Consider the following 127,530-nt stretch of genomic DNA (forward strand, 5'->3'; position numbering starts at 1 on the left):
TTCAGCAGTAATACATCGCTTAATAGCTAAACACATTTCTTTAACCAATCGAATTCTTTGTCCCCCCCCCCTCGCTCGTTTTCATTTCGAACCTGTTTCAAGCGGGTTTGTTTTCCGTTCTGTGTAAAAGTTCCATAGCTGAAGGATTACATGCATATGACATTTTCCACCACTGATCGATCATAATGCACATTATCGATAACAGTACTGTAAAAACAGTTCAAATAAATACCAACATATGAATGAAGTCATTATCATTTTTTTTTTTTTTTATATAAAGTTATCAAACTCTCCTCGCGGATCAATACTGAACACAATGTGAATGTATAAAGTTATCAGCTAGCTGAATAACACAACACTATCGCTTCCAGCAAACAGAAAAGCTCATTTGCTTTCGAAAATCAGCAGTGTGAATTGCACTTAATTGACCTTTGTTTTCAGTTTTGCTCACTTCCCAAACATATTAATTGGGTTTATTTTCAATGCCTCAACAAACCAATTGTGACTTTCATGGCACTATTCAAGCTTGTTGATGCAAAATGTTTTCTGTTTCCTGAAATCACAATGCTTAAAGGATATGTTAAAACAACGGAAAAAAAAAAGGATAAACAAAAACAAAAACAAACGTAAATTAGACAAAAAGAGGACACGAGTTCGCTCATTTGTCAACAATACTATCAATACCACGTTACCTTCACCAAACAAAGCTATAGATACACCAGTCTCCACCTGCAAACACCACACTAACGTGCAGCGTCTGTCAATTCTTTTGTTCATTACGAGGCAAATAGGACTAATTCTGATTCCCATCACTTGAATTTTTTTTTATTTTATTTAAAAAAAGACCTTTTGCTAAAACCCCTGAATTTGCTAAAGGGCTCGCTGATCTCAAGAATTCCCTGCAATTTCATTGAACCTAATGTCTAACAAAACACACGCTCGCAAAACTGATTGTGTGTCTTTTGCACTTATTGCTGCTTCTAAGCATCCTCTGAAGGAAGAAATTCTGGTCAATCCTCTTGCCTTCAGGAGAGGGAAACAACTACAAAGAACTAAAAACCCTAGGCTAGAATTCTCTCTTGAAACAATGAAAGGCACTACTGGTCAGAACGAAGAGCAAAACAAACTGAGAAAAAAAAAGAAAGAAAAAAAAACGAACGTAAATACTCAAAGGGTGGGCAAAGGGAGCGATTAAAAAAATAAAATAAAAAATAAAAATAAAAATCACACCCACCCGAGCAATTCTCTTCTTTCTGATCCGTTTTTATTTTTTTCCTCCTCGTATCACATAAAACAGTGTACCGAGACTTGGCACGATAAATAAAGAGAGAATGAGACCATTCCAATTTGGAATTAATTTTTCCGCTTTGCAGAGAATTCGTGAAATCAGCGATCCGTAAGAAAAGCTTGAGTAAAGCGCCGCTGCAGGACCAAAAAAAAAACCCCAACCGCTGTAGATTTTGTTCTTGCTTGAAGCGCGCTTTACTGTGTTAAGCCAAAAAAATATCATCAAGTTTCTCCATGTTCACTTTGAACTATTCCTAAGAATAATAAATAGACAAAAAAGCCCAGCATCTGACCACCCGGGATTTTGTTTTAGAATATGGCAGTAGAATAAACAATGAAAGAAAACGAAAAAAAAAAAAAAAAAACCACACAAACAAAATGATCAAGTGAATATATAAAAAAAAAATATATATAAAATGCTAAAAATGCTCATGGATTCATTTCACAGAATACAATAGGACTGGTTTGCAGTGTGAGTAGTTTTGGATATGTGAGTGGATCTCTGTCCTTTGCATACAGAGTGCATATATGGAGAAGAAAATACTATTACTATTGATATATATATATGTAAATATATATATGTGGAGTATATAGTATATTTGAACTGACTCACAAACCAAAGCACTACAAACCTAACCCTAGATTAATAAAGAAAGCGATATACCTATATTAAAAGTGCACAGTTTACCAAACAAAACGACTAAAACGACTCGTTTCCGGTTTTTTCCGATCGGACTCTAAACTCTTGTGGGCGGAGTTTAATTATTTGTGAGCGCAGGCTTCCTACTGAACTAAAAAATTGAAATAAAATACATAATTAAATGGTAATGATGCCTTTTAGTGTTTATAGCTCGTACTCATTCGTCAAAATATTTCCTGTGAGAATTAATAGATTGTAGAAAAAAATAAAATAAAATCAGATATTTTTGTCTTCCAGTGGATTTCCTTTGGGCTAAAAGCAGAGTGAATTTATCAGCATGATGGAATGGCGACTTCCCCGCTCAACTAGGGGCTGAAATTTACTGCAAAATGAAAAAGAAAGAAAAGAATCGATATTAGAATGTTGAATTTTAAAAAGGAGTTGAAATGAATAAATTCGGTGGCATGCTGCCAGTGATGTGTGAAGAAATGGCTGCAAGCAGTGCAGAGAGCCAATGGAAAAGTCTGATTGGTCGGCTGAAATGAAGTAGAAGCGAGAGTATTAGCAGGTTAGTCACCAGAAAACCAACATGGCTGGTGTTTGAATTAGAATTTAAAGGATTTTTTAAAAAGTTTCAGGGGGAAAAAAACCAAAAAAAAAACCCCAGCAAGCACAGGAAAGCCACTGGCTCACAAATATTAAAACCCCGCCCATCTCCTGGTAAGACTCCACCCACATGTTGCATTGCGTGAGGTGGGTCATGCGTGTTAGTAAAAAGCCAGGTTGAATGCTGTGTGTGAGTCCGAGACATAAGGAAGAAGTTCCTCAGACTCGTATCACTAATCACGCGCCATTAATAATCAGAACGCTACGAGTCAAGCGTGACGTAATTAATGAATCGAAACGTAATTCGAATAAAATGATCTCCGAGTACATAACAAAAAGAACATTTTTTAGTATAAAATTCACCATTTTTGCCCTTTGATTTGAACAACTTGATCTCTGCACGTATCATAAAAAGTCTAACACTCCGTCTTAAGCTTTCGCTCGTCGCTTACGGGATGCATGGAGGAACAGAAAAGAGTGGTCAGATCCAAGCTGTGTGTTCACGTGAGTGTGAGAGAAGGATGAGAGCGATAGCTTTGTGTCTCTTTAATACAGTACGTTATCTAAAGGCCTAACGAGGGCTTTAAATGCAGCACAGGCAGAAGCAGAGTTGAGGACTGAGGTCTTTACATCTTCCACAGATTCTCACACACACACACACACACACAATGTACTTCCTCTGGTTAGGAGGAAGCTAGCATGGGAAGGTTTTTTTTTTTTTACCTGAATAGTATTTCTTTACGAATATACAATACCTAATAATTTTGACTTTTCCTCGTCCGTCCTCAACCCTGCTTTTTAGGCTAATAAAGCTAAAAAAACGTTTTCATCGCCAGCATAAGTGTAAAATAACTACAAGCCCCACACGGTTTTTTTTTTTTGTTCATTTCCCTAGCATCAGCTTGCTATTTTAAAGCTTTATTTAGTTTATGAATCTACTCGTAGTGACGTGGTGCCGTGGAAATATCCAGCTTGTGAGTCACAAACTAGAATTGTAAACACGGCTGGCTTCCTTCACGCGCTGCTTCGGGACGTTACCGAAGCTCGTGTGAGAGGAGCGTGCATCATGATGGGACAATGTTATGGGAAGTGTACCTGGCGGTGTTTAAAGGGAAAGTGGTGAGGCAGACAGAGCAAGCTGCTGACAATCTGCAAGGAGAGCGGTGATAGAAGCCAGGGAAAGGGTTTTCTTTTTTTGTTACGAGAGGATTCACTCGTGCGCACATGCAAGTATGCATTCACACACAAGCGCTGGGGGGGTGAGACAGAATGATGATGCAGATTAGCATTAGCTTTCAGACACAAAGGACAGGGCTTTACACTGAGAAATGGACAGTTGCCAATAGAAAGCAAAAGACAGGCACTTTTCCAAGGTGATGCTTTTTTGTTTGTTGTCACTCTTCGTTAATCGTTCGGCATCGTAACGAGTGTGCCTTGTGTGTTGTGCTCTTTTTTTTTTGTTGAATCATCACCAATCGAAGGTGTGTTTTGTTTTGTGTGTTTGTGTTTTTTTTTTTAAAGATCAGATCTGCCTTTTTTGTGTGGCGAAATGTGGAACCTGAGTCCCCTAGCAGAAGTGCACTTGAATTTGAGGGAGTGAGCTGATTTTCCCCTCCTCCTTTATGCTCCAGTGTTATTTATGGCTATGAAGGACTCTCTCCATGTTTGGGGGATGGATCTATGGAGAGAGAGGAAACGCTCCTCTGTGATAATCATCCCCTCATGTAGAGCCCTGTTTATAAGTGTGCTCGAGGTGGAGACAGAACCTAGGACACTATGTTATATATGTATATATATTGTATATTTTTTGCAGCCAAGAATCTAGCAAATTGCATGCAAACAATTAGCTATATACGTCTTGGCCATAAGCTTGCCATTTTGAAAATAATAAAAACTCTTGCCCCCACTCCTGCCTACCTCTAATTGATCAAGACAGAGCAGAAAAACGCTCCCAAATTTTCAGTACCCGTTGTTTTGCTTTCAGTTTTTTTTTTCCCCACTTCAACGCCAGTGGTCCTCCCCTATTGTTTTGAAGTAGGGGATTTGCATATAAAATTGTTTATATGTGTATACAATGTAAACATTAGTTACCTGATTAGACAACGGGCTGCCGGGTATAAAGAATGCTTTTCTGAGGCAGGAGAGAGAGAGGGGGGGGGGAGAAGGACAGGAAGAAGGAAGGAGGATGTGTTAGAGAAAGGGAAAAGGGGAAGGAAATCTACCAAGGTGCGGATGGCAGCTAGGTATACATCACGACCACAACACGACGCCATTGCAGTACTAGTGGTCAGGAGAACCATGTGCGCGCTAACATACACTCAGATATGGAGCTGCCACTTAATATACAGCACCGTGAATACAGAAGGAAGCAAACTGCCCTCTGCAAAACACATGAATGGCAGCTATCATATTAGCCATCTTTTTTCACCTAGCTACTATCACACCGGTAGGCATAACATAAGGCATAGAGATACACACCGTACAGCAAATAGCGAGCGAGAGAGAGAGCACATGTGAGTGGGGCTTTGTACACCGAGAAGCACTGTTTGAAACATGCCACGCGACGCTTTTATTCGCAGTAGATCTTGTACTTTTCGCTGCAGAACACAGCTGGTGTTCCCAGGAGGCCGTTGGGCTCGCCTCGACCCCCGCAGTTGGCAGTGAGGGGTGGACTTACATGTGACTGCGCAGGGCTATGAGCGGCCTTGGCCCGGGAGGACGAGGACTTGGCCCTGCCGCTGCCTCCACTCCGGCGCGTCTGCTCGTGGTCGAACTCCAAGTCTTCAAGACGCTGCGTGAGGGCCAGCTTCTGCTGGATGGCCATGCGAAGGAGCGAGTTCAGGGTCTTCTTCTCGTCCTCGGCTGCTGCCAGCTGCCTCTGCATCTCGTCCAGCTGAGTGACGTATTCGTCGCAGCTAGCAAAAGTCAGGGAGGGAAGGCGGAATAAGTGAGTACATTTTATTTATAGCGCACATCTAAAACAACATCTGTTGACCAAAGTGCTACATATTAAAAGTATTATCCACCAGTTACGCAAAAATTGCACACATACGAAATTATTTCAACTTTTCTCAAAAGCTATGAAAGAAATCTACGCTTTAAGCTAAGATTTAAAAGTGGCTACAAAAGAAGCATGTCTGATGTCTACCGGTGGACTGTTCCAGAGCCTCGGTGCAGAGACAGCAACTGCATGATCACCTTTCTGTTTCAGCTGAGATTGAGGAACAGTCAGCAGTAGCCGTGTGGTGGACCTTAAAGGTCTAGAAAGCAGTATGTATACAAAGCTTGTGCAATGTAAGAGGAGGCTAGTCTATTTCAATACAAACAATAAAACCTTCCTAAATCCTAAATTTAACTGGAAGCAATGAAGGGCAGTAAAAACTGAAGGGGAATAACAACTAAAGTGGAGTAAAAACTGGGGTAATATGACCTGACTTCTCAAAGTAAAGGAAAAAAAAAAAAAAACTGGAGCATGAAACAGTGCATCTATATGCAGATGACATTTTTCATGCGTGTGACTGGATATCATCTAGCAAAGGGCTTGGAATGGATCAGTCTCTCTACCTACAAAGGGGTCACAGTCTTCAAACAGCTAATCTTACAAGCCACACCAGCTACTGCTCAAAAAGAGTCTCTCTTTAGTCACTCTGGGGGAAAACATGTGATAAGTCTATATGACAGACAGTAAAGAATTATGAACTATATGGTAAAAGTACACAGCGAAATATTGTGTCAGCGTTCAGCTCTTTGTTTCTACATTGGACTAAAAAACAGTACACTGCACTGTGCACATCTGGAGATGGGACAATTCAATGAGATTCAGGATTTTGTCAGATGGTGAATGATCAGAGTGTCTAGCTTGCAAGAATAATTATTTGAAGGCTGAAACCAAGTGATTAAACAAATCCAATCAGGTATGGCTCCTACAGATATCGTATAAAACACCTTAATTTAGTAAACAGCTTCAAAATGTATATGAATGATAGTACAGTAATGTTCTTCAGTTAAATGTTACTACATCTATCTATCTATCTATCTATCTATCTATCTATCTATCTATCTATCTATCTATCTATCTATCTATCTATCTATCTATCTATCTATCTATCCACACAGTGGGGTCCTAAAACAAAATAAAAATACCTAATGTTTATCTGCTATTGAAATGTAACCAGATTTGTGGTATATGTTAAATTGTTTTTGTACAAAAGGTCAGATTTTCCTTCAGTATTGAGAAACAAAATCAGACAACACTCTGGTGGATTTGATACAACACGGATCATCAGGTTTTACACAGACATGTGGTGTCTGGGTCAGCTTGAGTAGACACCGTCAGTGGGGACCTACCAAGAACTAAAAATTCGGGAAAACGTGCTAAATTGAAAAAGAAGCTTGTCCACTAATGCTTTCAGACTTTCGGACCCCACTGTGTATATGTGTGTGTATATATATATATATATATATATATATATATATATATATATATATATATGTGTGTATATATATATATATATATATATATATATATATATATATATATATATATATATATATATGCACACACACGTTTCACCACTTATCTTTGCTGGACTTTTCATTCTGTTCATTCTGACACCATTAGACTCTCACACCACTAGATGGCGCTCATGAAGTGCCTCTTATTGTTCAGATGCTCAAAAAACGTCAAAACGCCCACAATTCATTTCTGCTGCTGGTTCTGTGAACAGTGCCTTTAGCATGTAACATCTCTTCAGTCAACATACGAACACAAAGAAACACAAACCGACATAAAAGACACATGCAAACCCACTGCACAATATGGACGGGCTACTGAGATGCACATTCATGATAGTACCAAACCGTGCTATGGTAATATATGCAGTGGCTAGGTTTACTGGAGAATCTAAAAGGTCAAGGATGTATAAAGAGAAACACTGCTGGGTGAAACACTCTCCATTCAAACAAACAGAGAGAGAAAGACAAAGAGAAGCAAAGATGGAGTGGAGGCGGTGACAGTGATGGTGAAAATGAACAAAGTAGCTCTTGAGTGAATACAAATTCAGTTTTTGTATTCCTGTATTTCCACCAGCCTGCGCTCTCTCTCGCTCTATCTTCCCCCTCACATACACACACACACACACACACACACACACACACACACACACACACACACACACACACACACACACACACACAGACACCTCCTTGCAGCCTATATCTGTTTTTCAGACATCACCCTGCAGCTGGCTCTTTCTTTAAAATGCTCTGAATTTCTTTAAAATTCTTGAAAAACTCTTTCCTCTGCATTCAAAAATACTAATATTAAGTACTAAATACGAAATACTCGGCTAGCCCCGAAACATTTTTTAATTTTTTAATCCTCATGCTTTTTTCCTTTTCCCAATCTCTGGCTTCAGGTAACATGATGTGTCCCAATTTCCACATGATATACCACACCTTAATAAGCAGCTACTCCCTCACTTTGAGCTGTGCATGAACAAACATGTACTTATGTATTTTACCATGGTCAAGGTCAGCTTCTTCACGTAGAATTGTACACCTTATTATTATCAAATTCACCTCGAACAGTTCTACACTAAACACGCTATATAAAGACCTACTGCAGTTAACATGTACCTAACAACAGACACGAATGAAAGCCACAATAAATGTGGGTGTTTTTATGCATATGAGGCTCTGTTATTGTCTTATTAATGCCTGAAATGTACTTCTAACTTGTGGACTTAAAACCATTATGTCTATGCGTTTGATTTTTCTTTTAATTTTAATATATATATATATATATATGAATTCTCCAATATAAACAATATAGATCTGTAGATCTGTATATATTCAGATTCAAGACCTGCGGCTTGAAAGAGAAAAATAACAATGAATATTTTAGCTCTAAGCCTGCCCATTGGCCGTTTTTGTCGAAGATGATGTGCTATTGGCCGCCTGGGTCTTTATTGACTGCATCATTTCCCACGGGAATGAACTTTGATCCCTGCAGTGCAGCTTCATTGTAGACGACGCAAACGCACGGCCTCTTGTTTGTGTGAAAACAGGGTCCGCATGTGTGTATGTGTGAGGGTGTGTGTGCTCTCAGTCTGACCCAGACGTACATGCGGACTGACAATGGAGATCAGTGAGGCTCCATTAGCCAAAGTCTTCCCTTGGGAATGTTCTCAAAAGAAAGATTGGGGTGGGCAGACTTTTTTTCCCGGGAAAAGGGGGTTGGGGGCACAAAAACAACCTTGTGTGGGAGAAGACGATAAAGTGGAGCTCTGGAGGACCAAGGGAGTGGGTGGTGTCCTATTGTGAGGCCATGGTCACTGCATACAAGCCAGCCAGAAAGAAGTTGCATGTTTAGAGGAGATTTAAATGCACACAGCCCCTAGCTGTTCGGGCAACATGGGAAATGGCATGCTTCGGGGGTAAATTAACGGCGACATGGAACGAGGAATAAAAAAAGACAGGAAAGTCAGAAGAAAAAAAAAGAATTATGACAAGCATACACTAATTTGCTTTACTGGCAAAATGCACATTACACTATGGGTTTGTTTCTCTTGTGAAAGTTGTTTCATTAACGAGAGCTATGCAAAGCTCACACACACACACACACACACACATATACACACACTCTTTCTCCATCTCTCCCTTTGTTCTCCTCCCTATCCCAGAATATAGACATTCTTTAATACTAGACCTTAAATATCTTCATTGTCTATTTATTTCATCATCTCTGAATGAAGCCTCACTAAACTGAAACACAGGCATAATGGGAAATCTAAAACAAACCATCTTGCTCTTTGGCCCAAATATTAAATGCACAAAAAGCAGCCAATCAGAGGCCTTACTGCTCAGCGCTCTAACATAAAGCCTAGACAGGGCTGTGGGAAACCCATTGTGTAAATATTATGTATGTGATAGGATATGAGACAAGGTCCTGATATAGCAAGCATGTTCTAAAGTGTGTATGTGTTACATACATTAATTTTGAGATTCTCTCTAAAATCCTGCTTTGACAATATATATATATATATATATATATATGCTCTAAACATACTATAATTAGGGTCTAAAGCTAGTTCTAACTACAAAATGGACACCTTTCTAATGTAAAGCATAGCAATTTTGTCTCAAAATAGCTTTCTCTTTTCATTCTCTCTCTCTCTCTCTCTGTCGCTCTCTCACACACATGCTTTACTTATCAAGATGAAAATGCTTAGCCATTGCAGCTATGCTGGTGCTGCAGTACAAAGCGATATAAGATTCTGCAGACCATCTTTGTATGATGGTTGGCATAACAACAGTGCTCAAAATAGATGACTGTGTCTAAAGAGAAAACATTTTTCTCATTTTTCTTAGAAATCATATTTATTACCATAATTATTAAAAAACTGTCACCCTGAACAATATCCAAGCCAATATTTTTCATTACTGAATTACAACTTAAACGTAATCTTCCTCCTGTCAGGATTTTTCATGAATAACATCATTTGGTAGGAGAAAGGTTGATATTAACCACAAATATATTAATTAATAAAAAAAAAAAAATTATTAAAAAAAAAAAAATTAGTGGTTAGCACTGTTGCCTCACAGCAAGAAGGTCCTGGGTTCGAATCCTGGGTTCGAACAGGCAGGGACCTTTCTGTGTGGAGTTTGCTTGCCCCGTGCATGCGTGGGTTTACTCCAGGTACTCTGGTTTCCTCCCACAGTCCAAAAAACATGTACATTAGGTTGATTGGTAATTCTAAATTGCCCATAGGAGTGAGTGTGTGTGGTTGTCTGTCTATATGTGTGACCCTGTGATGGACAGGCGACCTGTCCAGGGTGTACCCCTGCCTTTCGCACAATGTGTGCAGGGATAGGCTCCAGCAGATTATATTAATACTTAATTATATTATATTAATACTATTAAACATTCTGTACAAGCACACTGCTCTTTCCATGGAACACCAAGATAATTCCTATTAGATCATCAGAGTTAATGGGCTGCTGCAGGGACATGGATATAAAGTTACAAGGCAGCTGGAAGCAGTGATCAAGTACAGATATAGAATTACTAAAAGAGATGCTCAGGAGAGTTACAAGGAGGCCAGTAAGACCATCTCCAAAGTGGAGGACACAAGATCAACACAGAACACATAGTCCACGGGCTATTTGGAAGGGTGTAGCTAAATCCTATGTTTACACGGTTATGTAAAAACCACAAACACACACACACACACACACAAAACCCTATGCATGTCCCATAAGTGGTCTGTAGAAAAAAGTTATTGGGGCATAATAAATGGCCTAATCAGGGCTCTAATGTTCAATCCACTATCTAATCTTGAGTCTCCAAAAGGCCGGTCCCTCATTTTTACATGTGAACACATTGTATTCTTTTACCCTATGACCTTCTTGCTGATAATCGTGACTGTGGGTTTACACTTGGCCTCTTGAGCCACACCACATTGATCTATTGCAGTTTTTGTCCTGTCTGTCTTGTGCAAAAGAATTTTAGAAGCTGCTAGAATTTCTGGCTTTCAGTAAAATTGTATTTTGTGTTTTGACTGACTACACGCTTCAGATTACTATAAGAAATGATTCTCCTAGAAATGTTGTTCAGTTAGGTGGAAAGGATACAGAATAGTCCATATATCAAATGTGCTAAACTTTGACTAAATGCATTTTAATGGAAAGTTGGTGCTTACCGGGTGGCAAACATGGCTCTAAGGGAGGAGAAGGTGGCGGCATCCTCCTTCAGGGCCTTGAGCTCGTTGCGTAGCTTCATCATTGTCTCAGTCACCATGGCCTTCTCATTCTCGTATTTGCTCTTCAGGTTGGCGAGTGCTACCTCAGCAGTCTGAGAAAAGAGGATGGTGGGAACACGATTAAGGCAAACTATATACGAGGCAATAAATCAGCTAAAGGATGTGTGAGAAGATAGTAAAACATTCATAATATAGCTCCAAAGAAAGCTAACAATTTGATTCAAAATAAGGAAAAGAAAAAGATCCCACCCTCTCTCCTACCAAAAAATATGAAGCTATAATAATATAACACTTTTTTAAAGAGCAAAATTATGGCTTTAATATATTTATAAATGATTACGCTCATAAAAAAGTACAGTAGAGCTTAGCTAGATATTATGACTGAGGTTGTGTGTGGTGGACCACCAGGTCATACAGCAGCTAAAAAGAGTCAGACACATGCGCCACCCTGCCCTGCAGCTTGTGCTCACCCACTAATGCTTTTATCTTTATACAGTACAGAGAACAGAAGGGTCAGCTGTCAGAGGAGACTCTGTGACCCATACGGAGTCCGCTGACCAGACGAACAGGTGTACCTAGTTTTTAGGACACTTTTTAGTACACAAGTGCTTCATCCTAAAATGGCCCATGGTTCTCGGTGTGGGGTCCAAATTACATTTGATTAAAATGTCAACTAACAATGCTAAAAGTCTTTATATTTAGTTCATATGAATAAAACGGTTATATTTAAATATTAGCCTGTTTGATTGTCCACCTATATTGATTGGAAAATTTCCAAACTCTGCTGACAACTTTTAATAAGCTGTGTCTTGTTAAAGTTCAGGACTAACAATCTTGAATGGTTGGATATGGAGGGTCCCCTTAAAAGTATTATTTATAGTCAAAGAGCTTAGAGAGAACTTAGCAAATAAGTAAACATGCAGACTGCCATGTCATTCTAAAAACTAACAAAATGTGGTGGTATTAAATCACTAGACCAAATATTAACCTGCTTGTTGGCTTTGAGGACCGTTCTCAAGGTGGCGATCTGCTCTCTCTTGGTGCTGAGAAGAGACTTGAGCTTAAGAATCTCTTCCACACTGGCCTCGTGGTCGCGATCAGCGGTGGGACCAAGCTCGGCAGAGGCCAGACGCTGACGGGACAGCTCTGTGCTGCGGTCCACGGCCAGCTGCAGGTGTCTGATCTGGTCACGGATGATGGCCACCAAGTTGTAGATGTTCATTGGTTCCTTGCGCGGGTCAGCCACTGGGGAAGAGACAGGGGACGGAGATTCTGCCTCAGGGGTAGGGAAGAGGCCGCGTGTCAGCAGGATGGGTGAGCGACGACCACGGCCTTCAGGGCTGCCCCGATTGTTGCCGTTGGTGCCAGCGTTGGCTTTGCCCTCGCGGTAGAAGTCGAGCATGACACGGCTGGGCGTCTCATTGTTGCACATGCAAACATGGTGGTAAAGGTTGGCGAGCTCCTCGCTGAATGTGGCCAGCTCGTCTTGTGCCACGCTCAGGCTTCCCTGGCTCTCACCGGCTGCCTCACTGGCGCGGCGTAACTCCTTCTCCATCCGTGCCAGTTGCTCACGCTCTGCCCGGCTGCTTAACTCCAGGGTGCTGAGCTCAGAGCGCAGTGACGCCACCTGGCTTTCCAGTCGGCTACGCTCCTCCTCAAACTGTGACCGGCAAGCAGTGTATTCAGACTTCACGGTTTTCAGTTCCTCTTTCAGGTGACCCGCCTCGGAAACAGCAACCTGGGATTTACAGGATTTAATGTTTTATTAAATTCCGTTTGCCACTAATTTTGTCCAGCATCATTTAAGCATACTAATTAGACTCATTACAATAGCATAACCCATTCTTTATCCATAACCATAACATAAAATGTGACAAAAACAAATATCATCCACTGATGCATGAGCTGGACACGTGTAATGATTCTAATCTCACCTTGTACTTGCACTCCAGGATCTCAGGCCCGTTGATGTCCACCTCGTAGTAGTCGCTGTCCTCGTTGCTGTCACGTTCCTTCTCGTTGTCCAGGGCTGACTGGCGCTCCTTGCTGGCCTGAAGCTTACGAATAGCGTTCAGGTTCTCAGTGAGGCGGCTCACCTTCTCGTGCTCCTCCGACAGAGCCCCGTTGGCCTGCTCCAGCTGCTTCTGTGAGTCCTGCAGCGTTGACACCAACGTCACCTTCTCCCGTTCCACCTGAACAATCGAGATAAGATGTGGTCAGTTGGTGACATTTTTTGGTTTCATGGGATAAAAAAAAAAAAAAGAAAAACCAAAATATACAGCAATATTTCTTTGCATTAAACCCTTGAGAAAAAACTAAACTGCATTCAGCGAAAATACAGAGTGACTATGCTGTCATCATGACTTGCATTTACAAAGCCAAAAACAGCTTATGACTCTGTTTAGTGGTTTTCATTTGGAAACAAAATATGAATTATGTCAAGTCAGGAGATCCATCATCGTGTTGAGGCCTAGGTCTGACACAAACATGCTTATACAGGTGCTAAGGTTGCATGTATACTGGATTGCTTTGTCCACCTGATATTCACGTCATTCTAAGACTAGGTTCTGTAACATGTAGAAGGGTTTGGTTTAGTATATTTGTTTTTCATACCAAGAGAGACACTCCTGCACACAATAGAGTGTGGGGGGATTCTTGAGTTACCAAGCAGAACAAAATGCAGCATGAAGCTATTTTAGAAAGGATCATGTTTTCTACTTGAGTGTCAAAATTCTCACTCACTTTCTTAATAATTCAAAGAGGTAATAAGACCCCAACCTGCCCACCCCACCCCACACCTAAGGCCTTAGGTGTCTGAATTAAATTATACTTATAATATATCTATGGATTATTATTATATGAAAGCAATACTGCAAACAAAGCAAACGTCAAACAAATGACGCAGCATTTTTCACTGTTGATGTGATGATGTTCTTCAAGGATATTGAAGTAACTGCTAATTCACTTTGAGTCAATTCAAGATTTCATGACGGATGTAATATGCTTGTCCGTTTCTACACTAACATGTCCTGACGTGACCCAAATACATATCAGGCAAGATGGGCACTCATATCGCTCACTACTCATTGCCTGAGCTATTATACTCTCCCAGGGATGGTCATGTTGGAGCGGCTAGTCTCAAATCTTTGAGATTGATTAGCTGGTGGGCGACTGAGAGCTCTGGGGGAATGGCAGTGAGTGCATATGAAGGACGAGAATCAGATTACTACTGTGCTGATTATTCTTCTGTACCGTCTGGCAGCATTTTAACGTGCTCGAAGAGAGCAAGATGTGTCTTTAAAATGCTTGCAGTGTGTTAGTCTGCTGTCTGACACACACACACACACACACACACACGAAGCGCCTCAGTCACCATGGAGATGGCCCTTCTAGGTCAAAGTTTATAGGTTGACTTCCTGACAGATGGCAGAGCTCACTGTGCCACACAATGGGTGGGGCCAGGGAAGCTGTCAGCCAATCACAACAGAGCATTTATACTCAGGACACATTAATAGGTGCACTAGATTCATTTGGATGAAATACTGATAACTGGTTTTAATTTTATTGATTCTTGATTTAAATTTGCAGTCTTCTAAAACTGTGTGTAAAAATCATGGAACTTGTAGTAAAAGGAAAGATAAGAGGGGGAGAGGCATGCATTACTACATGTAGTGACTGAAGCACCATAAATTTTCAGTGTTTGGTGCACCGTCACACTACACAGGTTAAAATATATAGCATACTGTTTGTCTGATGATATCTGGCCACAGCCTAGTGCTCTGTAATACCTGCAAAAGTTGTTGTTTAAGCTTCTGGATTTCCGAGATGTTGAGTTCGCTCAGCAAGTCGTCCACGAGGCTGGGGGCTGGATGGAACAGCTGGTCCTTTTTGGGCGTGGACATCCGGTTATCTTCGGCATTCGGGATCTTGTCAAAGCCGTTTTCGTAGATGTGTATGGGGTCGTCGTTGTTGGGCTCGATCATCACATCTTCACTGAACTTCAGCCCATCCAGAGAGATGCTCAAGGAATTGTGGTACATGGAGTCCCCGATGTTCATGTATTGGGACAGTTCCTTCCTCAAAGACGCCTGTATCAAGAAATAAGATGCAATGCATGGTAAAAGGCAATTTAGTTAGCAGTACAGCCAAAAGCAATTCACATGAGCATATTTGAAACATTAATGACTGCATCGAAATAGATTAGGAAATCTATAAACTTCATAAATGAACTTTTAACAGTGACGAGTATACTACGCTGATCTGAACCAAATAAACTTTATTAATTCTGAAGGGAGCAACTGGTTGCTGGGTATAAGCTGTGACATTAGTCACATTCACCAATAGCAGCCACTTAATGTACACTGTCACTAAGTGGATAAATGTGAATCCAAGCAGAAACAAAATAGTGACACTCCCAAATTCCAGAGTGACAACTGTAGGGTGCATCGAGCCAAATCTCTGTGACTGGCTTGATCAGAATGAAGCAACACTGAGGCACTTCGAAAAGTGAAAACTTGAAATAGCAGCAAGTGGAATGCCAAACCAGGTCATTAACTTTAACAGCAACCATCTTGAGACTATGTCATGAGAAAGCGTAATCAAGTATGAGTTAAGAAATGACTGCAGCCATGGCATGAGTGTGTTGCAGATGGCAATTTAACTATATAATACTGTATTGCAGCTTTTTGCTTTTTTATTTTTGTTTGTTGCAGTTCTTGCCTTCTGCTCCCTCTCAGTCTTGATGGTTTCCAGGGCTTCTGCTAGCTGTCTCTCGGCTATCTCCTTCAGACGGACGGCATCCTCCAATTGGCTGTTCAGGAACTGCGTGTCCTCCTCCAGGCGGCGATTCTCGTGCTTCAGGCCCTCAAACTCCACCTATGAGAGACATTTTTGATATTCTTTTATTATGACTCATTGTAAATAATGACCAGATGAATCCAGTCACTGATCTACGGTGATGGCCGATTCCATATTTATTAGCAAAAAGTTCACCTGGCTCTGTTTGAGCACAGACACTTGCTTCTGCAGCACAATGTTTTCCTCCTCCAACTCGCTGTTGTCCTGCAGCAGACGAGCCTCGCGGAACTTGTACTCCTTGACGTCGTCACGGAGTCGGGACCTCTGCAGCTCCACCACCTGACCGTTCTGTAGGACAAAAACAAAAGACGGTTTGACTGTTGACGTGTGGCCGAGAGAGAAAGAGGGCGATTTTCAGTTGTCATGGAAACCACACATTTCACGATGGCACTTTGGATGGCCAAGCGGACACAGATGGTCAGTGTGTGAGCAATGTATGTGTGTATGATAGTGGGAAACAGATGGTGATTACTCGAAAATCAGTAAATGCAGATAAAATCAGTCGATCCAGAATGACGGATAACACACAGGTATCAAATGCAGTATAAACATGATAACGTTTAAAAAAAGACAGGTATAAACACACAGGTATCAAATGGATGGAGGTAAAAAGAATAGAAACCTCTGATGAGAGCCCTCTGGACTTGCCTGTGTAGTGCATTATGGAGGTATTGACTGAATGGTGACAATGGTTTCTATTAATGGTTACCATTAATGATTAGTCCATGGCTATAAAAAAAGACTCAACTATTCCAAGTAGCAATGTTCTGTTTTGAACTGGTTCGTCACGCTACCACGTTTAACTAGCATGACAAACACAGATGAAAAACACTGGTCAAGTCGGTGCTTCACTGATCAGACCAGAACAGTTAAATGAAATGAGAACTATATGCAAGTATGTGAAAATTATTCCGTATCTGTGAAAATTACAGCTACGGAAGCTGTTTGGAAAAGTAAAATCCCCCAACTACAAGACTGTTATAGACTGAATGGCTATGCTACAATACATTTTCAGTTTAGCTGAGGATCCCTGTTGTATTACTTTGCGTCACATGCATCCTTTCCACTATGATATAAATTCATATTCCAGACCGCCATTTTGTATGCCTCCAGTGCACCTCCTTCATTCGTAAACCCTCTTAACATTTAAGCCTTCATTTGTCATGTTACCTCTTTTCCCTTATCCCACTCTCCATCTGTCTTTTCTCTACGACCCCTCCTTATCACAGAGGGAATATATCCAAACCCAGAGGAAGCTCAGATAGGAACACTGCTGCATACGTATGCATTAGTGCATGTTTTTGCATCATTCACAGATGACACCAAGGTACACATCAATTCAACTTCTAGGTTGCCCAACCCATTTCTACTCAGCTGGTGTAATCCTGCTAATAAACAGTTGTCATGACATTGTGTAAATGCACCAATAGGAGGCTTCAAGGTTTGACAGGGAGGGAATTAGAGCTGGTGGGATCTGGAGACTGCTGTTCGGTGAGTAGTCACCAAACACATCCTTTCATATTATTATTATGAAGCTTAGAATGCAAAAGTCAGTGCAAAGAATATGCTAATATGCTTAAACTGTCTATTGCAGGTGATTTATCTAAGCATATATACTGGATCATAGAAAACTGGAAACCACAACAGGAAACACCTATGTAAAAGATCTGAGTTTATTTTAGGAAGACAGTTTCAATAGCTTAGCCTCATGAGCACATAATCAATAGCACAGTTACATCAGCATTGTATTTGCCACAATCTCAAATTGTTTGGAGAGTACACAAATTCTTTCCAATGTTGTTGCCTCTGAAAGGGCATAATGGCATAAAATATATCAGTCTCAGGACTGCAAATGAATTAATACCAGACTGCATTGCTAGCTCATTAAACTCGCCGGGGCAAGAAAAAAAAAAGAAATACAGAAATTCACAATAAGTTGAGTGATAGGTGTGTGTGTGTGTGTGTGATTTTGGAGTCTTGTAATTTTCTACAGGTTCACAAGGTCAAGGATTGTGAATTCACAGGCAATGTTCACCTAGATGAAGATGTAGATGTAGTAAGAGGAGAAAATTATGAAATGTTACAGATAAACCATGGAAGTTGGCACCTTTGGGGTTGAAGTAAATTCATTAATAAACGACAGTTATGCAGGAATACACTACATGTCTAAAAAACGGTTTGTGGATACCTGACCATTACACCCAACTGCCACAATGTTGGAAGCACACATTTGTGTAGGATGTATTTATATAAACTGTAGAATAACAATTTCCCTTCACTGGAACCAAACCTGTTCCTCATGACAATGCCCCTAAAGCAAAGATCATGAATACATGATTTGCCAAGGGTAATATGGAAGAGCTGAAGTGGCCTGCACATGGCCCTTTTCTGAAACACCTTTGGGATGGATTAGAACACTGACTGCATCTTCTCGCCTGACGTCACTAATGGACTTGTGGGTAAATGGTCAAATCCCCACAGTCACGATCCTGTGGAAATGTTATGGAAAGCCTTCCCAGAGGACTGGAGGATATTAAGCAGCAAAGCAGGGATTAAATCTGGAATAGGATGCTCAGAAAGCACATATGAGCCTGATAGTTAGGTATCCTCAATCGTTTGGCCGTTTGAACATAAAGGCAGTAATGCTGCACATTATCTTCACATAACACAATGATAACGGACTGCTCTACAGCGCCTTGCTGAGCTCCTTTTGTTCAAGATCAAATAAGGCCCAGCTGTTGGGTTAGCATGGTGTACCTTAATACATATTGAACACCAATTAAAATGAACCCTGACCAGTCAGGATGCAAAGCAGGGCCAGGACCTCACAACCTGGGTCCTATTCAAGAGTAAGGACTCAGAGGAATTGTGGATATGGCTGGCTACATTTGTGCAAAATGGAGGAGAAATTACTTAATAATGACTGAGAGCTGACATTTTCTGGCAAAAAGAGAGGGACATGGCCTTAGTAAGGATGAAATTAGAGTCGAATAGACATGTCAGGAAAAGATGAATGATATTTGCACAGGTTAGTGACTGTGACCTCTCTAGAGACAGGCATATACAGAACTGTGCTGGTTGTAATTTAGACCTCTGCGTCTTGGGGGTTCTGTATTAGCATAACGCATTGGGGGGGGGGGGGGGATCACAAGACCCCTTGCTGGGGCTGTTTTGTTGAATATGTTACCATTTTTAAACATGCAGTGTTGGAGATCTGTGTGTACATTTTTGATAGGCATGATAACTGAGACTGTGGTTTAGAATGGCGTATGCATTTGTACTCACCAGCAGCTGCAGCTCATGTCTATGAATTTTAGTGAGACAGGGGATTAATAATGACATGAAGTTAAATGAAATTAAGTCAAGAGTCTATCACACTTGTCTTATGCTTTAGGGTACTCTCCAGTGAATTTTTTTGAGTAACCCCATAATAAGCAATTGAAATTTCACAACTTGAGAGTCAATCAGAATCCACTCTAGCAGCTTGTTTTTCATTAGTTTCAGACAAACCTATGTTCAAAAGCTGGATGATAAAGCGAGTGTGATTCCTGTCCCCATTAACAAGGCTTTTCAGGTTTCAGCCCAGTCTTCCACTGTCTCAAAAACCACACACACACACACACACACAAAAAGAAATCTGAGTATTGGAAAAGGGAAACACATTTTTCTGGGTCTTTCTGATCCTTGAGAAACATGGTCTCGTGGTGCACATGCATTTCTGATGTACATACATTATCCACTCTATAATCCCCCTTTCCCTTCAGCCAATCTTCGCAATATATTTTCCAACAGAAATGGCTTAATATATCATAGACACACTCTCTGACTTTAATTCCACTTCACTTTACGATGGTGGCCGTGGAACATTTTTAAACTACCCCAATTTGGCAACCCTGTCACTGGGATTCCTCCCCAACACATTTCTATTATTGAGATTGGGGCTGTTCCCATTTTTTGTGTAGTAGGTGCAATAACAGCACCATGGAGCTAAAATGATTGCATGTCTAGAAAAGAGAGTAAATCAGTAGAACAGAAAGATTTTTTGGTCAATTGAAACAGCGAATGTATATTTAAAAGCAAATGGAGATGTGAATGAAGACAGCAATACTTTGGTATTCAGTTTATATGAAAGGACAAATGTTTCCCTGGTATTTTAATTCCCCAAAATGGGACTTTCTGTTAGTACGAGCATCCAGGACAGCTGTGCTCATTTATATCATGACATTCAGGAGGCATGCTGTGAGAGAAAGCATTAGCTTCACACTGGACATTTTGAAAATGCCACCATTTTAATCTGTTTCATAATCACGTTCTATGGCCAAGATTTTAAAGCTTTCCTGTAGCTATAACAATTGTAATATCAGTGTAGTTTCACATAATAGATCATACAAATCGTTCTAATATATTCTGTGCTGCGTTTCCACAGCGGGAAATCACTGGGACTTCCAGGCAGCATGAGACAGAGATTACACATATGACAGAAGAGCCATAAAACCCTTCCCCCATCTCTCCCTAGTGCTTTCTCTTTCTCTCTCTCCTTCTCTCCTTCCCTCTGGCTCTGTGACTCGCACCATCCCCCACCGCTCGCCTCCTGTCCATCCATTTAACACATTTTTCCTTTGACCTGCTTTCTAGCTCTCCTCCCTCTCTGTCTCTTTCTTGCCATCCCTCCATCTCTTCCTCATCTGTGTGTTCCAGCTAGGGGTTGATTTTAAAAAACAACGTTAATAACACTGCCTCGGGGTCACGAATTCTCTCTAGCGGATCCGTGCAATCGGCGGAGAGCGCATGTACACGCATGCAGGCACAGCAGCCTTTTCTGCGGCAGAATAATGACGCACTGAAAAAATATCTATTAGCAGGCCTCTGTTTGTAGTCGGGACGGAATGCTGAACTTGGACAGACTAATTTGGTGCACACTATTTTGTTTCCATATAAACCAGAAATAATAACGAAGGCTGCTGAAAGGCAGAGTGGAAGTAATTTGCTCGGATTGGGGTGTGATGGACGGAGAGATTTGCTGTTATAAACTCCTGATGGCCCATGATGCTGTAATACGATCTGAAGGTCATGACGAGAGCTGCCTCCTGCCCTGCAGCTGAATGAGATTCAGTTAAGACAGCTAAGCTCTGTGTGTGTGTGTGTTTGTGTCTCTATGGTTGGTGTGTACTTAGATGACCCACATGCAAGCTGAGCAGATAAAAAAAAAAATCTCGAGGAATGTACATAATTCTAAAGAAATTATAGCTTTTATCTGTGTGTCTTCCATGTAAATGAAGAAGGACAGGGCTACCAAGCGCTAATGCTGAATGACAAAAAGATGGCCAACGACACTCTGGTGCACAAGTCATCTTACAAATGTCTTTTAAATGAGCTTTCATTGTGCGATTTGCTTTTCAACACTGTATTCTGATAAAGCTAGCAGCGTTGTGCTATGCATTTTATGCGTGACGCCATTTGCTGGAAAACGACTTACCTTCTGGTTATTAAAAACATTAACATTCATTTGAGATGATACTAGCCTTCTAAAATTCAAGCACTAGACAGTAGAGTACATAAGTAAGTCATACGGGATGTGTGTGTGTGTGTGTGTGTATTGTGGGCTGTGTAATGATGGTGTAGTTGACGTCAAACGATTGTTTCAAATGACATCAAGCAAGTACCATAAAAGAGCTCCAAAGTGCATCAGCTGGATGATAATATTCCTCTGGTGTGATGACTGCCCTGTGGTGGAAAACTTACTGACCTAACGTAATATGCTGACACCTGAAGTATTTTCCTGTACATCTTACAAAAAAATTCACCACATATACCATTACACGTTATCTGCTACGTGAATGAGCTGTTACCATAGAAACAATGTATTAGATGGAGAGCATTAATATAAAGCTGGGATTTGCTATGCTGCTATATATATATATCATGCATTGCCTAACAGATTGTTTATGTTAACTGGGAGTGTGAATGTGCTATGCTGCAAACTCCAATAAATATTTGGATGCAAATGCTATTGCGTTTTGTCTAAATCTAGAAGGAACCATTGTACATGTGCACATTAGCAGCTCATTAGGTTCCGAGTTACAGCTGGTGCACTGATTCGGCTCAGAGCGTCACGCTGTCGTTCAGTGCAGCCTTTAATCATTGCCGCAGCGTCAAAGTCTTTGAATCAGGCTAACCGTTGTAAACAAAAGAAAGGTAAATCAGCCCTTAGTGACAGAGCTCGGGTGTATTTATATACATTTAACCAAAGCTTGGCTAGATTCAGTCTTGTGTCTGCATTTAAATGGGCCTGTATTCTATACACATAGGATCTGTAGAAATAACAGTTATTTTAAGGTCTTCGTCCTCCTACACACACACACACACACACACACAGATTCCATTGTATCTTCCTTAATAAAAGTGTATTAATATTATTACTATTAAAAATAACATGATATTAATAGTGATTAGTTCATTAACCATCACTTCTTATAAATCATTTTAGAAATTTGAAGAAACAAAATTCTAAGAAACTAAATAAAAAAATCATCAAGCTTCATCGTTTTTCTTTGTCTGTTTTTTCTTCTCTGTTCTATGGCAGAGAAAGCCCTCACACACACACACACACACACGCACGCACTTACTGTGCTAGGACATGTAGCTGCGATAAACAAACCCAGCAGAAGATCTACACCCGCCCTACAGACACACACCCACTCTACATGCACACACACACACACTCTTTCGCCTCCCATCAGCCAACCAATTAGCCCTCTTTTTTAACGCCGTCCTGGCACCGAGTCAAGCTGTGAGCGTGCGAGCGTTTGGTTGGCAACTCTTAGGTATCGGGTGCGAGACCAAACATAAGAATAATAAAATACCTGATGAACTAAAATCATTAATTCTAATAGTACACTGTCCATTAGCTACAATTCACATGTTTGTCTCTAAGGACTAATTTATGTAGCTAGCTTATGAAATGCTTTTTCTATGATTCAGTGAAAGCTGATTTTCTATGATTTTGAGAGGGAAAGCTACAGCAATGTTAGGTGCTTAAAATCTTATAGGAATATCAGATCTTTATACATGCAGATTTGGTGACTTGTCTTATGTACTTAGTATTTATAGAAGGTATAGTATTTTCCATTATCAGAGCTTTCTAACAGTCACAGCTAATAGGTATGTCAAGTTTTCTGATACAGGAAGGGGTTCAGAGAGAGAGAGAGAGAGAGAGAGAGAGAGAGAGATGAAGGAATGTCTTTATAGCTGCCACAAGATAAGTGAAAACAGGAACTAACTTGCAACATTCAACAACTATGAGTAAAGGTAATAGTATATCATGTGTCATTCTTTAGTAAAAAAAGGACATGTTGCAGAGTTAGTCGGTATAAAATGTGTCAGGATGTGTGCTGTTCTGTCACACGTATCTGACTGGTTCTAATAGGAAACTTTATCCACTCAAAAATAAAAAAAGAAATCCACCGTGCAAATGATCTGCAATCTGCTTTTGAAAATGACTCCATGCTATCTTCTTAAGCATAATGAGATGATAAGAGACGTAAAACAAGACATTACAATGAGTCAGAAAAGCTTAACTATAGTATTACCTACATATCAGTTGATAGTGATGGAAAATGTAAATGGTGTTCAACATTTGATCATAGGAATCCTCAAATGGGTGTCTCACGACCGAAGCATTGATAGCTAACATATCTAACCCTCTAATCACGGAGATCTGTTCTGTATCCAGACTAAACCATATTATTTTCAGTATCTTTTGATCTAGCTCCTTGCCTCGTCCTTCCTGCAAGCCGATCCATGTTAGACTTCAATCGGTCGCGCATGTGGAAACATGAAGAGGAATGTCCGCTCTGCACTACCTCTTCAAACGTTGATGCTTCTAAATTTGACTCAGCGCCTGTAAAGGAGTAAAGCGTCCGTCACAATAAACACTTCCTGCATCTGCAGCAAGACTGAGCTACAAATGTGTTCTGTCACCTGAGATGTTACAGGGAATGTAAAGGGATGAAGGGGATCCCTGTGTGTGTGTGTGTGAGACTGGATCTAGGTGTGTTTAAATGAAACCAAGGTTGACAGAGATGTTGATCAGTTTCATCGCTTCTGCTGGTTAAACCCTTAATGCTGCTGAATCTGAATCGACACAGAGTAAGCAAAACACATACTTCTCCAAAGCCACCGACTCTGAGGAAGGAGAGATCTGGGGCCTTGTATGGGGAAGATTTTTTTAAAATGACGAGATGCAAGAGCCTCAGCTTTAGCAAACAACATGATGCTTGAAATGTGATTTATAGTACTCGGCAAAAAGAAAAAAAAATAGAAAGCCTGGAAAAGGGATTTCCTTTCAAATTTTCACAGAGGATCCTTAATCCGTTAAAGATTTGCAAAAAAACCCAAAGAGGATTGACAATTTAATATCAGGGATGTCGGCGCCAAGTCTCTTTTTATTTTATGTCACAAAATGGATTTGCACAATCCTTTGTACTGTTGTGTCTGAAAGCCCCACACTGTGTTCTAGAGCCACTCAAAGGATAAGCTTTGTCCCTTAAAGACACAAGAACATGTCATGTGATCTATTAGAGCAAGCTGAAGATTTTCAGAGCACTGGGAAGTAATTAGTGAGGTATTAATTTGTGCTTGCATAAGAGTGTATATGGACTGAGGCGTGTAAGTGGATTCCGTTGGTGTCGGGGTCAAGGAGCAAAGGGCGAAGCTGGCATCACGCCTGGCATGAGAGTATGTCACTGGTTGCCAGATCAGATACTGAGAGAGGCCAAGCGGAGGCAGGACAAACCAGTGGGTGCTCGGGATTCCAGAATGACGGCGCTCGAATAACATCCAGTAAATCGATATTCATTGGGAGGTTATGTGGATTACAATCTCTTTCACCATCAACAGCTGGTAATAACACCTGTATAAGTGCACTTAGCTGCTAATTACTGCACGTCTGTTCCAATAGCCCATCACAGTGCAGCAGTTTGAGAAGAATTATGCTGGGGTGAAAAATCAATGCTTTTGACCTGTATCTCCATGATTTTGTGCCTTGTAATGCTGTCACATGATTGGCTGATTAGATAACTGCATGAAGGCGCAGGCGTTCCTTATATAGCGGGCAATGAGTGTATAATTCTAAAAGGAAAAGATACAGCAGAAAGTGAACATTGTAACTGTTGGTGTGATGTGGGAAGAAACCCTGCTATGACTATGGCAAAGTCTATGAATAATATGACTCATCTAAACTCCTACACAAGACAATAAATTATTGAGTCATTTGGAAGAGTCATTTGCACATTGCAGTTTGATCATATTGCAAAGTATAAAACTGTGGCCAACAATACAAATATAAATAAACAGAAATTGGAATATGACGCTCATCATTAAACTATCAATACGCAATTTGTACATTTCTTCCAATTTGCCAGCACTTTTTTTTTTTATATACCCAAAGTAAATAATTGGGGGGAAAAACCTGGACAACATTTGCTCTTTGGCTAGTTTTCTATGTGTGTGAACTTGTGCACAATAGTAAGTCTTACCTCTCTGAGCTCCTGGGTGATGGTGGATAGGCGCTCGTTCTCCGATTGTGCGTTGGTGAGGGCATTGCGAGTCTGCCTGAGCTCGGCCTGGAGCTCCTGTACGCGCTGCTCGTAGTACGCCTCCTTACATGCCGACTCCTGGAGAAGAGATTCCTCCCGACTCTCACCATCAGCTGCCACTTTCCTCTGGTTGGAGTGAGCCTGTCCGAACGCCTGGGGAAAGAAAGTGTGTCTGGTTATGTTCCTGCTTAACACAGAGTCTCTCTAACATTTAGCTGCACTGCTTAGATGAATCCATGTCAGTTACTTCTAGTTCTCATTAATATGACGTTGGACGTCTCATTGAATTTAGGAGCTGACAGGGAATCCCATTTCTGTGAGACTGGAGAATTCCCCTTCTTATGTGTAAATCCTCTACCATTGTCCTCCTCTGATATCAGAATGAATACACAACCACCAACAAAGCACCAAACCACAAATTGGCATTAGAATCACTAAACACATTACAAACATTTCAATACGATCATCCATCCATTTTCTGTACTGCTTATCCTCAACAAGGGTGCATGGAACCTGGAGTCTATCCCTGGGAACTCACGGTCCAAGGCAAAGGACAACCTGGACAGGTCACTAACCCATTGCAGGGTACACTAGCACATGCTTTCACACACTACAGACAATTTAGAGACACCAATCTGCCCACAATGCATGTTTTTGGACTGGGGGACGAAAGATCCTGGACCATCAAGGGCATTAGTAGCTGCAGATAATCTTTCATGATGCTGGCTAATTTCACTTGTTAGTTTAGACAAAGAAAATCAGGTGGTGTTGTGTAAGGTTGAAAGAAAGAAAAAAACAAACAAAAAAAACTCAAGTGCCTCAGCTCTCACACGGCTTAACTAGGCTTACTGAAGTATAAATCAGTTTCTCACAAAACGTCAATCTTGATTAAACCCAGACAAAATCTGACCTGTGGCCTAATCATCAGGCTGTGATCGCAAACTTCCTGTAATCTAATCTCTCAGCCTTGGGCTGTAGCCATGAGATTGACGGTTCAGATGAAACACGTGCACGCTTTGTTCAGGTCTTACGCAAACTTGGACGACTTTGCTGTGCCCTCTTGACAATGGCACACCTTTATTTCAGACCCAGACACGCTGGCAGTTTATCAGCAAGCTTTCACTTTAATGGGCTTCGCAGATGTCTGGCGTGAATTAACGTGAAGTGACAAAAAACCTGACTTCAAGTTGAACAATTCAACTTAAAAATACAATTACACAACCACCCTATTTGGCTGCGTTTACTTTGTGAGACACATCCCTTTCCATTGCAGCAAGAGAACTCATTTGTCAGCATGCAGCCATGAAGTCTCCTGCTATAGCACCTTCTCCTGGGAGAAAATAAAAGATGCTAGTCATATCACAAGCACTGAACTCCACTACTCCTGCCTGAAATGCTAGCCAATGGCTTGCTAACAATTTTGTTGAGATTACAAGCTGTTAGCTGTACTAGATTAGAAACTTACATAATCAGTCATTTACCTTAGTTTGTATTAATACACATGACCAGCAAACTAGTTTGCTTTGCTATTACGCCGAGACTGGACAATACCTCCTGTGAGGGCTTAGCTCATTAACTCCTGACTTATCCACCATTGCCACAGAGAGAGAAGGAGCAGAATGTGAGTCATGGGAAAAAAATGGTGGCTCTGTGGTGAGCTACACAGCTTTGATGTGGGCCTCGTTTGAAGTCGTCGACGTCCACAGCAACAAAACCGACTAAATGACTAACACACACCGGTGAGTTTGGAGACTCAGTGTTTAGCTCTATATTCTCATACACACGGGTATCTCCGATATATAGAAGGTGTGTTTTTTGGAAGAGCCCAGAGCTTGACATTTGATCTAGTTTTGCAATACACAACCAACATTCATGTGGGCTAACTGACCAGCGTTATCTACACGAGTGATTAATATCCTTTATATGTACATTCAAAAGTGAAAGAAATATATTCTTATGGTATGCAAAAGCATGCTTTCCGTGGCAGGTGCAACAAGACAAGGTGGCTCGTAAACTTGATGAATAATTAACTCAGTAATTGAGTATGGAGTAAAATAATTACGATGATCATTTTAGACGTAATTATCCAGGAGTGAGAGTCTTAACCCTCGCCTGTCTGACATCTTAACTGAGGAAGACATCAAGCAAGGAGGGAAGGAAGGAGTTAAACAGCTGAATATTGAGCAGCCTCTGCATTGCAGCTCTGCTATTCTGCAGAAGAGAGTCTCCAATCTCTCTCTCTCTCTCTCTCTCACACACACACACACACTCTATAATGAAACACTGCATGGGCATGTTTAAGTCTGAAGCAGAAGAGCCTTCCTGGAAGTTTATCCACTGCCCTGTTCTGTTCCAGCCTGCTCTGTGCAGAACTCATTCCACAGGACTTTGCTCCAGGACACTGATACACTGCTGTGTGTCAGATGATGCTCAATATTTACCACTGATTTGCAGGAGTTAACACAATTTTAGAAGGCACTTGGAAGTCAGAGACCATGATAACTGCCAGACAGAAAGGCTCATGGAATTGACAGCATGTCTGCACATGCAGAATAAATTAGAGAGAGAGCATATATGTGGTTTTCATCCCTCAATCTTCTGTGCCTCACATGGAACAATGGTCACCAGGATGCAAAAGAAATCATCCGCATTATCTCCTTCGCCCTTCGATGTTCCTGAGGCATCCCTGATGCATTCACTATTCACTTTAATAGGAACACCTGTACATTCATGCAATTATCCAAAATAGCAATGCAGCAATGTAGTGCATAAAAATCACGCACACGCACACACACACACAGGTCAAGAGCTTCAGTTAATATTTACACAAAACACCAAAAACATCAGAGGAAAATCTCTGTGACCCCTGTGACTTGGGCATTGACATGCATGTTGGCTTGAGTATTTCAGGAACTACTGAAATCCTGGGATTGTCACACACACACACACACACACACGCACACACACACAGGTCAAGAGCTTCAGTTAATATTTACACAAAACACCAAAAACATCAGAGGAAAATCTCTGTGACCCCTGTGACTTGGGCATTGACATGTATGTTGGCTTGAGTATTTCAGGAACTACTGAAATCCTGGGATTGTCACACACACACACACACACACACACACGCAACAGTAGCATTTACACAGAAAAGTATTGGAGGAAAAAACATCCGAAACACCTCATTAATGAGAGTGGTCAGAGCTCTCAGAGGTGAAATGGGCAAAATTGTACAATTTTTGTTAAAAAATCATTAGAAATGATTTATGCTACAAGTACAACATAAGAATTTGAATCATTTTTGCCTTGAAACAAATGATAAAAATGTATCATACCATACTATTAATATAGTTTTTGGTCAGCACAAATTTCTGTTTTTTATTTTTTTAAAGAAATCTTTTCACACACACACACACACACACACACTGTCAGAGCGCACATGACTGAGCACTTCCATACAGAGGCCTCCAAAATACTTATTGACCAAAATTGTGTCAATAAGTAACAAGGCACGGATTAACATTTTGAAAAAAGGGTGAGAGAACATACTGTTAGCACAAGGGGAAAAGGGAAAAAGGTCACTGTGTACTAGCCGCTGGGAAAAGAAAAAAAAAAAAAAAATCCTTATCGAATTCTCTGGCTCACTAAAACACACGCCACGGTAAACTGAACATTTAACACAAACCAGTCACACAACAGGGGGCCTGAGGAAGGCTTACATTCTCTCTGTCTGTCACACATTCATTTTCCCTAGACAAAGAGCTGACTAAAGAATGTCATATTCCACATTTCATCCTATTATATACACCATACAGAATCGCTTCAAGCAGACAGAATGCATCAGAGGTAAAATCAGCTTATACATAGCAGACCAAGGACACAAGTGAGTGTGTAAGAAATCACAGAAATGTGTCATTATGACTTCTGTTCCAAAGAGACTGACAGAATAAGGAAACCCATGACACACATCCATTGACTATCTGCAAATCCGCATGGTGTGACACTGCACACTCTCATCTTTTATTTCCTCTTTCATGCTTTTCTCGAGCCTCTTTTGCAGTACGGTATCTTATCTATGACAGAGCCTTGTTTTTCGAGTTTGTAGTCATCTGTATTCATCCGTTCTGCCTTCCTTTAGCGTGACTTTCCCATGACATCAGTCTCAGCCTGCGCAGATGACTTATCCAGCTGACCCACTTCCTGCTTGGGTCCGGAAGCCAGCTGTTTCTTTTCAAAGTTGACCAAAGTGGTGTTGAGAAGGAATTGACCATTTTAGAAACTTTGACAAGATTTAGAATTCTAAGTATACACCGACCAGGCATAACATTATGACCACCTGGGGACCCTATGCAGCCCCAAATGCAACAAACTGTGATGCACTGTGTATTCTGACACCTTTCTATCAGCAATTTGAGCAACATTATCTCGTCTGTTGGATCGGACCACACTGTCCAGCCTTCGCTTCCCACGTGCATCAATAAGCCTTGGCCACCCCTGACCCTGTCGCCGGTTCACCACTGTTCCTTCCTTGGACCACTTTTGATAGATACTGACCACTGCAGACCGGGAACACCCCACAAGAGCTGCAGTTTTGGAGATGCTCTGATCCAGTCGTCTAGCCATCACAATTTGGCCCTTGTCAAACTCGCTCAAATCCTTACACTTGTCCATTTTTCCTGCTTCTAACACATCAACTGTGAGGATAAAATGTTCACTTGCTGCCTAATATATCCCACCCACTAACAGGTGCCATGATGAGGAGATAATCAGTGTTATTCACTTCACCTCTCAGTAGTCATAATGTTATGCCTGATAAGGTGGGCTTGTTCTAAATTTAAATAGAGAACCAAATCAAATGATAAAGAGCTATTTTTATTGTAACCAAGTGAAAATATGAAAAACGAATTGGGGCAGATTCACCAGATGGCCTCTGGTTTTTAAATGGCTTACTCTTTTTAGAACAGCAGCTTGACAGCAGGTCTGGATGCTGGGTTTATATTAATGCACTTGTTTCTAACACATTTTTAGAGAAGCTACTTTACACAGCCACATGTATCACAGGCGTACCACATGCACTGATTAAAAACGTGTGCAATTGATTTTCTCTAAGATTTCTGGAAGGAAGTTTCTCAGTTATGTCAGAAGCTGTAGTTGTTGTCTATCTGGCATTAGGTGAGAGGAAAAAAGAAAGGTTGGTGAAGGAATGACAGTATAACTATTAATGTTACTATTAATATAATATGTAACTATTAATAAAACTGATAAGAGCACATAATTGAATAAATAATACATTGCGCTATTGTGTCATGAATTAAAAATTGTGTTTGCTGACAAAATTGTTACAGGAAGTTTGAGGAAAAGAAGAAACTGCGAAACAGGAGTGTTATGTCAGGTTAAGTGATTATTTTCCTATAACAGCATGAAATACTCCAGAATATTATCCTCAATCTGGTTATAACACGGTTTGAACAACATGCATGAATAAATTTCTTTGGCTTCAGGAAACCACTGGATATTGAATTCCTTTACTCCAGCTGAAAACAGATGTTTCGCTTTTTGTACACTGGACCAAAAGCTTTTACATTTTCTTTCAAACCAGGCAATATCGTGTGTGGATCGAGAAACAGAACATATAAGAATATAAGTATAAGAATATAAGTCAAGGTTGTTTTTACATGTACATGTAAGATCTATGGCTGTTTTCTTCTACAATCAACGTCTCGCTAATCTTACTTCAGACATGCTTAATCAAATCCAAGCCTAGCAATGCACGTCTGATCAATCAGAAACAGCACTTAATCATCAGCACGTGAGATGTGATGGGGAGGAACACCAAATCCCTGCATTTCATACACCGATACCTTAATGTTCACTAAGCTTCTCTGTATCTACATGTACAACACTGCAGCCTTTTATTACGGGAATATTAGTCAGGAGAACGCTGCGGGGAGTTCGGTGGAATGTTCTAGGTGTTTATCTTGGATGTACTAAATATATTTTCAGTTGTTCTGAGGACCACATGAAATGTTTTCCATCTAAAATAAACAGGGACACCCCATAACAAGCAAACACATGAAAACCTTTAATGAGGCTGAACCACCCATTTAAATGATGGTTATATAAGCTGGAGTTGTCACTGTTCTTGTGTTCGTTTGAGTAAACGCCCAAAAGAACCCGAACCCTACTGGTTCCCACAGGAACACTGGCATCCAGCCTTAAACACACACACACACACACACACACATACATATACACATACACACCACATACACCATTTCTCAGATTCTTAAGAAACTGGCAAACATACAGCCCCTCCCCCTAACAGACCAAAATACCACCTACACCCAAGCATGCGCATACACACACACACACACACACACACACACACGCACCCTTTCCTCCAGTTGTTATTGATTCTGTCTTTTCTGCTTTCCTCTCATGTGACTGTGAAAACACAAGTAGGGCACTAAAGAGTATAAAGATAGATAGATAGATAGATAGATAGATAGATAGATAGATAGATAGATAGATAGATAGATAGATAGATAGATAGATAGATAGAGAGAGAGAGAGAGAGAGAGAGAGAGAGAGAGATAGATAGATAGATAGATAGATAGATAGATAGACAGACAGATTTTACAGTCTTTGAATGCATAAGCTTTTAACATGAATTTTGCTCACCATGACAAATGCTGCAAGAAGCAAAAAATTATAATGATAATAATAATAATAATAATAATAATAATAATAACGTTTGCGGTGTAACGCTACATTCACACTAATAAGCAAGGAAACAGATAATCCTTCAGTTATCCTTCTGTATATGTGTGTCAGAAGGAGCTGCGAATTCAAGTGAGATTTTCTCAATTCTACACAGATTAAGGTATGATGTGGTGAAGTGCCAAACTGAGCAATTCTATGACCAAACCTACAGCATTTATGGTCATGCGGTTTCGTCAGTTTCCTCCCTACCTACTGTTTTAAGACACAAATCCATCTTTATTCTGCCAGATAACAACCTCTAAGGAAGGAAGAAGCAGAAGTTGTGGGTGCCTCTGGCCTCAAGTCCTTTCTTTTGAATCAAGAAGCCTGCCGATGATGTAGATATAAATCTAACAGGCTGTAACTAGCACGATGTCTGGCACAATAACAGCACTGGATCATTGCCCTGCTGACTCTGCGTGGTGGTTGTGGGTAGGTCGTCACACCCGCAGGTGTCACCCTGCAATCAGGGCGTGTGCAACCAACAAGAATGGCAACTAACTGTGCGCATTGCCCACGTAAATGGGCAACGTTATCTTGTGCACTCAGAACCAACACCAGGATATAATTAAAGGGTGGATCCTGATGATCCTGACGATTGAGAGGTAATTGTTATTTCTCTTTCTCTCTCTCTTCTCGTGCTGCTCGGAACTAAGAGTGATTAGTGTGGTAAACCAGTAACCATCATCATCTCGTTCATTTACCCACACACACTCTGTACACACGCAAAATTATTCTTCCCCATTCAGTATTTCGTTAACAGGTACCCTCACTCATGTTTTAAGGTCTTCCTGGTCAGTAAACGCTGCACTGTATCTTTTCTTTCAGCACTTTGGTCTCATAATTCATCACTTCAGTATCTTTCCCACATCATTTGCTTCTGTGCCATTTTATGTATTAAATAAAACTGAAGAAATATTCTCAACGGTTACACTAGGGCCAGGATTTCTTACAGTACAACTGTAATGTTTTGTGATGTTGCATGCCAAACACTATCACAGAATGAAATCTATTATCATGTCTTCTCTTCCTGGTCTCACCGCCCTGCAGGACTGCTATTTCACCCTCAATCCGGATGCTACACAGTACTCAGGGCCTCTAACTGAAGTAAACAGGAAGCAGAAATTCAATGGAGGGAAAAAGGGGGCAGAATCCTGAGAGAGATGCTGGACGAGTTCAGGGATAAGAAATGGATGTGTGATGAGACATGTTTATTGTTGCAACTAAAAAGCTTTGTCATTAAGATAAGTAAGTGTGTCTATCTGAGGCTTAACTTAACATCCTTTTGATTTGTCAAACAAGTCTCCGTGATTCGTCACATTATAAACTAAAGAATTATAATGGATTCTATTTTGCTTTGGTTTACTAAGGCACAACACCACTATGTTCCAAGCAAAATTACTAAGCACTTTATTAAGAACATCTATACAATTACTCATTCATGGAGCTATCTAATCATCCAATCATGTGGCACCGGTGCAATGCATAAAATCATGCAAATACAAACTGGCAACTTCAGGTAATGTTCATATCAACCATCAAAATGAGGATGAAATGTTATCTCAGTGGATTTTGACCATGGCACGATTGCTGGTGCCAGGCAGGCTGGTTTGAGTGTTTCAGAAACTGCTGATCTCCTGGGATTTTCACACACAATAGTCCCTAGTGTTTAACACAGAATGGTGCAATAAAAGAAAAACATCCAGTTTGATTGTAGAATTATGGTGAGCAGAAAAGCATATCAGAATGCACAAGTAGGGATAGTAGGGTTAGAATCTGGCATGGACAGCATGAATCCATGGACCCTGCCTGCTTTTTGTGTACAGTCCAGGCTAGTGGAGGTTGTGTAATGGTGTGGGGAATGTTTTCTTGGTACACTTTGGGCCTGTTAATACCAATCAATCATTGCTTGATTGCCACTATTTGAGTATTGTTGCTGATCATGTGCATTCCTTTATGGCCACAATTTACCATCTTCTAATGGCTACATCCAGAGTGATAATGCACCATGTCACAAAGCAAAAGTGAAACTGCTTTCATGAACATGCCAATGAGGTCAGTGTACAGTGGTCTATCTGGTCAATGGATCTGAATCCAGTAGAACACATTTGGAACGTGGTAGGACAGGAAATTTACAACAAGTGTACCTGAAAAATCTACCTGAACGGTGTGATGCAATCATATCAACATCTCAAAGGAATGTTTCCAATATCTTGTGAAAACTATACCATGAAGAATTGAGGCTGTTTTAAAAGGGAGGCTTTACCTAGTATTAGGATAGTGTTCCTAATAAAGTGCTCAGTGAGAGCATTTCAAAAGTATAACCAGAACTAATAATATAGCAAGGAACTCAGGGTGTTTCAACAGGATATTCAGTTCAAGAGTTCTCAAACAGCTATTTGTCTCTAGATTACATAATTATTAGAGGATATTAGAGCAAATAGAGGAAACTTGGAAAAGCTTTTTGAAAATAACACGATTAATACTGGACCCTAGTGCGGCCTCCAATAGTGCTTCACTTGATGTACTTATGTAAAAAAATCTGGAGACCAGCACATGATTGGAGATGTCAATGGTCTCTATTGTCTCACTTCTTCCATTTGGAAGATATCACCAATGCTCGTATTCACTTTACATGAATTTGCATAGAGCTACTGTTTTCCAACAAAATGGCTTGCTGTATCAAACATGGAGCACTAACATAAAGCAAAAGACCAAAAAAACCCACAAAAAGGGATATGTGGCAGTGGGTCTCGGTGTGGTCCGGTCATCTGAACTCTGACTGGTGTCATACAGCTCTTGCTGATAATAATAGATGAGGTCAGCTGCTCCTTTTAGACACACTTCCTCTTTAAGCTAACCAGATTATTTCTTATTCTCTTCCTATCTTACCCTGACAGTTCTGTATACACGGACATTTAGCAGACACACACACACACAGATAGCCAATAGCAAACTCATGTTTGAAGAAATGTATTTATACAGCAGTCAGCTATGACAATGTTTACCATCTGATGTGGCAACATGAGGGAGAAAAATAACCTGGTTGCAATCAGCAGCATCACACACGTTCAGTGTAAGTAAATAAGGTAACGAACTCGTGTGAAAGACGCTCATTTAAGTCGCATTCCCATCAGCCTCAGGCACCCGACTGTGGAAAATCCCTCATGCTGTTCATAGGGAAGTCCCATTTGTTTCACAGAGCAATGAGTCCACTGAGAGACCAGGGTGCACCATTATCCAAAACCTTTTGTTTGATTAAAACATATCAACCTGAAAAAACACAACTCATGCCACCAGAAAGCTTACTAGCTCTTTTACACACAGTTGATATATCCAAGATAAGCTGATAGTCTCTGTAAACCAGCCGATTGAGGCCGTGTGGGCAGCGATTAGCTGCTGCATTCAGACCCATTTATTGCAGATTAGCACTTAATTGCATCCTGTCACTCTCCCTCACTCACACGCATTTGTATTAATTCAGCATGCGTTATGCTTGACTTAACTGTCCATAAATACAGAGAACTTTGCAGTGCACACCTTCGCAGACACAGCCATCTATTCATACTGTTCTACTAATATTTCTAAAGCATGCACACACCCAAAAGCACCGTATATCATCTTTTCATATATATATATATATATATATATATATATATATATATATATATATATATATATATATATATATATATATATATATATATATATATATGTGTGCAGCAGAAATGTAGTTCATTGTTCTAAAACAAAACAAGAAAACCCATTTCAGTCCAAATAAAGAGGATTCAAAATCCTTGGACAATCTCCAACATATATCCTGCTTCATTAGCGCTCACCAGAGTTTCATTTGGACACGTCTTTTCACATGCTAAACATAAGAGGCCGGGTCTAATCTCTTGATTTACACGTTCCAAGAAGCAATCCTTTTGATAAGATGGTGCCCATCTTCTGAGGAGCCGAGGAGAGGCCTATTCAGGTAGAAGAGGCAGCTCTAGGCTTGGCACCTGCTCCAACTTTCCCACGCCAGTGTCCAGGTGCCAGGATTACGCTAAGACCCAAAAACCTTGACCCAAAAAAAGAAATAAGGAGGCTCTTGAGACACTAGTCTGAACCTGTTTACGGGCTCTTAAAGGCATGCCATGACAATCTGTGGGTAAGTGTGTAATTAGCAGGTTTTTTTAAATTTTTTTAATCCTGCCCATGTCATCTCAGCTAATGGACAATCATTAAAATCCACAAGCTGTATTGTCCTTTTAAGATATTTATGGTATTTGTCCATAATGAACAATACAAGCATGCAGCTGCTGCAGTGCTGCAGTATCAGCCGTGGGAGTGTGTGTGTGTGTGTGTGCGCAAATGTGAATGCTTTCACTGTGTTCTTCACACACCCTACATAATGCCACAAGGGTCTTTGTCATGGCAACAGAATGAAGGGTGTTTTTAATGTGTGTGTGTGTGTGTGTGTGTGCGCACACATGTGTGTCTTCATGGCCTCTTGAATTCCCTCATGACATTCCCAGCTAAACCCTGAATGAATCAGGCAACATGGATACAGCATCAGTTCTATTTCCTGCATCATCTCAGCTCAATAGTTGAACATAATGCAAGCAATAATATATATATATATATTGGCATTTTGGCATTTATTTCTCTGCCAGTACAGTAAATTTCCATCAAATACATGATTTTTTAGTGATAAAAATTAATCAAACTTCATCAGCAAAATGTTGTTCTTTTTAATATCACAAATACTTATTATTATTAGAGAGCAGCTGTAAGGTGGTGGACGTGAAGGGGACAGTGCTTTCAGCCCTTTTCCTCATACATGAGCTCACATGTGCTAGCATGTGTTGGCTAAGGTTGAGTATGCCATCCCTCCTACCCAGAGAACATACCCAAGGTGCTCTCTCGGATTCCAGGACATGGATAGGTGTGGTATAATTGGGATTTGAATTCACAATCATCTCTGGACAAAAAAAATCCCCTTTGCCTATACCATGTCTCAAATTAGGATTGGAGATATTTAGCCCACCCAAGAGTGTAAATACACACACAAACACAGAGTGACCAGCTGCTCTGTGTGCCAGTGTCAAGAGTGGAGGACAAAAGTCAAGGAGGATGAAAGGTCATGACCTCTGTGTTTGACATCCTGCAGGGGAATGTGTGGAAAACTGACCAGAGGCAAAACTGCATTGAGCTCAAACAGCAAAAGACAAGATGAATCTGGACTTGACAATAGGTGATAAAATAAAGTCTGCATTTCTGTAAGAGCCCAGACGTGCCATATTGAAACTGTATTCCTATGCTTTTCATCCTTTATCACCAGGAGGAAGAAATCTTTTTTGTGTGTGGGAAATAAGGTCATTCTGATACACAAGCATTTCTGAGGTACACAATTATCCACTCCACAATCCCACATTCCTTCTCCCAATCTTTGCCATATTTCTTGTAATGGAAATGGCTCTACATCATAATCACACTGTCTGCACTTCGTCTGCAGAATCTTTTTTAGATTTCATTCAGAGCAAAAAACCTTAGACCTGTTTAATAACCAATTTTTTAACTAGGTGTAATAAGAACTCAATGGGACAGTGAGCTTGCTTCCCCATGACTGTCCAATAAAAAGGTGACCAAATTAAGGGAACATCATTTCATATATGTCAAATGGCCTTTGACTATTAAATATGGACAAACCATTTATGACATTTGGCAGACACCGTTACCAAGTGTGACTTAAATGTATCACTGCTTGGTGGTCCTGGGATTTGAAACACAACCTTCTGAACATTTTACCCACTGAGCTACCACAGAGAACCCTCTACAGAGAAAAGTCCAGTCCAAAATACCTACTGCAGCCTCCAAACTGGTAACCAGTCCAACTAGAATCTTACAAACAGACTGGATTCTGGTACATATCCTGTTTATTCGTGTTTGTAGGCATATCTGGAAAATGTTGAAATATTTCCTGCAATCATGAAATGGTGTATACTCTACAGCGAATTCTCCAATTTAGCAGAATTTAGTTGGTATGCGTCATTAACATGTTATCTCTGCTCTGTCTTCAGTGGAAACCATTCAAAAGAGCATGATCTAATCTCACAGACTCATTAAATGGGCTGTTATAGACAGCTTTCTTTTCCTTTTTTTTCCATTTTCACTGTATTTAAGCGTTATAACCCAGGCACGTGTGAGGATATACTGAATATCTGCAGGGCTGTGACTCAGGGCTGAGAGCTGTAGGTAATCACAGTCTTTTTAAACACAGTACTGCATTTTGAAAATTAGATGCTGGGATTCATATCATGTGTCAAAGAAATGTTGTTTGTATCACCTGGCCATAATACAGAATCGAATCCCAAGCCTAAAGCCATTTCATGGACACTATAAAGAGAAGAAAAGGGCCAACTGTTGACCATTTCCACTCGGTCAATAATGCAACAGCTGTTCCAGTCTCCAACAATGCCCTTACATAAATCTGTCACACCGTACACACCCAAAACCTTTATCACTGATTTAAAACAACTTTTAAAAACTACCAGAGAGAGAGAGAGAGAGAGAGACAGTTTTGCTGGAGTCATTTCGTTAACATTCCACACTTATGAATTAAATCTCACTGATCCACTGAGAGGAAACGTTAAAAAGGCCTTCCTTCCTCTGAAATTGACCGAGTTGGGAAGAAATTGTGATAAAAACCTGCTGTGAGGTCAGTGGGTTATTGGAAAATATCTGTCGCTGTATCATGTAAGCACTTCATGCTTCATGTCCATTTTCAGAATGACCATAAGGTGAATTTCTTTACACTGCAGGGTTGAACCTTTATCTAGCAGTCTACTGATGTGGACAAAGTCAATTATTCCATACCACAATGTAATGTATTACTATAATAATAGTAAATGGATTACATTCAGCTAAACTTGTGTTCTGACCAGTGACCAATAGCTTTATGTTTTAAAATCAACTATTTTAGACATTAAATTGAATAACAGACAAATAGCAAAGAAATCACTGAGTCCTATTTAAGATCCCTTGTCATGAGCAGGCGATGTTTCTCCTAATAAAAGAAACGGTCTTATGAAATGATTACAAAAGCCACAGCCTGCCTTGTTTATCAGCGTGAAAGATTTACTGTCTTTTTGTTCCGTTTCTATTTTTGAGGGGGGAGGAAGAGCCAGGAGAATGGCCAGGAAATGGTTAGAGCAGAAACCCCAGAGAGAGCAAGAGTGCATTAAGGAGACAGAAATACAAAAAAGCATAACGGAACTAAAGAAAGAGAACAAAAAAAAAAACTGCTTTAACGTATCTATGGCCTCCTCGCTCTCCTTCTTTTTTCGCCCTTGTCTCCTCAATAAGGTCTTTTCAACTGCAAATACTTTCACCCTCACTCCATATTTCAGAAAGACGTGTCAGTAGGTGCCACAGTGCCAAAGCCAAACGGTGGTCAGACAAGATGCAGGCTACCAGGAGACAATAGCAATGAAGTTATTAGAACTTTTCTTGCAAGGATCCATGACGACTAAAAATGAAATTCCATGTAACCTCACTGAGACACTCACTTTAGGTAAAATCAGGCAAATGTTAGGATTTATGGGTAAAACTGAAATGACCAATAGAACAAATCTACGCTTCTCCTCCTCCTCCTCCTCATTATTTTGCAGAAGAATGGCTTACGAAGCAGAGCGAACCACACACTCAGACTTCCTCCCGGTTTACTCAGGCCATCCTGCGGCACTTAATGTTTCAACAACATCTGCGCCAGAGCTCTGTCTTCCTTTTCTCTTTCACCTACTTCTATGATTATATGACTCAACGACACAGAACATCAGCCTATACTTAGTAGATAGCACAGCTCGATGAAAGACTACAGAGCTGTTGTTTATCTTCAGAGCCGATTCTACATTCCCAGCATGCCTGTGTGGGTCGTAACTTGTTTGGCTGGCTAGTCAATCTTTCCAGGCGGGAGAAGGACACTTCCTGCTTAAGAGGAAAGAAAAAAATTCAAACCGAGCCCGCCATTTTTCGAAGCCTGCTATATGAAGTCTCACGATATATAGCCTTATGACCGTTGCTTATTTAATAACCAAGAAGGCACCATTAAAAATGGCAGTACAGACAACCTGAAGAACTTTCTTCAAATCTATTCACCAATGCAAACCATGGGTCTGCTTATTTGTTAGATTTTTATTTGAAGTCTATACTATTTTGGTATGCTCATTTTTTCGGTATTCACATGAACACTAGCTACAGATTTAGAGCAGATCCACTTCTCACATCTGCCATGACATTTTTGCTGGAACTCCCCAAACCTTTGCTCTCAGTTCTTCTTCTTCCCCTCACTTCTTTATACATTTTTCTCTGCATGCAGTCATTTATCTATAACATCTGCTCTTCTTCAAACAGACCCGAGGAGTGTTAACACCAGTGTCATATTATACAGACTACACACCATACTGCTGTTATATTACAGTGAAATATTACTAATAACAATAACGCTAATGGTTTAAAAGTATTACTTCTCTCAATGCGCATGCGCAGTAGTATCGTTAAGCCCGGTACCGCGATAAGGAGTAATAACTGACGCAGACCAGAAGATGCCATTAGGAATGTAATGAATCCTGTCAGGCTTTCTTCGGTTGACCTTGTAGGGCAAAAAGGCAAAAATAACAACATTTCTTAGCAAGACCCCGTCCTAAAAATACAAATAAGGTCACATTTATTTACAGTGAAAGCGTTAAAATTTCTAAAAAAAAATCGTCGAAACCCATACAGCAGTAACGGGTAACGGTTAACGGTTAACCCCCCCCCCCGACGCAGGACGGTTAGAACTGTAACGGTCGACCGGGTTGAAATTTAAATATTTATGTTTGTTTGTTTATGTATTTTAAATGAAAAACAGCTGAGATATGTGTGTAAATGTGTACTGACCTCTCGGAGCTGGTCCAGTTCTTGCCGGACGCTGTCATATTCGCTCTCCAGCTCGTCGTACTGCTGCTTGAGCGCCTGGTTCTCCTCCAGCACCACGAGCCCGTACTCCGCCGCCTGGATCTTCTCGCGCGTGGTCTCGTTCAGCTCGCCGGACAGGCGCGCGATCTCGGCCAGCATCTCCTCCGTGGACATCATGGGACAGGTTGTGAGGAAAATCACCACAGGTTCCACAAAGTCCAACCGTCTAGTGTGTTTCACCGACAAACCCTTTTTTGTGTGTTTGTCGGGGCGAATAATTTAGTTTCTTCTGCGCTTGAACATGTCAGTCGTGTTTTCGGGCAGGAAGCTGTTTTTATTATTATTAATATATTTCTTCTCGTAGCGCTACTCCATGACGACGGAGAGCTCAGCTCCTCTCCGTTCCTTGCCCGTTAATGAGCGCAGTCTCCTCTGAGGAGCCGTCAGCTGCCCACGGCTCCGTCCAGCTGGGAGTTGCGATGCTGAGCAGGATTTGTGGGTAGTGTAGTGTTTTTCCAAGGAAAGCTGAGGCGCTTATGGAGGCGACAAAAACTCACATCCCATGATTCAACACAGTGGGGGTGTGTGCGCGTGGATCCCGGAAGCGCTGCTTTAACCGTGCACCGAGAGTGACGTGGAGATCCCGGTAAAGGTGCGGTGTGAAGAGAGCGCCATCTATCAACAGCACGGTGAAGTACCGAGAGAGATCAGCTGCAGGGTTTTAGAGGATCGAATAAAAACCAGGCTCAGGATACATACAGCTACAACTAGTGAAGTCTTAGAGACATAAAATGACTAATATTTCCGGATAAGCAGTTCATATTAGTTAATATTAAGAATACACATCGATTTAAATATTCTGCATTACCACTCTCACTAGCACTATAGACTCATACAGCATCATGGAGATGAGTTACACTATATTGGCAATAGTGGGGTTGACCGAAAGCTCGGGGGTTCAAGCCCCAGCACTGCCAAGTTGCCACTGTTGGGCCCTTGAGCACAGCCCTTATCTCTCTGCTCCAGGGGTGCTGTATAATGGCTGACTCTGTGCTCTGACCCCAACCTCCAAGGATGGGATATGCGAAGAAAGAATTTCACTCTGCTGTAATGTATATGTGACAAATAAATTACTATTTCTATTTTCAAAAGTTTTGGGACACCCCTCCAAATCATTGAGTTCAGGTGTTGATTTTCAGGGGTTGGGCTCGGCCCCTTAGTTCCAGTGAAAGGAACTCTTAATGCTTCAGCATACCAAGACATTTTGGACAATTTCATGCTCCCAACTTTGTGGGAATAGTTTGGGGATGACCCCTTACTGTTCCAACATGACTGTACACCAGTGCACAAAGCAAGGTCCATAAAGACATGGATGGGCGAGTTTGGTGTGGAGGAACTTCACAGAGTCCTGACCTCAACCTGATAGAACACCTTTGGGATGAATTAATGCAGAGACTGCCTTTACATGCACATGAATGTAATATGGAGTTGGCCTGTCCTTTGCAGATATAACAGATTCAACTCTTCTGGGAAGGCTTTCCATGAGGTTTAGGAATGTGTTTATGGGAATTTTTGACCATTCCTCTAGAAGCGCATTTGTGGGGTCAGGCACTGATGTTGGACGAGAAGGCCTGGCTCGCAGTCTCCGCTCTAATTCATCCCAAAGGTGTTCTATCAAAATCGATATTGTACATAATGTGACATGGAAATGTTCAATTAAAACATAAATAAATAAACAAATATATAAATAAAATACAGTATATATTACAGTCAGTCTTTGCTGATAGTTTTTTTTTATTTATATATGCAAATGAGACTTAATTACAAATATCTAATTCAAATAAACTTAAAAAACCCAAAATCTTATCTTCTAATGTTATCAGAAATACAGTATACGGGTTTTTTTTATTATTATTTCAGAGTAAAGACGCTCTCTAGAGGCAGACATGTTATGGGACAGTTTGTTGGAAAATCATTTCTGATTAAACAGGAAAATATCTGTTTTAATGACCTCAAACTATTGGATGCTATTTCTTCAGTATACAATCTAAAATAAATAATCATAATGTAAACTAAAAATAAATAAATAAAACACGTTTTACAAAAAAATGAGTGCGGACTCCACTCTAGTTAGAAGGGAATAATAAGTTTTCAAGAGGAATTTGATATATATATATATATATATATATATATATATATATATATATGAGCAGCTGCAGCTTCTTCCGAACCGTCTTTGTTATTTCTGTTACTGCAGTTTAGACATAGTTATAGATGCAATTTACAACTGCAAGTTGTTTCTGCAGGCAGCTGCATTATTTTTAGGCCTATTGCTTTGCAGACTGACCACCAGTAGTTAACCAGCAGGAGTCCAGTCCTGTGTGGTCTGATGTGAAGCATTTTCTTTTAACACCTGTGTCCTAACAGCAGTTAAATATAGGCTAGTAGAACAAGAAAACAGACTTCATTTAGCTCAAGTGACTGTGGCCCTAACAGCTATTGAAATAAATTCACAAACACCTGGACAGAGAATAGCGTTACTCTAAAAGCTGCATTCTCAAGTCACTGGACATTTGTACTCTCAGACTTGTTGCAGCCAGGGATACCTTTATTTGTCAATCAATCAATAAATAAATCAATTAATCAATCCACAGGCACCCTCTATCAGATATATCATACTATTCAAATTGTAGGCTGATTATTGAAATGTTTACAAAAATATTTTTATCTATTGATTGGCGCTTTTCATTCTACTATACTGGCTAACTACTTGACTTTACTTCCCGAGCCACAGGTCTATACATCCCGCTTTGTTCACTGCTAGAGCTGCATTTGACCAGAACATGCCCCGAATTAACGTGATGAAGAAGAAGAAACCTTTAATATAGAAACACATACATTACAGCACAGTGGAATTCTTTTCTTCACATATCCCAGCTGAGGAAGTTGGGGTCAGAGCACAGGGGCGGCTATGATGCAGCACCCCTAAAGCAGAGAGGGTTAAGGGCCTTGCTTAACTGCCCAATAGTGGAGCTTGAACCCTGACTTTCCGATCAAAAACCACGAGCTATAACTGCTTGAGCTACTATGAGCGGGTCTAACATATTTCAGCTTCACAGTTTGAAAACACTTGTCTTTTTTTGTAACAATTACTGACTCTCCATGTGTTCTACATTTATCATTAGTTAAAATATTCACTTTTATTTCAGTTACCGCTTTATCTTTATCAGGTTCATTCTGCATCTGGAAGCTTCTTCAATTTATTTCTGGGAGACGCAGGAAGTCCTGAACCTGAGTTCAGGATCAAACCCAGGATGCTGGAGCTGCGAGGCGGTAATGGTACCCACTGCACCCACACATCACACTGGTTATAATCCATTAAATATAAATAGCTTCACTTCTATAAATCCATTCAATCGCATTTAATAGTACTGACTGTTGGTATATGTAACATTATGTGAACATGAACAAACCAACAAATATTTAAAAAGGTTTGAAATGTACTGAGGATGCATGACCTTTTGTAGTAATTCCTTTTCGTAAATGTCACCTTGGTCTGAAGCACACTTTAATAGCACTACATTAAACGATCCAGCGAATAAAACTGTCACCCTTTTATTACTAGTTCATGCAGTTTAAAAAAAATAAATAATAAAATCTCATTCACTCTCATATCTTGATTAAAGATACACTATATATTGGCAAAAGTTTTGGGACACCCCTCCAAATCATTGAATTCAGGTGGGGTTTTTTTTTTTTTTTTTTCAGGGGTTGGGCTCAGCCCCTTAGTTCCAGTGAAAGGAACTCTTAATGCTTCAGCATACCAAGACATTTTGGACAATTTCATGCTCCCAACTTTGTGGGAACAGTTTGGGGACGACCCCTTCCTGTTCCAACATGACTGCACACCAGTGCACAAAGCAAGGTCCATAAAGACATGGATGGGTGAGTTTGGTGTGGAGGAACTTCACAGAGTCCTGACCTCAACCTGATAGAACACCTTTGGGATGAATTAGAGCGGAGACTGCGAGCCAGACCTTCTCCTCCAACATCAGTGCCTGACCTCACAAATGTGCTTCTAGAGCAATGGTCAAAAATTCCCATAAACACACTCCTAATCCTTGTGGACATCCTTCCCAGAAGAGTTGAAGCTGTTATAGCTGTAAAGGGTGGTCTAACTCCATATTATATTCATGTGCATGTAAAGACAGACGTCTCAAAACTTTTGGCAATACAGTGTACTTACCAGATCATTCTAACTACACATTTTGCTGTACAGGAGATATTTTCAAATTAGGATAGAATAAAAGCACAAAGAACAAGTTCATCCTTATAAAACAGTTCCATATTTATTGCAAAATATTTTGTACAGTAAAACTTAAAAAAAAAACAAAAAAAAAAAACCCCAAAACAAAACAAACAAAAAATAAACGGAATGGACAGTAAGGCCAACATCAGAATGTTGCGTGCTGAACTGTACAAACATCAACAGGAACACATTAAATAATCTAACGTCGTCGAAAGCCTTTATTGCCCTCCTACGTCTGCTGCCATCTCACACGGAGTTCACGCCGAACATGCCAGTTTAAACGTACGGGTCGTTTGCTGAAATAAGGATGGAATATTTCCGATGCCATTCTAAGCTGTTGTCCAACCTGATAGGCAAGCTAAAGACCACTTGAACACACACACACACTACTGTATGTACTGCAAATACCATCAAGACAATAAGAGTCTAAAAAAAAGACTATTAACCTCCCCTTTAAAAAAAAAAAAGGGGCCTCTTTTTCTCTCTAAACCAGCGACTTGGTTAAAAACACACTTTACAACACAAAACACAAGGCGTTTACGCACTCCCGCTATTCACTCGCTTCTAAATCAGATCATTTGGTTATATGACACTAAGCTTTGTGTTTAATTATCTCTGCCTTGCTGCTCTTTAAGAACGTCTACAGTTTGTTTCTAGTACCTTGATTCGTATTCCTATTCGAACAAAACAAGAAGGCTTTCTTGGGTCTAATGATTACCAAATTGTATTTTAGAACTGAAAGGGAATAAACTCAAATTCAGTATTTTCGAAAGAAACGTACTGATGTCTCAGAAGTTCACAAAGACTTCATACTCTCATACGAAGAACTAATGTGTGTGAATCTTTTTTTTTTTTTTTTTTTTGAATACATATTAAATTTGGCACTGATATTCATTTTACTTTTTGCTAGCATGCTCAAGCTGTGATGCAGCAGCAGGATCTCATTACTGACATTCCGATAATAAGTACATTGCCCGGATTATGGAATCTACAAAAACTCCCATTTTGTTTGACATGGAATATAATACAAAAATCAAACGAGAACAATTAAAATAGATTTGTTCGATTCATTACAGCGAGCCCTTCTGGAACAAAACATGGAACTGATTCGGATGCTCAGGTTGGGTTTAAGGGAAAATTAAGGTAGGGACCGACAATGGGAAGACACTTATTGACAAATACACACACTTTTTTTTTTGCCATTCTGATGCAATTCACAATTTAACTTTTGAAAAAGAAAGAAAGAAAGAAAGGAAGGAAGGAAAGAACCGTTGGATTCCGACTACTATCCAAGTGCGAAGGCGTAGTATAGTGTTTGTCCTGTTCAGTAAACAGTGAAAGCACAGGACAGTTCTTCATCATAATGCATCAGAAAACTAAGCAGCAGTCTTCAACAGCCAATGTAGAAAATTCAGATCAGGGAAAAACTCCCCCCACTTTGAATGGAGTAATGAAGAAAAAAAAAAAAAATTTGATGAAAAGTCCCAGCTCAGATCTAAGATAAGCTTTATCCCAGATTAACGTGTTAACCGTATTCATCATGAAATACGGCCAGAAATTTACAAGCCAAAAATTGATCAGACCTCAAACCAAACACACGAGCACATAAATTATTACAGGATACATCAACCCAGAGGAGTGACACTTTCAAAATGGCATGAGGTGGCTCGGCCGTCAAACCTCGTCCGGTTTCCTTGTGTAAAGGCTACGAAAGGAACGTGTTTGGATTCACGCTGTATACGTTTTTAATACTCATCAGAATCTTGTGTTATAGTGTCTCACACTCTATTTAAAGAAACTGCCCTTTTTGTAAACGGATCCCTAAGAAAAGTAAATGACCTTTTATTTATTTTTTGCAAGTTTGACCATAAATGCGTAGTAGTGCCTTGAGTTTCCTTGCTCCGCCTCCTTCACTTGACCTCGAGGCTACAGGTTGCCTTCACACATAAATTATAAAACAAACAAACAAACAAACAAACAAACCAAACAAACAAAAAAAAAAACCTGATTGCCTTGGAACACCACAAATGTAATCCATGTCACAATATATCATATAGATAATATGCATATCAGCATGCATTGTATATCCTTCGCTTGTGGAAAGCTTTTCAGGGTCTGCTGGGCGGGGACTGGGAGAGAGACGCTGTATGTTGATGTGGAACTTAAAAGCTGCAGTTTTGTATGACTTACAAAATAGCCCGCCTCCATCCACTTCCAGCTGTGCATCCAGCTGTAATGATTCTACATCCATAGAGAGGTTTGTGTTTGTTTTGTTTTTGTTTTTTTCACAGAGAATCCAACAACAGTCTGTAAACATCTCAGAGCTACAGTGAGTCAGCAAATAATTACCCCCCCCAAAAAAAGAGCTGAAAGCAGATGATGTGTCCCAGTGGAAATGACCGGTGTTTTTTGTGATGACCCAGAGGATTGCGCTTCTGCGTTTTCTTTTTGACGAGCTGAAAAAGAAGGTGCACGAACGTCCCCGTATGCACGATGAATGGTGAAGCCCGCACGAGTGGGCTTGGGTTTCTGCATTTGGACATTGATGATGGAGAATTCAGGCTGATTGATTAAATACAGCACATCCTACATCCCCCCCACCGCCCACATAACCCCAAGCCCCACTTGCCATCATAACAGTAAGCCGTGACACACTCCCGTGTGTGTATATACGTGTGTAGGTGTGAGTGAGCGTGCACACATCAGACATAGAGCTGGATCCTCTCGCGGATGCTCTGGCGGCATATGGGGCAGGTCTTGAGGGCGGAGCTGCACTCCATGCAGGAGGCGTGGCCGCACTGAAACACGAGCTTGATGTGGTTGTCAATGCAGATGGGGCAAGTGATACGCTCCTCCATCTGCCTGTAGCGTGACTGCAGCTGCTCCAGCAGGTGGTGCTGCTCCGAGCTCTCTGAGTTTGGACTGCTGTCTACCTCTGTTTGGTCTGCAAGAGAGATTATGGCATCAGACCTAGACTTAACCTAGATCTAACCCACCACCCTCAATGATATGGAACACGTGAAGGCTGGAAACAGATCTATTTATAGGCTTAATGCGTCTTACCTTGTCGTATTTTCTTGGTGATGGTGACCTGGCATTTGATGCATTTCTTCATTCTGTGAGCGCATTCTAGAAGAAAATAGACCATGTAAATAAGTGCTGTGTCTGCTGTATATACACTATACATACAACCATATTTGCATTAGCTGGGTGTCCAGACAGATTTTATTTGAAGGCATGTTAATGGTGTGTTAAAACATTAGCAGAAGTATTAGATTAGCTATCATCGTCAGATTCCACCTTTAACATTTTATCTTTGTACAAATCCTAATGCAGGTTAGTGGTCTGATTTAAAGAATCTGGTCCATTAGAGTTAGGTAAATTATTGCCAAAATACTATACAGTAATTTCTCATTTTTACTTGCAAGCAACCAATCAGAAGCCTGGGGGACAGAAATACTGTACAGCAGGTGAAACGATAAAAAATAATGATAAGGTGGAGCTTTCTGCAACTTTATGTAAATAATAATATTCTTCTTTAAGCTGCTCCAGTTAGGGCTTACAGTAAAGGTGGCTTGGAGGCACAACAGATAACACTGCCACCTCACAGCTCCAGGGTTCTCTGTACAAACTGGAGCTATTGTCTCTGTGGAGTTTTAGATATCTTCCCTGTGTCTGTGTGGGTTTCCTCAGAGGTTTTTTTTCCTCAGAGAAATTTTTCTTTTTTTTTGGACGATTAACATTATCATTTTTAGGTAAGTTTTTTTCCATGCTTAGTGGATGCGCTGTTAAAAAGTTGCCTTCTAATCTTGTGAATATACGCTGATCAGGCATAACATTATGAGCAGTGCCAGGTGAAGTAAATAACACTGATTATCTCATCAAATAATGGCACCTGTTAGTGGGTGGGATACATGGCCCATGTGATCCGATCCAACAGACGAGCTACTGCTGCTTAGATTGCTAATGCTGGTTCTGATAGAAAGGTGTCAGAATACACAGTGAATAACAAGTCAGGGCTGTTTTGGCAGCAAAGGGGGGGGGGCTGGGGGGGTTTGTCTCTTGCATTTTAAGTAACTGTATTAATACAGTCTGCTGCCATAGACAGGTGAAAGGGAAAAGTGTGACACGTTGGCTGATGGGCCACCTATCCTACATTGTAAGAGAAAAGCCACAGACCAGTTAACATTTCTGTGTAGGCCGTATTTGGCTTTGTGCAGACTCTGCAGACCCTGAATCTAATGGAATGCCTTCAGAGAAGGTTAGATACTTCAACGACACCAATAATGGACCAATACCCTATTAATACTTGATTCTGGAGATAGCATTTTGGACGCACCATGTACACACACATGCCCTCACCCTTACAAGCAACAGTGCAGGTAGAAAAACTTAGATAAGTGTGTCTGTGTGTTAGTATGCGTCTTCACCCTCGCAGGCGACGCTGTGCTGGCATGGGGCGAAAAGCACAAGCAGGGCGAGCTCGGAGCAGATGAGGCACTCGCTGGGGCCTGGTGCGCTGGGCATGACCAGGTTGGTCATGGTGTTGGGTGTGGTGTGAACCCGTCTCAGACTGCTGCTACTGCTCCCGCTGCCACCTGTCCCACATGTACCAGCCTGCAGTCTGACACAAACAATGAACCAAGTTTATTTATATATATATATATATATATATATATATATATATATATATATATATATATATATATATATATATATATAAAAAATTTTTTTTTACATTACTATTTTTGTATTCATAGTTTCTAGTTGCAACCTTTTCTGTTTTACTGATCAGAATTTTGTTTTAATTTTTACAATTTGGCTACTATTAAACTGTTGTGGAATATTTTATGAGTACATGTATGCGTAAACGTTAGCATTTAATTGAAATGACCAAGACCAGTGTATAAACAACATACAAGAAACATCTGTTCATTTAAAATGGACAAAATAACTATGATGCATTATTTCAATTGTAAACAATTACAAACATACCGGTATTTCTCAGAGAAGCTCCTGATCAGCTGCAACACGATGCTGTCCGTCACCAAGTCCAGTGGACTCTTGCCTTTATGGTTGGCATAGTTTATATCTGCACCCTCTTGAGCCAGGAAACAGGCAATAGCAGCCCCGATGTTCAGCTCGGTGTTCCCCAACAGCCCCGAGCCGCTCAGCTTTCACACAAACAGACACACAGACAGAAGTTCAGCCCGAGCTTGGTGTTATAAATTGGTCACCCTGACATTAATAATGTACTGCAATCACTGACGTCTCATGGCTAGTGAGTAAACAAGCAAATTCTGGTAAAAAAGCAGTTTAACAAATTTTGTCCTTATTCTTTTGATAAGAATTTCATATTCTTGGAGACATTGTGATCATATTCACCCCCCTTAGATTACCATCAGAAGCATGGTAGTGGTAGCATCGCACTACCCGAAGGCTTTTCATCAAAACTTGACAGAGTTGAAGGCAAGACAGATTGCACCATGAATTCTGTTCTAGTTTATCTTTAAGACTGGAGCAGAAGTTCACCTTCCAACCTTAAACATAATGCCAAAGCTACACTGCAGTTCAAATCCAAGAGCTTGAATGCGTAAAAAAATTCCCATTCAAAGCCCAGATCTTAATCGGATTGGGAATCAGTGGTCAGGCAACTGATATTCACAAACTGTCTCCATTCAGTCTGACAGAACATGAGCTAATTTTCTATGAAGAATGGGTAAAAATTCAAAAGATCCAAATGTGCAAAGCTGATCCCAGAAGCTGTAAATATAGCCAAAGGTGATTCCATCAAGACCAGACCAAGGACTATGAACACTTATGCAACAAAACAAATGCATCTCGTTATTTATACTTATCCCTTCAGGTTCCTAGGCGAGTGTGTGGCAGTTTTATGTGCGAGTGCTTTTTACAAATTACATTATAGAGGTCGAGTGATATCTTAAGGGTGTATTTAATAGAAGAACGACATTGATAAGTCAGACTTTAATTAAACTCTGAACACGCACACATACACTTTCTGCTGATGCAGGAAAACAACTTCACTGACCACCGTAATGTCCAACTGCATTTCACCACTGGCTCTCACTCAAATTCATCCCACAGCTCTCAGAGGGTTATGCGTGTACGTGCTCGTCTGTGTCCATGCCCTTCAGCTCAGGCTGAAATTGCTCATCCTGCACACTCCAAGATAAAAAAAAATAAAGCCTTCTAAACCACTTTAGTGTCAACTACAATTTACATCACGCTGTCTCCAAAACTACGTTACTAGCGGAAAGGAAGGTGAACTGTTTCAAAGGAATTTCCATAATGATCAGAGAAAAACTTCTTATTAAGAATTCAGACCCTCTGCTGTCACTTTTGGTGCCTTGAGCAAGATCTTTACCCCTCAAATGCTTCAGACACTGTGCTCTGACCTCAGCGTTCTTCAAATGCAAAACACGTTGTTATTGTGCACACATGGCGTCTCTGTCCTGCTCTTACTCGGCTGTAGAGGTTTGAGGCGTCTCTCTCTGCGATGCTCAGCGTGTTCGTGAGCTGTTGGCGGCTGAGGGCCGTGTGCATGGCCGTGTCACCCTCCTCGTCCTCGGCGTTTACGTTGGCTCCCTCCATCACCAGAAGCTCCACCAGTTGCATGTGGCCCTGAGTGACCGCCAGCTGCAGAGGCGTCTGACCGCGGTTATTGCGGATGTTGACATCACAGCGGCCCTGTGAGGCATAAAGCAGAGACCGCACTTATAGCAAAACAAAACTTTTCCCTCCACCCACTATCAATGCCCTGTTTATATTTCTAATAAACTCCACACACAACTTCAATTTAAACATACAGCATGACACATAATAAAAGTGGAGTAGTCCAAATCCCTGCCACCAGAGGGCAGAGCAGCCTTCTGCAAAGTTCACCCCGTGACTGCAGCCAGGACGCGACAAATTTAATGTTTTCCTGCACAGGCAGACCTGCAGGGAACGAGATGGCCACCATTTCACCAGCAAATCACCTCCCATTAATTTTGTCAGTGGCAGAACTGTGTCCCGCACACACACACACTCAGACAGACACAGACACAGACACACACACACACACATTAACAGAGAGCCACAGCAAACTACTCCAGCATAGTGGAGCATAATCCATTATAGGCTTTAAACACGCTGCCTGAAAATACTCCGCTTGCCTTTGTCATATTTGTGAAGATTCCAGTGAGTAGGTGCAGTGTACATTTACCAAATTTAAAATGTAGAGGTGGTAAAGGTTGTGTAGTACACAACATTTGCAGAACAGATATACCATCACGATAAAGTTAAACACATCAGACTTGAAGGCATCTTTATCTGACGCTCATCTCTATGCCACGCCTCTCGTTGAAGATGATTTTCCGCAAAGCTGCTCCGTTCCTGCTAATACGTCTCGAAAGACTGAAATATATATATTTGTGGTCACCTCTTTGATGAGGATCTCGGCCACCTCGTAGTGGTTATTGAGGGCGGCCAAGTGAAGAGCCGAGAAGCCGTCTTCCTTCTTCACGTCGGCCAGCTGACGAGCCCGTGCCAAGATCATCTCCGTTGCACTGAAGAGACAAGCAAATCTTACACACGTTTGTAACGGATACGGCACACGATAATAAATAAATACACAGATGTGTAGAATATATTAACGGCTGTTCTGCTTTTGAGAGCTCAGAACAGTCATTAGGAAATGGTTAGTCAGTGATACGGTTACTTATATGACTGATATAGAATAGAATTCTTATTCACTTCCTTACATCGGCTGAAAATGGTGTAGATGTGTGTGTGTGTGTGGGCACTATTTTTAATCTTAATACCCTGACATTTTCATTTAAAAACTAAAAGAGACTTCCTTTTGTCACTGCGGTGTAAGTTAGGGTTAGATTTAGGCATTAATTAGCTGCATTAATAAATCGTGTACATACTGAGCACTTTATTAGAAACACTGTACTAATACTGCGTCTCCATTTGCTCTCAAAACAACCTCAGTTCCTCATGGTATGGATTCCACAAGATGTTGGAAACATTCCTTTGGGATTCTGGTCCATGTTGACATGATTGCATCCCATAGTTCCTGTAGATTTTGCAATTTCTACTACATCCCTTAGGTAACTGGGTATTGGGATTGTTGCAGTGTGTGCCCAGAAAACATTCCCTGCACCATTACACCTCCTCCACCAGGCTAGACTGTTGATACAATGCAGGTCAGGTCTGTGGATCCATGCTGTCAGTGCCAAATTCTGACCCTACCCTCTGTGTGTCTCAGTGGAAATTGAGATTCTTCTGGCTCAAGGTTAGACGTGTTGTGCATTCTGAGATGCTTTTCTGCTCACCACAATAGTACAGAGTGCTTATCTGAGTTACTGTAGCCTTGAATCAGTCTGGTCATTCTCCTTTAATCGCTCTCATTAAAAAGGCATTTCTGCTTACTGCATGTTTTTTCTTTATTGTACCATTTTGAGTAGATTCTACAGACTGTGTGAAAGTCCCAGATCAGCAGTTATAACAAATAATCAAACCTGCCTATCTGCCACCAACAATCAGGCCAATCATGCCACTGAGGTCACTGATATTTGTTTTTCCTCATTCTGAGGGTTGATGGGAAGAATAGCTGAAACTGCTGGTTTGCATCTGCATGATTTCATGCATTGCACTTTTAATTCCGGTTAATCTTGACGTACAAGTTGCAGGGACTAAACTGAACTAAAACAGCCGATTGATTTCCTTTAGTTTCCTGAGGTTTGTCACTGTGTGAGTGTGTGTGTGTGTTACATGCATTGGCTTGTTCAGAATCTGATTCTGATCAAGCTGATCCAGTGGTACGTGCTATTAATATCCAGGGACTTAACACTAAGCTGTACACACACACCTAAGTAAAAGATAATCTTAACAGACACACAGCACCATCTCAGAGCCTTATTTATCCCTCACCGAGACATTTACCAGAGCTAAACTCCACCTGAACTGAACAAACATGACTGACACCAGGCCTGCCTAATTCTCTTGCTCCTGCTCTGTCATTACCAGTAGGGCAGGTCTCAATCATCTCCCTTGCTCCCTAGGTGGTTAGTCATTATATCATGTACACAAGTTCAAGAACCTTGGTTCACTACACACGGAGACACTGATGACTTAATTCAAGTTAAGTTGACTTTAGTTTGTCACAAACATTATTGCATATGTCCATCCTTGGAGGTTGGGATCAGAGCGCAGGGTCAGCCATGATGCAGTGCCTCTGGAGCAGGGTGGGTTGAGGGCCTTGCTCAGGGGCCCAACAGTGGCAGCTTGGCGGTGCTGGAGTTCGAACCCAGAGCCTTAACCACTTGAGCTACCACCGCCCAGCAATGTTTCCAGCAAGATTCTAATTTTCTTCATCACTGTAAAAACCGAGTCATTCTGACTTCCTGATCAGTGCGCTGACTACTGAACGAGGAAGGAGATTGAAATGCATCCTCAGTTATCCCCATGCTTGGGAAAGGCAGAATAATTTTGTTTCTCATTGTTAGGATACTGATATTACTGATATGTCATTTATTTGGTTTGCTGTTCAGATGATGCTTGGTGGTGTAAAATGACGTGAATGTCATAGATAGCTATTACAGTTGGTCGTTAGTGAATGAGTCAAATCTGTGCTTACTGAATTCAAACAGGTCATGCAATCTGATGATCTGCGAGTTATTTAGGCTAGCGCAAGCTGAGGGACATCTTGTCTTGTGGTAACCAGTTTAACTTAATGACATCAGCCTCGAGTCAATTCGGTAGCTGTTCCTGGACTGCCACCTAATTTATTTTTGAGTCAGACTGGATCAGCACTCACAGCTGGTAAATCATTTCAGATGACTAGCTACAAACATGATGAGTAAAAAGCAGGAGAAATCATTGTCTCTCTCTCTACATGATTTTAAAATCCTGCTGTGGATCTCTGGAGCAAAGATCCAGTAATATCCAAGCTGAAAATCTGATTTGAATCTGTTATCATCCAAAAGGATTTTGACAGTGATGGGGGCGAGTGCTCACACAATCAAAATGCGTTTTTTATTTAATGTTGTAATTCATTTTGCACAATAAAGATTTCCCTCATGTAAAATTTCTAGACTATTTTGTGTAGATGTGTGATAGAGACTCGCTATTTGACAGGGGGGGTGAAATACTTATGCAAACCACTGTGTATATATGCTAAAAAAACATTTTTTCTGCATTGTGTATTGTGCATTCAAAATGTACTTTTCAGATAAATGTTTACATTTCTATATAAATATTTTATTTTTAATTTATTTTTTTTTAATTTGGTATCTGCTCCAGATCTGTTCCATGTGCAATTACAAGCAAGCACTGGCAAGTAAAAAAAAACAAAAAAAAAAAAACAACTTTCTAATGATCAGTGGTATTTTCACTCAGCTTTTGGAGGCTTTAGCATGTCCTGAACCCTGCTGAGGCTAATTTTATTTTTTCGTTCAGGTCACCTCAACAAGGTGGCAGTGCTTCAGTGCTGAAATGTCACAGAGCAGCGTTTACTGGCAGGAGTCTCTAACAACACTGAAGGTCAAATCTAATAAGAAACAGTTCAGGGAACAACACACCACTAAATAAAGATTAATGAGAGCACAGAGACTAATGAAAGCTGAGGGAGAGAGAAAAGGAAAGAGAAAAGAGAATAAAGAAAAAGAAAAAAAAAAAAAGAAACAGACGGGCATGAACTTCATTGTCATGTTTGGAACAAAAGTGTGTAAAAACTGCAGCAAAAAGTAATTAGGATTTGGGGCTGGTGGCCGAGGATTAAAAAAAGAATGAAACAAAAAGAAAGAAGGGGGAAAAAATGACAAAAAAAGAAAGAAGAAGAAATGTTGCCTTAATCGATATATCAAAAACTAATGAAAAACTAAAATAATAAAATCTCACATACATACATATATATATATACACATATACACACACACACACACATTATATATATATATATATGAATGTGAGATTTTTTTATTTTAGTTTTTCATTAGTTTTTGATATATATATCTATATATTATATATTTGATATATATATATCTTTTATAATTGGTCAGGATGAATTAAGAAAGATGGTAAGAAAGCAGGATCATTAATCTTCCTAAAAACAAAAATGAAAAAGAAAGAAAGTGAAAAAGAGAGAAATACAAACAAGGAATAGGAATTGTACCGAACTATAGAACAAATATGTGAAAGATTAAAACAGAAATATTTGTAGGAAAGACAAAGAATGAAAAATAGAAAGAAAGAAAGACAGACAGAAAGACAAAGAAAGACAGACAGACAGAAAGACAAAGAAAGACAGACAGACAGACAGAAAGACAAAGAAAGAAAGACAGAAAGAAGGTATGATGTTTGCATATGTGTGCAGTGTGCTGATGGAGCTCTAGTCCCTCACTGCTAATCTCATCAATCTTCCTCTTCGCTGCTCATCCCTCCCTCCACCAGCACCTCTGACTAGGAAAGGAAGGCCTTGCCTTTGTCCCACACTCCTGCTCTCTTATTCTCCATCCATCTCTCCTTCTCTTTCCAGCAGCAGCAGCACACAGTGCAGCTCCCACACACACACACACACACACACACACACACACACACACACACAGGCTGAAATCTTAATGTAGGTGTGCATGTATATCCCCTAATGAGGAGGACTGCGGATTGGGCGTGAACCAAAACTGAGCCAGCAAAATGAACATGTTCCACTTTTCTCTTATTTTTTTCTCTGTGTGTGAGTGAGGTGTGTGTCTGTGTGTGACTGATTGCATAAATATGTGTGTGTGTGGGGGTGTTACTGAGTGTTTGTGTGTGTTAATGTGTGTTACTGAGTGTTTGTGTGTGTTAGTGTGCGTTAGTGAGCATTAGTGTGCGTTAATGAGTGTTAGTGTGCGTTAGTGAGTGTTTGTGTGCGTTTGTGTGTGTTAATGTGTTTGTGAGTGTTAGTTAGTGTGTGTGTTTGTGTGTGTTTGTGTGTGTTAGTGAGCGTTAGTGAGTGTTTGTGTGTGTTTGTGTGTGTTTGTGAGTGTTAGTGAGTGTTGGTGTGTGTTTAGTGAGTGTTAGTGAGTGTTGGTGTGTGTTTAGTGAGTGTTGGTGTGTGTTTAGTGTGTGTTAGTGAGTGTTGGTGTGTGTTTAGTGAGTGTTAGTGAGTGTTGGTGTGTGTTAGTGAGTGTTGGTGTGTGTTTAGTGAGTGTTGGTGTGTGTTTAGTGAGTGTTAGTGAGTGTTGGTGTGTGTTAGTGAGTGTTGGTGTGTGTTTAGTGAGTGTTAGTGAGTGTTGGTGTGTGTTTAGTGAGTGTTGGTGTGTGTTTAGTGTGTGTTAGTGAGTGTTGGTGTGTGTTTAGTGAGTGTTAGTGAGTGTTGGTGTGTGTTAGTGAGTGTTGGTGTGTGTTTAGTGAGTGTTAGTGAGTGTTGGTGTGTGTTAGTGAGTGTTGGTGTGTGTTAGTGAGTGTTGGTGTGTGTTAGTGAGTGTTGGTGTGTGTTAGTGAGTGTTGGTGTGTGTTAGTGAGTGTTGGTGTGTGTTTAGTGAGTGTTAGTGAGTGTTGGTGTGTGTTAGTGAGTGTTGGTGTGTGTTAGTGAATGTTGGTGTGTGTTAGTGAGTGTTGGTGTGTGTTGGTGTGTGTTAGTGAGTGTTGGTGTGTGTTTAGTGAGTGTTAGTGAGTGTTGGTGTGTGTTAGTGAGTGTTGGTGTGTGTTTAGTGAGTGTTAGTGAGTGTTGGTGTGTGTTAGTGAGTGTTGGTGTGTGTTAGTGAGTGTTGGTGTGTGTTAGTGAGTGTTGGTGTGTGTTAGTGAGTGTTGGTGTGTGTTAGTGAGTGTTGGTGTGTGTTTAGTGAGTGTTAGTGAGTGTTGGTGTGTGTTAGTGAGTGTTGGTGTGTGTTAGTGAGTGTTGGTGTGTGTTTAGTGAGTGTTAGTGAGTGTTGGTGTGTGTTAGTGAGTGTTGGTGTGTGTTAGTGAGTGTTGGTGTGTGTTAGTGAGTGTTGGTGTGTGTTTAGTGAGCGTTGGTGTGTGTTGGTGTGTGTTGGTGAGTGTTGGTGAGTGTTGGTGAGTGTTGGTGAGTGTTGGTGAGTGTTGGTGTGTGTTTAGTGAGTGTTAGTGAGTGTTGGTGTGTGTTAGTGAGTGTTGGTGTGTGTTTAGTGAGTGTTGGTGTGTGTTTAGTGAGTGTTAGTGAGTGTTGGTGTGTGTTAGTGAGTGTTGGTGTGTGTTTAGTGAGTGTTAGTGAGTGTTGGTGTGTGTTTAGTGAGTGTTAGTGTGTGTTTAGTGAGTGTTAGTGAGTGTTGGTGTGTGTTTAGTGAGTGTTTGTGTGTGTTTAGTGAGTGTTAGTGAGTGTTGGTGTGTGTTTAGTGAGTGTTAGTGAGTGTTGGTGTGTGTTTAGTGAGTGTTAGTGTGTGTTTAGTGAGGGTTAGTGAGTGTTGGTGTGTGTTTAGTGAGTGTTTGTGTGTGTTTAGTGAGTGTTAGTGAGTGTTGGTGTGTGTTTAGTGAGTGTTTGTGTGTGTTTAGTGAGTGTTGGTGTACAGTGCTCTAGACAGTCAGTTGTTTTGTCACTGGATGGAAATCCATTTTCTGTTTACTAGTCATATATACGCCACTCTTAATACACCCACTTCATATTCAGCTGCCCTTTGCCCGGACACAGCTCTACGGAGATGAGATTCTCACAGCCCATTTCTCTCTTCCTCTTTTTTCTCCTTTCTCTTTCTCCTTCGTTCCCACATGCCTTGTGAGAAATGCGGGGCTCCTGCTTTTTCCATTTCCTCCCTTAAAACAAACACCTTCCACCAACCAAACGACTCACGTATCCCTGACGTGAAGCCCAAAATTGTAGAATGATGATGCTGATCTGTTTCAGAGCGTGTGTGTGTGTTTTTGTGGGTGTGTGTGTGTGTTTTTGTGGGTATGTGAGCTATATAAACAACACGACAAACACAGCTAAAAATACAAGACAAAGAGACACTAGAATGTTGGGACTAAAGACAAGGATAAATACATGAGCTGAAAGGTAATAACTCTGTATTCGTGGGAAATCACTGTTGTTTTTTTTTGGTAAATAATTCTCTGTCTCTGATGGCTGTAGGGTGAATGACTGCTATGACAGAAATGCAAACCTGCACGTATGACAGTTGCCAGAACAAATCGAACGTTTGTTTTACGATTCCTCTGGCCTGAGAGAGTGTGCGTTTTCTTTCTGCCCCTCCTCCTCTTTCTCAACATCGCTCTCCCCATACAAGGAAAAGGCTGTCACTGTAGGGTGTCCTGAGTACAAGAGCCAGGGACAGGGCCTCTGTTACAGCGTTACAGTGCACGTGAATCGTTTGCATGCCTCCAGGATTTATTTGTATACATCAGTGTATAAAGCATATAAGAAACCTGAGCGATTAAAGGAATACAGCGCTACAGACTGATCAGTACCTCGACAGCAAGGTGGACACTTGTTCCATTATCTAATACGTTACTGTTTCTTTAGTCAACACTGACACAGATGATAAATGAGGGGGAAAAAGGTGTCCTTTTTAATATGGTAAGGTTTTTAGCGTTTGAAGGATGAAGAAGTCTCCAGTTCGAAAGCTTTGTAATAGTTATAAAAGTTATGCTTTACACAACTAGGAAAGTCTTCTGAAAGGAAAGCTTTGTGGTTTTGAGGTCAAATGACGATGCATTTTTTTTGTCTTATCAAGTTAATGAGAGAGAGAGAGAGAGAGAGAGAGAGAGAGAGAGAGAGAGAGAGGAAATGAGGAAATGATTGTTTATAACTGGAAGAAGACCAGGTGATTTTTTTTTCCCGTAATCGTAATCTAAAACTGTCTAGTCCGGGTGAGTCTGTTCTCATGATAAGCTTGGATTCTTGTTCCTGGCTATAAGGAGATGAACCTGATGTGATCATTTGCTCTTGTAGTTCATCCAGGTTTTGATGGTTTAGGCATTTTGTGAGATGTTTTTCTGCTCACCACAGTTGTAACGAGTGCTTATATGAGTTACTGATTGTTTGAGTTACTGATTATATAAGTGCTTATGAGTTACTGCTTATATGAGTTCTTATATACGTGCTTATGAGTTACTGCTTATGAGTTCTTATATACGTGCTTATATGAGCTCTTATATACGTGCTTATATGAGTTACTGCTTATGAGTTCTTATATACGTGCTTATATGAGCTCTCATATATACGTGCTTATATGAGTTACTGCTTATGAGTTACTGCTTATATGAGCTCTTATATACGTGCTTATATGAGTTACTGCTTATGAGTTACTGCTTATATGAGCTCTTATATACGTGCTTATATGAGTTACTGCTTATGAGTTCTTATATACGTGCTTATATGAGCTCTCATATATACGTGCTTATATGAGTTACTGCTTATGAGTTCTTATATACGTGCTTATATGAGTTCTTATATACGTGCTTATATGAGTTACTGCTTATGAGTTCTTATATACGTGCTTATGAGTTACTGCTTATGAGTTCTTATATATGTGCTTATATGAGCTCTTATATACGTGCTTATGTGAGTTACTGCTTATATGAGTTCTTATATACATGCTTATACGAGTTACTGCTTATGAGTTCTTATATATGTGCTTACATGAGTTACAGCTTATATGAGTTACTGCTTATATGAGTTCTTATATACGTGCTTATATGAGTTACTGCTTATATGAGTTACTGCTTATATGAGTTCTTATATACGTGCTTATATGAGTTACTGCTTATATGAGTTACTGCTTATATGAGTTCTTATATACGTGCTTATATGAGTTACTGCTTATATGAGTTACTCCTTATATGAGTTACTGCTTATATGAGTTACTGCTTATATGAGTTCTTATATACGTGCTTATGAGTTACTGCTTATATGAGTTACTGCTTATATGAGTTCTTATATACGTGCTTATATGAGTTACTGCTTATATGAGTTACTGCTTATATGAGTTCTTATATACGTGCTTATATGAGTTACTGCTTATATGAGTTCTTATATACGTGCTTATATGAGTTACTGCTTATATGAGTTACTGCTTATATGAGTTACTGCTTATATGAGTTCTTATATACGTGCTTATATGAGTTACTGCTTATATGAGTTACTGCTTATATGAGTTCTTATATACGTGCTTATATGAGTTACTGCTTATATGTGTTCTTATATACGTGCTTATATGAGTTACTGCTTATATGAGTTCTTATATACGTGCTTATACGAGTTACTGCTTATATGTGTTCTTATATATGTGCTTATATGAGTTACTGCTTATATGAGTTCTTATATACGTGCTTACATGAGTTATTGCTTATATGAGTTACTGCTTATACGAGTTCTTATCTGAGTTACTGCTTATATGAGTTCTAATATGAGTTACTGCTTATATGAGTTCTTATCTGAGTTACTGCTTATATGAGTTCTAATATGAGTTACTGCTTATATGAGTTCTTATATACGTGCTTATACGAGTTACTGCTTATGAGCTCTTATATACGTGCTTATATGAGTTACTGCTTATATGTGTTCTTATATATGTGCTTATATGAGTTACTGCTTATGAGTTCTTATATGTGTGCTTATATGAGTTACTGCTTATGAGTTCTTATATACGTGCTTATATGAGTTACTGCTTATGAGTTCTTATATACGTGCTTATATGAGTTACTGCTTATATGAGTTCTTATATACGTGCTTATATGAGTTACTGCATATGTGTTCTTATATACGTGCTTATACGAGTTACTGCTTATATGTGTTCTTATATACGTGCTTATACGAGTTACTGCTTATATGTGTTCTTATATACGTGCTTATATTAGTTACTGCTTATGTGTTCTTATATACGTGCTTATACGAGTTACTGCTTATATGTGTTCTTATATACGTGCTTATATTAGTTACTGCTTATGTGTTCTTATATACGTGCTTATACGAGTTACTGCTTATATGAGTTCTTATATACGTGCTTATATTAGTTACTGCTTATATGAGTTACTGCTTATGAGTTCTTATATACGTGCTTATATGAGTTACTGCTTATGTGTTCTTATATACGTGCTTATATGAGTTACTGCTTATACGAGTTCTTATCTGAGTTACTGCTTATATGAGTTCTTATGAGTTACTGCTTATGAGTTCTAATATGAGTTACTGCTTATATGAGTTCTAATATGAGTTACTGCTTATATGAGTTCTAATATGAGTTACTGCTTATATGAGTTCTAATATGAGTTACTGCTTATATGAGTTCTAATATGAGTTACTGCTTATATGAGTTCTAATATGAGTTACTGCTTATATGAGTTCTAATATGAGTTACTGCTTATATGAGTTCTAATATGAGTTCTTATACCCTTGCCGGCAGTTCAAACCAATCCTCCTCTGACCTGTCTTCTCAAGAAGGCCTTTCCACCCACAGCTCACTTATTTTATTTATTTCTTTTTTTTTAATGTTCACACCATTCTGTGTAAACTCTAGAGACTGTTATGTGTGAAAATCTCAGGACATCAGCAGTTTCTGCCACAAATCTGGTACCAATAATCATGCTACAATTAATGTCACAGAGATCTCACTTTTTCCACATTCTTTTGTTCGAAGTGAGCCTTAACTGTAGCTCTTGATGCATGTCTGCATGATTTTATCATCGCATAGCTGCCACATGATATGACTGGCTGATCAGATAACTGCATGAATCTGCAAGTGGACCTCAAAGTGGACAGTGAGTGAAAGTGATAGATAAAACAGTTAACACATAGAAATGAAAGTATGGATAAATTAAGCATTGCTTTGGATGTCAAATTGACTGAGTGGTGTAAGAGAAATAAAATCAGAGAGGAGGAGTGATGGGATGCTCATGGAGGAGACCCCGGAAGAGTCAGTAGCGTATATTAGACATGTTTTACGAAGACACGCTTGCTTTTGGTTTGAATGGAATGTAAAAGTCGCACATTTGAAACATTAGACTCTATAACTGCTGTTAGATTTGTATTTCCTTGTGTTAGCTTCTTTTCTGGGAAATCTTGCACATGCACTGTAGATATACAGGTTAAAGATGTTGTGAGTGAGTGAGAGATGTGTGAAGAGGAACAAAAATTTAAAATGACGACAATATTACAGATGTGATAAAATAATCTAGGTCAAATATCTCAAGGTGTGTGTGGGGGGTTAAACAAGAGTACGTGGATGTGTAGAGTGGCAGGACAAGTCCCAAACGACAGCATGCGCTCCACTTAGTGCCCTAGCTCCAACTCCGACTGTGACACACTTGTACAGCTCGACAAAACAAGCAGCTAATTGGGACTTTTTGGAACGAAGGCTAAAATAAGACTAAAAGACAGACATCTCCAGAGGCCTTCATGATATTCACCTCACAGCTCAGGGTTTTTATTACAACTCAACTAGAACATTTTGCCGTCAGGGAGCCCTGGGTAGCGGAGGACAAAAGAGGAATGTTACCTTGAACGTTTTCAGTGTTACTAATGTTACGGTACACAAAAACCGCAACAAAATAAGTAACCTCAGTGACTGACCTCAACGTAACTTGACTTACAAGACAAGTGCTAGAGAAGCTGTCGTTGTGATGTGTGTAGAGGAACATGAGTGTGTATCTGGTACCAAAAAAAAGACCAGTCTATTACTGTATCTCAGTGCAACATGCACAGTAACACATCAGCAAAACTCATAAAATACACTAAAGAAAAACCCACAAAAAACACAACAAAACCAAAAACGACCCAAACACACAGCAGTGAAAACTAATACACAAAACTCAAAAACACAGCAATGAAACCTAAAACAGAATAACAAAAAGCATAAACGCAACAGCAAAAGCAATATCCCAACAAAGCCAGAAAAAAACGCAAAAGCAAAGCAAAACACACAACAGCGACACCAAATACACCAAATATACAAACCCCCCATAAAAACAAACATATTCACAACAGCGAAACTAACACCACAGTGAGTTTTAGTGTTGTGTGTTCTGCACGTATCCACCACTGTAAAGCGTTTCCCGATGCCTTGATAAAAATTAGCACACAGCAGCGTGTACACACAATAGTGGTGGGCGTTGGACAGCAGATAAGATTAGAACTGGCAAGATTGTGATAGCCGTGTACTGTATACAACAGACATTCCGTGGGCAGCGAGTCTGAGGCCGAGACTAAACTACTGCGGAAAAGCCGGGAGGCGTGGAGCAGACCGTACCATTCCCAAAGTACAGGAAGAAGCTCAACACCACTCTTACATAAGAGCATGAGACTATTAGAAAATGACTGTCATTTTATGGAACGGTCTGGAAGCACTGAATTACAGTCTCTCACACACAAACACTCACACATTCATTCATTTATTCATTCACTCACACACTCATTCACTCACACACACTCATTCACTCACACACACACTCATTCACTCATACACACACTCATTCACTCACACACACACTCTCACACATTCATTCATTTATTCATTCACTCACACACTCACACACTCATTCACTCACTCACACACTCATACACACACTCATTCACTCACACACACACACACTCACTCATTCACACACACACACTCATTCACACACACACACTCATTCACTCACACACACACTCATTCACTCACACACACACTCATTCACTCACACACACACACATTCACTCACACACACACACATTCACTCACACACACACTCATTCACTCACACACACACTCATTCACTCACACACACACTCATTCACTCACACACACACTCATTCACTCACTCACACTCATTCACTCACACACACACTCATTCACTCACTCACACACTCATTCATTCATTCACACACTCACAGCCTCATTCATTCACTCACAGACTCATTTACTCATAGACTCATTCATTCACTTACACACTCATTCACTCACTCACACACTCATTCATTCACTCACACACTCATTCATTCACTCACACACTCAGACTCATTCATTCACTCACACACGCACTAAATATTTAGTAAAAAACAAGACGTAGCAGAGAAAACTGAGCTGGTGGAACAGAGTGAACGGAGTAAGTACAGTGGTAGAAACACTAATATGCACTTGCCCTTAGGAATTCTAGCCTTATGAGTTTATGGTCCTAAATATATCCTGCAGTATTAGATCATCTTCATCTTCAGCTGTGTGCAGGCTGTGAAACGGCCTCGCAAGAGGCATTAGGTTCAAAAGTGCCTAACCTTAACACTATTACAACCTTAACACTGTTTTCATACAATGAGCACGAGGCAAAGTGAGTCTGATTTAATTTGTAGCTGACTTTTTTTTTAATCTGTGTTTTACCCGACACGTGCCCTAGCTTTCTTTGGGTTATTTGTTAAGCCAGTACAATGCTAACAGTCTGCCAATCTGTGTTTGTTCACCATGATATGTGTTTGCCAAAAGAAAATTACACAACTTTACATTAACTGTTTACCAGAAGCCAAAACATTTAATCTGCACCTATTTTGTTGTGTCCATGTTCAGCATTGAATTTCTTTGTCATGTGCTGAATGGCTCATATAAAAGTGGACACTCAGGCCTTTAAGTAGTAGTTTTGTTCTTACCTAGCCTACTAGGGGAATATACTGTATATATTAATAGAAAAGTTTCACACACGTGTTGCTATCTTCAAAGTAACTGCTGATATCGAACCCATTCCTGCTCTCTGAGATGCCTGAAGTGCTTGTACTTGAGCATCTAAAATGTAAAGATGTTATCTTCAACCACTAAAAGTCTGTGTAAGGTTATCTGAGGGAAAAACATCTCACACTGAAAGCCAACTGTGTCCTGACTCGCGTTATATCAGACCTACAGCCATAAAATCATTTGTATATACTGATCGAAAATATCAGATTGATTTCCAGTGTGCTTTGTGCTTTCAAGATAATGTGTGATTTTTTTTGTTTTTGTCTTATACAAGAAAGAAAGGCTGCTGAGGGAATGAGCACCTATAGCTGCTGTAACATTTACTATTGGTTCATGAATGTTCCACAACATTTAAAGGTACTACAAATGTAAGAAAATGTGTGGCGAGTTCTTTAATTCATTGAAAAATTGCCAAGATGCACTGGTGTTGATGAATAAAACAACATCAGTGCGAACTCGTTTCATGTTGAACTGCTTTTATCCCTTACAACTTACAGTCTAAATGCTTAAATGCCTGTGATGCTTACAGGCATCACACCAAATCGAAGATGGAGTCTGTGTAGGAATCTGCGTCTTACTGCCTGAAATGTCAGTGGAAAATGAGCTGTAGTTTGAGTGTGACGACTCACAGTTTGTTGCCCTTCAGGGCTGCATGGTGCAGCAGGTTGAAGCCACGGTTGTTCTGCTTTGTAAAGTCAATGTTGCGCACCGCGGTCAGGATCTCGATGATGCTTCTGAAGTCCTTAGCGATGGCATCGTGCAGAGGCGTGTCCCCATAGGAGTCCTGGAATTCAAAAACGGAGAAAGGGCTAAAATTTACTAAATGAATCATGGAAGAGACGGAGTGAAACCAATCAACCGAGAGGAACAACGTCCCACTCCTTGTACAACCTGAATCAGGTATGGAACACTGAAATGTAATGATACACATTATGGCATTAGATTTATGGCATTGTGAGGCAAACTGAAAATTGCAAGAAGACCTAAAGATGAGTCCAGTTTGAGTAGTCTCAGAATCTGAGGCTACTTAGTCTTCTGCAATTGTAGCCCAACCACCTTAAGGTTTGATGTGTTCTGCACTCTGTGATGCTTTTCTCCAAACCACGCCCATAAAGAGTACTTGAGCTAAGTGCTTGAAAATCAGATCAGTCATGTCCTAAATACTCAAACCAACGCGTCTGGCACCAATAACCATGCCACAATCTTGCCAAAGTCACCGGGATCAAATGTTTCACTACATGTTCCTAATAATGGCTAGTCAGTTTATGTCACCTAGATAAAATATTAGATTTAGACATTTAGTCAAAATCAACTCTATTCACATATTCATGAATAGTTTTAACATACGGTTTATCGTTGATGATTAATTTTCCAAAAATTGTTAGCTATACATCGATCAGCCATAACAATAAAACCACCTGCTTAACATTGTGTAGGTCTACCATGACAGCTTTAATCCCTGGCATCGGTTCACCAGCTGTCCTTCCTTTATACCACCACTGCATACTGGGCACACCCCACAAGACCTGCTGATGACCCAGTCCTCTAACCATCACAATTTGTCCTCATCAAACTCACTCAGATCCTGACCCTTGTCCATTTTTCCTGCTTCCAACACATGGACTTTGAGAACTGACTGTTCATTGGCTGCCTAAATACAGGCAATTGACAGGTGACATGGTAACAAGGTATAATGTGATGGCTGATCTGTGTGTGTGCCTTGTAGCTCCAGTGCACATTGTACACACCAAACATTGAGGTTAACTGACTCCATTTGAAAACAACTGGGGGGAAAAATGTGCCATTGCTTTAAAGAGCTCTAGTGTACACTTCTCCCGTGGGATGCTGCCAGAGGACTCCAGTGTTCCTGAGTTTCGGTGGAATCAGCTTTTTTAAAGCTGCTAGCTACTGGAAATTAGATCTATCAGCCTATCAGGCAGTGGATGCTATCTCTCTGCCTCGTCAGAGTGAGCTTATGAATTACATGTGCGTTCACTTTGAAACGAACACGGTTATATTTAACCTCGGTATGCCTGTTGCAGTTTCTGATGTTGTCGTCTGTGTCACTTCCTCCATTTCTCCACTTATTTTCCAAGTCATCTTTTTTTGTTGCCTGTATGTGTCTCCATATGGATATAATTATGCCTGTTTTATCTTGTTCTTGGTGGTCATATTCCAGAGGGCTTTTTATGCTGCTTTTTTTTTGTTTGTTTGTTTCTACTGTTATCTAATGTTCAAATAAACAGCAGAGATTCTACAAAATGTGTGTTGGCTGGAGGCAGTAGAAGTGGTTTTATCAGGAGGCATGCAGCTGCACTGCTTCCCGCAATGCTCACCCTACTGACCGAGTGTTTACACGCTGTTGTTTGTGTGTCAGAAGAGTGGAAGTGATTGGGGAGATCTGAAATTTATATATTAGATAATATGTAAATATATAAATATATTCATATATATTTTTACACTATAATGTTTCTATTTTGTATGTCTCATTTCCTCTCCAGCACCAATAAAGCACTGATTCGGATTTACTTATATAACACTGGATGACAAATCCAAACAACTCAATCTATACTGGCTCAAGTGCCTGAGGTTTCCAAACTCACAGGTCACGTACATGAACTCAGGCACTATGGAAAAGTAACCCCTATTAGAAACAAGCACCTACTTCCTGTGTGATTTGACTTTTTCTGCCATTTGTTAGTTATATTGGATCTGAGCCCTGCTAGCATATTGTCAAAAAATCTTAAGCAACTAAACCATAAACGTTGGCAGCTTTCTGATATTAAGTAGGCCATTGCAAGACATTTTGCAGTAAGCCTTCAAACATTCATACTGTACATGCAACCTGAAACCATTAAGAGTTTTGGTATTAAATACATGATTCACTACCCTTTATGTTTATTGGTCATAAAACTATATTTTCTATCATTTATATACAAAAATATCCACTCCTCGTGTCTGAAAAAAGCTCATAGCTACTGTTGCAATACATGTTGTATATTGCTAAACATCACATTGTGCATTTGATCAAAGCTCCATTAAAAATCCACTTCTGTGGTTCCGAAATATTGCTAGGTATATATATAGTCACATATAATACATAGCTAAGCACCTATAGGTTTAGTGTACCTAGTGCTTGTGTTGAATCTGGGGTCAGTTTGATGCAAGACTTGGGAATAAGGAAAATTATGTAATCCTGTGTGTCAATGTTAAGCTGTTGAAAATGCACTGTCTGTGAACTAACTAGTGAATATAGAAATATAGTGGAAAATGTTCAATAATTAAGTATTTGGACAACGCTACAAACCTTACACATAATATAGTGCACTATGTGGTAAGCAGGGAACAAAATCTGACATGGTTTATGCCTTTGTACAGTGTAAAAAGGGGAAAAAAAAGGACATGGCTGGCGTGTGTGTATGTATTCCAAATCTCCTTCAGGGAGCCTTTCCACTCCAGCTGAGCTCCCACAGTTCAAGTGGAAAATATGGTACGCGAAGGCTCAGAGCGGAGCAGCTCAGCAGTGCGAGTCGAAAATCAGCAGTGTGTCACTGCAAAAACTGAGAACAAATTCAGAGGATGGGCTAATTTGCTAATTGGCCCTAATGATGCGGATAAGTCACAGAAAGCACAGCACGTAAAGCCAGATTTTCCCAGTTGAGTTCATCATTACTCTTTTTCTGTACTTTTACTGGTAAAAAAAAAGAAAAAAAAAGGGTGAGATAGACAGAAATACAGGCAGGCAGACAGATATGTGTAAGAGTGGACAGATTGATGGCCAGATAGCCAGAGAGCCAGTCAGATCGTTACTTTCTAGAGCTCTAAGTTAATTGCCTCCAAACAGTACCGTTTTCTACACTTGCATATCCATTCCAGGAGGGAGAGTGTGTGTGGATCGGTGCATGCGTACCTGCAGGTTGACGTCGGCAGAATGCTCGGTCAGTACCCTCACCACGTCAGTGAAGCCCTTGTTGACAGCGATGTGGAGCGCTGTACACATGGTGTTGTTCAGCAGGTTGACGCTGGCCCCTTTGCTCAGGAGGAGGCGTGCGATTTCAGCTTGGTTCCTGTGCACACACACACACACACAATACAGAGACATTCAGCATTAATGCCAAGATGAGCTAATACACATCTGAACTAGTTTTAGCATAAAAAAATAAAACCAAAATGACTAGGCACAGATAAAGAGCACAGACACACAGCTTTGCCAAACTATGATCAAATCAGTGGAAATGATTGCATATATGGGAAAATAAGAGCCTCCAAATTCTCCCCCTGCAATCAATCAATCTATAATAACTGAACAGAAATGGAAGCATTCAAAGTCTAAAGACCCAAATTCCAGCAGCCAGCACCCTGGGTGCTTGGACCCCTTACAATAACAGTGGCAAAAAGCCTTTCAATAAAACCCAGTTCAAACAGTACAAGTCTTTCACGGATTATTATTCACCCGAATGCCGTGTAGTGCAGAGCTGCATCTCCGTCTTCGTCCTTGGCCTCGATGCTGCTGTTGGCCTGCAGCAGGACCTTCACTACTTCCATATGACCCTGGTGAGCAGCCACCTGCAGGGCCGTCTTCCCCTGGTTCTTTATATCCACCTATAAACAATCAGTCGGTATATAAAGAGCATGAGTATTGTTAACTGAAGGTCAGGAAATGACTAAGATTGATCATCACACCCATATGCAAGCCTTCCCTTAATTACTGTAACAAAGATGGATGCACACAATTATAATTACAGAATGTCTTTGTACACTGTACAATTAATATTTCCCTTCTCACTGGAACCAAGAGGCCTGAACCTGTTCCAGCATGACAACACTCCTGTGCACAGAGCGAGGTTCATGAAGACAATGTTGATGTGGATGATTTTGAGTGTCCTGTACAGAGGTCTGACCTCCAGACCACTGAACACCTTTAGATTGAATTAGAATGCCCATTGCACTCAAACCTCGGCATCTGACATCAGTGCCAGGCTGAATGAGCACGAATCCCTACAGCTACACTCCAAATTCCAGTAGAAAGCCTTCCTAGCAGAGTGGAGGTTATTATAACAGCAAAGAAAGATGTTCACTAAGCACATATGGGTGTGATGGTCATTTAAATCATAATTATAATTCTGTGACCTTTTTGCTTATAGAGCTACATTACACACACCTGACCATCACACTCATGGGCTAATCAAGTTCTTCTACGTCATCACTGGCAAACCCTGAGTTCATGGATTTCAAAGAGGCACTGCCATGCTGGAACAGGTTTGGGCCTTTTAGTTCCAGTGAAAGGAAATCTAAAAGATTTTTTGTGATTGCTGTGACTAAAAATGTTTGATTTTGCAGCAGTTTTATTCTTCCGAATTTCTGATGCAACTTGGAGGTTTTTTTTTGTTCTTCTTTTCCGGAAAACTACTTATATTGGAGAAATTGCGAGCAGAGGATTCTTCTTTTAAACTCCTACCAGTGAAGACACATATGTAATTACTCTCTATGATAGCTGTACTCATGTTTGACAAATGTGAATTGAAGAGGGCTTTGACTGAACAAGTGTTATGATGATGTTACATGACTCGTCTTGGCACAAAACTACGGAAATTACAGATCTAGTTCGATTTTGCAATCATTCATGGAACTGCAAAATTGTGAAATCCTGGAGGTACTGACAAAAGGAGTGGGCTGTTTTAAAAAAAAAAAAAAAATCCTTTAGCAGTGTCATGGAACACAAGACTGTCAAGTGATTTCATATTTATTTGAGCTGATGAATTTCAGGAGACGACAAAAAAAAAACCAAAAATTTTTCTTTCTAAAAAAAGTAGCATTGTTTCAACACCATGACACCCACCTTATCCGGATGTTTCTGCACCAGTTCGCGGACTTTAGCGACGCTGCCATGAGCGGCGTCGATGACCAGGCGCCCGGGGTTATCCTGCTCCGTGGACTGAGACAACAGCTTCTCCAGGACTGAAATAACTGTAGCTGAAACAGAGAGAGAGAGAAAGAAAGACATTTACTCTAAACCCTACCTGTTTTACTCTAAAACCTAGTTTTATTCTTTCAGCCCAAAATCTGAACAGACAGTCAAATGAGTCAAAATGTCACCATGCACTTGTGGCCTGCATTTTGCTCAAAATGTTCTCAGCACCCTGTGAGATGTGGGAGAGAAGAAGTGAGTTTGCTTGACATGAAAAGCACAATGAGGAAAAATTAAGAGTTAGTAAAAACAAATGGAAAATCAATCCATCCATCCATCTCCGGAGGGTGTGAGTGCACATGGAAGACAGAGAGGACACAACCAATGTTTTTTAATCATACAAAAAACAAGAATTAATAAGAAAAATAAACGTTGTCCGGAAAATGTGAGCAAAGTGTAAATGTCAGCTGCACTTTTAGCAAGAGAAGACAAAAAAAAAAAGAAAGAGAGAGACATGAGTCATGATGCATTCAAACAAGCGGCGTGATGGATGGGCATGCGGCTGTTTCCTGCTTACTTCTTGATTCACTTGGATTCTCAGCCGTCATCAGATTTGCGTCCACCTCGCCAGGCTGAGCCGACAGACACGCAGGGTTAAAAGTCCACGTTTGTCCTCCGAATGCCACGCGCAGGTCACCATCCGCATACACTTTCAAAACCTTGCCAACCTGACCCAGGGCCTGACACACACACAGACACACACAGACACACACAGACACACACAGACACACACAGACACACACAGACACACACAGACACACACAGACACAGGGTGAGCTATGAGAGCATTATCTTGATGAATGCAAAATCTGGCTCTATTGTTAATACCGTTTTATCCTGCAATCCTAATATTTGTTGTCTTTCTCAACTGCACTGAATAACTGCTCGGTGAACCAAAAATAAATCACACACTACTAATCTCACTTGTGGGTTCTTAGGTCGGCTAAGGTCAGAGGATTACTGTCCAATTTTATAACTGTCACATGTTTAACATGTCTGTGAATGTAGATACGACTTTGTCATCTTAGGGGGATGGGGGTGGGTGGAGAGAGACAGACAGAGAGTTGGGGGGCAAGGGGAGGGTTCAGAGAAGGGGGGGCACAGAGAGAGTGTGAGTGGGGGGGCAGACACACAGACAGACAGAGACAGGGAGGGAGAGAGAGAAAAAGAGGGGGGGGCAGAGACAGACAGAGAGTTGGGGGACAAGGGGAGGGAGAGAGAGAGAAAGAGGGGTGGGGACAGAGAGAGTGGGGGGGGGGCAGACAGGTGGACAGACAGACAGACAGAGAGAGAGAGAGAGAGAGAGAGAGAGAGAGAGAGAGAGACTGAGAGAGAGAGAGAGAGAGAGAGAGAGAGAGAGACACAGACAGACAGAGAGAGAGACCGAGAGAGAGAGAGAGGCAGACAGACAGACAGACAGTGAATTGGGGGGACAAGGGAATGGAGAGAGAGAGAGAGAGAGAGGCAGACAGACAGACAGGGAGAAAGTTGGGGGGCAAGGGGAGGGAGAGAGAGAGAAAGAGGGGTGGGGACAGAGAGAGTGGGGGAGCAGACAGAAAGAAACAGGGAGAGAAAGAGAGAAAAAAGAGAGAGAGAGGGAAAGACAGAGACAGAGAAAGACAGAGTTGGGGGACAAGGGGAGGGAGAGAGAGAAGGACAGACAGACAGACAGAGACAGACAAAGAGAGAGTTGGGGTGCAAAGGGAGGGAGGGAGAGAGAGAGAGGTTGATAAATTCCCCTGAATCATGCAATCCTGTTCTGGCTAGATCTTCTAGTGAATGAAAGCCATTAACCCCTGACACTTTCTTATGAGTTAAATGACTTATCTAATAAAAGTAAGGTACAGCACCTGTTTACCCCCTGCGTCCTCTAACCTTATAATGAGCAATTAAGTACCTATCATTAGCACAATCATTACAAATAATATACAAAATGACATTTTATATTTAGCATAATAAATGCCATGAGCTCGAAAAACCCTAGTGATATAAATGAAGTGGAAATCATAGCACATGACGTATTGCTTAATAAGTTGCACATTTTGTACTGGACGATCGCTCGGAGTTCGGGGAGGCAGAAGTGAAACAGGACAAATAATTCTCTGTGGTTTTCCACTGTGAACACTACTCACTGTGCTTTAATAGACGATAACAGATGTACAGAACGACGAGGAACGGGTCTTATTTTTTTTTAATTCACCTTGTCTTTATGTATAGAAGAAATAATACTTAATATTTAATAATTACCCTTAGCCATGGGCAAATACAGTGACATTTAATCCTCCTACCTACTTCCCTGTTTTATTGCTGTGACAGCAGTGTGAACATTGACATCAGATTTCTGAAAGTTAAATGTTTTTATGTTCAAAAATGACTTTGAATAAAAAACGACAATATCTTCTTTCTTTTTTTTACCAATCCATGTCAAATTGAAGAAGCTGCTTTGCCAATAAAGCTTTTATCTTTCTCTCTGTATAACACATATCTTATATTTGACTTGTATTTGAATTGACCTTTTTTCCCCCCTGTACTGTCTAAGTTCCTGCTTTGTTTCAACGTAGCGTGTGTTAATGGAGAAATTGGCAAAAGAAATGAAATCTGGACTTGGCCGGTAAATCAGAATCTGATCAGGAGTTTTATAGCTTTGGGTGATATGAACCCATCTGATATTCCCTTTTTGAATGAACATGTTTAGTTAGAGTTACTTTTCTGTGATGGTGTGTATTTCGTGTACATTTTTCATGCCGTGTTTGTTGGAACATACAGATGCCATGCTGTCTGTCCACTCTCCGTGGCCGGATTGTAGCCGCTTCACAGTCTCGATGTCATCCAGTACCCTCACCAACTCACCTACTGCAAACGTATTCACCTAAAATCATTAAGAAAACAGATAGAAAAGATCTCGATCAGACCAGACAGTCTCTTTATTATGGGACAAGCAGCGTCTTTAAACACAGTCTAGGGATTTGGTTAATCACTGATATGCATGGTAGAGCCACGTGCCTGGACGTGCACGCTCTGATTACCAAGGGCTTTACCTTTATTCAGACTTTATGTCAAGAACACGAGCGCTTGGCTTTACTTGGGTAAACAGTATATCACTGTAATCTAAAAACTAGACTGTGAGATTAAAGGTACAGTAACACGAGGAATGCTCAGGGAGCTGCTTGATCCACTACTCATGCGGGATATTATATCGTAAATCAGACTGAAATCAAATGAAGGTGAGAGGTCCAGGATGAAACAGGAGATATATTTAATAGCCTTGCCCAATTGGGAGAAACAGAGCAGCTGTAAAACATATACAGTGTAACTCAACCTCTCCTCTGCACATTCAATCAATGCCTTCTCTTTTTAGGTCGTTCCCAGGCATCCATATGTACAATGCCATGATAAAAAATAAATATATATATATATTTGCAAAATTTTGGTCCATTTAGCTTCCTTAAAACTCCTTTGCTTGGTCCCTCTAAATCTTTTTTTAATTCTACAGCAGTGTGTTTCTTACTCTTTGTATTTTCTGAGTGAATACACACGAAATGTACAAAAGTATATGGACACCACTCCAACAGACTGAGTTCAGGAGTTTTAGCCACACCCACTGATAACGTGCGCAAATATCAAGACCATGCAATCTGCATCGACAAACAGCAGAATGGGTCATAGAGAACATTTCAGTGACTTGGCGTAGTTGTAGGATGTCAGCTTGTGAAATTTCTACGCTGCTTGATCCTCCTCGGTGCTGTTATTGTGAAATGGAAGCATGTAGGAGCAACAACAGCTCAGCCTCCATGTGGTAGACCACACAAACCCATCGAGCGGGGCCACTGAAAATCGCTATGCTGCTGCATCACTTATTGAATGCTTCTAAGCTGCCTCTGGAAACAACATCAGCACAAGAACTGTGTGTCAGGAGCTTCATGAAATGCGTTTCCATGGCTGAGCAGCCTCACACGAGCCTAAGGTTACTATTTGCGATGCCAAGCATCGGCTAATGTGTAAAGCACGGTGCTGCTAAAAACTGGAGCAGTGGAAACTCTAGAGTGATGAATCAAGCTTCACTACCTGGCAGTCTGATGGCTGAATCTGTGTTCGGAGAACACAACCTCCCGGAATGCATAGTGCCAACAGCAGAGTTTGGAGGAGGATGAATAATGGTCTTGGGCTCTTTGTTCCTGTGAAAGTTTATATTAATTCTACAGCATACTAATTCATATAATAAGTGCCCATGGTTTTGGAATGGAAAGTCCAGCAAGCTGATACAGATGTGGGGGTCAGCTGTCCACACAGTCCACACAACTGAAGCTTTATATATACTCTAGATTCGAAACGGCATGGTTTAAATTTACCTAGACATCTAGATCTGTCTGAGATCCTCGACCTCGGTCTGTCGGAGATAAAGAATCGTCCAAACTAAAGCAGACTATCCAAATATCCTCTGATGAACCGTTTGTCCCCCGAGAGTGGAGTATTGTGTAGCATTGTTTTGCTGAATGTAACCGAAGGTAAATATTTAAAAGCCGAACGATCTCGATTTTCCTTGTGGGTTTTATGTACATGCTATGTGGTGAAGCTGTCTCATAAAAGATTCCATCTGGCACCCTGAAGACTTTGGTTGGTCCCAACACTCTTAAAAATAAAAGTTGCCAGGAAGAAGCATCACAGTGATGCCCAAAGAACAACCATTTCAGTAAATACTTTTTAAAAAGAACCCATTTCTTAAAAAAAAAGAAGACATTTTTATAGTCTAAAGAACTTTTCGACTAGAAAGAACATTTTGTGCAATTAAAACATTGCATGGAAGGTTCTTCAACGAACCACACACCATGAGAACCAATTAAGAACCTTTATTTTTTTTAAAAAAAAGGTTTATAAGTTCTACTCTATCGAAAATAATGTTTTTTTTACATGTTCTTTGGATAGTCAGGGGTGTTTGGGGTTCAGAGGGGTTCCTGGATATTCAAGCGTTCCACATAGAACCTGTTGGCAAATAGAAACACGCTTGTCACAGGGTTCTACTTGAAAACTTGAAACAACCTGAAGAGTGAATAAAGCCTTTTTAAACTAATATCTGCTTTTTTCCAAGCGTAGAAATATATATTGTTTTGCTGAAACTGGATGTTAGTTCTATACTCTCTCAGCAAAATGTGTTCTTCAGGTTCTCTGTAGAATTCTACAACAGAGGGGTTTTCAGGTAGAACCCTTGTAGGAACTTGAACTATAATATAAAAGAAGCCTGTGCTTACTTTAGTCAGAGCCCCTGGGTGGAAAGTCCAGCGTATGTTGTTGCTGTACTGAACTCGGACGTCCCCTCGGTCCGTTATCCTGTGCACGGTCCCGATTCTGCAGATGTACTGTTGGGGTGGGGGGCACAAACCCAATTCATTTGCACTTGCTTTGAAGTTCTGTTAGTAATATTAAAAGTTCATACATTCATCTATCTATCTATCTATCTATCTATCTATCTATCTATCTATCTATCTATCTATCTATCTATCTATCTATCTATCTATCTATCTATCTATCTATCTATCTATCTATCTATCTATCTATCTATCTATCTATCTATCTATCTATCTATCAGGTCAAGCTATTACCAAAAATGTAGACACCTCATGTTAAGTTCATTCACCTCTGCCATTTTAGGATTCCAGCCTCCGTGTCCTTCCTGCATTTGCCTGAGGATGTCGACGTCCAGCAGGCATTTTACCTTGTCCCCCTGCTGGAACGTGTGCCCATCAGCGCTCTCCTGCCTCTGCAGCTCTGCATGTTCACCTACAAACACAGGCATGGAGGGAATCTTATACTTCATGCTGGAAGGTCAGTGCCTAAACTCCTGAGACACGCTGCCTTAATTTTATTATTCGGATATCTGTTAAAGAACGGATATTTGGTTAACCGCTAAAAGAGGGGGGGGATTTAATATGGTGTAATCAAGTATCATTTTCCACTGTAATTAAATGTTCCTCCTGTCAGCAGCGGAACATGTGTTCATGTGTTTGACAGAAGGAATGAAAGGGAGAGGGAAAAGCTTTACTGAATGTCAGCTCAATATTTCAGCTGATATTTTGGACAACTTGTACCATATATGATATGTTGGATTTGTTGCTCTAGAGCTACGATTATAATCAGCGACTTAACTCCAGATTTAAAAAATTTAAATTTAACAAGGAAATAATAGACATAATTAGAGACGAGACACCTATTAGACGGTTGTGGAATTTTCTGGGCTTCCTATTTAGCTTATTAACATCACCAGCATGTAGCTCATAATTCAAAAGGCATTTACAATATAAAAAATCCTCTAATGATATATGATGAACTGAATGAAAAGTTGGCGAGCAATGTAATAAACATTGAATAGGAGTCTAGCGTATTTACGTTAAGTTACTGCATGAATAGTCCTTGCTGTAATTATCACATAAATCACTGCAAAGTTTAACAACGTGGTTTCCACCCTCATTATTTAGCAGTTTAAATAACAGCGCTTGATCCAGCACATGCTTTTACTTGGCATTTTACATTTTATATTGTACTCTGCCCGTTTGTGCACACAATTTAATGAGGCCACAAGACGCTAACTCGAGGTCGCGCTTTAAATTGACTGTATAGATAAAATATATATTTTGGCTGATTTGATGTGTCGCTCTGTAAAATAAACATGACCATTGTTTGAAGGATAAGGCTGACCAAGCACTATTCAGCTAGGTTTTTAGCTTGTGTCACCCTAAAGGGGCAAATGAGCCGTGGATCAGCAAGCTAAATCAAATATATACGTATTTTTGAGATCTAGTTATAGATCAACACAGCAGAAGACAAATTCACACCTAATTTTGGTAGGTGCTCCTTGTAGTAGTAGCCTCCTTGGCCGTCTGAGACGTATTTGAGGTCCACCTTGCCCTTGTGACCCATCCTGTAGACGTTGGTGGTGCCGTTGGTCCAGGTGACGCTGGCCACGCTGCGGCCCGACTCCTGGTCCCAACCTCGGATATCGACCACCTTCCCGATCTTCCCCTCTCCTCCTGTTTGAGGAAGCGACAAGACAGAAAGCAGACGCACGAGAGTGCAATGATCTCAACATCATGTGTCGGGGAATCTAATTATGGGTTATCAAAATTTTAGGTTATGCTTAAAAATTCTATTTAAAAATCACTAAATTATACTAGCTACATAGAAATCGTACGCTATCCAAACACTGTTACTACCACAAGTAGCAAGCACAACTATATACAAACACACACGCTGATTGTTTACAGTTTTGGACAATACAAAGAAATATCTACAAAGCCACTACCTGAAAGAGCTTTAGGATAATCAGGTTACAAATGTAGCATCAGAATTTGGAAAGAAACAGTCAAACAGCATAAGGCATAGAAAATAAAAGAGATTGCAGGGGAAAAAATGGCAAGCTGTTTTAGTTTTTTTTTTTTATTCACACCCTGTGGGGTAGAGCAATTATCACCAGCAACCCACAAGAAGATATTTTACAAGCACAGCATGGACATTTTGACTCATTTAGCATCAAAGACATTATGCAGTAAAAGAAAAAAAAAAGGGAGGGGGGAGGGGTTAAGGATCAAATTATTGAGAGTTCCACTTCCATAAGTTGAAAAGTCACATCCCCCAGCGAGGCTTGGCTGTGAAGAGGAGAAATGAAAGTCCTACCATCCAGCAGTTCTACTCTTCACAACTATCAAATAATAAAATTTCTTCGCAGTACATAAACAATAAGCAGGGAGCTGTGTCAGAGCCGTTTCCCATTTAAGACAGTAATGTCAAGTGGCGATAAAACAGCAATTACTCATAACCTGCATTCCAGCGTGGTTTACTGAGGGCTAAATTTAGATGTTTAGCCTTCGCTGTGGCACCGTAAGGCGAACGCTCGTTTGAGGTAAACGGCCAGATATCTACCATTCTGCCTTTTTTTTGGAAGACATCTGTCGAGCATACGCCACCAGGCACTTCAAAGGTTAACTGGGACTCCTGAACCAACCGCAAGGAAACAGGGTTCGAACTTTGAGCATGTTTAGAATTAACTAATGAGGCAGTGCCATGTGCATGCCTTTACTTACCGTCTTGGTTGCCCCAATCCCAGTCGGGTCCACGCACGACTTTTACACCCTGGAAGATTCCTTTAAGGATTATCCGGGATAGGTTTTGCCTCGGTGTCAAGCTCACTCTGGAGTCAGGAAAAGAAAACGAAAAAGGTACACAATTAAGACTGACACTAGCGTCTGTGAGCTAAGGTATGTAGAAGAGGGCAAAAATAGCACTGTCATCTGAGTGTGTTCCACTGCCCTGTGATGCAGCAGCAGCACCAGTTTGAAAACATAAGGTTAGAAGTATAGTGTATACACTGTATATAGTGTCTTGGAGGAAGCCTGTGCCAGCCTTCACCCTTTGTGTATTATTTTCTGATGTATGAAAGGAGAAAACAGAGCGGTGGAGGCAAATGTAGGGGGAAAAAGATTGGTGGATGAGACCATTCCCTGGTCTTTACACTTTTATTGCAGACATGAAAGAAAATCATCAAACACATCATGTTGTCTGGCTAAACAGGAAAACCAACATAAAATTATAAAGCACGTCCTATCCAAGCCGAGCTATAAATGGCCAGTGTATCAACACAGCAATGCACAAATTACATGCACTCCTGTTTTCTTTTAGCCCACAAGACAAGATGCGACAAGATTGCTGACTTGTGCTACCCCACAGCCTCGCTGTTGTAAGCTGGGCATGGTGTCACAACGGAGAACTGATTAGTGAGTATGAACTGGCAAATACTGAAAGTGTGTGTCATTTCCCCTTCAGTGAATTTTACTCATGTTTGGTCTGATGGCTTCGTTTCGAGCATCATTATTAGTTACCGCCCATAATCGCATGATTACGTGGTCAAAAGTTGTTTGTGTTATGACTAATCTAGACATGATGACACTTCTGTTTTTACGGTTTTGCATTAAAATAACACTCAGCATAATGGAACACAACCTTTCAATCATGCAAGCAGTAAGAAATATTCAAATGTGATGTGAAGAACAAACGGTCATAAATATGGGGATAAAGAAATGCATCATAAAACGGTAAATCTGTTTCATTCTATCTAGCGTCGATGTGGCATGGAATATCCTTGCTCTCACATGTGAAGGCATAGTGAGAACCTGACACAGATGGTAGAAATTTATTTCAGTGTATACATCAACATAAGCAAATGTGCTTGAAATTAAACAGATTAAGAAACTAAGCAGCCATGATTAAAGAGAAAAATAAACAGAGAACAATAAAAGAAAGGTGACAGAGGCCTTAAAAAAAAAGAAGAAAAAAAAAAAGATCTTGCCTCAGATCAGCTCACGCCAAACGGATAGAGCCAACATGTGCTTAGCTGTGATCCCGAGTTAAACACAAGCCTTGTGTTTCTCATATGTCTCTCATTCCCTGAGTGTATGTACATTGGACTGATTCGAGTTCTGTTCCAAAATCAGGACGGATTAGACAGATCTTGAACAGCGGACTAGCCTCAATTTAAAACATGTGCAGCAATATACTATACAGAGTGACTGAAAGACTCATGTTATCGACAAATGATGGTAGCTAGCTCGTTGTGAAACCTTTCGAAAACTTTCCCTACGCTGGTTTAGGAAGCCAGCCAAATACATACCTGATTGTAAAGATGTGGTCTGATCTCGGCGCAAAGGAACTGCCTATTCCCATACTCTCATTAATTCCAGTGTGTCTGACATATGAATACTGACATATCCACCGAATGACACAAATTAGCTGTAACGCACCCAGAGTTTACTCCCTTTGGTCCCTGGTTTCAGCCAGTGTCAGGTTCTGATTGTTGGGAATGGTTCTGAATATTCCGCGAGGGAGAGGAAAAGGAGACGGCTTGGCGGTTTAAAACTAAATAACGGCAAATCTCTGGTTTAATTAAGTAAGCTAAGGTAGACGTAAGAAGGCAAGGGGTCAGGTGTAATCTCCCAGATGCTGTGTGTTTGGTGTGTGTGTGTGTGTGTGTGTGTGAGAGCAAGACCAAGAATTGAAACTAATCTCCAGACGCTAGCATAGGAAACAAGAGAGCACAAGGTCTTATTATTAGAGCGAATTTAATGAGCTCTGACAAATCCGCCAAGTATGTTCATTAATATGTCTGTCACAGTACATAAGCTTCTTTGAAAGGTTAATCTTTCTACATTTCTAAAAGGGTTCTACTCGGAAACATTACTGAAGAACTCGGTAGTAGACATGGCGAAGGGTCTATTCGAGTGAGCTGCTGAATTTAAGATCGGTTTTGATCCGAATGCCCTGATTTCCCTGTCACAGACTCATTTCGGGATGACAAAATTAGTTCCTGCCTCGACGGCAGATGCTCCGATATTTTTAAGCATGTTAGATCTTCTTAGAGATTAATCTTGTATTGGGAGCTGCTCTACAACAAGCTCTGAGAATTAGCAAAGAGGAGTCTCAGAGGAAATCAAATTCATCTGCAGTCACGAGCTGAATCCTGTTTATCATCCGTTTATTTGTGTGGGAGGGTGAGGGCAAAATGTAAGCACGATAATCAGGCCTCTTCAGGACTTGATTTTGTGATGACGGATATGAATGCAAAATCAAGCACCATATTTGGACAAGCTTGCAAAGATGTGTCATGTGACGTCATCACAACACACATTCAGCCTCTTCCATTCACAAACATGCTATCATAGAAAAAAGCACAAAAACACTCAGGTTGCTTCGCAATTTCTAAAAAAGATGCAGCAAAATCAAGGGGTTTCGGGCGAAATCAATCACAAAGGATCCTCTGTGAAGTCCTAGAGGGATTGATAATATAGCTTCTGTGTTAATAAACTGTTGTAAGGCAGAGCAGAAAATAGCTACATGGTTTGCACTGTAGCTCCAGGTCTCTTTGCAAAGCAGACAATTCTTACTGCTGGCAACAACCATTACCTCATTCAGATATTTCACTTATTTTCTGTTTTACAAAATAGAGCAGAAACTTACACCACAGCGAGGTGCAAAACAAAATGGATAATAAGCCTGGAACATCCAGGAAGCATTTTATTCCACAGCATTTTGCCAAAGATCTCAATTTTAAAATATATTAATGAACAATATCTCATGCTTTTTATCCGTTTATAGTTATAGGGAACGTCCACGAGACAAGTAGTTCCTTCACCAACCCTTCATTTTTCCCCCTCACTTAATTAAAAATAAATAAATAAATAAAAGAGAAAAAAAAAAGGAAAATCACAGATTGTCATGTTACTAAAGTCCTCTGTCCTGAAGACTCTCATATGGTGGTAAAATTACTAACTCAGTACAAAACAAGTATCAGTAAAAGTGAAATAAACTTTAAATGATCATGTCCATGGGAATGAGGTGTTGCTATAGAAACGGTGGTGGTGGCTCAAGTGGTTAAGGTGCTGGGTCATTGACCGGAAGATCAGGGGTTCAAGCCCCAGCACCACCAAGTTGCCACTGTTGGGCCCTTGAGCTAGGCCCTTAACCCTCTCTGCTCCAGGGGCGCTGTAGCTGACCCTGCGCTCTGACCCCAACCTCCAAAGGATGGGATATGCGAAGAAAAGAGTTTCACTGTGCTGTAATGTATGTGACAAATAAAAAAATTATTATTAAACGATAACGTATTAGAATAAGCATATTGGTATAAATTTGTGCTTTGCCTTGCATGCTTTTAACATGAGATAAACAAAGCCAGGAGGCACAGACTGTACTGGTCATGTGATTAGTCACCTGACTACATCATCATTTACACGTCACTTTCCAGGAGGCTTAACCCGGAGCAATCGGAAAGCCTTACTGTAACCGCTAACACCACCAGGGGATGTCCGGCGTCAGCGGAAATGGAATAGACGCCTGTTTATTTCTCAGGACAAGGATTAGCAGCTAGCAGGCACGGCAGAATCTAACCAACCAAAGCATCAGGCGTGAGCTGATTAACAAGCTGTGAGGGTTGTTTTGTTTCCTTCTCTTGGTGAACATACGGGACGGCCATATGCTCTTAAGCTGCAACACACACACACACCTCAGAGGACAGATGTCCCTCATGTAATGTGAAAAACATTGTACACACAACGGTCATATTTTCCCCCAAACGCAGACACCGTCCATGCTTCAGCTTTCTTTTTCGAGTAGACGCTAATCTGATTAGGTTTTTATTACATGATCATTTCCACCAGAAAAAGAAAAAAACCCTATGAAACCTAGACTCATTAACTGAAGAAGCCATGTTCCTTGTGATTACAGAAAATCATGTGATTTGTTGAACATGCCTCCATTTATCATCGCTCTCAAACGAAGTCCTACGTGCACAATTATCAGAGAAACGTTACACATCACACAGCGCGTGAACTTCAAGTTTGCTCGGAAGCCCAGAGCTTGCTGTTGTGCTGGCGCTATTAGCGAGGTAATCGAGTTTCCCCCCTGAAGATTCAATTTCAGGTGAAGATGGAATCCTTTAATACTATTCCCTGCTTGTTTATTCCCTCAAGAAAGCACAAAGCTAATCAGATACAACAGGCTAATCCTGCTTCGGGTTCTTTTTTCCTCACAAATTATCCATTAACGTCCCGCTTTATCAAATATCGACCCATGCCAAATACAAACACAGTGTAAGTTCTCCTGTAGTCTAATCCACGTTCCAGAGGCAGTGTAATATGACTGGATTCTGACTCAGGAGTTCAGGAATTGTTCAAAACATCGCTAAGAGTTTTCTTGCACAACACTGAACAATTAAGATACACCTGATATATTTTACACATTAGGGTAATATATACATTATATATTACTATACAAATATGCTACTTTGAATTGAAGGATGTCCGAACAATGTGTTTTTAAAGGTTGTACCGGGTATCGCTGAAAACAAAATAAAAACAGCATAGTTTTTAAAACCTGCCCAGTTTCAGTGACTTTTCACCCACGCTAGCTTCAGATTCCTGCTCTTGGCTGAGAATGTGACTTTCTGCTGTCAGAGTAGTGAATCCACCTCAAGCTTTGACATGTTGTGTGTTCTGAGATGCTTTTCTGCTCACCACGGATATAAAGACTGATTATAAATTACTATAGACTTCCTGTCAGCTCGAACCAATCTGGTCTCATCATCTGACCTCCTGCTCAATGGACATACTTTTCTCTGCATCATTCCGTCTAAACTCTAGAGACTGCCGTGTGTGAAAATCCCAGGAGATCAGCAGTTCTCAAACCACCTTCTCATACCGACAAACACACTGAGGTTAAAGTCACAGGGATCAAAAGATGAATCGACTGCGTTTTCTAACCAGCTGCGTGCGTATTAAAATCAGCAGGACAGCCTCTTATGTAATGTTTCATGCTACTTCACAGGATTTTACAGTGGATGCCGTAATGGAGTGTGTACACGGCTCTCGGCAGACGGAGCCGCTCAGGTCAGTCACCGTTTCACTGAAGACAGAATAAAACAACCAGATTTCCTTGTTTCCTGTTCATTTTCTGGTTCATATTCTGTTTAAAAAGGAATTTGATGAGAAGCAAGCGCTGTTAAGGTCTCAGAGTTCCCCAAAACTTCTTCTGAAAGGCTGAATAATAAACGGCGGTTCTATAAAAACTGTCGTACCCAAGAGTCGACACTTTTATCCGAATGGAAATCCAGGCACATATACATATGCAAATTATGCAAAATATGCAAAAAAAACGGCGCTCACTCTACACACACCTGCGCTCTTCCACTTTAGTGGAATCTGTGCAACAACGGGAGATCTTTACATAACAGCCGAGAGAAAGTATGGCACTGCTACACAATAAGAACTGGGAAAGTTCAAATGTGTCCACGCTTCATAGTGACATGTGCATAAAGCTTTTATAATTTTTTGTTGTTGTCGTAATAAAATAAAATATATGGACAGCAATTCACGCTAGGTATTGCATGCACAAAGGATCTTTTTTAGTATCAATCCAATTTATTCATAACCGGAACACATTTGACTCTTGGGTTATGGAGAGTTGTCTCACACCGAGCATCACAGCAAAAACCCAGCAAAAAAAAAACTCTGTCCAGAAGTGGTGAGGACAGTACAGAAGGCCATCATGACTTCTTTCCCTTGCACCAGAGAAATCTACAACCGGTGAAGCAGGACCAGGATTAGGGCCAAGAGAACCATCAAAGACTTTCTCCAGCCATCAAAATTGGAAGTGCTACCAGATCCTGAGGGCCAAAACTGAGAGGCTACTGAATGAGGACACCGCATATTCCTACCACACACACAGTTTGCACAGTAGGGACATTCTTTCACACATTCTTTCAAGTCTTGATACATTCTATTCATCCTCATTAGATTCTCCAGAGACTACCATATTTTATTATATTTATAATAATCTGAGATTTGCAATAAATATGTTCAAGTTGTTTCTCATAGAGATATAATAGAGTAATCTAATATTAATTTACAATTACTACTAATGCACAAATATCTTAATATGTTACTTTCCCACCTAAGAATATTATATAATATTCTATAATATAACTGCACATCTCCATTTTCACCACAGACATTTACACACGATTACAATTTTAATTTATAAAAGAGCAACCAGTTGCACAGTTGTACCTATTCAACACGTATTCAAGAACTAGAGAGATGGAGACACAGAATTACAAAGGAAGAGAGTCGTAATTCTGGCGTTTATATAACAGAGCCTGCTTGCTCTTCACACCTCCACTGTGGTCGTCATTAAGATTATATTTAAACCCGACTGTTCCAGATACCCGAGTGCGAGTTTTTCTCCGCCAGCTAGCCATTTCACATGCTGATCCTGAATAATAAATAAATAAGGCAGAAAAGAGTGATCCGAGTACCCCAGCACTAAATAAAGAAATAAAAACAGCACAATAAAAAGGCAGAGGACTGAGAAAGAGCTGCAGGAGTCTAGGAGTGTGTGCTGCAAGGACTGTAAGTTAATCTTGTCGGATCATAACCGCCAAATATGGATCTCCTGTAGAGTTGGCCAGAGAGCTTGGAACAGTTGAGAAAGAAGCGGCCTGTTTACGGTACCAGACTCCTATCAGCGGTGGAGGAACGCGGAGGCTGCTCACCACAACCCCACATGCTTCTAGCACACAAACACGGACAGGCTTAACCTCAGCTTGGCCTCGGTAATGCACTTGCGTTCACTGATCTTGTTTACAAAAGAGCTCAAGTGATCTGTGGTAAGCACGCTAAGGACAGTATGAGTTTGGGGGGGGGGGGGGAGCTTGATGGAAAAAATAATAATAAAACAGAGAGGAAATAGAGAGAGGGGAAATGACAAAGATTAAGACCACGCTGGCAATGAGATTAAAAATAAATGATACTAATTCTAGGTGATTTCCATTGGGTGAGTTCCAAACCAACAAGGTTTTAAATTGTCATCTGAGGTGATGTTACTGTGGAAAAACCTGGCAGGTTATAAATAGATGTCATTATTATTATTATTAATATTATTATTATACATATATAATAAATATAAAACATATATATTATTATTTCTGTGCTCTAAAACAAAAATGCCTTTATAAGGGAACTGAATATTTCCACATAAAAAAATCTACTATGAAGAGCTAATATGAAGTCATTAATAATAAATAAACAAAGTCACTCTCTCAGGTACACTCTGTGCAGATTCATAAGGTATAAGGACGCTTTGTGAGACATCCTGGACAACCTGCCATAAGTCTTCAGAAGATTCGGGTTGTTACACTTGCAGGTTTTGCAGGCGAAACCTGACAGCCTTCATTTTTGTTGAAAAGTGGCCCGTTATGCAAGACGTTGCTTTCTTTACTGGCAGCCAGACATTTTCTTTCAACGCCACATTTTTGTTGGAAATCTGTACTGGTTTCAGTCATAGAAGCATAAAATATAAACAGCTATGACAAAATCTATTTTGTATAAAAAATGAGCGTACGTTCCTACTAATTTTCTTGACATGTACACACATATGTGTACTCTCACACACACACACTCTACACAAAATCCTAAATGAAATTACATTCGAAAATATTCTGTTTTGTAACAGACTTCATTAAAACTTTGCTTTTTAAAAATAAATAAATAAATAAATAAATAAATGTTGAATTTTTTTTAAATAATTGGATAGGTGTGCATACAAAAAATAAATAAATAAAATAAACAATAATTTTAAAGCTAAGGTTTAATTGGATACACAGACATGTGTGCATACAAAAAAATACCTAAAAAACCCCCCAAAAAACTAAGGTTTAATGAAGTCTTAAAAAATAGATTTATTTATGTAAATTTTATATAATTTAATTCAGGATTTTGTACAGAAAATTTATAAAAGTTATAGCAGATAGTCTAGCCGGAAATTCATGATCAAGTACAATAACTGTCCTTAAACCTTATGGTTTTCAATCTTATATTTTCCTCTTCCTTATAGCTCCTGGTTGAAAATCCTGATGCATGCTGGGTAGCTACCACAGGTGTTCAGTACTATTCAGTATTCAGACTATTATTAGCCGTCTCAATGGACTGGTTTGGAAAACACGTCTAATTTAACACCTTCCTGTGTTTCATGCCACTGTCTGGCTAAGTGCTTGATTGGTACTTTCCTGTCTTTAAATAACAGAGATTCCTTTTTGATTATTTATACTTCCAGTTATCCACATGATTCTGTGACAAACATTTTCCCTCTGGTTTAACGTGTGTTGGGTCCCCCCCCCCCAGCTTCTGGGTAACAATCAGCCTTGGTGTTTTTCACACCGCAATTTGCCTCACGCTAAAACCACATTTAGTTGGATTTATTCACACAAGTGGTCTTAAAATGATTTTTGTACACCTAGAAGCACCTGGTGGAATTGGTGTGTGTGTGTGTTACAAGAGCACATGGTCATCATTAATTCAAACAAACCAACAAATGTGTACGGCTGATCTAGTCTTTTGATTTTGCAAGCAGTAAAAGTCAGACTCCTCTGGGACAGGATGCTTCTGACGCACAAAAAATACTTTGCGACTTGTAGTCGCAAAGGTATGCTTGTAGTACAAAAACTGTAGTAGCTCTCAGGCAAATACGCTGCATCATAAAATATGTGACCCATCAAACACGGTGCGAAGTCGCTTTGATATGCTAATTTTAATTCACTCTTGAATTCTTTTGGACTTGTGCCATGACTGAAAGTGAGGGGTTGTGTAACAGCAGGATATGTTGACGAGGAGAAGGTGAGGCTCGGTATACTCACGGCTGCGAGTGCGCCGTCTCGTAGCGCTCGAAGGCGTGCGACAGGTCGTGTTTGTTGTTCATGTAGCAATGCGTGCACAGGTCGTAGTCGAAGCACACCTTGCATTTCCAGCGCATTCCCATGATGCCATGCTTCTTGCAGCTGTCGCAGATGATGTTCGAGTGACGGACACCTGCAGGATGAGACGCACCGCACTTACTGAACTGCATCACGAGAGCATGATCATGACAAATCATAAGCAGTATATCGGCTTCTTCGCATTTGCTCAACAGCCCTGACCTCATTTTGTTGTCAACAGCTTAAGCGCAAAAATAAATAAATAAATCAAGATTCTCTACACTACATTTACACTACAAGTAAAAATGCTCCATTTTGATGAACTGCTCAATTTTTTAGGCTTTTCAGCCTGCAGTACTCAGCATCATGCTCCTGAACTGACCAACAAATCAGCAGTTAAGACTCAAAGCTCCTGTGGTATAAGTGGAATAAAACAGTAACGTCACTTACGTCACCACATCGCAACGCAACAACCACACGCCATGTCCTGCTTTTTGCTGACGATTTCTTCCTGTTGTGCGAGGCTGAACTTCTTTGTGTAACCTTCGTTGCTCTGTGTCACTCACAACTCAACTGTGTAAAGGTTTCAATGTCAAGCTAGATGAGGGTGAGAGTTAATTTCTATATTTACAAGAAAACCTGCCATAAAGGTATTCAAAAAAAGAGCTGTATAAAAAATGAACCTGTGCTAAATGCAGATCAACATCAAGTAATCCACAAACAGATGCAGGCTCTTTTTATTTATATCACTCGCTATCTCACTCTCTCTATCTTTATCTATCTCTTCCTATATGTATTTATATATATATATATATATATATATATATATATATATATATATATATATATATATATATGTATATATATATATATATATATATATATATAGCACATATCCTGCTGTTAAATATATATTATATATATATATAAAAATCACTCTCTATCTTTTTCTCAACTATATCTCACTCCCTCTCTCTCTCTCTTTCTCTCTCTCCTCTACCACAGTGTCCAAATAAGGATGCTTAGAAGCGATATGTTTTTTTGTAATGTGCACATTATTATGCATAAAAGAAAATCTGTCACAAAAAATCATAACACGAAACAAATGAGAACGAATACTAAAAAGCCATGGAACCCCACACCACACACTCACTACTAACAAACAATCAATAAATCAATATGTGACTGTTTAAATAAATAATAGACAAAGAAATCATTATCATAATAATATTACATTATTATTATTATTATTATTATTATTATTATTTATTGCCCTCCAATGGACTGGCATCCCATCCAGGGTATATTCCTGCCTTGCACCCACTGTTCCCAGAATAAACCCTGATCCCACCGTGCCTCTGACCAAAATAAATCTCTTATTAAAAAGGGATCATTGAATCAAACAATCAATTATTCTGCAAGTAAAGAAAACAAACCTCAAGAATGGAGAGAGTGTGTCATGTACAATCTGTTTTAAATTTTAAGCATCGAGAGCATGAGCTATCTATCAATCTACCATGAGCCATGGAACAGAAGTGTTGCAAGGACTAGAGCTAGACATAAGTAAAAACTGAGCTCACACAGTCCTGCATTCATTTTAAGGCAGAAGATAATGAGCACACAGAGCTGGTGCCCTTTACCATATACACTGCTTCTCACTCAGTCTCTCTCTCTCTCTCTGGCTCTTTATTTCACATGCTCTTTCGCTCCATTACTCTGAATCATTCAAGGCAGAAGAATGCTGCTTTTAATGGTGTGGGAAAGAGCCATCTTAGCTTAGCAATGAGCATTTACTAGGCTAAAAATACAGTCAGAGCATCTGTGTATGCCTAAACTGCTGAAAGTATGTGTGTGTTTGTGTGTGCGTGTTTGAGAGAGAGAGAGAGAGAGAGAGAGAGATAAAGGGTGAGAGATGCCTGCAGACAGACAGCGACTTTGCAGTGAGAGGAAATTGTATGTATGGCATGTGCACACCACTTTATATAGACCTGCACCAGTGCCAGGAGTGAGAGAATTCAATACATTCACATACACCACTCCAGGAAGACAAGGACTGTGGGATAGTCGTTTGTCTACGTTACAACCTGGTCAGGAAGGAATGCTGTGTTTGACTGTGTTTACAACTGGGCATTTTGTCTATCTTCAATCTGGACTTTATTCTGACCTCATACATTTCAGGGTCTAGTTAGTCAGATTAAAATCAGATGGGGGATTCAAACGTCATTGTTGCACCACTTGGGTGCCAGCAACACTGACCTTCAGAGCAAATTTATTCTGCAGTGTCCAGCACCACATTCTAACCCTTTGTATTTGCATGTATTATGTTTTGTGTGTGTGTGTGTGTATGTGTGTGTGTGAGAGAAAGACTTTACATTTCCACTCCTAAGCTTTATGTGTGACATGTATCAGATTTCCTGTTTAGTACACGTCTTGATACTGAGGACCAGATTGCTGAACTGAGCTTAATTAGATGAATTACTCAGTCAGTAGTAACCAGTAAATATCCAAATTTTGACCCACAAATCCTTGGTATAATGTTCCTGTCTGACCAAAACCCTATTCTAGCAGTTTTACCCACTAATACTCACCAATCTGTGCGTTGTCATAAAGCAGCAGGTCATATGCACCCTGGTAGCCTGTGCGGTAGTTGGTGCGAGTGCCGCTGTCCCACTGCACCACCACTGTCTTGTCAGGTGTGCTGGTGCTGCCTTGGCGCCCCACTTCCACCACTGTGCCCACATGACCCTCGCCATCGTCCTGGTTGCCCCACTTCCAGTCAACGCCACGCACCACACGCATACCCACCTCCATGGCGCCGCGGACCGGTGGGCTAGCACTGCCGCTTCCGGTCTCGCTGCTGCGCTTCCGGTGAGGACGCGCAGGCGGCTCGGCAGGGGGGTGGGTGGTGGCGCCGCTGCTGGGGCCGCTGGTACGCGAGCGAGCTGGTGGCAGCGGGAGGGTGCCGAGTAGGGGGCTCTCCGGAGACAGGTCAGGGGTGACTGAGGAGAGAAAGCAGGACTGTTAGAAGAATGATTTAAAACAACCATGAATATAAGCTTCAGGCTGAGGTTAGCAACAAATGCTTATCCACAGTGATATAATGATTATGCCTCATATACACAGCACATATATTGTATAAAACTAGAGTTTTTTTATTTGCAAGAGAGCATCATGCGATATGAAACCAGGCCAGCAAAACCTCTGACATATTAAAGCAGACATGCGTCTGTGTATAAAAGAGGGCGAGTTGACCCTATGATGAAATCAGCCTCATCCGTTTTTCTTCCACATCAATAAACACCCTGCTGTACACGGGGCAGAGTTCCCCTCGTGGACATAAATCAGTGTTTGTGGTAAAATTGCACTGTATGACCTAGTAAGCTCTTGGTCCACTAGCAGATTTGTCATGAAGCCTGAGGCCCAGACTGTAAACAGCTGTGACTCACTCTCAATTTCTCCCACAAACACGTATACAGTTTTAAAAATAACAATAATTTACAATCATTTCCCAAACCAGCTAGCCAAGAATGATTATTTTTGTAATGCGGGTCAGTAAGTGATTTAATTCTGCATTTAGTTACAGTCAACAGTGTTCATGATACGGTCATTAACGATGACGTTCTCTGAAAACCTTCCACTGACATATTATGTGGCAGATAACAGTGACCGATATTAGGGCCGCATGGATGTACTGCAAGTGAAAGAAGTCACATTGCTAAACCATTAGTAGTCTTTTTAAATATTCAATATAAAAATTACATTAATGAACGTGACGCTAAATATTTTGTAAGGTGCTAGGGATGAATATGTGAATATGACTGGGATATGAGAATGCATATCAAAAGCTTCTTTATTTAGTGATGGAGGAGGAGGGTATTTGTTATAGTTTTTAGGCAATGGATGTAACAGATATAACAAAAAGAGGGCTAGACAAACCACACTGGGAAGTGGAGGAAAGTGGGCATGGTATGCGGTGTAGGGATAGGACGTGGTGGGAGGTGGAGTGCAGAGAACGCAGAGGGAGGTGAAAGGGACATGCCAGAGTGGGAGGTGGAGAGGAGAGGCTGCAGTGGGAGGTGGAGTGGACAGACCGCAGAGAGAGGTGGAGGGGACAGGCCAATGTGGGAGGTGGAAAGAACAGGAAGCAGAGGGAGGTGGAGTGGACAGGCAGCAGTGGGAGGTGGCGTGGACAGGCTGCAGTGGGAGGTGGAGGGGACAGGCCAGAATGGAAGGTGAAGAGGAGAGGTCGCAGTGGGAGGTGGAGTGGACAGGCTGCAGAGGGAGGTGGAGTGGACAGGCTGCAGTGGGAGGTGGAGGGGACAGGCCAGAATGGAAGGTGAAGAGGAGAGGTCGCAGTGGGAGGTGGAGTGGACAGGCTACAGAGGGAGGAGGAAGGACATCGCAGTAGTACAGTATAATGTGGGGTTGCTTTCTTTTTAGTAATGGTTAGTAAGGGATGCTCTTCTTATATTCACACCTGAGCCAGGAGGCAGTCTATATTATCATCTGTAGGTGTGCTCAAATAAGAGAACACAAAATGTACACTGACTGGTTTGAGAATCTTGTAAGTCCTGATTGCACACCTTTTTTCTGGCATTTAATGGTTTTGATATAACCATTAAATGTCTTTTATTCTACTAATTCTTCACTAGTCCTACTCTCTGTTCAGCTGAAGAAGGCCTGCACCATAGGATGTTTTCCATGCGACATCACTCACTGACCACTCCTCTGATCACTAGTGGGTGCCTATCTTTAGTGTACTGCTGGTTGCCATGGTTTCACCAGAAGCATGCTTGCACAGTGTATACAAAACTAAAAAATGTTTTAGTTTACATTTCATAAAGAACTGCTTGTGTTTAAAAGCAATCAGTGCAGTACATCAAGTCTCGAATAGCACAGGGGTTTGCCTAACTCTTTCTGGGGAAATGCGACCCAGAGCCTTGATCACCCTAAATGTGTTTATTCCAGAGTTATTATTTAGTTCCACAAAGAACTGTATCATCGGCACTGAATTAACAGTCAAATGGGAACGTGAATATGCGTGGCTTGACACAGCTTTACAGTAAGTAAGAGGTGTGTGTTAAAGGGATCATCTCCTTCCGCTGTCTCATAAAGCTTTGAACAATGCATAAGGAATAAAACACGATGGGCGATGTTACCATAAAATAATCCACACCAGGGTGGTGTGATGTGACCTAAAGTCTGGTTTATACTTGTTTGCACATCTAGAGCAGAGGTATTCGTACTGAGGCCCAGGGGTAAAAAAAAAAAAAAAAAAGGACCGCAGGATGTGGGTGAGTGGGTGAGATGACAAATACCAAGAGATATATGTATAAATGACCTTTTCAGATGTGCCCGACTTTACACATTTTATGTAGGAGCTTCGCATTTTAAAAGAAGAAAGGATAGTCTCCTTTTCCCCCTTAATAAAAGCTAGATGAAGCAACTGACATGTAAATCCAGAATGATCAACAATTGTTTGGCTTAGTTGTTTTGAGCTGAAAAATATCTAGATTAGAATGTTAAATAAATCTGTCAATAAGTGTCTGACTTAACGATCGTTTGACTATATTTATTACGGATACCACCAAAATATTCTAGCCAAAAATAAAATCAACAATACTCAATACGAAACTTTTTTGGAGGCTTTAAATACAGAAAAACCATCAATATTAATGTTCCTACATTGCTGCACTGCTAAGTGCAAATGTCACCCTTTATTAAATTAGAATTCCTTCATATTAAATGTTTATTCAAATGACATCACGTTAAATCACCATAGATTAATAAAAAGGATTTCAGGTGCTCATGACCTGACTTTCATATTTCACTACTGACTTTCTGTTCTACATTTTATTCTATTACATAATTTTATATTTGCATATTTTCCAAAGTGCAGTTCTGCGATGGTCAGAAATCATTCATGGTATTAGGAGGGAAGTGGTTTTGAAGTAGGAAGTAGGGCTCATGGGAAAAACAGCTCTGGTCTAGTGTGGAATACTCTATAGTTGGCACCTCATTTCCAACAAAAATCCCCCAAAAGGTGCACTACAAAATATTTAGCACCGAATAACAATAACTGTATCAATGTCCAAATATTTAGTGACCTGACTGTGTGCATATAATATATGTACACCCATAACATACTTATGTACAGGTGAAAACAGGGTTAAAATGCAAAGACAGGTTGTGATCCGATCACTGAAAGCACATTCAGAGGTGGTCTGGGATGCATATGGCCACATCATATTTGTACTGTGAACGTGAATGTGTTTCAATGTGTCTGACCGATAACTGTCTACGTGATAGGCCGGCTAGAGGACATGTAATCACTGCGAGACTGTTTGGAAGTTTTGCTGAATAATAGAGCTCTTTGTCGAGAGCAGAAACAGAGATGAATGAAACAGAGAGATGAATGCAGCTGCTTTTGACCATGCGAAACAAACAATGTATGAAATCTTATCAAGGCACATTCATAACGCCATGTGTGAACTTGGCTGTCCACTTGTGATTCGGTCACCCAAGATGCCTGTTAATACCAGGCGTGAATGAGGCCTAAAAGGTCCAAACATGTTCCAGCATGACAATGCCCCTGTGCACAAAGCAAAGTCCATGAAGCCATTGTATGCCAAAGCTGGAGTGGAAGAACTCAACTGGCTTCCACAGATCACTGACCTCAACCCCACTGAACACCATTGGGACGAACTGCAAGGCAATTTCAAATTGATGAAGAGCAGTAAAGGGGCATTAATTCAGCAAGGGCAAACAGGACTGGCAGCACTCACAATGGGAGCATACAGAAGTCTCATTTTCCTGAATTAATAACCTATAACCTCAGGACATTTTTTTTTTTACATTTAAATCAAATGAAATTATTCAGCCTGAGTTCAAATAAAGAGCTCTGCTGCCCTGAGAAGTCTTCAAATAATTGTTTAGACCCTCTTTCAAGAAGTGGGATGACCAGTCATATAAATTAGAGTAAAAATTTAATTGACAGAATTTTGCAGAGAAGCAAAGCAAATGATTCATACATTAAAGTGATCGTTTGATATCCTGCTATTTTTTATGCAGCTTTCTTATTGAGGCCTGAACAGGCTGCATTTTGTTTTCATAGGAAATGGATTGCTAGTAATGCTAAAGGACTTTTTACAACACTATAATTTACAGCACTGCAGAAGCCATCCATCTATCCGTCCATAACCTTTATCCCTGCTGCTCTACAGGAATGCAAAGCTCCTTCCAAATAACATTGTTAGTTCCATTTGTGTGTGACATGAAGGTTAATCTTGGTCTATCATAAATCAGACTTCAGATGCATTCAGAAAATCATGGACCATATTCAGTTTTATTTAGCAAAACAAGCAAATTCCAGATAACAAGGATTTAGTTTCACCATCAGTAGCATGAAGTGTAATGTATGATGCAGTATTTACAATAAAATTCCACAGTCACACAACCATGTTTCCCTGTTACCGTCTCGCTGAGACAGCACTGCTTCTTAATTACAGGAAACCCTTGAGGTTATCTATGATACAGAGAACCAGAGCTACATGTGACTAGCCATTTACTTCACCCCTTCTGACCAAAAGAGGCTGTGAGAAACGCATATGCCAACAATGTCAAGAGAAAAAGAATTCACTTTAGGACTAAGTGGTCAGACATTACCGCATTGTCAACCGTGGAGAACCCGGAGAAATTACATTGTAATGCCTGTGTAGCAGAAGCCAGACACCTTTTAAAAAGGCCCAAGAGGAAGAGAATTTCCTCTGGCTGGAAATCCTATAGTCCTAAAAGTAATGACATGCACTACCCAGTGGCCTAGCTTCAACCTAGACAAGGAAGCCACCCCTATATTTCCTCTGTGGCAGATGAACAGTTGGTCTGAGCATCGGATAACTGCCATCTGGTCTAAATAATACTATACGGTGCTTACTGGCATGGCAAGGAATTCTCGGCAGGCTCGCCCTCTCTGAAGACTAAGTTCAGTGATATGGCCATAAGCAGAAATCCTGGATTTAACTATAACGTCACTGCAGAGTCATATGGCCACCAAAGCATTTTAGGAAAGCTTATCACCAGAGCATGGAACTCCACAGCTCTTATAGTTGAGACTGTTAGCAAAAAGGCAGTTGTCAGGTATCCATTTCAAGGAAGCAGCCTGCAAAGGCTTATAAGAAGAGGACTTAAGGGACTGCAGCACAAGGGAGGTCACATGCAGAGCTCCTAGAGAACTTTAGTGAATGGAGGAACCTTGCCTCTTTTATAATGACAGAAAGAAGCCTGTGAGACCCCAGAGAGATGCCATCCAATGTGTTGTGGTGCACGGTCACATAAACCTTTAGGGAGTCTTACAACTGCGTAGCAAAATAGAAGCTAGGATCTAGGGGATCAGTAAGGGGAGTCAATAAGGTGACATTCAAAAGTGTTTCCTGGACGACTAGATCACAGCTCTCATCTGGAGATGCTATCAGTTCAGCCAGACCCACAGGCAACACTGTAGTGCCCCCACAGTCGAGCTGATCTCAGTGAGGTAAATCTTGAAAAGAGATTCTGTGCAATGCAAAAGGAGCCACTTGACCTTTTGCCACCCTGATTATCTCTCTCTAATAAGACACTGCTCCCTCATGTGTCTTAGATGCCCTACCTCTTGGTGGGGGCTAGTCTTCCAAGTATGACAGTATTCTGATGCCAATGGCCTCTCTAAAGGGTAGAGCAGGGGCAGTCTGATGCCTACCAGGGGTCTGAGAGCATGGCTCTACATTAAAAAGATTTGTGAGAAGCAGGCCTGCCCCATGTGGCAGGCTGTGATGACCTGAAAATATCAAATGAACAGCCCATTTGCCAAAATTGCCAATACCCCACGATATCCTCAGACAACACATCAATTCCACACGGTCATACTGTTCAGTCCTAATAGTAATGTTGCAGAATTTAATTTTATTTTACAAAAATATTGCCACTGTGTTTACTAAATGCATTCAACAACACAGAAAGATTTCTTTAACCTCTTCAACTTTCTTGAACTTTCGGTGAGTTTGAGTAACTGCTTGTGAGTAACAGTCACTTGATTTTGCAACTCTATCAAATAGCAAATAATCTTGCTTAATTACTTTGGCAGCGAAATCAAATGCACCCATCTGTGGAAGATAAAAATCCTGCAGCCTTTCAACACCAGTGGTCTAATTCCTGAAAGTAGAAATAGGACCAAATTAGAAGGAAAGACAGGGATTCATCATTCTGAAAGCCAGTACATCAGCAATCCCACTCAAACTTTAAGTTCGCTTGTTCTACTCGACAGTGCTGGTTTTGCCTCACAGATACTCTGAGAGCTGCAGGACTACTGCAGAATTCCTCTTGCCATGCATTCTGACTTTTGGAGAGGGCTTTCACAGCCAAATGCTGTGCCAAGTACACAGAGTGATTCAGCAAAGCCGCAGGGTCACACAAGAAGTGTGTATCTGGACCATTGTTCTCGCTGGTGCTGTACGCTTCCAATGTCATCGGACAATGCTTCTTATTAACATGGACTCACACACTGCAAAATATAAAGCTGCGGTTTGCGTCACCCAGCAAGTCAGCTCACAGGTCACTGATCTGAAAATATACTAAACATTTAAACCCTGATTTATTAAGAAATCAAAAAATGAACAATACTTTGCAATCTCTGGACAAGATTTGGCTAATTTCCCAAGGATAACCGTATAAGTAATCTGTGCAAGGTAAAGAGAGGAAATGATATGCGTGTGTGTTCTTGATAGCTGGGGTGGAATCAGATCTCCAAAAGCATCCCAGAGGAGTCCAAATGAAACCTGGCACATGCCTGTGAGAAGGGAAAAAAATGATTTAAAGGTGATAAGGAGTGGCGTGAGGTAAAGTGTTTATTTGTTCTCTGCTTGGTGGGAAACGAATACACAAATGACCTCACAAATGATCCTCACTGTGGAATTTGTTTCATTACCCAGTTGTGTACATGTTTATCTAAATCATTCGTAATAACTAGCAAACAACTAACAGGAAGGGTTTGAATGTTTCTCTCTATTTTTTTGTATGCCGGACTCGGTTACACCTGGTGTTTGCTAGGCCTTGGCACGTTTCATATTTATTGCTGTGTTTTGGCTAGAATGCTAACACTATCTGGTTTGCGCTTAGTATGTTTGCCAGGGTGGAGAACAGAATACACAGATTAGATAATCAAATACACCGGGAACACAGATTAGGTAATAAGAATACAAACCAGAAGTGACTAGGCATCTACGTATGCTACACAGTACTGAGCTGTGAGATCACAACCTAGAGAACAGTGATAAATCTGACTGTCACAGTGACGTGCATAAATGATTCTGTAATCCAGAACAAATGTAATACAGCATTTATTATTTCCTCAAAGTGCATATTACCATACCAAATTATCAGTACAGCTGAGGTGTTATTACTATCTAGGCATTCTCAATAGCACACATTATGCAGTTTGGGACACGCCCCTGAACGTGTGTATTAATCTGCGCGGCACTGAATGACAACACAGCGAATTCATCAAATGTATTTCACAAGTAGATTCTAGCAGATAGATGGGGAAAAAATTCAAAAAGGAAAAACTTAGTAAATAATTCCATCTAAATTCCCTTTTACCTGTAGAGGTGTGTGAAAACATCACAGCACTACTTTGCAAAGGGACACCCATGATTGTGTAGAAGGTTTTATTTACATTTATTTAGAACAGAGCAACATGAACGACATGCAAGACTTGCTGTGATTTATGCATCAAGGTTATGTTAAATAGGTGTGTAAGTAGGGGCTTTCAGGGGACTCGGGGGACTCCAGCACAAGGGGAGATCCCATGCCAAGCTCGTAGGCGAACATGCGTCCCTTTCAAAAACGCTGTAAAAGGTTTACGAGACCACAGAAAGATGCCATTCACAGTGCTGAGGTTTACTGATACGGTGGTTGAAAAATCCCCTTTTTGAAACAGAAAAACCTCTGGTAGTTTATTAAAAAAAATATTTAGCATTGTGGAAATTAGGCATTGTTAAATGGGGTGGTGCCACTCTGCTCCCTGTCCTCTAAAGGAAGACCCTTTTATTAGAAAAGACAGCTGCATTGCAAGCTGTTTCTGAAACGCCTGTAGCTTCAACACACCTAGATGAATTACTGTTGTGACTGCCATCATCAGTCCTAGTATCCTCAACAGAAGCCAGTACCACACACTGCATCCTGACTAAATCATCACTGGTAAGCATCATAATGTCTGACAGATTGGTGCTGCCAGCTTGGCTGACATTCAGAGTAAATCTATCCTCATGTCAGTTAAATGTGTGGCCTGCTTCTGTGTTTGAGAGTTCACCGTGAGACCATGTGCTGTATTGTGTGTGAGGAGGGAGGAAGTTTCCTGAAAGGCCTGCACCTTGATTCGGGGAACATAGGCTCCAGTCACCCGAAGAAAGGGAAGAAACTGGCACTTCCAGGAAAAAAAAACAAAAAAAAACAAACATTGGATAAAATTTTGGAATGCTTGCAATTGAAAGACAAACCCTAGAAATCACCCGTGTTCTCGGGTGATAGAGGAAGAATATAGTTGCAAGCTTGAACTATATCTGACTCGATAGCATATAAAAAAGAACCAGTGAGAGCGGAAGAACTGTATGGTTCACCAGGACCCAATTATCATATGCAGTTGCTGCCCAGTGGGGGATGTTTTCAGCTGCTCAGTGGGAATCTTCAGTGGTGGGATGTGTGGTTTAGAATGGATCCTTATGGGTGAACTGGTTATGCTGACCTTAAAGTGCCATTCGGCATGTACGGTGCGGTACTCGATTCTAAAGCCTCAGGGCTTCTTTTACTGCACTGCTGAAAAAAATGTGACGAGGTTAGTCTAAATGTTTACTAAATTCAACTAGTTTTAATTTCACCCATGGCAGAAACTACATCCAAACAAATTAGTATCGACTGCACATGATATGTTGCATAATAAAATACACTCATATCCTCTAAAGAAAAAAAAAAAGCAGCTCCTTGTTTGCATGGATTAAAAAAAAAAAAAAAAAAAAAATCCTATGCACTATCATCATGAGACAATACAATAGTACACAAGTAATGCACTAGCTCTTGAAGATGCTTCCAAATCTTTAAGGTCTGATGGGAGCAATTTGGCTTCGTGATAAAGTTATGACGCTGATGGGCAGAAAGCGGTAGAGCGAAACATTAGTGTGCCCAATCTGCCAAATGTGTGTATAACACACTGGCACGAATATAGTGCATGTGCGTCCACACACACACACACAACCAACTCTCTGCTACATTCAGGCAGCCTTCCCTCGCTGATTCAGTCCTGGCTACAGAGATAACAGTGGCATTTGGGAGGCTCGTATTCAGTAGAGGAGAAGACAGGATTGAAAAACACATCCAGAGCTACACAGAGCAAATAAGAAAAGCCTTGTGCTTCATCGTGAGACAAACCAGCAACCATTTCTTACATTCTCAGCTTGTTTCATTATGCACTACACTACACAGCCTCAGTAGTATTTTAAAAATCATTTGCACTTCCATCATATTGGATGTTTTAATAAATAGGAAACTTAAGAAACATATTCAGGCAATGCTTACTTCTGCTGTACTGAAAATGTATGTACCGAAAAGTAAATCTGATAATTAACTGAACTCAGGGCCTCCAGGTGTGAATGTCAAAATCATTCACTCACAGAATTTTGCTCCTAGTGAAAAATTAGGCAAGCTTTGTATGCAACAATAAGATATTATTTTATACTGGTTGTCAATACACCCATTTCTACTGATGGATGGACCAGACAATTAATACAAGTGTCCATTATTTGGATGATCAGAATCATTATTTAACTACACCGACCAGGCATAACATTATGACCACCTGCCTGATATTGTGTTGTTCCCCCTTTTGCTGCCAAAAATGCTCCTGCACCGTGTATTTCTATCAGAACCAGCATTAACTTCTTCAGCAATTTGAGCAACAGTAGCTCGTCTGTTAGATCGGATCACACGGGCCAGCCTTCACTCCCCACGTGCATCAATGATAGATACTGACCACTGCAGACCAGGAACACCCCCACAAGAGCTGCAGTTTTGGAGATCCATTCGTCTAGCCATCACAATTTGGCCCTTGTCAAACTCGCTCGAATCCTTACGCTTGTCCATTTTTCCTGCTTCTAACACATCAACTTTGAGGACAAAATGTTCACTTGCTGCCTAATATATCCCACCCACTAACAGGTGCCATGATGAGGAGATAATCAGTGTTACTCACTTCACCTCTCAGTGCTCATAATGTTATGCCTGATCGGTGTATGAATAAAACATGAAAATATCTTGAGCTTGTATTAACCATGAACCAAAAATCCATTCAAAAAACCCACTCACATCAGGATGATGGAACTGGAAGTGTTTAAACTTATATCCACTGTTTAAAACTCTTTCCTTCACCGCTTTATATCCATTTTGGAATCGCTCCTTTGGCACCTATTGTGAAGTCAATAAGTACGAAAACATGATGCAACTGTTTCACGCTTCACCTCCAGGAGTCAGACTATGTTCAAAAAACAGAAAAAGCACAACCCAAGCTACAGATGTGTGTGTATTGAAGAAAAACCATGGCACACTCATCCGGGGAAAAATCAGCAACAGCTGTGGTCTCCAGAGTCGTACTGTTCCTCTAACATGACTGGCACATACGTTATTGATTACTGCTGCTTCATTATCAGATTCTCATCAAACTGTGGATGTTACTGACGGTATGAGAAAAGAAAGATCAAATGTGTTAGATCTTTCGAAGGTTATAGTGCACTTCAGAAGGTCAGCCATTTCTCTCCTGATGATGAGTCAGCGTACAGGAGGGAAGGGAAGCGGCTGACCGAGTCAAGTGCTGTCAGGACAACAATCTCCTTAAATGTTAATAAAACAAAAAGGACCGGATTGTTGATTCATGGAGGAGAAGGACGAGGGAGAAGCATTCAGCATTGTATGTTGACCTTCGCTCACCACGTGCATCGATGATGCATCCGTGTGTGCCCGTGACCCTGACACCGGTGCACCGTTTGTCCTTCTTTGGACCATTTTTGGACCAATATGCCCATTCGAGAGCTGACTGTCAAAAGATTTACTGTTATGGCTGATCTGTCCACATTGCACACTGTATATTCTTTTTCCTCACCTTGCACTATTTGTCCTATAAGTGTTTCCCTGATGTCCTGAAGTCAGAGGTTGCTGGGACGAAGATTGTCCACTGTATCCTGTAATGCAGTCCAAACATCCCGAACGAATACACAGCAATCGTAAGTGGTAATATTTCTGAATCGTTAAGTGGTGCTTATATTTAGGTTGGCAGTGAGCTAGAATACCAATGGGTTTACTTCAGCACACCTAACAATGAAGGCACACATGGGTACAGTATGTCCAACAATTGTATTCTTTCCAATTGCATGTCTTACTGGTAACATAGCAAAGTGCTTCGCTGCTATGTGAATAGTTACAACAAAGACTAATAGGTTACAGCCGAATACCATTAGCAATTACACAAGGTGTGGTGTGTAACCCGGAATAACAAACAATGTTGTACGGTGTAATTCTTCATTTAGAGCTTGTAATCAGCAATGTCACAGAAATTTGTGACAAGTGTGATCAAACACTTTCCAAACTCAACATTTTCTCTCGACACACTTTAGGTCCAAGCTATATTTGTGTAGTCCAAATTCAAATTCTTACTAGATAATTATATTAGAGTAATATTCTTCATGGGTTCAAACCTGTGTGTGTGTGTACATGCTCTTTCTTTCACAGACATTCCTTTCACAATTTTCCCATTTTCCCCACTGTAAATCAAATCTGAACAGCGCCTACTCTTACGTGTATTCATCCGAGCACACTGTGTTCTGAAAAAGTTTACATAAGAGCTAGCTGATAAACTATGATGATAATTTTATGATGCACAATGGCACAAATTGTCAAATACTGTCAAACACACACACACACTCCATTTCTATTCTACCTATTACAGCATTAAGCACTAAATTGTGAACCATTTCTGAATGGCCGTTAAAAGAGCAGATTTAAACTCTCTTGAGCTCTCATTCAGCTCATTCCTCGAATCGGCGTTAAACACACTAATGCAAGTCTGAGATACGCCACTGGAAAAAATGCGTCCGTCAAATTAGATTTAAAAGACTTTGTAAATGTTTCACCGAGTCGGCTCTGCCACTGGAGCGAGACTTGGTTCGTAACTACGGTGGCAGGCGAGAATAGACTATGAAATTTGTGGACTAAGAAACACAACCACAGTGGAAAGATCCAACCAAAAGGCGGAAATCCAAACCCAACCGCTGAACGGACGTCATATTCCTGATTTAGTGAAAGCGACGTTCACGTACACCGAGTTTAGATTCTAGTAGAGTCACCAGGAGGAGTTTCTAATAATGGTTGCCACAGTAACAATTTTTTATCAGTATGTGCTGCAACTAGCAATTGAGACAAATAAAATAACATTTTATTTTAGTTTTATTTTTGTTATTTTATTGGCACACAGAAACTGGAAAGAGTTTCTTTTTCCAGACAATACTTTAAAAAAAATTAAATATTCACTCGTATCAACTTATTAACTTACTTACAAAATATTATGAAATTAAATTATGCTCTTTTTAAAATACTAAAAAAAAAAATCATACTAAAAACTACCACAGAATTTAGAAACAAAGCAAAAATCACAAAAATGGCAACACTACACAGAAAAACATTGTCCATAGATTATTTGATCGTCCACTAAAGGTTGTAAATAATAAGAAATATAATAACTAAAAGTGTGTGTAATAATGCTGTTATTCCTGGGCAGTGGAGTAGCAAACTGACCCTGTCGTAGCCTGCCCCACTTCAGTACAGTGACATACTAAGGTAGGCGTCCGCGCTCCCTGTACCCCCATGGGGCCTTAGTTAGACGTGCCACCTGTTAGCATTCACTGATGCCAGTTTACTCAAGGTTGTTCACACTGAAGGGAAAAACCACTCGGCTAGGTGAAGCAGATGGATGAAGAGTGCCACTGTGGCTATGCTAAGGAGGCCATCCAGGCAGCACCTCCCAGCATGCTTTAAACAGAAACCTGCTTACAGATGCATGCTGGAAAGAGGGAGTCAAAGCTCCAGCAAGCTTTAACAGGGATGTAGATATTGTATGCATTTCTGATCCTTCGATAAAAACCTTTCTTTAACATGTTCACAAGGTCACAGGTTCTCAACGTGTTACGGGTGAAGAACAGGTCACAGGTCGCCTTTTTGTTACAGTAAAGTACAGGAAGTTCATGCCAAACCTCTACAACTCAAACAGACTTATAAATATTTTTAAATACATTTTTTTAAAATGACTGTATGTGTTTAAATAATACTTTTCTGTGAAAGTTATTTTTCACTTAAAGGGGTCTTCAGCTCAAAAATCTTTTTGAACCCTTGTTCTAGGCCACATGTGTATATATAGCAATATAGCTTGAGAAGCACTTTGTTTACACAGCTGAAGAAGGAATTTTGTCTATAAGCTTCGCGTGTTCTGTAATAGCCAACACTCTACATATCTGGGCGTTTGTCTTTAAGCTACACTGTAAAAATCCACAGTGGTGACTTAAATCAAGTTTATTGAACACGAAATGGGAAAAACTGGTGCTGTGTTGTGGAAACCAACTACATTATGTTACCAAAAGTTTTGTGACATCTGCCTTTACAAGCTTCATCTCTTCTGGGAAGGCTTTCCACAAGGTTTAGGAGTGTGTTTATGGGAATTTTTGACCATTCCTCTAGAAGCAAATTTGTGAGGTCAGACTTCCATTTGTGGAAACCCCAAAGGTGTTCTGTTAGGTTGAGGTCAGGACTCCACAGTTCCTCCACACCAAACTCGCTCATCCATGTCTTTATGGACCTTGCTTTGTGCACTCGTGTGCAGTCATGTTGGAACAGGAAGGGGTCGTCCCTAAACTGTTCCCACAAAGTTGGGAGCATGAAATTGTCCAAAATGTCTTGGTATTGCTGAAGCATTAAGAGTTCCTTTCACTGGAACTAAGGGGCCGAGCCCAACCCCTGAAAAACAACACATGACTTTTGGCAATATAGTGTATGTGAGCTCTGTGCTACTTGTAGTCTCTTTGTGCTGAGCCGCAGTTCAACATAGCGAGCTTCCTCATTGTCACAATGTTAGCTAGGAAGGTAAAACAAGTGTTTTGGCTTCAGGGATAAAACATTTCTCTTCCTTTGATTTCACAGCCTTGTGCTGTGGTGTTCATGCAGCTCTTGGACTGATGCTAGCAACCCAGCTGGCTAAGAAAGATAAACAATAAAATATATATCTATGTAGTGCGGTTGCTTATTCTGTGTATTTTTTTAATTTGCTTGGTTTTGAATTTCTTGTTTTCTTGGATTGCCTTTGACCCCAACCAGCTAACATCAGCAGGACTTCTTTCTGATGGCTGGGGTTTGTGTGTGTGTGTGTGTATGTGTAGTGTTTTTGTTTTATAATTATTATTATTTTAAAAAATTGCTAAATTCCTGTTCAAACTGTTTGGTCAGCTTCTAAGCTCACTATATAAGTAGTGAGTATCTTTTTATACATTTTAATTTTTTTTCTTTATATTTTCTTTATATTTATCTTACCACATTGAGTAGCATCGAAATATCTTGTAAATTTTACGATGTGATATTTTGTACTATCACCCACGCCGTTCCTAACTCTGGCTTTGATAACCAAAAAGTCGGAGCTTTTCTGACAAATCAGCACGTGACCCAGCAAACTAGAAAAGGCTAGGACAGGAACTTCTGCTTCCTTTGGCTCAGTGTAGTCTAGACAGCGGGTAAACACCATTCAGACCAGTTCCTGAGATTCGGACCGTATTATAGAGTACAGTACATGAAGCTGGAGTGGGGATTAGGGCAGGGTGGGGAAAAAAATAAAGCTGGAACCTTTTGAACCTCAGGCATGACTGTGTGAATATTTGCTAAAGTATTGAAGTGGTGTACTTAAGAGGTAAGAGTCAGTGTGAGGGAAATGAGAGAGTATTGCTATTATTGTTTACAAAACAGGAAATGGGGGAAAAAATTCCACCTTTATCATACATGTGACAAAAGCGTACAAAAATAGGAATAAAAAGATGATTTACGTAAGCCATATCAGGTCACAGTAAATCCTACAAGCCTACCTCATGCACCCATCGAACACGACGCCTTTTAAATAACCAGCTGAAAAAGTATTTCAATCCCGATCTGCAAAAGTGCAGCGATGCTCGGAGTCTAAACCTCTTCCAAATCTGGAGGTCCAGTTGAATGAAATCCAGCTCCATCTTACAGCGCACGGTTCCTCAGATTATGTGAGTGAAAATGCAGGAACTGGATTTTATTACAGGCTTTTTGTTAGACACATATGGTGACCTACAGTTTACAGAGGGGAAATCAATAATCAGCCAGGATAAACAACGCACTGGGAGCGTGACTTCGACTCTTCAGAACCTTCGAGAAACACCATTTTCCTTTTTTTTTTGTGCTAAAGTTTAGACAAACGTGGCGTGGGAGAGAAAAATCGACATGACATGCGGCAACGTAAAATCGTACGCTTTTATCAAGACTGTCAGGATTCCAACTCCAGACAAACAAATGTAATAAATAAAGCAGCAACTTACCGCTATTAATAATAATAATAATAATTATTATAACTATAATAATACCTTTACCTTTTTCGTTTCTACTGTCCAATAAGCTACTACACAGTAACGAGAAAGAAAATAACTTACACCACATGAAGCTCAAATCTGAGACTTCTCTCTGCCCTGAGCATCTTCTAAGGTTTAATTTCCAGTGAGACATTTAACCTCTCTTCAGCTCTTCTCTCACTTGTGTCAGCTGGTGAAATCGTGCAGCCTGTTGCCTTCGTCCATAACACTTTGGTTTTCTGCGGGTGAACTTTGCTCTCTGTACAGAGATCGACACTGTGCTCTTCGGGACCAAACTCGAAAAAGCAAAATCAACAAAAATTCAGAAATCTGTCGATGAGCTACACGAGTCAGCGTGCTTAAAAAACATCCGTTACGGCAGAGACAAGGATCAGCTGGTGTATACAAGAGAATTAGATTACATGCCGGCGTCAGACGCTAACGATCGATAATGTTCGGATGGATTGGCAGCTTGTAACGAGCTAATCGCTGTTGTGAAATCATTAGCTAATAGATCCGAAGAGGCAAACTGGTGAGAGATCGAACTGAACAGCACGTGTCATGTTAGCAGATGCATATAATCTGACTATAAAAAGAACATGTGCACTCATATCCGTAGTATAATCGGCTCGATTTATTTGTTGTTCTTTTTAATGCAGTGTCATTATCAATGCCTATTTTCATGGCAGGATCGAGATCAGTAAACCTTTGGGATGAATCAGAGCGGAGTCTCTGAGCCTTTCCAAAACCTGGATGTCTGCCTTTACATGCACATGAATGTAATATGGAGTTGGCCCACCCTTTGCAGCTGTAACAGCGTCAACTCTTCTGACTTTCCACAAAAAGTTTAGGAGTGTGTTTTTGACCATTTCTCTAGAAGCGCATTTGTGAGGTCAGGCACTGATGTTTGACGAGAAGTCCTGACTCACAGTCTCCGCTCTAATTCATCCCAAAGATGTTCCATCAGGTTGAGGTCAGGACTCTGTGAAGTTCCTCCACACTCATCCATGTCTTTATGGACCTTGCTTTGTGCACTCGTGTACAGTCATGTTGGAACAGGAAGGGGTCATCCCCAAACTGTTCCCACAAAGTTGGGAGCATGAAATTGTCCAAAATGTCTTGGTATGAAGCTGAAGCATTACGCGTTCCTTTCACTGGAACTAAGGGGCCGAGTCCAACCCCCGAAAAACAACACCTGAATTCAATGATTTGGAGGGGCGTCCCAAACCGCTAGTGTATTTTTGGAGTAAAAGAACAGGACTATTAGTATGCACTCAACACTCAAGACAGGAAGTCTTGAGTGTCTAATACGACATCTTTTGCATCGTGTCTGGTTTCAGAGCTGCAATGAAGGAAGCGTCTTTTGTTTTTGAGTTGGGTTGAGGTCTGATTGTGGGATCTGATCGTGTAATTCTCAGTCTAAGGAAGTCTTTAGCAGCAGTGTCTGCTTGTTTGTTGCCAGGCAGCATGATGTGGCCTGGTATCCAGCAGAAAAGGCCATTTTTGTCTCTGTAAAGAGTCCACTTTAGTTAGGATGTTGGCTATTGAGTGGTGTTCCTGTTTGTAAAGATCAGAGTCCACACCTAATGATTATTACAAGCTGATCGCATCTTGACTGTGACTCACCGACAATCTGAGATATACACTTTTCTGCCCTTCAGAATCTCACCAGCAGTACAGTGACCAGAGCAAGACACAATCACCAGGCTGGAAAGGTTCAGTGTACTCAAACAGATAGCGCTGAGTAAACATAGTAGGATGATTGTAGCGTCAGGTTAGTAGTCTGACTCATGAAGAATAATGAAGGTATTATTAAGTAATAATACTAAAAATATCTCATGTAGTTTTTTAAAGGAAGTACTGCCTCAATGCTTAATGTCAAAACTATTCTCCAACTTTTAGTGCTTCAACTGGATGAATTACGCACTGGGGATTTTTTTTCCTGTTCTGGTTTCCCATATGTTTAAACCCATTGGATTTCCTCCTACATAAACATAAACATTTCTGATCCTTGATTGAGGGGAAGACCAAAACGGGTGCATGCTGAAGGTAAATTCCACACCCAAGCGACGGAGAAATGACCCACTTCCTGAAACAGCTGAAGAATTCCCAGACTGTTTTGTAACTTCACCTCCGGGTACGAGTGCCTCAGATACAAGGCTAATTCTATTTGCTACATATCTTCCACAACGAATAAGTGCATTCTTTCCACTTCCTTGACTTTTATGTCGGTCACTTCATTACGGTTTACAGGGTGATGCTAATTGCTACAGCTGGTATGCTAACAATTAAAAGCGGCCATAATAGGCACCTGTTGTGGTCCATATGTGAACTGATGTGCTAGATTTCACAGTAACAAAAAAAAAAACAAAAAAAACTGTATAACGTTTTTGGAACCACGACTGCCTGCTTATATTATATTATATATTCCTCTATGAATGTAAACTTTATAAAAAGGTAAACTCTGCTTTTACCCAATGAGATCAGATGTCTTTATATGTTACCAAGCCAGCTAATTATCCCTGAAATACAACAGTGGGCTTTGCTTTTTAATCCTTTTTTAGAGGTTACTGTCAGCACCGTTAAGGCAGTTTGGAGTTCGCAGTTTCAGGGAAAGCAGTTTAAAAGCTTTTCTTGTCTAGTTTACACAACTATAAATGGTAAAGCCAACACTGTAACAGTGAAGCGATAAAACCTAAACAGGAACTAAAAATACATAGGTATGATGGAGCATGACCTAGTCTGTTCTTCGTCTGAAATCGTATTACTCAGGATGTAAAACTTGTTTTACATTTACATATCTGGCATTTGGCAGACGCCCTTATCCAGAGAGACTTACATTTTTATCTCATTTTTCTTATACAACTGAGCAATTGAGGGTTACGGGTCTTACAGAGTTATGGGCCTTGCTCAAGGGCCCAGCAGTGGCAGCTTGGTGGACCTGGGATTCAAACTCACAACCTTCCAACACCGTAACCACTAAGATACCACATCTACCACAGTTGTTTGTTGTTTAGGAACTACATCAAGACAAAAAGAAAAAAAAAAAAAAAAAAAAGGTGTGTGGTTAGGACAGGGAGGAATGAAAACCTGCACTGGGGATTAGTCATCAGGTTGATAATCGGGGTTCATCATTCGTAATTCAAACATCGTATGAAGGCACTTACAAAGGAATTACTAAGCTTGATGAGTCCTGTTGAGATGAACTCATTCACTCACACACCCACACAGCTACAACTAGATTCATCAAAATGTCTCTATGAGAAAGACATCTGACTAGTTTCTACACACACACGTTCTAAAGCGTCTCACAATCGTAAGACTATTACTACAAAAAAAAACATGATGTATAGCCAGAAGAAAGGTCAAGCTTGCACAATTATTAGAGCGGGTCAGAGTTTGTTTACACTCAGCATGTTCCTATAGGTCAGACTAAGATGTGCTCTTCCCTGTACAGATAATGAGGACTTATCTTCTGATCACGCTGCAAACGAGATCCACTGTGATGTACCACTGACAATGACGACAATGTAATCACATGCTCTCACACACACACAGTGCACATGCGCACTCAAACACACATGCGCTCACACATGCACTCTCTCTCTCTCTCACACACACACACACACACTAGATACTAGATACAATACTGTTGCACTTGTTTCTGTTTTACATTAAAACATGTAAAACAAAAAGCTTGTATTATGCAGAATCGCCTAGTACTACAGTGACAGCTGACCGTGCTAGAAATCGACCACCTAAGTAAAAAAAACTGGCACAAATTACACATGGGTGCATTTCCAACAACAGACTTGTGTGAAATCAGGTGTCATCAGTTCAACACGCTAAAACTAACCAACACAGAGCAGGCTCAGTGATTAAAGACAAGACGATCAGGAATATTAATCATCACTGGTGCTTACTCACCAAGGCCTTTCTGAGTGTGGTGCCCTCTCTGTGAGTGTGAAAAGCCAAAAAAAAAAAAAAAGTTACAAGAGCTGGTGCGTGCTGCTGAAGCACCCGGTCGGCATTTAGTCCTTTGTGTGCCTTATCAGCACGGATTAGGCAGGAGGGCACGGGGGAAGCAAATGCAGAGCTTTCAGCTGACGGCTCCCGCGCCCACTGCTCTGTTGCACACGTTGCTATTTCTAGTACTGGCATACCCCAATCACACACACACACACGCTACACTGTACAACTCCTGCTGTAAGTTGGTGATCACATGTATGTACTGCATGTATCTATGTATGGTGCATGTGTGTGTATGTTTGCGTGTACGTGCATGTGTTTGTATGAGCTTAGAGCATTGGTCATATTAAGGAGACTGGGGGAGGGTTGGGTTGTGTGCTCAACTGGAGAATAATAAAAGAAAGAAATGGCCTTAAAGCTCAGGGATTTTGAACAAGGATCTGCCATTGAGTTTTGTATCTGATATCTAAAGACCTTAAAAGCACAAAGAACACCGCTGAAAGAGAGGTGGGTAAGTACATGTGCGTGCATATGTACACGTGTGTGTGTTGGGGGGGGGGGGGAGGCTACACAGCCCAAAAAAAAAAAGCCAAGCCCTGTTTTGAAAAATATGGATACAGGGCAATATTGATTTTTTTTCACAGCTCATGATTTACCATTCTTTAAATAATAATAATAAAAATTCAATCACAATAAATGATTTACTCATGTACTACTGACAGCCAAGAAAGAAAGGACTTCAGAGAGCACACAGGAGTGCAGTTTGGCAGGTTTGGTAATACAATGTAATCAAAGTAAACATGCCTGTACATTGGTGCAGTGTAATATTACATAGAAATATCCTTTAAAATCGCACAAGCCTCATGGATCACATCTTTGTATTCACAGAAAGCATTCACAAAATTCACAGACACCAACAGCTTTGGTGAAACAATAACAACAATGCACACTTTCTCAATCCACAGTAAGAAAAACTGCCTAATAAACAGACATTGCAGACTTCAATAAATATCTAGAGCGCAAAGGCATGCTCTTATTTAGCTTCTTAGTCAAGAAATCCAGTGACCATATTCAAGCCATCACATGTGATTATGGACCTACACCAATCAGGCATAACATTATGACCAGTGAGAGGGGACATGAATAACACTGATTATCTCCTCAACATGGCACCTGTTAGTGGGTGGGATATATTAGGCAGCAAGTTTGCCCTCAAAGTTGATGTGTTAGAAGCAGGAAAAATGGGCAAGCGTAAGGATTTGAGCGAGTTTGACGAGGGCCAAATTGTGATGGCTAGACCACTGGATCAGAGCATCTCCAAAACTGCAGCTCTTGTGGTCAGTATCTATTAAAAGTGGTCCAAGGAAGGAACAGTGGTGAACCGGCAACAGGGTCATGGACAGTCAAGGCTCACTGATGCACGTGGGGAGCAAAGGTTGGCCCGTGTGATCCGATCCAACAGACGCAGAAGACTTTAATGCTGGTTCTGAAAGAAAGGTGTCAGAATACACAGTGCATGATGGGTCAGGGCTGTTTTGGCAGCAAAAAGGGAGACCAGCACAATATTAGGCCATAATGTTATGCCTGATCGGCGTATGTTCACACACTCGCAGCGACAAAGTCACTGGATATCATTAATTTTCAAAGAAATCTGCCGACTTCACGTGACACGAATGAGGGCGACCGTTGGTGACTAGATGTGGGCGTGACCAGCTGCGTGACAAAGCCGAGAAAAGTTAACCCTCATGCAAATATGGAGCGACTGGTACAGTCCCAATAGGAATGAAGACAGTAGAGCGCATGTGATCCATGGCAGAGAGCAACACACAAGCCTCTCCTTCATCTTGTATATACGATATATTGCATATATACACACACATGCATGAATTTTATATACAAACATCAAATCTCCCACCAGAGATTGTCGTCAAGTGGAATGCTAGTCACTTCACCCACTGATAAACGTTATTACTATAGCAACACCTACTTTTGACTCCATAGTACAGCGACAAGATGACTGCATGTGTGAACGTAGCTTTACATGATATTATTTCCACAGCCTTGTTTCTCTAAGCCTCTAATCTGATCGGTCACGAGGTGCTGATTAATTGTTTTCCAACAGCAGCTCTGACAACAGTGCTGTTAATAAGCTTGTTCTAATACATGCACATTTCTGTAATAATCTGTAATAAGCTCCTTAACGAGGACTTCTTTGGTAAGACGATCTGCATCTTTTTTTTTTATCAAATGTTTGCATTGTTAAAGCATTCTATATGGCAAAATTTATTAAGCAGTCTCCAAGAAATCATTACTTTCATTGCTCACAGGACAGAGAGAGAGAGACAGAGAGAAAGAGAGAGAGAGAGAGAGAGAGAGAGAGAGACACTTTCCGGGTTCTTGATAACTTGCTATAAAAATAAAAATAAAAATAAAAGAAAGGCTGATGAGAGACTGGAATGACTGGCACTCGCTTTGAGGTAAGTGATAGCAGGAAGTCACTTGTCTATACAACAGTAGATGGGTTAAACTATAAACAGTTAAAGAAAAAAAAACAAACATCATTCTTTAATACATTAAAAAAATTGTCATCTTTGGCAGACTGATGTGTTAAAGAAATAAAGCAATGCAGATATAATAGGAAAAGAATTATTCCTGGGTGATAACAGGGTATCAGTAAATATAATCAAATATCTTCATCATATTTCTGAGTAGACGTTCCTAACACACACTTGAATACAGTTCCAGGTTAAACTGCACCACAAGTTAAATTCATATTTAGTCTCAAAGCTGGACAGTCAGAGACCAGACAGAGTCAGTGTCACTGACATCTTCACACACACACACACACACATCTGGGCAGCCCCACAAAATCCCCTACTGGACAAACAAAACACTTTCATGACTTCACATCATTGACTTGTCCAGGAACTAAATATGGCTTACGATTAAAACGCACTATGAGGAAACACAATATTTCTTTCTAAGCCAGTTTTCACTTGATTACATTCCTGTAGATCTGCACAGCATGAAAGATTGTGGTTTGGAACGATAGGAACTGATAAACCAAGACTTGTTTTGCAACATCTTTGTGAATCCCCCAAGGCCTGCAAACCTGATACTGAGGGCTAAAGTATTGATCTGAGATAATGACAAAGAATCGTACATCCATAAACGGTTCCCTACACTGAATGACAGCTGACAAAGATGACCTGACAGGCAGTTCAAATACTGAGTTAATATAATCAATAAGACGCTGTTAAACGGACCTGAATAAGAGACGACACGAGCACGGACACCATTCTGGCACGGGAACCCAAAGGCATTCTGGGTCACTTTTCTCATAAGCTTTCAAAGGATGAAAGATCATTGTGAACTTGTGGTGGTTTGGTGTTTAGCACGTTTGTCTCGCACCTCCAGGGAGTTTGTTCATTCTCACCGTACCTCAGGGGTTTGCTCTGGGTCCTCTGGTTTTCTCCCTCACTCCAAAGACATATGCTGTTCGCTACCCGGCATCTCTAATTGTATGTGCGATTGTGCTTTGTGATGAACTCGTTCGCCCCGAGTCCCTTGGGATAAGTTCCCCACGGTACGATAAGCGGTATAGAAGGTGGATGGATGGACCGATGGGGTTTTGAAACCATGACGCCAGTACAGACACGGGCTTCACATTTTCCATCCGATATTATTCCAGATATCTTCACATGCATTTAAAAAGCAGATATTCGGAAAGAAACTTTTGACAAGAGTCTCATCATGCATATGCAGATGTAATGCACAGATCTTCTGGCTCTGTTCATGCAGTAATGACAACCTCGGATGTGTATAAGAGGAATATTCAAGAATTCTCTACACTGGTTCACAATCAATAATAAAAAATAAAAAAAAAAACCCTGCATTTACATCTGTTCTGTATATTCAACACAAGACAGCTAGCAAGCTACATTCATAGTATTAAACTCACATTTTTTGTTATGCAGAATAAAAGGTCTGTTATCTTTTTTGATTCCTAAATGTTGAGGTACCTGTTACTAAGGAACAATGGAGAGCTGGGACTGCATTGAATTCCATACGATTTATTGACAATGCATGAGGCAGAGGTTACACAAAAACCACACCAAGCCATCGCCCACCATTAATATCACGATTACAGGAATAAAAATCCGAATAGCTTACCTGTCGACAGCATTAATACCGCCGCGTAAACTTCACCTTCCCAGCTATTGAATGTGTTTAAAGGCCAAGCTGGAGATAAACGCGAGCGACGACCATAACGGAACAGTCATGTGTGTCACCACTACAGACAGCTCTTATCTAGCAGCAGCCAGCAGCCTCGGCGTCATCGGTGTCGGCAGATATCGTCCGTGAGCAATTCACAAACCTCCCCTGGCTTGGGTTTTTGGCTTTACTTCAACTCCATGCTGGCGACGACAGCGTCAAAAAATCGACATCTCTGTCCGTGTCTAGCGGAGCCGTAGAGACGGAAGTCAAAACACAGGAGGCGTGCTATGCTAACGGGGCTTCAGATTGACACTCCCACGCGCCGCACGTCGTCCCGCACTTCTATTTTTTTTTTTTTTTTGTCTCGTTTTTGCCCCAGACGCAGTGCATGCTCTAAAACGTTTAAAAAGAAATGGTTAATGCAGATATGTTGACGGGACACTCTGGTAATTACTTACTGGCTGAATATCGTGTATGAACTCTCTACAGCTGACAGCTGTACGTCATCCACTTACCTTGACACTCTACTTTCGTTAGCAATAGAGCTACTGCGCATGCGCGAATGCTTTCTAATCGATACTCCTCACCTTTCTTGTAACACTTTTATACGTTTCTTATTTACATTTAGTGCAGGAGAGGTTGTTGTTTTGTTATACGTACGTTTGATCTTAATTGTGTTACAAATATATATGTTTTTAAACAGTACTCAGAAAGTGTGAACGCATTGTTGCCATGGCAGCACGTGAAGATGGCTGGACGTGGTGCGCGTGCGCTCTCTGCAGTTCACAGTACAGACGACTCCAGTGGGTGTTCCAGGCACCGTATACACCGATCAGGCATAACATTATGACCACCTGCCTAATATTGTGTTGGTCCCCGTTTTGCTGCCAAAGCAACCCTGACCCGTCGAGGCATAGACTCCTTTAGATCCCTGAAGGTGTGCTGTGGTATCTGGCACCAAGATGTTAACAGCAGATACTTCTAAGTCCTGTAAGTTGCGAGGTGGGGCCTCCATTTGCCCCACCTCCACAACTTGCAGGACTTAAAGGATACTTTTTGGTAGATACTGACCACTGCAGACCGGGAACACCCCACAAGAGCTGCAGTCTTGGAGATGCTCTGATCCAGTCGTCTAGCCATCACAATTTGGCCCTTGTCAAACTCGCTCAAATCCTTACGGTTGTCCATTTTTCCTGCTTCTAACACATCAACTTTGAGGACAAACTGTTCACTTGCTGCCTAATATATCCCACCCACTAACAGGTGCCATGATGAGGAGATCATCAGTGTTATTCACTTCACCTCTCAGTGCTCATAATGTTATGCCTGACTGGTACATACACACACATTCAAACCTTGGGGCAACTGAACAGAGCCATGTCATCAGTTTGCATGAAGAAGGAGAAGAAAAAGGAATCAGATTTATAAGATGTTAGTTTCACCGCTATGAAGTCATTTTCTGGCATATATAGAGTTTCTTGATAGTAGATTGAGCCTTTACCTGATGAAATGACTTTCTGGCATCCACCTACGAGCAAATTACTTATCAGTATAATTACGCAATGATTTTTATTCAGAATATTTTTTCATCATCCACTGGATTTAATTTTTTTGCCACAACACTGCTGGGGATAAACTGATTAATTGCATAATTGTGGCAATTAATTTTTTTTTCCAGGTATGTAGGTTTCAAATTGAAGGCATTGCATACATTTCGTTCGTTGTTAGGAAACAGCGCCCCCTTCTGTTTAAAACGACACATCACACATTACTGCATACTATTGTTCATTAAGAAATAAAATGCAATTATTAACAATTAGTAGCAGAGGTATAAGACACTCGATACTCTATTCTTAGAAATTAATCATGCTTCACATCTCATTAATTTTTTTAATTTGAGTATAATTTTAGACCTAGACTTTAGACCTGAACTCTGTAGACTAAAGGGTGATGGCTGAGGTCTGTAACACAGTGTAGGTAAAATCAACGTTACACCTTTTTTTACAATCTCTGAACTAAGCAGTTTTTTGGAGTCTGGACTTTAAAACGATCATCTTCAATTGACAAAGCTAATCTTGTGGGGACCCCCGGAATCTCCCGAACACTTTCACAGTAGTCCATAATAGTGCATCTATTATTAGATAAGAGGACGAAGATGAGAATACAGCTATGCTGGCTGCATTGGGTCTACTGGGCTATATTTAGTATATCATGTAAAGCATTGTCTGATTATTAAAACTAATTTGTTCTCTAACAGAGAAGGGGCATCTATCTCCAAAAACTGATCAATCCTTGTGTCTAAATAATGTCCAAGTGCACAATATGGTCAGCAGCATCTGAACACCTCATCATCTCATCCATATGTGGGTCTTTCCCATAGTGGTTCCAAAGTTGATATCACATGATTGTATATGATGTCTTTGTATGCTGTAGCATTAAGATTTAGCTATACTGAAATTCAGGGGTCAAGCCTAAATCGGTTCCAGCATGACAATGCCCCTGTGCATAAAGACATGGATTGCCAAGGCTGGAGTGGAAAAGCATGAATGGCCTGCACAGAGCCCTGACCTTAACCTCAGGGATGAATTGAAATGCCGACTGTATCTTTACACACAACATCAGTGCCTGACCTCACTAATGCACTTGTGTAGTGCATCAAGGAACTATAAAAGGCCTACTTGGTGAAGCTCCAAAGGAAAAATGATGCAGCTAGAAATTGAATTAACTCAAGAGCAGTTTAAGGTGTCTAAAATTTCCTACAATCAGTTCAACAGCAATCTAAACCCATCCTTAAGATGCGTGTTAAAGGGAAATAGTCTGATGTCGATGTCCAAAAATAATCAATCAATTAATCTTATACTGCGTATTATACAATGATCCTCCTACGTCTGATCTGAGACTCTTCAAGCAATCTCAGCCATCTGAAGTCACTGTTAGCTGAAATAAAGAGTTGGTTAATTGGTGCTTAGTCTATTTTTAAAGCTGATGTGAGCATTGACTGTTAATAGTGCTGAAAGTGACCCAAAAGAGCAGCTTCATCAAAGCTAAATTCATCAAAGTATCAGCAGTATTATTTTATTTGAAATATGAACAGAAACTCTGTTTAACACCCTTAAATCATGCTGTTTTTTCATGTTCTTACCTTTCACTAGGAGCACCATGCTGAAGTGACGTCACTGAATCATAACTCACATGAATGACTCTACAAAGTCGTAATTACGAGTGGGGAAACTAGGATTTTCCGGGTTGGGGACATGTCAGTAAGAAAACATGATGGAATCAATTGATGCAGTGTCTGTAGTAGACTTGAATTTGAATATTTACTCAAGTTCTTTTTAGTTATTATATGCTTGGGTTAACATGTAAGCATCTGTAAAAGAGAAATGTTTGAATACGACAACTCGAACGTTTACAGTGGCTTCATAAAAATGTTTCAAAATGAGAAACTCTCCTGATGCGTATTGTTTGTTCTTCAGTTCACCAACACCTCCATCTTGCTTCAAAGTGACTTCAACTCACCTGATCTCGTAATTTCGACTTCCTAAATCGGAAATACAAGCTTCCCAGAAGAGATTAAACTCACAGAGAGCTCTGGAAAAAAACTTTGAGAAGGAATTATGAGTTAGACTGCCGTTCATAACTGATGGTTTGCTCACGAGTGTGCTGAGGATTGGTTAGCTAACCGGCTATTAGTCAGCAATTTTGTACATTTTCCTTTAAATATAGTCATAATAAAAGCTTTTCTTTTGAATAGTAGTGTGTTGGACACACCTCTGATCGGTTTAAAGTTTTACAAAATAAAATGTCAACTCATTTTAAAATGTCATTTATTTTTTTAAAGACCTGATGCTGTTCAAATCTTTATCAAACACAGTTATTTATAGCTGATGTGCATGAATCACATTATTCTTCTCCCTTCTTGAAATATGGAAAGCTTCAGTTTCAGACTGACCAGCTGCTCAAACACTGGACATGGCGGACAGTATCAGCGTGTTGAAGCATTAAAACACACAGTACATCAGGCCCTGTTTATTCCTACACAGTGTGCAAACTGAGTGGATTTCGTACCTGCACCTTACTGACACTCCCCGAACTCCTGAAAATAAACTGGTACGTCTAACAGAAGCTACACCGAGCTCTGCAACGGTTCGGCTCCAAAAACATCTTGTTCACACACACACCATTTCACAGAATACTGATTTCCAGCTAGCGTCTTCCAGTAAGCATAAATTAAACTGATGAACAACTAAACTATAGGAAGGAAAAAAAAGATATATGGTGCAAAACGTTTACACCCAAATGCAACAAATCAAAAAGACAAATTTTTTCTTTTCCCAGGTGGTGATCTGGAAGATAGCTAGCCCTACAAGCAGGTTAAGCTTGAGTGTGTGTGTTTTGCATGGATTTTGAATTTCCACTGATGGGGAAAAAAAATTTGGCTATAAATAAGTAAGAAGGTACAAAGTCCAGTCCTTTGAAAAGAAAACAATTTTTTTTTTTTAAAGAAACAGTGACAAAGTATGAAGTCAATTTCCTTTGCAACATAAAAATAAGAAAGTAAGAAAGGATGCGCTCTTTCACAACAGTGGCAGGCTCCCCGTCGGTGAGAGGATGATCCCAAAGACGTAAAAGAGTCCCACAAGCAGGTTGAGCTTGGCTGTTTTCTGTGGGATCTTGGTGTAGTGCTGACTGCGGAACTGGCGCTCCAGTGGGAAGGCCATGGGCAGTGTGAGCAGCGGCAGCGCCATGCTGATGGTGTAGCGCGTGGCCAGCACACAGAACACCACGTAGGGAGAGAAAAGCAGCACGTTGTACAGGACGTAAGAGAGCGCCGGGCCGGCCAGGATGGCGAGCGTGACGATGCCGGCGCTGCGGTCTGACTGCATGTCGCGTGTGTTGTTGCTGTGCAGGATGGCCTCGGCGTGCAGGGCCAGCGGCACAGCGTACACCAGCGGCAGCACAGACAGGTGACCCACCTGCACCGCGTGCGCAAACAACACGGCCAGCGGCCCGAACGTGATCAGGATCACCACGTCTCCCAGAGCCACATACTTCAGACCGATTCCTGCACAACACGACAGTCAGAAAAATATGAATGACATGAATTCATTACATTTATTATTAATATAACTATACAAAGGCCATCAATCAGGATGAGCATATAAAGCAATAAATATATACAATAAGCTGTGTCCTCTCTATGATGATCAAAATAATATGCAGGAATTAAAAATGTATTTCGTTTACTGTTTCTGTTCACATGGAAACATTTAAAAACAGTCCTTTATAAGAGACCTTATTAACTTCTTTACCATTTCTGATCGTTTTTCTCTATTTCACAGATAAATGGGTCTCTGGCTGCAAAGAATTTGAGAACATGTGGTCTATTGAAACAAGTGATTTTTGTATAGATCTGAAGATAAGCTCTATATATTTTTATAGATTTTTTTCATCCCACTCCACAGTGAAGGATAGGTGGGATAAAATACTGCTGTGGAAGAGCTGCAGAGTTTATAATAGCTGTCTATAAGACTCAGGAGTCATGCATGCTTTGGTAAAGCATGTAATTTTCACAATGTTGATTAGCTGTTGAACAGTGCATCCGATTCTATGGTCTGAGCTCTGCTCTGAACGATTCGACTTCTATCTACACCACCAGGACTTAGAGGAACAGTATAACGAAATGCACATTTTTAGCCGTGTTTACCTCCAGTGTACAAAAAGGAGCTGGACAGCCCTCCAAAATAGATGAGCGCTAGATGCTCGAGCTTGAGTGTCGAGAGGAAATACAACAACGTGGCGCAGAGACATCCCACAGAGTATAGCAGGGCGCCGAACATCACCACGTCCTGTGGCTCCAGGATCCGGTCCACAAGAGTCCTGTCGTCGCTCTTCTTGTGATCGATACCCTTGGAGAAATCGTAGTAAGTGTTCACGAGATTCCCGGCGCCGTGCACCACCAGGACGGCCACGGCGCACACCAACAGAATGACAAGGTCCACAGAGCCCTCCAGTTTGTATGCCAGGGCACTTCCTAAAGCCACAGGCGTCAGAGAGGCGCTGAAGCTCCACGGCCGCAGGGCCAGGACGTACGCCGCACATTTCTCCTGCACGTTCGAGGCCATCTTGGCCAGCCGGGAATTCTTGCCATTGCAGTTTTGTCCTGTTAGCGTCACTCCTTGTGCTTTTGATCCGTTCAAGCCGTTGGAGCTGGACAGCAAGTACGTCTCTCCGCTGGTTTTCTTCTGGCCAGCTGCCATCTCTACCTCAGTGTACCTGGCGCACACACACAAACATGAGTATGAGGGCAAACGGTCTGGTACACAGCTTTGTACTCAGCAAAGAAAACATTCAGAGGAGAGGACATGTCTAATACACATAGCACCATCAGCCAGACCTTGAAATATAGGTGATGATAGCTTAGTAGAGGACACTGATCAAACACATGACCATAACACATATAGACACGTTGTTTAGCAGAGGTCAAGAGGCGGATTAGTTAGCCAGGTAGCTAAATAATGGAGCAGAATTGAGCAAATAAAACCCATTTGTCCTTATCAAACTACCTTCGCCCTAACCCGACCCACCACGTCATTTAAAAGCCTATTTTAAGCCATTCTAAGTTTATTACAGCTCATTATAAACTGATGAAGTGAGCTAGTGGCTAATAATGGCTAGCCATGCTGAGATTATAGAGGATTAGGAGACACTCCTACGCATTTGAAGTTCAGGGCTATATCAAAACTAGTTAGCATTTGCCACCATACCTGTTCTCTGTCTCACTTAGAGAAGATAAAACGCTATTTCACACACTGTCGACACATCCTTCTGGGATTTCCTCTCTCGCAATGCAAAGAGCTCAGATCCTAACCTGCTCCCACACTCACAGGCTACGTGTCAACTCTCAGGGTATTTAGCTTTAGCGCTCCAGCTAACACCCAGGCGCTAACAGCAAACAGCAGACGGACGCCATTTCGTCCAGTGTACAACAGCGTGTTCACTCCGGGCGGAAACAAAAAAAGCCATTTTCTATGATCCGCACGGGTTTCTCAAAAAACATTTGCAAGCTAAATAATAAATCCCACGGCACAATTTTTTTTTTAAAATTATTTAACAAAAGCCAATTTGCATTCAGGCTTATTATTTAAATATGTACAATAAATTATTTATTACAGTCAAATAGTATTTTATTCCAGAACCTTCTAACATGACATTATATAGACTGACATTGGGGTTTGGATAAAACTCATTTAACAGTAGAGTCAAAAAGGCTAATAAGTACTTTTATAATTGTAGGTTGCGAGTTAATCCACTTTAATAATAAACCACTGACCCCTATGCTTCGCTTTCTGGACCCCATTCAGAGACCCACTGCTTTATACTGTCTAAGACACTGAGTGGAAAACGGTCATGATTCTAGACAGTTGTAGTTTAGTGGCTCAGACATTGGACTGCTTATCTGAACATTTTGAGCTTAAAACTCAAAAAAACTCAAACCCAAGCTGTGGGCCCTAAAGCCTCAATTGCTTGGGTGTATTAAATGAAATAAAACGTAACACAATACGGATAAGCATAGTGACTCATGCCCATGTGACTGTGTGAATAAAGTACAAGCTGAATCTGTGCATGGTTGATCATATATATATATGATCTTTTAAACAACAAGGGAAACAAAACAATGAAACAATGTTGTGTATGTACATTTGCACACAATGGGCATTCACAGCAATAAGCAAATTTATAGAAAGCCAGTCATATGACCATATGCATCACACAACATTTTCCTACGAGTGTATAAGGGCTTTAATAGCTATTCTTTTTTTGTTACATGGGTAACAAAATCTTCCCTTCCATTGCACTGTGATATACACACCGGTGTAGCCTACAGTTTTATTTGCTTTAGACAGGAGTGCTGGCCTGTACGACATCATTAATATAAATGTGTTTGTCTTAATACATCACTAATCAACACGAATAATCAACACTCTCGAAGACTAATAAAGACTTGAACTAGAATTTAACAAAGAAAACCATGTAACTGTTAACATAGTGATGTGTCCTTTAAGGAGATTAACATTAAACATAAAACAAGAAGGAGTAGTTAGTGTTCATGGTTTGTGTTTATTGTAATAGTTGTAGTATTGTCTTGTGCTGTTGGCATGCCTGCACTTTATGTAGTCGTGTGTAGGTCTGAGTAGTCTTATGTAGTTTTGTGTAGTTCTGTATAACACCATGGTCCTGAAGGAATGTTGTTTCTAGTCACTGTGTACTGGAACAACTGTATAATTCCCACCTTGGGAAAGTATAATTGAAGCGATGATATTGACATGACGATTGTTTCTAGCTGCAACACCATAAGTGAATCACACTTGTGCCCATGGTTTGGGAATCCCAACCCATAGATACAGTGGCTTTGTCGTTAGTGTGTTTGCCTTGCATGTCTGGGGATGCGAGATTGATTCTTTCCTACAGTACACCCTGTGCTTTTCCCAGTATTCTGGTTTCCTCCTCCAGCCCAAAGACGAGTTATCTGCTGACTGGATCTCTAAATTGTTGGTGTCCAATTTTATTCCTTTTTCCATTCCAAGCAGAAGCCACACTTGATTCCACCTGTTTATATACTCTTAGGTTTGGTTTCCTCTTGGTTGCAATTAAAACCTGCACCCACACCAGAGCTTTCTGGATAAAATTTGGATCTAAATAGTTTGTAGTGTCAGTTGGTGTATGAGATGGTGCCCTGTTGGCACCCCGTCCAGAGTGACTCCCCATCTTGTATCCTGAGTCCCCATAGATAGACCCCTGGCTGCCTGTGACCCTCTGCATGATAAATTCTACAGAAAATGGATGGATGGATGGACATTATTTCATTATTAAATGATTATAACATAGTTAGATCATGACTATACTATATGTATCTAATTTTAGATGCACTTTATTCATATATAGATTACCATTATATAGACACTCTCCAACCTTTTAGGAACACTATATACAATTTTCTACACTCCAGTAAACGCACAAAAATTGTATGCCTGAGTGTACCATGACAATGACAAGAAAGCTACAGTATATTACCCTCTTTTGCATGAGTGTAGCCTACATCCTCCTAACATTTGTCCCTCTTCCCAAAATTAACAAAAATATCTTCATGTTTCGTAATAGTTTTGCCTAATCGCTCACCCCAGTTAAAAGCCTAAACTTCTAAACTCAAAACAAATGGACTTTGGAAAGATTACACAAGACAACTGATAAGTTAAGAGTACCAGTTTCTGTGAGTTTGTGGACTGTTATGGTATTCTTAAGAGTACACCTTTATATCTGTAGTATACATTGTTTACGAGAAAGATGCATAGTGTACCTTAAAACCATTACTCTAAACAAATTACAGCGTATTAATCTTGATTTTAAAGGTACAGTCAGGACCATGTCTTGTGCCATAAGAGGTCACTTTGGGTTCCTAAAACCACCAGGGGGCCCCAAGATTTATAAAATCAGTATGCAAAAATCACACCTTATTACTTGGAAGAAAAAAAAAGGTTGATATATCAGGCAGTTATAGGATGAAGCATTTGTGAATGGAAAAAAAAAAAAAACCCAGAAACTACATTTTACATAACTAAATTAGGTAACAAATATAAATTTATGTCAGAAAACAAAAAGAAGCGTCACTTCTGCAGCTTGTTCATGTAACTGAAAAGGAAAAGGTTAGTGCCTAGCTAGCTAGTTAGTACTTACATTAAGACGTACAAGGCTAAAACACAATAAGTTGCTAGCAATAACAATTGAAGACGAAGTTTTTTTCCGAACTGCAGAATCCCAGATAATCAACCAATCTTTTGACACGGGAAATTATAGATATCCAATAGAAAGTATTTCAGTGCTACAAAAAGTAGATTATTTGTAATAGCTAAGTTTTAAATGGTCTCCCAAGTGTTCTGCCCTGGGTATGCTATATCCATGTTTGCAGGTGAAAGATTAAAAGTATTATAAAAGGTGTATTAGCTGAGATTAGGTCTTTCCTACAATGTTCACAAAGCTCAGCCTACACGGTCTATGGTGGAGATGTATCCAAAATAATGTACTGTGGCAGTATCTACTGCTCAGCTGTTGGTACAGTACATGCTGATCAGTATACACCAATGAGGCATAACATAATGACCACCTGCCTAATATTGTGTTGGTTTTCTTTCCCTGACCCATTGAGGAATGGACTCCACTAGATCCCTGAAGGTGTGCTGTGGTATCTGGCACCAAGATGTTAGCAGAAGATCCTTTAAGTCCTGTAAGTTGCGAGGTGGGGCACATTACAGGACTTAAAGGACACTTTTGATAGATACTGACCACTGCAGACCGGGAACACCCCACAAGAGCTGCAGTTTTGGAGATGCTCTGATCCAGTGGTCTAGCCATCACAATTTGGCCCTTGTCAAACTCGCTCAAATCCTTACGCTTGCCCATTTTTCCTGCTTCTAACACATCAACTTTGAGGACAAACTGTTCACTTGCTGCCTAATATATCCCACCTGCTAACAGTCTCCATGATGAGGAGATAATCACCTGTCACTGCTCATAATGTTATGCCTGATCTGTTTCTATGTGTAATATGAGTACAGTCCAGACATACTACATCTGCCATGTTGCCATTGTCTCATGTTGACCTACAGTGTCAGAATAACCTTATGGGACAGCACAGTTTGGACTGTCTTCATACTGTATAATCTCACTGGAAGCAGTACTACTGTTTTCTGAATGCTGAGAGTTCGGACATACGATTTCTTCGATGTACTGCTTTTCGCCTGCTGTATAGCAGAACAGTAGGGATATTCGGATGCAGTTAATGACCGGAAATCATTTTTCCAAACTGCTTTACTCAGCAAATTAATACACTTGCACTGAGGCCATGGATTACAACAGGTTATTTGTACAAGTCAGACATTTTTTTTTATTATTTTTTTTTTTTAATGACCATTGCACTTTTAAAGGTGCAAAAGGATGACA

General features: G+C 40.5%; 3 protein-coding genes across 8 annotated transcripts; all 3 read right to left on the reverse strand.

Annotated features, from left to right (window-relative positions):
- Positions 1-250: 250 nt before the first annotated feature.
- Positions 251-41,930, reverse strand: zgc:171572 (protein bicaudal D homolog 2). 4 transcript variants are annotated; one of them, XM_058389223.1, is made up of 10 exons: positions 41,439-41,913; positions 25,689-25,901; positions 16,288-16,440; positions 16,015-16,170; positions 15,084-15,383; positions 13,230-13,487; positions 12,284-13,033; positions 11,236-11,387; positions 5,211-5,448; positions 251-2,309 (listed from the first exon to the last, which is right to left on the reverse strand). In XM_058389223.1, the coding sequence occupies exons 1-10, from the start codon at positions 41,631-41,633 to the stop codon at positions 2,307-2,309; spliced, it is 2,418 nt and encodes an 805-aa protein (XP_058245206.1). In that variant the 5' UTR covers positions 41,634-41,913; the 3' UTR covers positions 251-2,306. The 4 variants fall into 4 exon arrangements, with proteins under 4 accessions (XP_058245206.1, XP_058245205.1, XP_058245204.1 ...); XM_058389222.1 differs by having other exon boundaries at positions 251-4,664; XM_058389221.1 differs by having other exon boundaries at positions 251-5,448.
- A 5,283-nt stretch (positions 41,931-47,213) lies between these two features.
- On the reverse strand, positions 47,214-116,912 carry mib2 (MIB E3 ubiquitin protein ligase 2). Of its 3 annotated transcripts, none has more exons than XM_058389569.1 (19): positions 116,488-116,912; positions 92,239-92,649; positions 89,594-89,765; positions 80,442-80,548; positions 79,197-79,391; positions 78,002-78,144; positions 77,616-77,723; positions 75,104-75,238; positions 72,887-73,049; positions 72,241-72,374; positions 70,855-71,003; positions 70,312-70,468; positions 67,031-67,185; positions 53,207-53,333; positions 52,249-52,473; positions 50,761-50,939; positions 50,196-50,389; positions 48,829-48,894; positions 47,214-48,709 (listed from the first exon to the last, which is right to left on the reverse strand). In XM_058389569.1, the coding sequence occupies exons 1-19, from the start codon at positions 116,498-116,500 to the stop codon at positions 48,468-48,470; spliced, it is 3,075 nt and encodes a 1,024-aa protein (XP_058245552.1). In that variant the 5' UTR covers positions 116,501-116,912; the 3' UTR covers positions 47,214-48,467. The 3 variants fall into 3 exon arrangements, with proteins under 3 accessions (XP_058245552.1, XP_058245550.1, XP_058245551.1); XM_058389567.1 differs by lacking the exon at positions 116,488-116,912 and adding an exon at positions 108,427-108,683; XM_058389568.1 differs by lacking the exon at positions 116,488-116,912 and adding an exon at positions 108,427-108,677 and having other exon boundaries at positions 75,134-75,238.
- A 3,433-nt stretch (positions 116,913-120,345) lies between these two features.
- ubiad1 (UbiA prenyltransferase domain containing 1) lies at positions 120,346-123,530 on the reverse strand. The gene is made up of 3 exons (XM_058390722.1): positions 123,300-123,530; positions 122,240-122,808; positions 120,346-121,597 (listed from the first exon to the last, which is right to left on the reverse strand). Exons 2-3 carry the CDS (start codon positions 122,790-122,792, stop codon positions 121,110-121,112), a joined length of 1,041 nt encoding a protein of 346 aa, XP_058246705.1. The 5' UTR covers positions 122,793-122,808; positions 123,300-123,530; the 3' UTR covers positions 120,346-121,109.
- Between the last annotated feature and the right edge of the window lie 4,000 nt (positions 123,531-127,530).

This window comes from Hemibagrus wyckioides, linkage group LG05, assembly GCF_019097595.1.
Source record: "Hemibagrus wyckioides isolate EC202008001 linkage group LG05, SWU_Hwy_1.0, whole genome shotgun sequence".
Lineage (NCBI taxonomy): Eukaryota > Metazoa > Chordata > Actinopteri > Siluriformes > Bagridae > Hemibagrus > Hemibagrus wyckioides.

What these genes read in the sequence shown, in the direction of transcription:
- ubiad1 (XM_058390722.1), bottom strand. Translation starts at nt 122,792, where the DNA reads ATGGCAGCTGGCCAGAAGAAAACCAGCGGAGAGACGTACTTGCTGTCC. An exon ending in CTCCTTTTTGTACACTGGAG is followed by an intron (nt 121,598 to 122,239) that starts GTAAACACGGCT and finishes CGTGTTGTGCAG; the next exon opens with GAATCGGTCTGAAGTATGTG.
- zgc:171572 (XM_058389221.1), bottom strand. Translation starts at nt 41,633, where the DNA reads ATGATGTCCACGGAGGAGATGCTGGCCGAGATCGCGCGCCTGTCCGGC. An exon ending in AACTGGACCAGCTCCGAGAG is followed by an intron (nt 25,902 to 41,438) that starts GTCAGTACACAT and finishes TTCTTTCCCCAG; the next exon opens with GCGTTCGGACAGGCTCACTC. An exon ending in AGACTGAGAGGGAGCAGAAG is followed by an intron (nt 15,384 to 16,014) that starts GCAAGAACTGCA and finishes TTCTTGATACAG; the next exon opens with GCGTCTTTGAGGAAGGAACT.
- mib2 (XM_058389567.1), bottom strand. Translation starts at nt 108,499, where the DNA reads ATGTCTCACTGGAAATTAAACCTTAGAAGATGCTCAGGGCAGAGAGAA. An exon ending in GAATCCAAGTGAATCAAGAA is followed by an intron (nt 72,375 to 72,886) that starts GTAAGCAGGAAA and finishes TCTCTGTTTCAG; the next exon opens with CTACAGTTATTTCAGTCCTG. An exon ending in CTGCACTACACGGCATTCGG is followed by an intron (nt 70,469 to 70,854) that starts GTGAATAATAAT and finishes GTGTGTGCACAG; the next exon opens with GAACCAAGCTGAAATCGCAC.